At 40.3% G+C, this 106,927-nt stretch overlaps 3 protein-coding genes across 9 annotated transcripts in view; all 3 read right to left on the bottom strand.

Annotated features, from left to right (window-relative positions):
* Positions 1-21,860: 21,860 nt before the first annotated feature.
* On the bottom strand, positions 21,861-82,796 carry LOC120534404 (gastrula zinc finger protein XlCGF26.1-like). 5 transcript variants are annotated; one of them, XM_039761955.1, is made up of 5 exons: positions 82,601-82,796; positions 60,088-60,582; positions 32,389-33,755; positions 31,047-32,188; positions 21,861-22,653 (listed from the first exon to the last, which is right to left on the bottom strand). In XM_039761955.1, the coding sequence occupies exons 2-4, from the start codon at positions 60,536-60,538 to the stop codon at positions 32,042-32,044; spliced, it is 1,965 nt and encodes a 654-aa protein (XP_039617889.1). In that variant the 5' UTR covers positions 60,539-60,582; positions 82,601-82,796; the 3' UTR covers positions 21,861-22,653; positions 31,047-32,041. The 5 variants fall into 5 exon arrangements, with proteins under 5 accessions (XP_039617889.1, XP_039617891.1, XP_039617888.1 ...); XM_039761957.1 differs by lacking the exon at positions 82,601-82,796 and adding an exon at positions 62,181-62,310; XM_039761954.1 differs by lacking the exon at positions 82,601-82,796 and adding an exon at positions 61,710-61,779.
* Positions 82,797-82,892: 96 nt separating this feature from the next.
* Positions 82,893-96,680, bottom strand: LOC120534406 (zinc finger protein 773-like). Of its 3 annotated transcripts, XM_039761969.1 has the most exons (4): positions 96,586-96,680; positions 88,862-88,965; positions 87,969-88,443; positions 82,893-83,975 (listed from the first exon to the last, which is right to left on the bottom strand). In XM_039761969.1, exons 3-4 carry the CDS (start codon positions 88,414-88,416, stop codon positions 83,008-83,010), a joined length of 1,416 nt encoding a protein of 471 aa, XP_039617903.1. In that variant the 5' UTR covers positions 88,417-88,443; positions 88,862-88,965; positions 96,586-96,680; the 3' UTR covers positions 82,893-83,007. The 3 variants fall into 3 exon arrangements, with proteins under 3 accessions (XP_039617903.1, XP_039617901.1, XP_039617904.1); XM_039761967.1 differs by lacking the exon at positions 88,862-88,965; XM_039761970.1 differs by lacking the exon at positions 88,862-88,965 and having other exon boundaries at positions 82,893-83,972.
* A 6,796-nt stretch (positions 96,681-103,476) lies between these two features.
* The window catches only part of LOC120534401 (zinc finger protein 569-like), a 27,586-nt gene continuing 24,135 nt past the window's right edge, over positions 103,477-106,927 (bottom strand). The window contains exon 3 of the mRNA XM_039761952.1: positions 103,477-104,625. Within this exon, the coding sequence (XP_039617886.1) occupies positions 103,820-104,625 (806 nt within the window). The 3' untranslated portion in view covers positions 103,477-103,819. The remainder of the gene's footprint in view (positions 104,626-106,927) is intronic.

Genomic DNA, 106,927 nt, shown 5'->3' with positions numbered 1-106,927 from the left:
TTTCTGTGTTTTGGAGTCTATGCAGTAATTACATTGTTTTATTAGATTTTTTTTTTTATTAAAATGCACTCCGCAATTATATGGGGAAAAAGTAGTTTAAAAAAATTAAGTCGTTAACAATATTTTCATTGTGCTTTTCCAGGTGTGGTGCACTGCGTGCATGCATTTTACAGCCTACGAGCGCGTGCACTTCCCGTGATATCCCCGTGGATCAGTTTGTGTGTCCGACGATCTTTCAAAAGCCAGCTCAGCTCCAGGTGGTATGGCCACGTGCCATTCCTCCATTGTCACTCGCTGCTCAAATCGCTGTAGATGTCGCTACTTTTTGGGCTATGGAAAGGTGAACAGCACACGATGGTTCTTCGGAAGATACTCCAAAGGACACCTGACCACTTATTGGCAAAGGTTTAGTAGACTTTACCTTCAATAAGGGACCAAACCTGACATTGCCTGACACTCTCTGAAGTACCCTCTGCATGTTTGTTTAAATCTATTGTGTTCTTTGAATGAGACTGTCCTGCTATTGACGGCGTTAATAGATTCCATGGACATGAAATAAATGAAGAGAACTGTCATTCCTCAGTTTTCTGCAACTCCGGCAACGTGAAAATAAAACCAGTCTGGAGAAATGCCCCTCAGGTCCTGAATGGGGCAGTAGCCCACTGCTTTGAGAATGCACAGTTTTGACCTGGTTTTCAATTCAGAGTAGCTGAGAATCTGAACCAATCCTGCAGTTAGGAGCTACTGCCTTAGATTTGTATTAGAAAAGAAAAGATTGTCGCTGTTACTTTGAGTACGTTTATCTTTACCGTACCTGCAGCTCGAGCTCTGCCGATGTTACATTCTGAGTGACGTACTCGTTATTCAAGATTTGAACTGCGTGCTTTCCTGACGATTTCCTTTAGGGGGGGAAAATGTAATTGACAGGCAACCTCTTTGTACAAAACCTGGGATCACAATAACCTAGAGGTGTATGATTGTTGGGTCAGGGGGCACACTAGATTCATGTTTGGCCTACGCCCACCCATCCGCACGCACACTAAACCACTGATCGTATGCCACTCCTCGAGTGCTCCTGATAAGGACTGGCAAGCAAAGACAATGGAGACTTTAGTGCCTTTTATTGTCACTTGCCAACCACACTCTTGGTGCCAGCCCCCCTTAGCGATTCAAACCTTTGGGGGACGAGGGACAACCTGCCCATACCAGATGCTCAGTATGGTGAGGCGACGAGGGGATCCTCACTCAACTAATATTTTGAACTGAACAACTTTGCCACTGATCAGAGCTGTAGAGTTGTTTGAAAACGTAGCTGCGAATATGCACCTGACTTTATACTCGTAAAACAAGGGTCAAATACTCAGTTCAAAATATTAGCTGGAGCTTCTTTGGGCATTCCATGTCAAAGTACCTAAACTAATACAGCCGTTGCAGCTTACCGCATATCAAACTGGCTCATTCGCCTTGTGATCGTCTTCTCCGATACACCATATAGATCTGCAATCTGTCGTACTTTTAAACTGCATAACAGAAGGTGTTCTATTGACTCAGCTGGAATGTCAAAGGATGGACTGGACGTCCAGAGCAGGGAACTGCGTCACCTGAACTGGAGTGTAGTCGAGTCCGTTCCACCTGTTCTTCGATAATTTCAAAAATAGTTTCATCTATATCGGAGTCTAAAAGGGCCGCCAACATTGTAATTTCTTCCGATAAATCTTCAATTCTCTCTCTGAAATACGTAATATCTTCGGCAGAACCCATTTCATCGGCAGTAGTAAGCATTTTTCTAATTATTGTAATTCTTATGCTATCGATTCACCAATCAGTAACTAGAGGGCGTGTTAGAGCCCACCCTCTCAACTTTGACGAGTGAAAGTGACAGTTTTATTTTAAGTCGTATTTCATGACGGTTTGCAGGAATGTTACGGACAAAATGAAATAAATAAATAAGCAACGAAAAACATATTTCGTGACACATTTATTTATTTAGGCTCTCATTTCGTGACACATTTATTTATTTATGCTCACATTTCACAGTACTTTTATTTATTTACGCACTTATTTATTTATTTAATTTTGTCCGAAATATTCCTACACCGCCCTGCGTGCATTTTGAAGCTGCACGCCGGTGGGTCGTGTTTACTATTTTCACACATTGTAGTTGTGTGTGTCATTTAGTTTTTTTTTTTTTTGGTTTTTTTTTTGGAATGTTCTTAAGGTGTCGGTCACAGGTAGAATATCTGTTAAGTGTCTCTTAAGTTGGCATTGGGTGTTTAGTTAGAGAAGGCGGGCAGGGAGCCAGGCACTTTTTAGCTTGCAGGGCAGCGGCCGACGTGTTCAGAGACGCGAGATAGCGTAGATGGCCGAGTTTTGTTTCCCATTTAGTTTTGTAAAACGTAAAAGTTGTTAAGCAGATTGGTGAAGGTATTCATTGCTTTATTGTTTTGATGTCTATTTTGTGTTTTTTTATATATATTTTAAGCAAATGCTGATTCTATTATTATTAATATTTTACCTGCTGTTGTAAGGATATGCTGTATCGTATGAGTAGATATGAACACATTTAGTATGCCAATTAAGTATTTCAACTCCTGCTTAGAAAGGATATTTGGTGGGGTTTGGCCGTGTGGCAAAAATGTGCCTTGGCTCATGTGGCTTTTATGATTTACCACGCTGACCCAAAAAAGTAAAGGCGTTTAATGCAAACGAATATTTAGTAGCTTTCATAGCAGCGAAATATAAATAAAGGACAGTAAAGTCGGGATATTCTCGGAGAAGAAACCCACAGCGTCCGTTGCAGCGTCCTATACCCGCGGTGATGTTCCTGTGCTGACCTGCTCTTAGGGTAACGTGGCTAACGATCGTGTTTAGGGTCGCCGTTGCAATGCACCTCCGAGTAACGCGCTAAGACCAAGTGCCGCTGCAGTGGGCTTGGTGAAGTCAGAGAAGGGGGACGTGATTGAGTACTAACTTGGACCACCTTGTGAGCAGGTTTAACGGACTTAGCATGGTGGGTATTGTTACAAAGTGAATTCAGCATGCATCAGACAGACCTTAATGGACGTGAAAAAGCACCACTATGACATTAAAAAAAAAAATCAAAAACAGAGTTTAACATTTGGATTAGGATTTAGTGTTTCGCTATACAGGACGTCAATGCAATCTTTTGGCAGTGCTACAGAAAAAGATTAGATGACCTTTTATTAACCCCATGGGAACATTCATATCAATACAGCAGCCGAAAAAAAAAACTCTCATACAGCTGATCAATTAATTGAGAAATAAAATAAATGCAAGTATGTTGTGCTGATATTTAAAAATAGAGATTTGAACCAATGTTACCTCGTACATTATATCAAGAGGGGTTAGGTGAGGGTAGACCCCTTTGGTGAATGAAGGCGGTCACTATTACATTAAGATGGCCAATGTAATGTATGAGTAACCACGTAGAAGAACACGAGGTACGGCTGAAACAGAAAAGTGCTACATTTACGTTTTTCTCACATTTGCCAATGCTCGTCGGCCGCCAAGGATCATTGGCCATCAGGGCATGCAGCCCACCCACAGGTCACCCCTTAGTCACAGAGCGACACACCGGCTTCAGAGACGGTTCTACTAGCGTATACCTGTTAACGTCATTACTTTCCATTCGGGGATTTCCGGGGTTGTTCGTTTCCACGATAACAGCTGAAGTAATGTCGCTTAACAATTGAGATTATTTTAATAGTTTTAAATGATATACATGGCACACATTTTTTACCCGTTTGTCTGGGCCTTTAAATTGAGAGGAATGTGTAGCAGCACGTTGTTAACTGTGAAGGCGTGAGAGCTTAATTTCCGGTGTGGACAAACAGAAGTAAATTGATGTGCATGGAAAGTCCGATCCAAATGCAGTTTGGCGCAGCTCTTCTCAGTAGGAATCGGGGTATCCAGTATGCATAGATAGCCAGCTGGCTCCTTGTTTTAGTAAACTGGACAGTCCCTAATCCAGAGTGGTCTGTGGGTTTAGCGATGGAATAAGAACGAGACACCGAGTCTTCTCTATTAGCCCTAATTTATGCTGGTGTTGTCTCTCCACAATGGACCTTTTGGGCCAATGGGACATTGGACTGTAAGATGGACTACCCTCGTGTTCAAGCCTCATGCCCTTTAAATAGACAGCACTTCATTTGTCCCATGGTGGAAGTTTGGCTTTTAAAAAACTCTTTAAATAAATCATATATACTCGTGTCTGTGTGTGTGTGTGTATAGCAAGTACTCAGAAATTAACGTGACGCATGCGCAAGTTGCAGTACCTGCAAAAGTTGGGGGGCAAAGTCATAGACATAGAATTACTAGACGCCGCATGACCAGCAGCATCGTACGTCAACGTCGCCGCCATATTGCGAGTGGCACTGCTGTGGAGTGAAGTAACGGATAAAGATGCCTCACGCATGTGTTGCTTGGGATTTTACAAACCGCTGTACGCTATAAACCAGATCCCGGGGGATTACATTTCATAGGTAAGGCTGAACAAGTGTTTTGCTTATATTTCTTCATTAGAAAATCCCTTTTTATAATCTTTTATAATTTTATAATTTTTATAAGTTTTATAATCTACGCCAGGCTAAACTAGCAAAGCTATGCATTTATGTGCTCAAGTGAGCCTCCAAACAATGTTTTGGCTAAACGTATTTAGTCACTAACTATGTAGATTGTTGTTAGCTGTTAACATTTCTCAAACATTAAGGGTTTTCTTAAAGAAATCCACCTCACTTTTAAATGTTCAGAGCGGTATTTTGTATTGTATTCTGTAGTTAACAGGGAGTCAGTGAAGTTGAGAGAGAATAGGTGTAATGTGTTCAGTGGATTTAGAACAGCAGGTTATTATCCTGGCAGCAGAATTTTGAAGAAGTTGTAAGCGATGGATACGTTTTTGTGGGATGCCAGATAGAATAGCATTACAGTAATGTATATGTTAGGTGACTCGGGCATTAACCGATACTTCAGTACTGTGTTGCGTAAGAACAGGACGAAGTCTACAAATGTTTTGGAGATGGAAGAAGGCAGTCCGAGAAATGTTACTTGTATGGGAGGAATTCTTTAATAATAATAATTATTATTTAATAATTGCCATTATTAGTGTATGAATGGATATACATAATTGCATTTAAATGATTTGCCAAAACCTGTTGTATGTAAACGATACTGTTTTAAACGTTGTTGTTTTTTCATCAGAAAACCCGGTTTCCACGTCTACGTGTATTAGTTTAAATGGCACTTTTGCCACTCGCAATGTGGCGGACACGCTCACGTATCGTTTCGACTGGGCAACACAGTGAATGTGGCGTCTGTCTATATACGATGTCTTTGGGCACAGTGTGATCAAGTCGTCACGTGACGTTACGTGACAGGAAGCAGTTCTGCGGATCCTACCAGATCGATGTGCCTGCTTCAGTGTTTGATGAATGGTTCGATGTGGTTAAGCAGAATTTCGACATATAAATGCATTCGTGGTGCTTTGATATTCAAGCATCGCATATTCCCCATCGTAATGATACAAGACATTTTAAAAATCTCACATACCATCTTCTGTGACATCTTTTTTTTTTTCCCCCAACTTAACAACAACGTCAGAATGTACGGCGGTGTGTTTGAGCCACAGAGAAAAAAGGTTAGGGACACAGTAAAACGGTGTATTTTGTGATTAAAGTGGACATTTTGCCTTATCTCGAAATGTCCACTTTAATCGCTTACTTTATTTTATCATTAAAGTAGACGTCGTAAACGTCCTCTTAAAGCTGTTAATCGCTATGTGTTTCTGGGGCTTCCTTCTCCATTGACAGCAGCGGCAAACCGCAATCGCCACACTGAACACATTATATTTATGATATCTCAGCTCTCTGCACACTTAGAATCTTTAGATTTATACTTGACTAGCAGAATACCCGCGCTTCGCAGTGGAGAAGTGGTGTGTTAAAGAAGGTATGAAAAAGAAAAGGAAAAATTTAAAAAATAACGTAACATGATTGTTAATGTAATTGTTTTGTCATTGATATGAGTGTTGTTGTCATATCTATCTATCTATATATATATATATATATATATATATATATATAGCAAATATCACTTTCATGATGCAATGCATTAAAGTAGGCCTATGTATGTTACATTTTACAGATAAATCGTTAACTCCATTCAAATAATGAAAACTCATAATTATACGCATGGGGGTGACGTGGTGGCGGAGCGGTAGCGTTTCTGTCTGGCACGGAGTCGCGTCCCTGGTGTTCCCTGCCTGGGGTTTGCATGTTTTCCTGGTGAGTTTCCACAGTGTGCTCCAGTTTCCTTCCAAAGACATGAAGGTTTGGGGATTTGGTGACGCTAAAATGATGCTACTGTATGTGTGCTTGTATTCACCTTGCAATGATCTGATGCCCCATTCAGGGATTTTGTTTCTGTCCTGCGCACGATGCTTGCTGGAATGGGGGCATCCCTGGATTGATGGATTTCATCATTAAACATCCATCCTTTTCTAGAGATATTGTGGCAAGCTCTCCTCGGAATTTAATGGGTGTTCCAGGCAGTTCACAACACAGCAAAGCCGAACCTGTTCTCACCGTGACGATATCTCACACTGCCACCTGGTGGAATCTTCCAGATTTACATAAAGTACACATGCAAGTATGAACAGTACAACGCTTGCTTAGCAGCAGCGTTCGCTGGAGCAGGCGATCGTCGAGACTGTATACAGTACCAGTTAGTCTTACTGATGTTGAGAGACCAGCACTGCCAGGGTTTCAGAGTCCTCTCGATTCTTTGACTTGTCACCAGCTGTGATCGGCCATGAGCGTTGTCCTTCAACGTTATCTACAGCAGCGTTTCCCAACCACCGGTCTGCAGACCCACACAGATCCATGAAAATCGGGCATTTTAGCCAAATCTTTCCTCTCTACCAGTCTGTGATATCACTGATGTATTGTTAAATGTGAATGCTTGGCACTGTTCTCCAACCTATTGATGATAAATTTGGATGCTCACAACTCCTAGAGGGGCCCCACTGCTCTCACCCACCACCCTAATCCTCCCACCAGGGCCATCGTAACAGCATCATAGACCCCAGGGCAACCACGCATGGACCACGAAGAGGTTTTTCATGCTTTAGCCAGTCCACTAGTCATAAAGACTGAAAATTGCTCTCCTACAGAATAGTATTGTGTCCAGCAGAGTGATAACTGGGGGTCCATGGGTAGTGCTGGTTCAGTTCTGAGAGAAACCCACCACGGAAAGGCTGTTCTGCTTACAGTAAGACACCTCAAAGGCAGAATGGTAACTAAATTACCAGCAAAGGCCAATAACAATGCAAACAATGACTTTGTCCTGTCTCTGTGTGTCTCTTGTCCATCAGCACCTTACAACCAAATGGGTTGCTTTTCCCAGCTTACTCTTCCAAAATCAGAATTGGTCAGCTTTGCCTTTTTTTTTTTCCTTTTTATTTGTAGTAAACTCTCTTGTGTGCATTATGCTTTCCTGTGCAGCCATGACTAGACATACTGTACATCACTTGATAATAATAATAATTCTTAATTCTTTGATCTAAACTCTCTCCTTGTAAGCCATCAGTGGGTTAGTACTTAGTCTTCATGGAAGGGCAGCATACTTTCTACTGTTTTTGTGGTTTTTCCTGGGGTTTGTTTCTGCTCATCAGGAGCCTCATGTATAATGTCATGCATAGAAGTCACACTAAAACATGGTGTACGGACAAAAGTGGAAATAAGCGTATGCAACATTTTTGAGCCTATGCGGCATTTATACACGAGCCCCCCACCCCAACCCAGGGTTTTTTGAATTTTTTGCTTTTGCTGCAGAGGGCTGACTGTATCTGCACACAAGGTGGAGGCGTCCTGATCTTAACCTTCATTCGTTCTAAATGAGCTTTATGATTGATTGTTGTTTGGGTTTGTTGTTTGTTTGTTTTTTTTTTTTTTGCTTCATTTGGTAGTAACTCCAGCACACGGGGGTCTTTTGAATTCCTGTGATACCTGGTCTGTGGCCTGTATGTGTGTGTGTGTGTAGTCAGCTTCAATAAGCCCCATGTCTGCTTTGAATCTTGGAATGTAAAGTCTAGAGATTCATTGATTCTTGTACTTTGACTGTGTCTTGACTATCCTTCTATATAAAAGCGGTCGGGATTGTCCTTCCGTCCCGTGAGTGCTACGCAGGCGCAGAGTTTCACACACGCCCCGTCCATTTTGCAATGCACGATGGGATTTGTAGTTTCGTTTTTCCAGGTAAAAGATGATTTTCTACTCCATGCTGTGCGATATCTTCTTCTTCTTTCTTACTATATTAAAGCGGTCGGGATTGTCCTTCCATCCCGTGAGTGGAAAGCGTAGCGGTATTCTGCTTATTACAGACTTAACTATTTGCAGCTTGCGGGACGAAGCGACATGATGTGAGCAGAGTTCTGGTGCTCCCATCGTTCGCTTGCTTTTGTGCGCGATGCGCTGGAAAAATAGACAAAATTATGTCTCTGGAAATAATTAATGTTGATGGAGTACAAATGCCTCACCGCGTAGTAAATATCAGGGGGGTTCAAAAGGGCGACCTCAATATAGAAAAAAAGTTTAAATTTCATCACAAAAATAACAGAAACTACGAGTATTAAAGTAATACCGCTCAAATGCAATATAACCAAATTAATGAGTTTGTATAAAATATCAAATTGATCTACATATTGAATTGCCTTAAGTGGTCAACTTAAAAGTCGGTCACCTTAAAAGGGGGTGGGGGGGGGCTTAGTGGTGTGATATCCCGTGTAGTGGGAAGTGGCCCCAGCCTACACTCTGGACATCTGATAGTTCATAAACCGAACAGGATCCAGGGGGAAGCTCCTCCTCAGAACCAGTGGCAGAATGCAGTGGTCACTTCATTTCAGGTAAAGGATTGTCATTGCATATATTTGTCCTCAATGTGTGCCATAGGTATGTTCCATATAGCCCCCTTTTTGTTGGGTCAGTTGCAGGGAATGACATATCCCTAGAACTTGTGTCTGACCAATATTGACGAAGGTCAAATATTTGATGACGACACTGTGTCTGATTATTCATCAGGAGGGGAGGTACATTTTCCAAATACGTAATGTCTGATCAAACTCCACTCTGATCAGTCCCATGTGTCCCAATCACATTTGAAAATCCTGGGTAATGAGAATGTTAGGCAGATTGTGAGATTCTTTATGGAACTATGGCTGTTTTCAGTGGCGTAGCTAGGAGGGGGCGGCACATTTTTGGGGGCGGCATTATTGGCCAAAAGGCTCAGTACAATCCGTGTGTAAGCAGCAGGGTTCGGAATGAAAAAAGTCAAATTCTCTGATTTTTAACCACAAATGCTTGAAAAATAATGTTCAGACTGTCCTTCTGTGACGGCATCAGACACAGCAATTGAAATATATGAGGCAATGACAAAAATAAACAAACATTACACCGATAATAATTTCTAGGAAGATAACTAATTTATAATTTCGGTTCGTTATTAATCAGAATACGTTCTTGCTCTGCGCAGAAAACATCCCCACTTATCACTTGTACCCTACTTTTGGTTCTGGTTTTCGTAGCGTAATTCTATTAAACTAATAATTAGAACACGGCTTATCAGTGCGTCTGTACAATATTCTTGTCTAGTTGATGCTTATAAATGTATATAAAAAATTATTGCTGTTTATATATGAAAAAAATCTATGTAAAATATATGTTAATTTTTCTCTATAGGTCATTTTAATTTTTTATTTAAATAGATATGTTGGAGGGCGACACGAACTCAAGCTACGTCACTGGGTGTTTTGCCTGTGTATTACCTACCTGCAATGGCATGAAACGCTTCTTTTATTGTCTGCACACGTAGGTGTCCAGGAAACACTATGAAAACCCGAAGGAAATATTTCAGAGCCAAACGGACTTTACGAATTGCCCAGCAAACTGCACTTTTAGATAGAACTCATCCATACAAGACAAAGCAATCCAAGGAAGGAAGAACGAAGGAACCGTCTGCTGTCAAATAAGAATACAGACTGAAGTTTGACAGACAACACCAAGGTGAAGACGAGAGTTACTAGAACGACGACCTCGATGGCGTCAAGGTTAGAGCTGTTTGGGGACAATACGAGACGTCACATTTTGATGGAAACCAAAAACTGCTTTTGAGCCAAAGAACCTCATACCCACTTTTTCTGCCTCACTCCGCGCTATCCGTGCAACGCGGCCGCAGGGAGCTTAAACAGCTCGGTATATCCACATAAAAATGACGAGGGGTGAGCTTTCTTGAAGGCTTTTACTGGACGTACCTCATTGTAAACTGAAATGTATACAAAAGAAACATACGGGTATTTACAGGTGTAGAACTAAAGACAATCTATAAGATTTACTAAGCAATACATAGCAGACAGTATACATTCTACATGCTTTATAACACCACTGTGAGTGTGGGACGTTACTGACAGTTGTGTTAATAAATGACAAGACAAAGGGGAGCAACAGCTCAACAAATAACAGCTAGCAACATGTGGGGCAGAACACCACTAATGATTAGGCTAATAGACGATAGTCAAAGGGCTGGATTGATCGGTGGCCGGATCTGCTTTGCCAGAAGACTTTATATATATATAAACTGCTCAAAAAAATTAAAGGAACACTTTGAAAACACATCAGATCTCAATGGGAAAAAGAAATCCTCCTGGATATCTATACTGATATAGACTGGGTAATGTGTTAGGAACGAAAGGAGGCCACATCGTTTGATGGAAATGAAAATGATCAACCTACAGAGCCCTGAATTCAAAGACGACCCAAAAATCAAAGTGAAAAAATGATGTGGCAGGCTAGTCCATTTTGCCAAAATTTAATTGCAGCAACTCAAAATTGTATGCAGCACTTTGTATGGCCCCTGTGTTCTTGTATACATGCCTGACAACATCGGTGCATGCTTCTAATGAGATGACAGATGGTGTTGTGGGGGATCTCCTCCCAGATCTGGACCAGGGCATCACTGAGCTCCTGGACAGTCTGAGGTGCAACCTGGTGGCATTGGATGGACCAAAACATAATGTCCCAGAGGTGTTCTATTGGATTTAGGTCAGGAAAGTGTGGTGGCCAGTCAATGGTATCAATTCCTTCATCCTCCAGGAACTGCCTGCATACTCTCACCACATGAGGCCAGGAATTGTCGTGCACCAGGAGCCACTGTACCAGCATAGGGTCTGACAATGGGTCCAAGGATTTCATCCTGATACCTAATGGCAGCCAAGGTGCCTTTGTCAAGCCTGTAGCGGTCTGTGTGACCCTCCATGGATATGCCTCCCCAGACAATCATTAACCCACCACCAAACTGCTCATGCTGAATGATGTTACAGGCAGCATAATGTTCTCCATGGCTTCTCCAGACCCTGTCACGTGCTCAGGGTGAACCTGCTCTCATATGTAAAAAGCACAGGGCACCAGTGGTGCATCTGCCAATTCTGGTATTCTATGGCGAATGCCAATTGAGCTGCATGCTGCTGGGCAGTGAGCTCAGGGCCCATTAGAGGACATGGGGCCCTCTGGTCACCCTCATGAAGTCTTTCTGATTGTTTGGTCAGAGACATTCACACCAGTGGCCTGCTGGAGGTCATTTTGTAGGGCTCTGGCAGTGCTCATCCTGTTCCTCCTTGCCCAAAGGAGCAGATACTGGTCCTGCTGATGGGTTATGGACCTTCTATGGCCCTCTCCAGCTCTCCTAGAGTAACTGCTTGTCTCCTAGAATCTCCTCCATGCCCTTGAGACTGTGCAGGAGACACAGCAAACCTTCTGGCAATGACACGTATTGATGTGCCATCCTGGAGAAGTTGGACTACCTGTGCAACCTCTGTAGGGTCCAGGTATGCCTCATGCTACCAGTAGTGACACTGACTGTAGCCAAATGCAAAACTAGTGAAGAAACAGTCAGAAAAGATGAGGAGGGAAAAATGTCAGTGGCCTCCACCTGTTAAACCATTCCTGTTTTGGGGTCATCTCATTGTTGCCCTCTAGTGCATCTGTTGTTAATTTCATTAACACCACAGCAGCTGAAACTGATTAACAACCCCCTCTGCTACTTAACTGACCAGATTAATATCCCATAAGTTTCATTGACTTTATGCTATACTCTGATTAAAAAGTGCTCCTTTAATTCTTTTGAGCAGTATATATATATATATATATATATATATATATATAATCTGTAGGCCTTTATCGATTAATGAAAGTCGTTGAATTGTTGTTGAATACATTATTAGCTAGATAAACGTAATGGATTCGCAGTTCAGACATACTGATGAATATTTATTTACTGCAGCAGATCTCTGATTTAAATTCACGGTGGCAAGCAGTGCAGAACAATAGAGCTGGCGTTTGCAGCAATAGCTCCCATGAAACTTTGTTTTAATTGTATGGATATCTTAAAGTTTGCGTTTAACGCCAAGGCACAAGCACGTTTACCATACGTTTACATTCTCTTATTAGGAATTTCTTACACATTTCCAATCTCCTTGATATGTAATGTTTAGCTTTCATTAGTAAGGAATAATATTCATCACAGTATTATCTATAGAAAATGTTTACTTAATATCTTTTGTTTTTTATGATTTTTTTTTTTTTAATATTGAGCCATTAATAATCAATTTACCGTTCTTTAATTTTGCAGTGTAGCTGACAAATTAACGGCTAGATACTTTGTAATACGCTCCTGACATCTAGTGGACATTCGTGTGATAGACTTGTTATTATGTATCCTTTAATTAAAACTCCGCGTACGCGCATCTGTGTATATCTGTACTCGAGTGTCAGCGCGCTGTAAGCTACGTCATCACACATGTTGGTCGAGTGTGAGCATGCGCACGTTTAGTTTGCGGCTGACATGCTGAAACGCCTCACTTATAGTATGTACGCTGCTTCTTTCTTAATGACTTGCTTGTTGGTGTACGTATTTATGGATGTAAGGTTAAATTTATTAGTACAATAAGAAATACGAAACGCGTTATCTTTATGCCGCTGAAATTTATTAGTATAATAAGAAATACGAAGCGAGTTCTCTTCAAGGAAACTAGTGTATTCAACAAAGTGGATAAGTCTCATTTAAATTGCAACCCTGTTTTTATCTGAGCCGGTTTTAGTTCAACAAACAAGGATTCTGACAAATCGTGTCAAAGTGGCTACTAAATGTGCTTCGTGCCAGGGTGGAAGGAATTCTGTAGGATTGAAAGGTCGTGAAATTCATGCTCGATCAGAAACAAACTTCGATGAAAGGATGACTTTTTAGAATATGCTGTATAATGTTGTTGAATTCTTTGTTAAAGCAGTACGTAGCAATAACTACTCACCGGGATGTGCACAGATCGGAGGCTACAGTGGCTCAAGCCCCTTCTCATGTCCTTCATTGGCACCAGTGTCTCTTCTCCTTTTTAGAAATCGATGGATCACTTCCGAGTACAAGTGCGCTCCTCTAATTGTAAGAAACAAAGTAGTGGTAAATCTAGGTAGGATACGGTTTACTATCCTTTAGGGTCTGAGGTAATTATGAATTATACCAAAAATGTACAAATCGTTATCGTGTGCTGATGTGCCATTGTGTACTATAGCATGGGAAGTAGCTGTGATGTCTGCGCACAAGCCACATACTGTATGTGCACTCACTTCGCTTATAATGTCGGCTTTTTCAGTTGTCTTGTTATGGTTGTCAGCCACTCCACATTCTCAAAACTATTAGAAATGTATGCAATAATTGTGTTTCAAATGCACTGCAATAAACAAACCATCGTATCTGTAAGAACATCGCTCCATGTCTGCGCTTGAGCCTGTTTGGGTCTGATTTTTAGCAGCTTGTCTCTGTCTTAAGTTTAAACCACGGTACATATTCTAAGCGGAGACAATATGGAGTCCCCACACTTGTTTATTTTGGGCGTCTTTTTTTTAACTTCACTTTCTGCCCTCGTGTGGTGGGGGCGCGATGCGCTGTAATCCGCGCATGCTCCCAACAACCCTCTCTCTCTCTCTCTCGCTCGCTCGCTCTCTCTTTCTTTCTTTCTCTCTCTCGAGCTAGCTGTCCTTCTGATGCGTCTTGTGTTCGAGCGAATTCTGTACCGCCGTGAGTTTCTACTGCAAAGCAATTTGCTCAGTACAGGCACGACACCACCTCGGAGGGTTCCACACTTGTCCACTTTGAACAGACAGGATGGCTTTTATCAAAGTAACCAGCATTCAAGACGTAAACAAGGCAGAGGTGGGGTGCTTGTTTTATATTGAGGAGGCAACGGGTAGCCCACAGCCGTCCTCTTCCGACCTTAAAAGTAGAATGGACAGTTTATTTTACCTAATAAACTGGAGAAATTCCAAGCTAACGCTCGTTTTCAGAGGCAACACAAAGACGCCAGCATCATGGCTTAAACAAAGACGTGGCTCTCGGAGTGAGTCGATCAGTGATCCGGAGCTGATGTTTGGTGGTTTTGTGAGAACGGATCGGGACCGCATTGAAGTCTGTACGTAAACGAACGCCGGTGTAACAACGTAACAGTCAGTCAGCAACGCGGAGTGCTCTGCCGAAATTAAGTTTCTTCGTAGATATCAATCAGACCAATCGTTAAAAAATAAAGATCGTAAATTAGCGGTTGATTGAAACCGTTAGGAGCGTAGATCGGTCTACAATTTATCACAGTAAAAGTAATGCAGTCAACAACTCTTTTATCATTATTATTACCTTGAACTCTCAGAAAATTGTTGCAATTACAAATGTTTTGGTATACACATGTTTATTTCCTTTATTTGCATTGGAACAACACAAAAAAACAGAGAAAAAAAAAGCCAAATCTGACATAATTTCACACACAACTCAAAAACCGGGCTGGACAAAATTATTGGCACCCTCGACTTAATATTTGGTTGCACGCCCTTTGCAAAAAAAAACTGAGATCAAGCGCTTCCTATAGCCATCAACAAGCTTGTTACACCCCTCAACTGGAATTTCCGACCACTCTTCTTTTGCAAACTGCTCAAGGTCTTTCATATTTGAAGAGCGCCTGCTCCCAACAGCAATTTTGGGATCTCTCCATAAGTGTTCAATCGGATTTAGATCTGGAGTCATTGCTGGCCACTTCAGAACTCTCCAGCGCTTTGTCTTCAACCATTTCTGGGTGATTTTAGAGGTATGTTTGGGGTCATTGTCCTGCTGGAACACCCATCACCTCTGATGCAGGCCCAGCTTTCTGACACTGGGCCCTACATTGCGCCCCAATATCTTTTGGTAGTCTTCAGATTTCATGATGCCTTGCACACAGTCAAGGCATCCAGTGCCAGAGGCAGCAAAACATCCCCAAAACATCTTAGAACCTCCACCATGTTTGACTGTAGGCACTGTGTTCTTCTCTTTGTAGGCCTCATTCCGTTTTCTGCAAACAGTAGAATGATGAGCTTTACCAAAAAGCTCTACCTTGGTCTCATCTGTCCACAAGACATTCGCCCAGAAGGATTTTGGCTTACTCAAGTACATTTTGGCAAACTCCAGTCTGGCTTTTTTATGTTTCTGTGTCAGCAGTGGGGTCCTCCTGGCTCTCCTGCCATAGCGGTTCATTTCGTTCAGATGTCGACGGATAGTTTGAGCTGACACCGTTGCACCCTGAGTCTGCAGAACAGCTTGAATATGTTTTGAAGTTGATTGGGGCTGTTTATCCACCATTCGGACTATCCTTCGTTGCAGTCTTTTATCAATTTTTCTCTTCCGTCCACATCCAGGGAGATTAGCTACAGTGCAATTTGTTGTGAACTTCTTGATTATGTTGCGCACAGTGGACAAAGATACATGAAGATCTCTGGAGATGGACTTGTAGCCTTGAGATTGTTGATATTTTTCCACAATTTTTGTTCTCAAGTCCTCAGACAATTCTCTGCTCTTCTTTCTGTTCTCCATGCTTAGTGTGACAAAATCAGACACGCAACAGAAAGGTTGAGTCAACTTGTCTCCATTTTAACTGGCTTCAGATTTGATTGCTATATTGCCAGCACTTGTTTCTTGCCACAGGTGAGTTCAAATGAGCATCACAGACTTGAAATAAAACGATTTACCCACAATTTTGAAAAGGTGCCAATAATTTTTGTCTGGCCCATTTTTGGAGTTTTGTGTGACATGATGTCAGATTTGACTTAATTTCTCTGTTTTTTTGTGTTGTTCCAATGCACATAAAGGAAATAAACATGTGTATACCAAAACATTTGTAACTGCAACAATTTTCTGGGAGAAATGGTGCATTTACTGGGAAAATTCCAGGGGTGCCGATAATTTCAGCCGTGATTGTAAGTGCCTGACATCAATGGGTGACGCAAGGAACATTAAAACTGCAGGGAGCAGGATTACCTGGCCACTGACCTGCCTGGTGCCTGCGTCTGTGTACAGGAGAGTGGCAGCTCCCACTACAATAAATAACCGGGCTGTTCCTGTTTCAAGCAGAATAAAGCCGGTTTTGCTAAAGTACTGAGACTCAGCCTCATGTTTTGAGATGCAGACAGGGACTCGCACGTCACAACCTTTAACACAGTATTAAAAAAGGCAAGATTAGAGGGGGGGTATTGTAGACACGGGGAACTCAAATTACCCAGGTATTAAATGGGCTAACAGTGAAAAGAGTTGAGTACAAGAGCAGGAAGAGGTAGACACGATGTGTGTGACTGTTCTTTAACAAAGTATGATAGACAGAACTTTATTTGTTGAAAATTTGGCCTTTTATGGAAGTTCTTTACATAAATAAAAAATAGTAATAAGTAAATAAATAAATAAACACACACCCCATGACTATAAAGCAAAAATATTAAAAAGAAAAAAAAGTTCTGATTTGGCCGTCACAGTCAGTGTGGCATCATGCAGATGTATGTAAAGAAGCCCCCATTGTGTTTCTTGACACCCTTCTATTGAATGATTCACTGTCTGAAAGTCTTCAGTGTTGGTTTGTCACAGAGAGGATGGGCAGCTTTGTTCATAATGGCACTCAGTTCTGTTTTAACCCTCTCCTTTGCCATAACCTCCAGGGGGTCCAGAGTGTGTCCTATAACAGCCAGCCTTTTTAAGGACTGGAAAATAGCAAATATTATGCCTTTATATATTAAGGATAAACAGGCAGATCCCAGTCTCCAGTGAGTGTAACGTGCAGCACAGGCAAATAAATGGAAGGAGCAACACATGTCTGGGACAGGAGTGGCCATGAACAACCGACACGGATTCACATGTTTTACTAACCTGCTGGAATTCAATGACAGAAGCATGTAATATTCTTGTATCTGGATTTTCAGAAAGATTTTGATAAGGACCCACAAGAGAGGCTAGTTAGCAAATTAAGGGGTGTTCCTCTGGGGTCAGTACTGACGGCCCCAACTCTTTGTAATTAAACATACAAATAACCAGCTTATTGATTATACTCCTCTCCTCAGGTTAAGTCTGGACATGATACCAAATGAGGTGGGAGGGTCTGATAACGTTGAATTATTACAGAGGGACGTGGACAGCATACAGGCTTGGGCAGATGATACTTAATGTCAGTAAACGTAAAGTATTACATGTAGGAAATGAAACGGTTAGGTTTAAATACACAGTGGGAGGTCTGAAACTTGAAAGTAGCCTTTATGAAACAGAGTTAGGAGTCGTAGTGGACTCCTGCCCATCAGCCTCCAAGAAGGCTAATAAAATGTCACGTTCTACTGTATCCCATGAGGAGTGTAGTGCAGGTCAAGCTGTGTAACACACTGCTGAGACCGCACCTGCTGGGTGCCTTTCTGGTCTCCATATTACAAAAAAAAGCATAGCAGTGTTTGAGAAAGTCCAGAGAAGAACAACTAAGCTGGATTCAGGGCCAAGAGGTCCAAGCTATGAGAAGCTGAACACTCTCAATTTAAGCAAACTCAAATCAAGACGTGACAGGACTGAAACATTAGTGCAGTGGACCCTGGCTGTTACTTTAAAATGAGCGCAACAAGAACGTGGGGACACAGCTGGAAACTTCCTTAGCACTTCCTTTTTCAATTCAGTTAAAGGTGAACAGTCACGGTTTTCCATCATTGGTGGAGCTGGTAAAGTCCATGGTGGGAGAATTTGGTACAATGGACCGAAGGTGAGTTTAACGGGAACACGGGGGCACCATTTGAAAGTTGTTAAGAGTAAATCTGTGAAAGTATTAGCAAGTTCCTCCCCAGAGAGAACCATAGACACATTGAATGCAGTGTTGGAGAGAGTGGAACTTTAGGGACCTTCAAAACTCAGTTTGTTTCTTTGCTTTGGAGAAAATGTTGGAAATACAGTAGAGCACTTTAAAAAAACTGCTGAAAACACATTACTTTAACATGGCTTTCTCATAGCTTCATCTTAGGTAAACCCTGATGCTCTGTATGTTCAATTATTTATTATTATTCATGGTTTTCAAAATTCATACTAACCCCTACTCTCTCTTCTGTTCTTTTTTTCCCGTTTTTCTGCGCCACCACCACCTGATCAAAGCACCGTGATGTCCCTACATTGATGGATTAAAGGCCAGAACTCCACATGACCGTCATCATCAAGTTCTTCCATATGAACCCCGAATACAATGAGGACTGATTGAGGTAATTTATGTTAGGTAGAACGCCTAGAGTGGGCTGGGTGGTCTTGTGGCCTCAGAACCCCTGCAGATTTTGTTTTTTTTTTCTCCAGCCGTCTGGAGATTTTTGTTTTTTCTGTCCTCCCTGGCCATCGGACCTTACTTTTGTTCTATATTAGTGTTCCCGAATTTAAATTACTTATTTTGTCATTCTTCTCTTTCTTCATCATGTAAAGCACTTTGAGCTGCATTGTTTGTATGAAAATGTGCTATAGAAATAAATGTTGTTGAAGGGGTTGGCAAGCTTAAGCTTTAAGTCGTTATCTAAATTGTTCTAATGCACTCATGTTCTAATTGCGTAAGAGGACGAAGATGAAGCAGACAAATTTCTAATAAAACATTTGGTTGCGTACTTGAGCTTAAAACCATCATAGACAAATCTAGGGTTGCCCACCTCCACTGAGATGACTCCCGGCTGCGGTCGTGTCACCTGCCTTGTTTCCTTGCTGTCTGACCCCTGGAAACTACTTTTGTGGTGGCAATGTACTGAAGTGGTCAAAATTAATGGCATGCCACTTTTTCTTGGGCCATGTGTAAAAAATAATTAACTGCTTGCAAGCTACTAAGGGTTAAAAACTGTTCTATTATAACGGCAGGTTATTCATACAGGCATCTGTCATAAGACAGGTCGCAGTAAGCTGACCTAGGATAACTTCCTTCTTTAGGAACGTGTCTGTTAGACACAGGAAAGATGACCTTTCCTTCTTTGGGGCCCCTCTTGATACGTACACAAAAAAGAAACGGTTGACCGATTTGTGTAATATAAGATGAAATGCTTAGATGCTGTTTCATAAGTAAGGGGGAGGGAGGAAAATGAATATTAAAAGCCAATTGAAACGGGGGAACTTTGCTCTTCTGCTTTGCAAAGCATGAATCCACGTACTCGTCTGTGACAGAATAAAGACTGACTGATTGAACTATCTATTCCTGTCGTCCTCGGAGATCTCCTTCCACAGCCACCACCCTGTATCATTAGTGACAAACAAGAAACCGGTATAATCAAAAGTAACTAAAAAATCCCAAGAGACAGTTGTTGAAACAAGGAAGACTTGTACATCGGTAGATAGAAATGACCAACATCCACCCATCCAGAAGAGACAGAAAATTTAATTGGGAAGGTTAATCATATTTAAAGAGCGAGCCCATGAGAAAGGATTTCCTGGATAAGTCTGAAGCCAGCAAGCAATTCTTCACGCATTAAAGAGTTGTGGGAATCTGGAACAAATCACCAAGACATGGTGGTTGCAGTCAAAACCTTGACCACGTTAAGAGGTGTCTGGGTGAGGTTTTGGGACAGCTTAGCTACTTGCTAAACAAATCAGGTTGATGGACTTCATGGTCTCCTGTCCTTTGCCAAATTTCTTATGTTGTTGTTCTTATAACAGATCACCGTAATCACCAGCCTGTGGCTTTACAATTTCCAATACCTTTCAATTTTAAATCAAAAAGAGAGCAATTTAAGTGAGCAAAATACCCAAGATATTTGTCTTAAGTTTAAATCTAAAATTATTTGTGTTTTTCAGCATGGTGTTTGAACATTCAGTAAGTTATTCCAATGCACATTTAAAGCAAAAACACAAAAGTTAGCATACTACACCTCGGCTACTGCAGTCGGACTTGCAGAGTGTAACGCGGTAGTGTGCGGCGTTCACTGATTCTACTTTTAAGACATTTGGACACCATGGACAGTGTTTAAAAAAAAACCAAAAACGGTAATGTCCAGGCCTCTGGGAGATTGTAAAGGGTACAGACATGGTTAGGTACAAAAGAAGAAAAAGCACTGATAAACAAAACCTCTATAAGTACTCATTACTACACCACACCATGGTGAAATAAATATATAGAGTATATATACAGTAGGCAGGTGTGAAATAATGTTGTAAAGTAAGAATGCTTTCACGGATATACATTCTAGTTGTTTATTTTTCATCAATTTACAAAATGCAAAGTGAGCTAACCGAAGAGAAATCTAATCCAATCAATATTCGGTGTGACTACCCTTTGCCTTCAAACCAGCATCAGTTCTTATAGGTACACTTGCACAACGTCATGGATTTTGTAGGATTATTGTCAGGTGTATGATCAACCCGTTATACCAAACAGGTGCTAATGATCATCATGTCCATATGTAGGTTGCAACGCAGTCACTAACTGAAACAGAAAGTGCTGTGTAGGAGGCTTAAAACTGGGTGAGCAACAGCCAGACTCTGCTACCAAGATGAGGCTATGGAAGACAGTTTCACATCACAGGAGCACAGCAACGAGACACAAGAGAGTTCTTCTACATCACAAAGGTCTCATCCAGGTAAAGGTTTCAAAGCACACTGGTATTTCAAGATGAGCTGTTCAAGCTCTTTCGAAGAAGCGCAAAGAAACGGGAAATGTTGAGGACCCGTAGGCACAGTGCTTGGCCAAGGAAACGGTGAGGCAGATGAAAGACACATCATGCTTACTTACCTTTTGAAATTGGAAGATGTCCAGTAGAGTTATCAACTCGGAACGAGCAGAAACACGTGGGATGAGTACACCCATCTAGTGTGCGGAGAAGTCTGGCAAGAAGAGGTCTTCATACCACCTCTGATATGGAAACAAGGCCAAGCGACTCAAATATACACAAACACGTAAGAACTGGGGTGGACTGATGAGTCAAAATGTGAAATATTTGGCTGTAGCAGAAGGCAGTTTGTTCATTGAAGGGCTGGAGAGTGGTGCAATAATGAGTGTCAGCAGGCAACAGTGAAGCATGGTGGAGGTTCCTTGCAAGTTTGGGGCTGCATTTCTGCAAATGGGAATTGGGGATTTGGTCAGGATTAATGGTGTCATCAATGCTGAGAAATGCAAGCAGATACTTATCCATCATGCGATACCATCAGGGAAGAATAAGATTGTCTCCAAATTTATTCTGCAACAGGACAACAACCCCACACATTTAGATTTCTCTTCTGTTCATTCACTTTGCATTGTTAATTGATAAAAAATAAACTATTAACACTTCTATTTGTGTAAGCAGTCTTAGTTTACAGCACTGTTTCACACCAGCCTAAAACTTTTGCCCAGCACTGTATCTCACATTCAGGATGAAAGAAAGCAGAACATTAACTCAAAAATTTAAATCAAGTTCCAAATTCTATGACCGCACATAAACATGTTACTCACCTCTGAAACAACTCAGTAATTCAAAAAAAAAAAAAGGAACAAAATGTGAAATACACAATGCAAATATTTTAGTTTAGAATCTGAATAAATACAGAAAGTAATGGAAAACGATACATAGATCATGTAAACCAAAGGTTCTCATCTGGCTGAGCATTGTAATGGCGGCATGAACCACAACTGGAAACATCTCTGAGATGTGCTCGTTCAAAGGTCAACATGGATGACAGATTGGAAACCCAGAACGCTGCGTGAGATGTCCGTGACGGCCCGTGTTCCTTTTTCACACACTGTTGAGCAGCAATGGCTGAGCACTGACTTCTGTTCTATTTAGCTGCCTATATTTTTACATAATGAACTGCTACCACAATAACACATTCAAGGCATATTAATATGATAATCAGCTAAACCGTATGCAAGCAAGCAACAATCCAAATATGTCCAGTAAAGTGCTTTTACGGGGAATTCATGTGCAGCGGTGAAGATGGATCCTGTTTGAAAATCATTTGCCACATTCACAACAGCAGCAATGTTTCTACTGGGCAGGAGGCCATTAGTTTCTTCTTACAGCTTTGTGTTCTGTCATTGACAGAAAATAATGAAAGTGGGCCTTTAATTTCCTTTTGCGAAGTCCAATGGATGTAGAAGTAAAATTTCAACTGTGTTCCACATCCGGCTTACTTCAGATTCCTTCATAATTTTGCTTTTTCCCCAGTTTATAAGGTGGAGTAGTTACTTGGGACTGACACCCGTCGTCTTTTTCAGTTTGTAGAATCTGCTACATCAAATGTGAACTTTATAATGGAGGCTGACTTGGGGTTTTCATCATTATGCTGGAGTACCTGTTGGTCATAAGAATATATTAAACATGCCCTGTAAAGAGGGACCAGTTAAAACTGTGATTGCTAGGCAGTAAAATGCAGCACAAAAAGTACAGACAGAAAATGCCAATGCAAGCTGCCATGACAAAACAAGCACATGCATGAGAGTAATCTACCATATGATGGTAGTGGCTGCCCTGAAACTGCAACCAGGTTGAAAACAGGCTAAGCCCTGCCAGCTTGGTAAAGTGACTCAGTTGTTGGAGTTGCCTGTCCCTAATTTAGGGAAACATGAGATGTCAATGGTTATCATCAGAGTTAGTGCCACCTGCAGACTGATAGTGGGCACATGGGGCTGTGCAGGTACCCAAAAGAACAGGCCAAATAGGTACCGACAGGGAGATCTTTCCTTTGAAAGTACACAAAAAGCTCATGGTTTCAAGAACACAAGAGCCAGTATACCAAGTATGCATAAAACAAGGGGAATGCGGACTTTGACCCTAAAATAAAATTCTGAGTCTTGGCTGGAAGTAATGGGGGGGGGGACTGGATTTATAGCTGATTGTGACAAAATAAGAAGTAGATCAGGACAAACACCCAGCTACATCATGGACCAGAAAGGCTAGAGAGAGAGATGTAAACAGCAGATTTGGGCAAGTTACTGGAAGGGACACCAGTGGATGGGTGGCTCTGCCTGGCACAAAAGGACTTGAACCCACAGAGGTAGGCCCTGAGAAGGAGCAGGACTTGATTTCTGTTCTATAACTTTGTTGTTTCTTCCATTGTGCTTACTGATTTTATGTATATCTCTCTATTATAAAAGAAAATCTTGAGACAAGACAATTGGCAAGAGATTTTTTTCAAGTCCCGCCCTCCTCTCAACAATTTCAGGTTAACAACCCATGCCTACGGACCTCTCATTCATGTGAATGCTTTTGTCAGACACAGTTCCTGCACTCTCAACTCTTATTAATTCTTACATTTTTCTCACTTTAAGTTCCCAATAAAAGATGACATATGTTCTAATCTTATTGAAGAATTTCATCCCGAAGTGTTATCAACCGAAGAAATACACAGGCAATCCTAGCACTGAGAAACGATGAAGTCAAACGAATTTACGCGAAAACTGTCGATCGGTTAACGAGCAAATTGGTTAAATGCGTATCAATAGACTATGCTGAAACAGTTGGTGGTGATGTTTCGGGAGATGAAAACATCAATTTACAATTTCCGGAAAATATCTACAACCGTTAACACCATCCGGTCTTCCACCAACCAAATTACTGTTGAAAGAAGGATGTATCGTAATGTTATTGCGTAATTTATGTGTGAGTGATGGACTATGCAATAGGACAAGATTAGTTGTATTCAAAATTGGTCAAACAATTCTGACATGTAAAATTTTAATAGGCGACAAGAAAGGTAATGTAGTACATCTTTGGCAGATAACATTACAGTAGACACCAAAGGAGATCTTCATATGCCATTCGTATTAAAACGTTAAGTTTCCTGTTAGAATAGATTTTGCAAAGATAATTAACAAATCACAGGGACAAACATTCAAAAAAGTCGGCTTATTTATTAGAAAAAAAGAAACTATATTCACTCATGGGCAGTTATACATTGCGTTGTCACAATGTAAGTCCAAACACAATCAAAATTCAATGTGATACAGTGATCCCTTGCTATATCGCGATTCGACTTTCGCGGCTTCACTCCATCGCGGATTTTAAATGTAAGCATATCTAAATATATATCATGGATTTTTTGCCGGTTCGCGGATTTCTGCAGACAATGGGTCTTTTCATTTATGGTACATGCTTCCTCAGTTTGTTTGCCCAGTTGATTTCATACAAGGGACGCTATTGGCGGATGGCTGAGAAGCTACCCAATCAGAGCACGAATTACGTATTAAATAAAACTCCTCAATGATATACGATATGCTTCCCTTGCAGTGCTTCGCACACTTAAAAGCTCTAACAGCACATATTAATTTTTGATCGTTTTCTTTTCTCTGCCTCTCTCACTCTCTCTGACATTCTCTGCTCCTGACGGAGGGGGTGTGAGCAGAGGGGCTGTTTGCACAGAGGCTGTTTGCTTAGAATATACGTACGCTCTCCTAAAAAATGCTGAAAGACTACCTTCACATTGATCCTTTCCTAAAAGCCCAACAGCCCTATTGATTTTTGATTGTTTACTTTTCTCTCTCTCTCTCTGACATTCTCTGCTCCTGACGCGCACTTCTTGGAAGAGGAAGATATGTTTGCATTCTTTTAATTGTGAGAAAGAACTGCCATCTCTGTGTTGTCATGGAACACGGTTTAAACTTTTGACTAAAATGTGTTATTTCATGTCTAGAGGGCTCTAATAATGTTAAAAAACGTATTTAGAAGGTCGTAAACAGGTATTCTATGCTCTAACTGCGAAAATATTTGATTTATAAATAAAAAATCCTACTTATTAAATTAATTTATCACAGTATAGTCTGGAAACGGATTAACTGCAATAAACGAGGGTTTACTGTATTTATGAAAAGTTAAATAAAAAAATTGTTTTTACTAAAAGTTATACAGTAAAAGTATAAGTTTAAAAAGTATTTGCATGTTAATCTCAAAGCCAAACAGAACAAAAACGTATAACGCAATAAATACCTCTAACGCAACATTAAACATAATTGTCTTTCAATTTATTATGTTTTATTACGGTTAATTACTCACTATAATGTAAAATAGTTAGGTCTATTATGAATGTAACATTTCACATGAAAATAATCTGTTTAAATTGTACATCCGCATCCCCATACGTGAGTGGCGGAGCTGTGAAGTGGCTAGTGCGTAATGCCCGTCTGGGGGTTGGTGAGATATTTATAGATATAGAGATAGATAGATATAAAAAAAAAAGACTGTCACCATTTGTGATCAATCTGTCACTTGTGAAACCATGAAGCTCCCAAAGCACAGAGGTTTAATTACTTTAGCAAACACTAACTTTTTGCATTTTTCATCTTCAGTTAAATATCTACAGAAAGTGGAATATATTGACTTTGGAAATGTATTGTTAAACGGCGAAAGAGTTCACATTACAAAAAACTGAATGGATAAACATGTATACAAATCTTTTGTACTATACAGTACAGACCCTGGTTCCAAAAAACCTATGGATTGCAGAGGGGGCTGGGATGTCCAGAAAACTGTCTATATAAGTCACCCATGAACAGTGCATGAGTAGAGAGTTGCAGAATCAGCACTGTAAAAATCAGTTTACAGTAATCCCTCCTCAATTGCGGGGGTTGCGTTCCAGAACCCCCCGCGATAGGTGAAAATCCGCGAAGTAGAAACCATATGTTTGTATGGTTATTTTTATATATTTTAAGCCCTTAGAAACTCTCCCACGCTGTTTATAAATATTCTCTGCACAGTTATACAGTAAACTCTCGTTTATTGCGGTTAATCCGCTCCAGACAGATAAATGAATTTCCAAAAAGTAGGATTCTTTATTTATAAATCTAATATTTTCATAGTTAGAGCATAGAAAACCTGTTTACGACCTTCTAAATACGTTTTTTAACATTATTAGAGCCCTCCAGACATGAAATAACACCTTTTAGTCAAAAGATTAAACTGTGCTCCATGACAAGTTCTTTCTCACAATTAAAAGAATGCAAACATATCTTCCTCTTCAAAGGAGTGCGCGCATCAGGAGCAGAGAATGTCAGAGAGAAAGAGAAAAGTAAACAATCAAAAATCAATAGAGCTGTTGAGCTTTGAAGTATGGGAAGCACCGCGATAAAGCGGCCGCAATGAAGGGATCAATGTGAAGGTAGTCTTTCAGCATTTTTTACAGGCGCGTATGTATGTTCTAAGCAAACAGCCTCTGTGCAAACAGCCCTTCTGCTCACACCCCCTCCGTCAGGAGCAGAGAATATCAGAGTGAGAGAGACAGAGAAAAGCAAACAATCAAAAATCAATATGGGCTGTTAGAGCTTTTAAGTGTGCAAAGCACCGTGCAGGAAGCATATATTATATCATTGAGGAGTTTTATTTAATACGTAATACGTGCTCTGATTGGGTAGCTTCTCAGCCATCCGCCAATAGCATCCCTTGTATGAAATCAACTGGGCAAACAAACCGAGGAAGCATGTACCATGAATTAAAAGACCCATTGTCCGCAGAAATCCACGATCCAGAGAAAAATACATGATATATATTTAGATATGCTTACATTTAAAATCCGCGATGGAGTGAAGCCGCGAAAGTCGAATTGCGATATAGCGAGGGATCACTGTATTCCACATTTCCTTGCTGCTGAGGAGTCTGCGTGTGTGAGCGCAGGTGAGCTTTGGATAACCCTGGCCGTTGGTCAGATCAGCAAACCAGGGGATAGCAAGACAGCTGGTTTGCTACTGACCCTGGGGGAGTGGAGTGGGCTGGCGCCAAGTGGCATGCATGTGTGCAGGCTGAGGCGATGAAGATGCTGGGAGCACTTTATCACAGAAGACCTGCCATGCCTAAGAAACCAAAGGTCCATAACAGTGTTACATCAATATCTTGGCATAAGGTGGCCGAGTCCATTCCTCTGTCTCTTGAACAAGGGTCATTACTACATACAGGTGCTGGTCATAAAATTAGAATATCATGAAAAAGTTGATTTATTTCAGTAATTCCATTCAAAAAGTGAAACTTGTATATTAGATTCATTCATTACACACAGACTGATGTATTTCAAATGTTTATTTCTTTTAATTTTGATGATTATAACTGACAACTAATGAAAGTCCCAAATTCAGTATCTCAGAAAAATAAAATATCAATTAAGACCAATGCAAAAAAAGGATTTTTAGAAATGTTGGCCAACTGAAAGGTATGAACATGAAAAGTATGAGCATGTACAGCACTCAATATTTAGTTGGGGCTCCTTTGGCCTGGATTACTGCAGCAATGCGGCGTGGCATGGAGTTGATCAGTCTGTGGCACTGCTCAGGTGTTATGAGAGCCCATGTTGCTCTGATAGTGGCCTTCAGCTCTTCTGAATTGTTGGGTCTGGCGTATTGCATCTTCCTCTTCACAATACCCATAGATTTTCTATGGGGTTAAGGTCAGGCAAGTTTGCTGGCCAATCAAGAACAGGGATACCATGGTCCTTAAACCAGGTACTGGTAGTTTTGGCACTTTGTGCAGGTGCCAGGTCCTGTTGGAAAATGAAATCTGCATCTCCATAAAGTTCGTCAGCAGCAGGAAGCATGAAGTGCTCTAAAACTTCCTGGTAGACGGCTGCGTTGACCTTGGACCTCAGAAAACACAATGGACCAACACCAGCAGATGACATGGCACCCCAAACCATCACTGACTGTGGAAACTTTACACTGGACCTCAAGCAATGTGGATTCTGTGCCTCTCCTCTCTTCCTCCAGACTCTGGGACCTTGATTTCCAAAGGAAATGCAAAATTTACTTTCATCAGAGAACATAACTTTGGACCACTCGGCAGCAATCCAGTCGAGACGCTTCTGGCGCGGTCTCTTGTTCAAGAGTGGCTTGACACAAGGAATGCGACAGCTGAAACCCATGTCTTGCATACGTCTGTGCGTGGTGGTTCTTGAAGCACTGACTCCAGCTGCAGTCCACTCTTTGTGAATCTCCCCCACAGTTTTGAATGGGTTTTGTTTCACAATCCTCTCCAGGGTGCCGTTATCCCTATTGCTTGTACACTTTTTTCTACCACATCTTGTCCTTCCCTTCACCTCTCTATTAATGTGCTTGGACACAGAGCTCTGTGAACAGCCAGCCTCTTTAGCAATGACCTTTTGTGTCTTGCCCTCCTTGTGCAAGGTGTCAATGGTTGTCTTTTGGACAACTGTCAGGTCAGCAGTCTTCCCCATGATTGTGTAACCTACAGAACTAGACTGAGAGACCATTTAAAGGCTTTTGCAGGTGAGTTAATTAGCCGATTAGAGTGTGGCACCAGGTGTCTTCAATATTGAACCTTTTCACAATATTCTAATTTTCTGTGATACTGAATTTGGGACTTTCATTAGTTGTCAGTTATAATCATCAAAATTAAAAGAAATAAACATTTGAAATACATCAGTCTGAGTGTAATGAATGAATTAAATATACAAGTTTCACTTTTTGAATGGAATTACTGAAATAAATCAACTTTGTCATGAAATTCTAATTTTATGACCAGCACCTGTATATTAGAACATTAGAATAATCTAGACGAGAACAGGCCATCTAGCACAATAAAGCTCACCAGTCCTATACACTTAATTCTTCTAAAATAACATCGAGTTTTGAAAGTCCCTAAAGTCTTACTGTCTACCACACTACTTGGTAGCTTATTCCAAGTGTCTTTGGTTCTTTGTGTAAAGAAAAACATCCTGATGTTTGTGTAAAATTTACCCTGAACAAGTTTACAACTGTGTCCCCGTGTTCTTGATGAACTCATTTTAAAATAACAGTCTCGATCTACTGGACTAATTCTCTTCATAATTTTAAACATTTCAATCATATCGCCTCTTAATCTTCTTTGGCTTAAACTGTAAAGGCTCAGCTCTTTTAATCTTTCCTCATAATTCAACCCCTGTAGCCCTGGAATCAGCCTAGTCACACTTCTCTGGACCTTTTCTAGTGCTGCTATGTCCTTTATGTAGCCTGGAGACCAAAACTGCACACAGTACTCCAGATGAGGCCTCACCAGTGTGTTATAAAGCTTGAGCTGAGCCTCCTGTGACTTGTACTTCACACAACATGGCGCTATATAACCCGACATTCTGTTAGCCTTCTTAATGACTTCTGAACACTGTCCAGTGTTTGACAGTGTCGAGTCCACTACGACTCCTAAATCATCCTCATAAGGGATACTCTCAGCTTTCAGACCTCCCATTGTGTATTCAAACCTACCATCTTTACTTCCTATGTGTAATACTTTACATTTACTGAGATTTAATTTCAACTGCCACAAATCTGCCCAAACCTGTATGCTATCCAAGTCCTTCTGTAATGATATAATGGAGTCCAGATTATCTTGGTATCATCTGCAAACTTAATCAGCTTGTTACTTATATTCCTATCTAAATAATTTATCTATCTATTAAAAATAGCAGCGGCCCTAGCACACTGACCCCTGTGGAACACCACTCTTAACATCGGCCAGTTCTGATGAGGTTCCTCGCACCATCACCCTCTGCTTCCTGTGTTTGAGCCAATTCTGCACCCATCTAAAAGCATCACCCTGAATTTCCACTTCTTTCAGTTTGATGCCCAACCTCTCATGTGTCACATTATCAAATGCTTTCTGAATGTCCAGATAAATAATATTGTCTACTCCACTTTGATCTTATCCTTCTGTTGCCTCCTCATAGAATTCCAGCATGTTAAACACAGCCTCCCTCTTCTGAACCCCTGCTGACTGTTCAATAAAACTCTTGTACTTCCCATGTGTTGCTCAATCTTATCCTTAGTAATTCCTTCCATTAATTTTCCTGTGATGCATATTAAGCTTACTAGCCTATAGTTGCTTGGATCCGCCTTGTCACTCTTTTTATATAACGGGATAATAGCCTTTTTCCAGTCCTTCAAAATCTCTCCAGTGCACAATGACTTCCTAAAAATGTGTCAAGTGTTTATATCTGTACATAACAAGCCTGACTAGAACTCGAGGCTGAATATTATTTGGTCCTAGTGATTTGTTTGATTTCAGCTTATTTAATCTGAGCAGCACTTCTCCCTCTACAATTAACAAATCCTTCTTTCTCTGTATTATTTAATTCCCCTTTACTATTCCTGATGCACTTCACTTCCTCCTTGACTGTTCTTTTAATTCTAAAATACTGAAAGATATATCAATATATCAATATATCAATATCAAAGATATATCAATGCATGTACAATGAAGCTGAAAGAGATGCTCACTGTTGCTGAATAAGCCAATAACTGGTCAGCTAGCAGTTTTTCTGGCAGTTTGCTGAGCATTCACACTTACTGAACAAACCCCGATGTGCAGAGTTCATAACTCTCCTCTGAGTTTGGGAGTCACAAAGAATTGTGCTGTGGTAGCCTACAACAACACGAGGAACACATTGCTTGTGCAAGTCCTGACATTCTACCTTCTCATGTTCAAGCAACAGAAAAAAAAATATATATACAAAATGCACAAAGAAACCCACTTCTCCTGTCCCAATTGCAACACTAGACTGTGTGTGGGTAACCGTTTTAACTATGTCACACAAAGGATGTGTGCTAAATTTACTTCACTACAGCAGGGAATGATCGACATATCTTTCCTGCTGAATTTATATTGACATTTTGGTATTTACACATTTGTTACAAGTAACAAACTTATTTCTTGTTGAAAAAAAATTCAAAGCATTTGACTATATTATCTAGGGGAAAAACATAACACTAAGGAGCCTACCTTCCTTGATGTAATCTCCTGTGTATACAAATCACTTAAATGACCAAGATGGAGACTGTCAAAATGAATTATACTCTGGCTCTTCTTGCAAGCTTTCAAGGGAGCTTGTTGAAAGAATATCAGCGCTGCAGAGGTATTCTTTACCGATTTTCTGTCAGTGTGCCATCTGATTTTGATAATGTCTGCACCTTTAAATATCACAAAGCATTTAACAGATTCCTTGTTCAGGTTTCAGACTGCACAGAACACCAGCGAGAAATACAATCAGGTGGCAGCCTGTTTGGAGCTGCTGGGTGCAAACACGGAACAACAGAGTTTAGTTGTGGTCCATTGAGGAGTTTGTGGCTCTACATTAGACATCAGCGATGTTATGCAAAATACCAGTTTTAATGCCTGTAAATCAAGTGAATTAAACTTGCAGTCCAATTGGCTGTTCTGGGGAGCTCCCAAATTATGGGGTTGTGGAGGTCTGCTGCTGGAGCCATCACACTCAGACTGCAGGATTCAGAGTGCACAGTTAAGCTGAAGGAGAACTAGCCCCCTCTAGTGACCAGTTGGGGGCTTATAACTGCAAGGGCATCTTCTTGCTTCAGTGGGCTCTCTCCATTTCAGTCTTGATACACTGTATACTTTAACTTTTTTTTTTTTTTTTTAAAAATGTGTTTTTGGTGAATGATAATTTTCCATTGATGAGTGTATGGGTGTCAAATGTTTGGTATTTTTTGTTATGATTTCGTAAGTAGAAGCTTGTCATCCCTGGTCAGCCATTGGGTTGTCTATACTCACTAAAATATTTTTAATCTCAACCACATTCTTGTGTTTAAGCCAGAAGTAGAATGAATGATCTGGGGTTAGCCTCTGCTAAATAAAGGAGTCTATTTCTTTGGCTCTTAGCTCCGTCCACTCCATTTCCTCATTTCATTTGGTGTAAGCCTGGCTGTAGTTGCCCATTCACCCTACCTCTTTATTTCTTTCTTTTGTTCCTGGAGGTCTTTTCACGTGGTACTCCAGAAGGTTTCAGCTTCTGTTTGACCTGGCAGTGGATTTATTTCAAATCTGAGCCTCCATCCAGCAACCCACCATGAAGCGGTTTTTGTTTGTTCCTGAGCAATTTGTTCCGTCCGTGTCAGGTTTCTGTACTTCTGCAAAATACACCATAGAGAACGTCAGGTCCTTATGTCTTAGAATGAAATAGTTTGTCTTTATTAGTTACATCTTTGCTAAAGGTTTTTTTAAAATAATCTAACATTTCCATGCAGCACAATTTTTCTCCAATAACATTCACCCAAGAATTTTGTTTTGTACTGCAGTGCCAAGCTTTTGATTAAATACTGTGTATTACCATGTGCCTCTGAAGATGGCTCTTACGAAAATAGCGTTTGCCACAGTCAGAACAGCAGTATGGCTTCACCCCTGTGTGAGTCAGCGTGTGCTTTAGAAGATGATCTTTCTGCAAGAATCTTTTGCCACATTCGTTACAGCAGTAAGGTTTCACTCCAGTATGAATTCGCCTGTGTCTCTGAAGGCTGCTGCTATCTGAGAATCGCTTATCACATTCAGGACAAGGGTAAGGCTTCTCTCCCGTGTGAATTCTTAAATGGGTCTGAAGACTGCTCTTATCGATAAAATTTTTGCCGCATTCAAAGCAGGAATATGGCTTCTCTCCGGTATGAATTCTGGTGTGTGTCTGCAGTCCACTGCTGCGGGAGAATCGTTTTCCACACTCATTGCAACAATATAGTTTTACTCCAGCATGAATTTGGTAGTGTTTCTTAAGAGTGCCACTATCACAAAATCGCTTGCTGCATAAGGAACAGGAGTATGGTTTGTCTCCAGTGTGAACTCTGGAGTGTTGCTCGAGACTCCTGCTGTCAAAGAAGCGTCTTTCACATTCGGAGCAGCTAAACGGCTTCTCTCCAGTGTGAATTCTTGCATGTTTCTTCAGACTGCTCCCCGCAGTGAATCGAGTGCCACATTCAGCACAGGAATATGGCTTCTCTCCCGTGTGAATTCGTTTGTGTTTTAGAAGACAGCTACTGTCAGTAAATCGTTTGCCACAAATAGGACAGCAATATGGTTTCTCCCCAGTGTGGGTGCGCAAGTGTTTCTTAAGACTGCTCTTCTCAGTAAATCGTTTACCACATTCAGAACAGGAATACGGCTTCTCTCCAGTGTGAATTCTTGTGTGTTTCTGAAGGCGGCTCTTGTCGGGGAATCGTTTGCCACACTCAGAACAGCTGTATGGCCTCTCGCCAGTGTGAGTTATCATGTGACCCTGAAGACTGCTCTTACAAGTGAATCGTTTATCGCACAGGGTGCAGCAGAATGGCCGCTCCCCAGTATGACTTCTTATGTGCTTCTGAAGATTGCTGGTAGAAGAGTATCGCTTGTCACATTCAGAGCAGCCATATCGTGGAATTGGCCGGTGATCTTTAGGTTTAGATTTGCCATTTAAAGTTTTTCTCTGATCGCCACAAAGATTGGAAGCTGTTGCATTTGTATTACATACCAGTTGTTTAATGTTGATGGCATCAAACCTTGTTAGTTTCACAACAGGCAGAGTATTATTCTGCAAACAGGTTAGTGTCAGAAGCTGTAGTTCGGATGTTGACAGCTTTGCATTTCCACTTCTGCATTTTTGTTGTAGCTTGCGATGAAGAGTGGCCTGTGCAAACGTAGTTGAGGGAACACTGCTCTTCTTATGTACACCTACCAAAAAAAAAAAAAATAATAACAATTAAGCATGTTCAAAATAGCAAATACAGAGAAGTTCAGAGTGTGATTTGAAAGAGTTGACTAATAAGTGTAAAACTGGTTTATCGCAGTTAGGAGACCCAGGTTCACCCTGCGTGGAGTTTGCATGCTCTCCCCGTGTCTGCGTGGGTTTCCTCCGGGCGCGGCGGTTTCCTCCCACAGCCGAAAGACATGCAGGTTAGGTACATTCTAAATTGTCCCTAGTGTGTGTGCCCTGCGGTGGGCTGGCGCCCTGCCCAGGGTTTGTTTCCTGCCTTGCACCCTGTGTTGGATGGGATTGGCTCCAAGCAGACCCCCGTTACCTTGTGTTAGGATATACCGGGTTGGATAATGGATGGATGGTTTATCGGAACAGGAATAGGCCAATATCAGGTGTGTATTGCAGTGGTGACAGGTTCACACTCTCCCTCGTTTACATATTTATTTATAATATAAAGTGTCAAAGAAAGGCATGATCATAACAGCATTATCACCTATGACCCACCATGGAGTAAATGGAAAGAAAATGAATATCACTTGAACACAGGAAATTAAACAAGAGACCATTCAGTCCATTTGTCACTTGCTAAGTTGTCTCTATATCTCATTCAGATACTTCTTAAAGGTTGTCACAGTTTCTGCTTCAGCTACATAACTCTATGCTTTTTAATCAAAGGTTCTTAATCTCACAAACGACCACATAAGTCAAACATTCTATTCTAGTTCTCATTTTAAACAAAATAAACCTGCTGAAACAAAAGTAACTACTCTTGTCAAGAAAAACATTCACTAAATGCACAGAAACTGAAGAGTCTAAAGACCACATTTTTGAAAATAACTGCACACACAGACAAGAATAAATTGTACAACCAGAGTACATGACACTTGAGTCTAAATAGTCAAAAAAGCAAGTGAGAAGCAGTATTCATCATCAAAAAAAAACTGAAAATACATAAATATCATTAAAACATGTGGAAATCAAAGAGAATTTCATCAGCCAGGACACAGGCAGCTCAAGGTGCATCAGAAACCATGAATTAACACCGAGTGGTGTGTAAGAGTTTTCCATCACACAATGAGTATATCATTAGCTGGATCATATCCTGCAAGCACAAGTAGTATACGTTATATAAACAAACCACATGGAAACGACAGCACCTTAAGAAATTCAGATATAATCAATATTGCATGAGTGAAGGATTCATGTGAACAAAAGGGTTTGAAGTTTAACCCACTGGAAATTCTTCAAACTGAAATGCCTCCTTATGAGACCCATGCTGCAATATTTTCCAGCTAAAAATTGTTATCCCTTAAGGCGCAGGTGTTGAACTCCAGCCCTGGAGGGCTGCAGTGGCTGCAGGTTATCATTCTAATCATCTTCTTCATTAGTGACCAGTTTTAATTAATTAACTTGACTCAGGCCCCTTAGTTGTTTTTTCCTTAACTAGCAGCCAGACACAAATGAGACACGAGACAAGCTTCCGCATGACCAGCTCACTTGTGCCCATCACACAATATCTGACAATAAAGAAAGATGAAGGTCTCAGTAAAGTTGATCTCTCAGGTCAGCAAAACATTTTGATGGTGTTCTTAGAAAAATCAACAATAGCAGCAACAAGTCGTGGAATTAAATAACGGGTTTAATTAACAGCAAGAATGAGCTTCTCATTAAGAAATTGGTTGGATTTTGAAATCCTAGTTTAGCTGGTCATCAGTTGGCTTGTTTCACATCTTAATCCTTATAAACAAGGCTGTTAAAATGAAGAGAAAAGAAGTTAAATTAGCAGTGAAAACTGGTCACCAATTAGGAAAAGGGGTAGAATGAAAACCCACAATCACTGCGGCCCTCCAGGCCTGGAGTTTGACACCCCTGCCTTAAAGAAAAGCTGCTGGAGAAAGCCTGCAAGACGTGTCCTTTATCCTTCATACTAATGTCTCTCACCTATATTCACTAATAGAGTGGAGCTTCAAATTTATTGGCATGTGTACCCAGTACAATGAACTAGTCATGACAACACTATTTATGATTTGTCAGCAGACAGGCCACAAGGGTAATTTTAAAAGGGACCGGAAGGTAATTGTAAGTGAGGGAAAAGAAAACTTTTCCAGAAAAACCAAGAAAACCCAATATGGAATCTGAAATTTGAAGTTAAGAATTTAGAACTTAAACTTAACACCAGCAATCTCTATTACTGTATAACAGATGCCCCTCTTTGATTTGGGTGTGTTTCTAATCACTGACAAGCAGTAGGTTCATGACACTGACCTTTCCACCACTGCACCAGAGATATCACACACTTCCCGCTGTCCCACCCTGGAAACTGCTAATAAAATATCCACAAAGGCAGCACCCATGGATATCCAAGATGGTGTTTCAGAAAGATGCAAGCATATTTTAACACATTCACAATGAAGCAGAAACCAAAAAAGGAAACAAAATTTTAATTCAGTGCTCTAACAAATATCAAGCATAACCAAAATGTCAAAAATAATGACAGAAAAAACAATTAAAAACAAAACATGTAACAGTAGTTTAATACACACATACCAAAGTTACAAGCTCACACAGGACAATTCATCCCCCAAATTCAGATACCCCCGATCCATCCATTATTCCCTCACCCTGACTAGGATTAGAATTAGTAAGCAAAAATGGCCGGACTTCACCTTCATCTGTGCGATTCCTCTCTTGTGGCCTCCCGGCTGGGTAAGGTATTATAGTCCGGCCCACATCTGACGCCTGTCCATCTGTTTATTGCGGTTATGCACTACGCTGTCCTTTAAGATAACCCTTTTCTATGCACAGTTCATGTAACACTATCACCATTTTGTAGTCAACCCAGGAAGGTGCTGTTATCTTGTCCCAGTTGTGAAAGGTCCTGATGGATCACAGCAACGGAACAGTCAGGAAGCTACATCACATATGATTCGTTTTTAAAAAAAAAAAAAAAAAAAAAAAAACTGAATTGCGTTTGGTTTGCACGTATTAGGAATACAATTTATTTTTTACTTGTACTGCTTTTCCCTTTAGTTAAAAATGCTAAAGTTTTGGTATAACTTGAAAAGGCAAATCCTTGTTTATGTTACTTTTTTTCTTTCCAATAGACTAATTTTCTTAACATTGGGACTGCCGAACTAAAATGACATGTTTGCCCTCTGTAATAAGAATGTAAGTTTAATGTCACTGTGCTCTGTACAATAATTATTTTAGAAATCCACTCACATGTACAGGCCAGGCCAAAGTTAGCACATAGGGGCTTTCAGCATTTAGAACTGCTAGGCAAGCATTTGAAGAGAGAAGGTACAACTACAAAAATAGGCATTGTGCTATTTCTCTATGTTAGAGATGAAATAGAATCCTCTCCTTCCCTTGTTTGGAACCTAAGTAAGGGCCTGCACGTGGAGAAGACAGTATAAAAAGACTTGGACAACAGCCAAACACTTCTGAAGCCGATGGATGGATGGGTGATATTGGCATCCGTCCTGAAAAGCCTTCCAGCACAGCGACGAAAAATGAAAGACTGCATAGATCAAGATGGCTTCCCGTCTGTAATGCCACGTAAACCGTCGGTAAAGAAAGCCAAGTTATTTTCTCTTCCGTGATTTTTACCGCCATATCACTTTGGGAGAGGTATTGCCTTTTAATATCATATCTATATAGTTTTTGGTTACTTAAAACGGCGCAATTACAAAGGAACTTATTCCAACTAGGGAGCTATTGCCCCTTAAAGGAAACACCCTCTGCCCCACCAACCTCCCCAAATATCTTGAGAGAAAAACTGTATGATGCACATTTTTGATGTCTGTTATTAACTTACATGTTGAGATCAGAGCAGCATGTGTGTCACATCCAGGACCACCAGATTATTCCTTCACAGACAAATGCTATCCTATAATGTTTCACTCTATGCAAAGTATTCTATTTTTTTTATTTTTAAAATAGGTGTTTTAAATTTAAATTACATACAAGTTCTTTTATCTGCATGTACAACAAATTTAAATGCAAACTCCTAGCATTTATTTACTACAGAGTTTTCTTATTGACTTAGTGAACTAATTGGGGTAGGGGAATGGGTGTCTGATATTGCCAAAAGTCAATAAAGTAATGCCTATATGAAATGAAAAATGTGTTAAATAACAACTGCTATACAGGACTTTAGCCAAATTTGAAATAAATGTGGGTGGTCAAACACTCTTAAAAATGTTGGTTCTAAAATGGCAGTGCTTGAAAAGGAATGATTTCATTCTGGGTTGTTTTGCTTGCATATTACATTGGTTCTTTGGGGTTTGAAAAGCTCCCTGATACACAATACTGCCAAAAGTATCAGGGCCCTCCTTGAAATCATTGAATTCAGGTGTTCCAATCACTTCCATGGCCACAGATGTATAAACTCCAGCACCTGGGCATGCAGCCGGCTTCTACAAATATCTGTGAAAGAATGGCTTGCTCTCAGGAGCTCAGTGAATTCAAGTGTGGTACCGTGAGAGGATGCCACCTGTGCAATAAGTCCATTCATGACATTTTCTCGCCACTAAATATTCCATGGTCAACTGTTAGTGGTATTATAACAAAGTGGAAGCAATTGGGAACAGCAGCAACACAGCCACGAAGGGTAGGCTATGTAAAAATCACAGAGCGGGGACAGCGCATGCTGAGGTGTGCAGAAGTCGGCAACTTTTTGCAGAGTTGATAGCTACAGACCTCCAAAAGTTCAACAACAGTGCACAGAGAGAGAGAGCTTCATGGAGTGGGTTTCTATGGCAAAGCAGCTGCATCCAAGCCTTACATTACCAAGTGCAATTCAAAGCGTCAGATGCAGTGGTGTAAAGCCCACCACTGGACTCTAGAACAGTGCAGACGTGTCCTCTGGAGTGACAAATCACTCAATCTGATGGACGAGTCTGGGTTTGGAGTTTGCCAGGAGAGCGGTACTTGCCGGACTGTATTGTGCCAAGTGTAAACATTGGTGGAGGGGTGGATTATAGTGTGGGGTTGTTTGTCAGGGGTTGGGTTTGGCCCCCTTAGTTCCAGTGAAAGGAACTCTTGATGCTTCCATTTTGGACAATTTCATGCTTCCAACTTTGTGGGTACAGTTTGAGGATGGCCCCTTCCTGTTCCAACATGACTGCACACACACAAGTGCACAAAGCAAGGTCTGTAAAGAAATGGATGAGCGAGTTTGGTGTGAAGGAACTTGACTGGCCTACACAGAGCCCTGACCTCAACTCAATAGAACACCTTTGGGATGAATTAGAGCGGAGACCGAGTGAGCCAGGCCTTCTCGAACCCTAACCCTCACAAATGCTCTGAATGGTCACACATTCCCCTAAACACACTCCTACACTTTCTAGAAAGGCTTCCCAGAAGAGCTGAAGCGGTTAGAGCTGCAAAGGGTGGACCAACTCCACACTAAAGCCTATATATTAAGAATGGAATGTCATTAAAATTCATGTGTGTGTGTGTATATGAAGGCAGGCATCCCAATACTTCTGGCAATATAATGTATGCGGACAAAGCAGAAATCTTTAATGAATTGCAGGCTACTGGGAAGAATATAACAGATTATGAAAACCTGAACATAGCCTCTATTTATTGTACCCAGCAAGAATCCTTTAAAACCTTAACCGTATTGGTATGTGTTATCATCAACTGATTACTATTTATTAACCTACTTATGTAACTAAATTAAGGTTCTTTCAGGAACCTTCTTGTGGATTGTTATTTTGGGAGCCAAAAACAGCTTCTCTGTGGCACTGCTGTGAAAAACCACTTTGGCACTTTTGGTTTTAAGAGTGAAGGTTTTATATTTGAAAACATTCATGTCATCAATAACAATAGTACATTACCGAGCCTCTTTCAACAAGAACAAAAAAAAACAACCCTGATCATTCTGTAGTTTACTCAGATGAGCAATCGCTTTGAACTTTTACCATATTAATATTGTCAGTCAATGTTCAGGTGATATGCTGGGATGTTTCCTGCAGATTTCAACTCTAACCCTAACCCTCTTAACACTGTAAGGGTGTTGCTATACATATTAAGTTAACAAGGTATTTTCCAGCAAAAAATCTTGTGCAGTGCTCAAGCTATTCTGGAACATTCACATCTTACAAACCGGATTCCAAAAAAGTTGGGGACACTATACAAATCGTGAATAAAAACTGAATGCAATGATGTGGATGTGCCAACTTCTAATATTTTATTCAGAATAGAACATAAATCACGGAACAAAAGTTTAAACTGAGAAAATGTATCATTTTAAGGGAAAAATATGTTGATTCAGAATTTCATGGTGTCAACAAATCCCAAAAAAGTTGGGACAAGGCCATTTTCACCACTGTGTGGCATCTCCCCTTCTTCTTACAACACTCAACAGATGTCTGGGGACCGAGGAGACCAGTTTCTCAAGTTTAGAAATAGGAATGCTCTCCCATTCTTGTCTAATACAGGCCTCTAACTGTTCAATCGTCTTGGGCCTTCTTTGTCGCACCTTCCTCTTTATGATGCGCCAAATGTTCTCTATAGGTGAAAGATCTGGACTGCAGACTGGCCATTTCAGTACCCGGATCCTTCTCCTACGCAGCCATGATGTTGTGATTGATGCAGAATGTGGTCTGGCATTATCTTGTTGAAAAATGCAGGGTCTTCCCTGAAAGAGATGACGTCTGGATGGGAGCATATGTTGTTCTAGAACCTGAATATATTTTTCTGCATTGATGGTGCCTTTCCAGACATGCAAGCTGCCCATGCCACACACACTCATGCAACCCCATACCATCAGAGATGCAGGCTTCTGAACTGAGCGTTGATAACAACTTGGGTTGTCCTTGTCCTCTTTGGTCCGGATGACATGGCGTCCCAGATTTCCAAAAGAACTTTGAATCGTGACTCGTCTGACCACAGAACAGTCTTCCATTTTACCACATTCCATTTTAAATGATCCCTGGCCCAGTGAAAACGCCTGAGCTTGTGGATCTTGCTTAGAAATGGCTTCTTCTTTGCACTGTAGAGTTTCAGCTGGCAACGGCGGATTGTGTTCACTGACAATGGTTTCTGGAAGTATTCCTGAGCCCATTCTGTGATTTCCTTTACAGTAGCATTCCTGTTTGTGGTGCAGTGTCGTTTAAGGGTCCGGAGATCACGGGCATCCAGTATGGTTTTACGGCCTTGACCCTTACGCACAGAGATTGTTCCAGATTCTCTGAATCTTCGGATGATGTTATGCACAGTTGATGATGATAGATGCAAAGTCTTTGCAATTTTTCGCTGGGTAACACCTTTCTGATATTGCTCCACTATCTTTCTGTGCAACATTGTGGGAATTGGTGATCCTCTACCCATCTTGGCTTCTGAGAGACACTGCCACTCTGAGAAGCTCTTTTTATACCCAATCATGTTGCCAATTGACCTAATTAGTGTTTATTGGTCTTCCATCTCTTCGTTATGCTCAAATTTACTTTTTCCAGCCTCTTATTGCTACTTGTCCCAACTTTTTTGGGATTTGTTGACACCGTGAAATTTTGAATCAACATATTTTACCTTTAAAATGATACATTTACTCGGATTAAACGTTTGATCTGTCATCTACGTTCTATTACAAATAAAATATTGACATTTGCCATCTCCACATCATTGCATTCAGTTTTTATTCACAATTTGTTTAGTGTCCCAACTTTTTTGGAATCCGGTTTGTACATTAAAACTGCTTTCTTAACCTATATTTATTTTGGAAATATCTGACAACAGTTTGTTTCATCACACAGTTTTACTCAGAAGCACATGCAACAGATTTCCTCGATTTGAGTTTGTCCTCTCAGTTCAAATTTTCTGTTGTGACAGTATGGGCCAGGTACCATGCCAAGCACCAGGTAAAAGTGCCACAATAATTCTTTTTATTATAATAATTACATGCACTAAGCACCCTCCACTCCACACTACTCATAAACAACCACAATACTCCAATAATAAATCAATAAACCTATCCTCCACTCCCAGACACGTTGCCCTCCTACCACCCAGCTAAGCTCAGCTCACCGTCTGGGAGCTCCCTCAGTCCTTTTATGTTTCCTGACCCGGCGGTGTACCCAGTTCCTTCCGGGTCAGGGTAAATAATGCTTTTCTTCACCCCGGAAGCCCGTTGCTCTTCCTGTGACGAACTTCCGGGTCATAGTGTGCAAATGAGTCCACTGGCCTCCCGACAGCGACTCCCAGTGGTCCCCAAGATATCCAGCAGGGCTGTGCATAAAAACTACATAGTCCATGAGGCCCTGCTGGAATTTGGGGCCCATCCATGCTCTCGGGAGAGCTCCTCCTGGCGGCCTGGGGGTGAGGGCTGGAACATGAAGCCGGCCATCCACTACAATTCCCCCCCTTAGCGACGACCACTGGGACGGAGCGTCCAGCCCCGCGAGGGACGTCCTCCTCCAGGAGGATGCATCAGTCAGGCTCCAGCCGTGTGCTCCAGGTCCCCAAGAGAACTTAGGGGGAATGGCGTAACGACTATTCCTCCATTCCGTTATCCTCCGAGGGCAAGCTTGCCAAATGTGTCCCGACTGACTAAAGTTGTAACACCGCTGTCGTCCTGCCGGTTGTCTTTCTCCCCAAGACCGGAAACATCTCGGGAATTCTGTTAACTCCTCCCTCTCGTCCGCCAAGGGAGGTTTTAGAGCCGCCTCGCAGCTCTCCACCTGTTTTTCCATCTTGTCAGGAGACTCGCGCTTTACTTTGGGGATCTCTTGCTTACTCTGGGGCTTGGACACAGCTGGGGACTCTCTACTAGAAAGAGAGAGCCCGTTTGCTGTCTGTACGCCTGTTGATTTATGTTTTTTAGGAGGTGGTGTCATCAGCGCCGCATCGCTCCGGGTAACAGCACTGTTCAGCTGTACCGGTACGATCAGTGCTTCCCCCGCCCCATCTGTCATCACGCCCCACTCTCTTGTTGGGTTTGCAGTGCCTTGGCACCCGCTACTCATTAACCGTGGGCCCAGTTTGCACTGCGTCCCTTTATACTGTACGGTACCGGTCTCACTCACCTGTACCACCACATCCAGCATGACGGGAGTCTCCCGACCAAAACGCCATAGATAATCCCAAATCGCTTACAGCGGTGCTTCGGCCGTCGCTCCCAACTCTTCCATTTGTTTCTGAATGTCTTTTAATCTCTGCAATAAATAATATATGGGCGCGAGCAGTTTCTCGAGATCCCGCAGTTCTAAAATGTTATTTAGTTCTAAAGTGTTATTTACTCCTGGCCAGAAGGTAAGGCAAGTGATGAGAGTAGCCTGCCTCTGGCCGGGAGCCAATAAGAACGTCCACTCCTGGCACGTGTTCTGCTGGGTCGCGCGAAGGTTCCTGAGACTTGGAGTCTGTAAAGGATTGGGTGGCCGCTACCGGCCGACTACGATCTGCCTTTTTTGTCGGCGGACCATTCAGTCACGTCCCGCTCCTCTTTACATTCATTTATATTTGGCGCTGCTTCGCTCGCCTCCCTCTTTCCCCTTCAGGGAGGTCGGATCCGTCGGGGAATAAACAACCTCACCGATGGACTGAGGTTGACCTTCTCCTTCTCGACTTCCCTCTAGTGGGATCACGTGGTCGGTTTCAGCGAACAGGCAGGTCTCTTCCTGGTCAGGTGACACCGGTTCTCGCTTTCGGCTTACCCAACCTGCCCCAGGATAGTCCACGTGACTGTTCTTGGCGAATGGGCTTCTCCCCTGCAGATCCCTAGAGTGGCTATACCTGTCGTTATAGCGGCCATCTTGTCCGGGTAAAAGGTATGCCTCCATTTCACCGTCGGGATTCCACAGACAGGCCTCTGCAAAATAAGAAAAAACAGTTCTCGGCGCCTCAGGCGTTTTCTCGGCACATACCTCTGGACCAAGTTGACGTGTCCCATGTTCATGCAGGTAGTCCGGCGAGTCCGATATCCCACAGCCTTCCAGCTGCCGTACCGCTCGGGCTTTCTCAGCTTCAATCAGCGCCCTGTCTTCCTCACTGCCCATTAGGTATGTCCACACCTTCTCGACATCAGTTAGGGTCTGTTTCTTTGGGTTATTCCCATTCTTTTTGGCCGATTTTTTTCCCCCAATTGCTGACCGATGTATTGTGAGGCTTCTTGTTGCAGCGCTCTCCGTCGAGGGTAGCGTTTCTACCTCCGGATGTTTTAACGCGTAACGCAACCTTCTTAGGGTTCTCTGCCCACACAAATTTTAAAAAACAAGTCCTCTGCCAAATTGACGGCCAGAGAACCCTGCTGACTACACCAGTGTGACAGTAGGGGGCAGTATTGCTCCGTTGAACCCTCAGGTACCATGGCAAACACCAGGTAAAAGTGCCACAATAATTCTTTTTATTATAATAATTACGTGCACTAAGCACCCTCCACTCCACACTACTCAAACAACCACAATACTCCAATAATCTATACTAATAAAAGGCAAAGCCCTCACTGACTCATCACTAATTCTCCAACTTCCCATGTAGGTAGAAGGCTGAAATTTGGCAGGCTCATTCCTTACAGCTTACTTACAAAAGTTGGGCAGGTTTAATTTCGAAATTCTATGCGCAATGGTCATAACTGGAACCTATTTTTTCATCCATATACTATAATAGACTTCTGCTTGATGCCCGTGGAAGGCGGAGTTATGCCTCCCACGTAATTTAGTGCCTGCCCATATAAGGCCGTCCGTCAGCGGCAATCCAATAGAAACACTGCTGCTAAATATTCACGGGTGAAGGACTGTGCTTATGCAGCAAAAGATGAGATGGTCAGGGTGGTGTTTGGCACAAACTCAGCGAAACTGCGAGAGAAACTTTTAAGTGCCGGGTCTTAGCTAACATTAAATACAGCCGTGGACATCACACGAGATGGCACCAGCACAGCTGAGAACCTTCGATGCATGTACACCGAGCGGCTCACGTGAACTGACGCAGTGCACAGACAAAAGCAACAGTTCCAAAGAGTGCTGAACAAAAACCGAATTACACAATTGAGAAGGCGGCAAAAAAATATGAAGCGTGTGATACATACAAGCATATTCATAAGTGCAGCTACTGCGGAAACAAAGCACACAGTGGAAAAAGTCAATGTCCTGCTAAAGGAAGACAGTGTAAAAAAAAACCTGTGCATGCAGTGTGTCATGTCTCAGATAAAGAGGAAGACGACCTGTTTATTGATGCAGTAAGAAATGAATCGATGAATGAAACCTGTTATCTTTACAACGATTGACAAACACGGAATGTAACTTATATGACAGCAACACTCATCACTCACAACAGTGACAAAACAATTACATTGACAATCATGTTACGTTATTTTCAAAATGTTTCCTTTTCGTTTTCATTACTTCTTTAACACACTACTTCTCCGCTGCAAAGCGCTGGTATTTTGCTAGTCCGTACTAATAAAAGGCAAAGCCCTCACTCACTCATCACTAATTCTCCAACTTCCCGTGTACGTAGAAGGCAGAAATTTGGTACTTATTTTGGTGGTATGATGCCACTGTCGGCCGCCATACTGAACTTTTCAACAGTCTTTGTTACTTATGGGCCCATCATCAAAAAATTTGGTACACGGGTTCCCAACGCTAACTGAATCCTACTTACGTATACATATATACGTCCATAGCCTGCAGCTCAGTCACCGTGTGAGGCGGCGTTGGGTCCCCAATCCCAACGCCTACCACGTTGTTGGCTGCCTGCCTATATAAGGCCGTCCGTCGCTCCAGTCTCTACATTCCCTTCCCTGCTTCACCACGGGATTTACGTCTCCCTGCTGATAACTACAGCCTTTTTATTTAATCCACGGCTTCTCTGCTGTTTTATTTTTCATTTATTACAATTATAGTTATTGTGTAGGTATTTTAGACTTACTTTACATTGTTCAAGTACCCGTTTCCTTTATCATTCCAACCGTACCCCCATTAACATGTTTATCGAGGTTCACCATTGATCAAACAACTGTCACTTACCGAGTGGTTTCCATGCCCGGAGATACCACCTACCTTTTCCATTCTCTTTGTTACATATTACACGGCCATATCAGGCTCACTCTTGATATCCGGAGGAACATTGTGTCTTATGTATTGAATGACTGGGACAGGTTCAAGGTGTGGACTGATGACGGTACAGGAGATAATTATATTACACAGGAGCACTATAAGAGTGAAATGCTTAAGTCCTTCACCTATGCATCTGCATGCGAGTTGACGGCTGCCGCTGAATTGTTTGGTTGTCGCTTTCAAGTGTACCGAAATGGCCAAATATTTTACACCTTTCGACAACCGCCAATGCCTCTTAAACATCTTAGATTGACAGGTGACGATTTCAGTAGTGGACACTTTGATGTTTATGAATGTTTAAACTCTCAAAAGCTGGATGTGAAGTTATTGATGAAACCGGTTATATACTTACAACGCTTGACAGATGCCGAATGTCTCTTCAACACAAATCCTGCAAATACTGTCATAATTGAAACAAACCATGAAACTCAAACCGATTATGACAGCAGCAATCCAAGCTGTGAGATTTGAAACAAGATTACTGTTCACATGGCCAACTGTACGTTGCATGCTCAAGAGTAAGCTCAGTGCACAGCTTGGTCATATTACAACCGGAGGGCCGAACTGAAAATGTGGTATACAAACAGATCCTTAACAAATAATTATTGGTATATTTTCCCTCAGTTTAAAAAGGTTTAATTTTCTTCTTAATAAAAATTTTAAGGCAGTACTTCGCCGCTGCGAAGCACGGGTATTTTGCTAGTAAATCAATAAACCAATCCTCCACTCCCAGACGTGTTGCCCACCTATCACCCAGCTCAGCTCCCAGTCTGGGAGCTCCCTCAGTCCTTTTATATTCTCTGACCCGGAAGTGTTCCCAATCCAACAGTCCACAAGTCCTTATTCCTTCCGGGTCAGGGTAAATAAAGCTTTTCTTCACCCCGGAAGCCCGTCACTCTTCCTGTGATGAACTTCCGGGTCACAGTGCGCAAATCAGTTCACTGGCTTCCCGACAGCGACTCCCAGTGGTCCCCAAGGTATCCAGCAGGGCTGTGCATAAAAACTAAATAGTCCATGAGGACCTGCTGGAATTCAGGGCACATCCAAGCTCTCGGGAGAGCTCCTCCTGGCAGCCTGGGGGTGAGAGGCGGAATATGAAGCCGGCCATCCACTACACTGTTTTATACTCTGGTTTGTCTTTCCTTTTGTCTAAAGTAGGTACAGTAATTACAATAAAATGAATGCACAACACCACACATTTATTTTGTGACACAATAATCTAAGTACTGTACTAGATCTGCATTCTGCTCACAGCATGATTGATGAAGTACATATAGTACAGATCACCAAACCAGTACAGGGCAGTGCTGACATATCATGCAGGAAATACCAGAACAAGAATTATAACGTGTTCTATTAAAGTTAAAAACCATTATATCATTGTGCATTAATCTAAGAATTTACTGTACTTAAACATATTACAAGCTAATTTTAAAGTAGCTTCACAAATATCTAAAAGGGAGTAGGGATGTAAGGGACCTAAGAGTTCCTTTCTGCAGGTGGAGGTTTTTGGTTATTTTCTCAAGCATATGATGGGCACAATTAAGAAAAGGTGATCAGTTATTGGTGCCTAGTTGAGTAACATATATTGTTGTCCTAAAAGTAAAGTGGCTGTCTGAGCACATGCTGACAGATCAGTGACAAGTTGCTTTTATACACGGATATTAAAAATTATTATAAAGAGATCGAGAAGACAACTTCAATTAAGGAAGATTAAATTGTATCCATTTTCATTTGGAACATTTAAAAAAATAAAATATAAAAAATGTAAAAATTTTAAAAACAATGAACTTGCACACATTATTGCCTTTGACCCTAGCTCTTATTAATATTTTGACAGGAATTATAGTTTCAGAACTTTAAAACCTAAAGGTAGCTTAGGTTACATAGGACAGATTTTTGAGGCATTTCTGAAGCTAAGTAAATCACTTTTCTTAAGAGTTTTGCCTGTTTTATATAAGCAGTAAAACTTTTAATGTCCGTTTAGTGTCCCGTGTGGTTTTACTTCCATCAAACCACCATTTTTTAACCTTATTGCTTTCATAGTTTTATATATTTCATTTAATAAAGAAAAAAAAATGTACATACATAAACACATACACAGGTCCGTAAGTATTTGGAAAGTGACACAATTTTCATAATTTTGGCTCTGTACGTCACTACAATGGATTTGAAATAAAGCAATCGTTATGTGATTGGAGTGTAGACTTCTAGCTTTAATTTAAGGTTTTACCAAAAATAGCTTAGGAGCCGTTTAGGAAAGACAGCCATTTTTCTGCATACACTCCCGCCTTTTCCAGGGGCTCAAAAGTATTTGGACAATTGACTGACAAGCTGTTCCATAGCCAGGTGTGAGCGGGTCCCTCATTATTTCATTTACTATTAAGCAGGTAGAAAGTCTGCAGTCGATTCCAAGTGTGGAATTTGTATTTGGAAGCTGTCACTGTGAACTCTCAATATATGAGGTCCAAAGAACGGTCCATGCAAATAAAACCAGGCCATCATTAGGCTGAGCAAATAAAACAAACCCTTTAGAGAGACAGCAGAAACACCAGGGGCCTCATGTATAACGCCGTGCGTAGAACTCGCACTATAACATGGCGTAAGCACAAAAGCCGCAATGTGCTTACGCACAGAAAAATCTAGATGCAGGAATCTGTGCGTACTCCAACTTCCACGTTCTTCCGCTACATAAATCCCAATCAGCGTGAAAACTAACGCTCGTGCATGCGCATTATGTAACGCCCCAAATCCTCCCAGAATTACGCCTATTTGAATATGCAAATCAATATAAATTGCCCTTAAGCGCAGCCTTCTGTGAAAAGACAATGGGAAAAGCACGGGAAAATATAAGAATTTCAGCGAATATCAAGTGGAGGCAAAGGAAAAACATACTATTTGTTCAAATAAGCCGTGGTATAATCAACAAAAGGAAGTTGATCGAGTGGCATAGCGTGTTGGAGAAACATGAAAGCTCACATCCACAAAATTGCACAGTGCCGGAAATAAAAAAGAAGTCACATATCAAAGTCGCCGTGAAAAGAAGAGTTGTAAGCCCACTGTCTGAGTGTCATATGAAAGCTTATTAGGGTACAGAGAAAAAAGGCACACAGTGAGGAAAAAGCACGAAATGTCAACTTCAATCTCGACATTTCCACTTTAATCACAAAGTTTATTTTGTCATTAAAGTGGAACATCATAAACTTCATCTTAAAATCGTTTAATTAACCAGTTTCTCAAATCACATCGTAATTAAAGTAGCACGTTAAATGCTTTGTTTTGTATTTGATCTTCTATGTGCTCTGTGTGTGTGAATCACTACTTGCTTTTTAAACCGGCTCTCTTCCTCCAACTGGACACAGAATCAATTACATTCGTGATATTACAGCTCTCTGAATAACTAAAATACTGAGATGTATACGTGATGTAATTTTCATGATGATAGGAGTTAAAGCACGTTATTAAACATGTGTTTCACTTCGATGAAATAATTTATTGCAGCAGTACTCAGGGGCGGCTCTAAGCTTGTGGTAATACTGGGCAGAGGAAGAATCGGTAGCTCCTTCGCCCGCGAATGTCATGCACGGTGGATGGCCATGTCTGTTGCAGACACTAGCCGCCTCGTGCTCATGACACAAGCATTTAACTTTTGCCGAAATTTGTCGCTGCGTTTTTAGCTGTGTTGTTATTTTATCTTTCTGTTTTATATTCAATACAGTGGTGTGAAAAACTATTTGCCCCCTTCCTGATTTCTTATTCTTTTGCATGTTTGTCACACAAAATGTTTCTGATCATCAAACACATTTAACTATTAGTCAAATATAACACAAGTAAACACAAAATGCAGTTTTTAAATGATGGTTTTAATTATTTAGGAAGAAAAAAAATCCAAACCTACATGGCCCTGTGTGAAAAAGTAATTACCCCCTGAACCTAATAACTGGTTGGGCCACCCTTAGCAGCAATAACTGCAATCAAGCGTTTGTGATAACTTGCAATGAGTCTTTTACAGCGCTCTGGAGGAATTTTGGCCCACTCATCTTTGCAGAATTGTTGTAATTCAGCTTTATTTGAGGGTTTTCTAGCATGAACCGCCTTTTTAAGGTCATGCCATAGCATCTCAATTGGATTCAGGTCAGGACTTTGACTAGGCCACTCCAAAGTCTTCATTTTGTTTTTCTTCAGCCATTCAGAGGTGGATTTGCTGGTGTGTTTTGGGTCATTGACCTGTTGCAGCACCCAAGATCGCTTCAGCTTGAGTTGACGATCAGATGGCCGGACATTCTCCTTCAGGATTTTTTGGTAGACAGTAGAATTCATGGTTCCATCTATCACAGCAAGCCTTCCAGGTCCTGAAGCAGCAAAACAACCCCAGACCATCACACTACCACCACCATATTTTACTGTTGGTATGATGTTCTTTTCTGAAATGCTGTGTTCCTTTTACGCCAGATGTAACGGGACATTTGCCTTCCAAAAAGTTCAACTTTTGTCTCATCAGTCCACAAGGTATTTTCCCAAAGGTCTTGGCAATCATTGAGATGTTTCTTAGCAAATTTGAGACGAGCCCTAATTTTCTTTTTGCTTAACAGTGGTTTGCGTCTTGGAAATCTGCCATGCAGGCCGTTTTTGCCCAGTCTCTTTCTTATGGTGGAGTCGTGAACACTGACCTTAATTGAGGCAAGTGAGGCCTGCAGTTCTTTAGACGTTGTCCTGGGTTTTTTGTGACCTCTCGGATGAGTCGTCTCTGCACGCTGGGGGTAATTTTGGTCGGCCGGCCACTCCTGGGAAGGTTCACCACTGATCCATGTTTTTGCCATTTGTGGATAATGGCTCTCACTGTGGTTCACTGGAGTCCCAAAGCTTTAGAAATGGCTTTATAACCTTTACCAGACTGATAGATCTCAATTACTTCTGTTCTCATTTGTTCCTGAATTTCTTTGGATCTTGGCATGATGTCTAGCTTTTGAGGTGCTTTTGGTCTACTTCTCTGTGTCAGGCAGCTCCTATTTAAGTGATTTCTTGATTGAAACAGGTGTGGCAGTAATCAGGCCTGGGGTGGCTATGAAATTGAACTCGGTGTGATACACCACAGTTAGGTTATTTTTTAACAAGGAAGCAATTACTTTTTCACACAGGGCCATGTAGGTTTGGATTTTTTTTTCTCAATAAATAATAAATACCATCATTTAAAAACTGCATTTTGTGTTTACTTGTGTTTCATTTGACTAATAGTTAAATGTGTTTGATGATCAGAAACATTTTGTGTGACAAACATGCAAAAGAATAAGAAATCAGGAAGGGGGCAAATAGTTTTTCACACCACTGTATATATTGGCGTGGCCGCCCCAAGAGTGCTTTTCTTTCCCCCCCAAGTAACCGATCGCCATACAATCAGCTCTGTAATAGACGTTAAGCCATCTGTAAGCTTAGCGATTCTTCAAAACGTTTAAGGAACATTGAAATATCTTCGTAGTACGTTTAATTATTCTATCCTTAAAGACACTCCCAGTGAAGAATATAGATTATTTAAATGAAGTTAAAGTTTTATCTGTATAATTTAACAAACATATTTTGCTGCATTTCACCTTAAAAATATCGTCATCATATGTAAATACGCGCTTTATAAAGTGGCTCAGGTTGTGCGATATTATAACTATAGTGCAAGTTTACAGTGGGGTGATTGTACTTATAAGTACAAACAGTTCTACAAGGAGCACTTGACTGGCTGCATTTAAAGTTCTTGGGATTAAACTGTTTTTGAACCGCGAGGTCCTTACAGGAAAGGCTTTGAAACGTTTTGCCGTGGCAGAGACAGCGTGTGCTTAATGCCGTATACCGATAATTCTCTTTCCGATCAGCTGCTGCTGTGATTCACACTCAGATACAGTGATATAAATACTCCGAGTCGTGCAGTGAGAGAAATATGGAAAAAGATGATCCGCTGTGGCAACTCCTAACGGGAGGAGCTGAAAGAAGAAGAAGAAGTGAGAGTAACAACGCTAAAGCAGTTATGGCATTTGGAATACTATGGCTGTTCCCTGGACCATTATATTGTTACAAGTTAATTACAATCAGATGCATTACACTAATAAACAATATGCGGTTAGTTTCTGTGTATTTATAAAGCCGCGTCAGGAAAATAATGAGTAATCACACAAGAACAGTACCATTGCTTTGACGCTGGGTGCCGCCAGGTTGCAAAACCGAGCAGAGAACTTGCGTACGACAAGGCATGAGGTACCGTGGAAAAGTGCGTGGCTTTACGCAAAGTGTAGGTTTTATACATCGCGATTTGAACGTGGAAAAGTTCTTACGCAACATTTCTGTGTGTACGTACCGTTTATACATGAGGCCCCAGGAGTGGTCAAATCAACCATTTGGTACATTCTTAAAGAGAACGAACATGCTGTTGAACTCAGCAACACCAGAAGGTCTGGAAAACCACAGAAGACAAGTGGGCCAGATGATTGCAAAATTCTGTCCTTGGTGAGGAAGAACCCCTTCACAACATTTAGCCAAACCAAGACCACTCTCAGGGAGGGAGACCTATCACTGCCAAAGTCTACAATCAAGAGAAGACTTGATGAAAGTAAACACAAAGGGTTTACCACAACATGCAAACCACTGGTGATCCTAAAGTATAGGACGGACAGATTAGACTTTGATAGAAAGCATTTTTTAAAAGCCCATCCAGTTCTGACACAATTTTCTTTTGACAAAGGAAACTAAGATCAATGTGTACCAGAATGTTTGAAGGAGAAGGAGAAGAAAAATGGCTCATGATCTGTAGCATACCACATATGTCTGATCATGCATGGCTGCCAATAGAAGTCAGTCACTAGTGTTTATTGATGATGTGACTGCTGACAGAAGTAGCAGGATGAGCTCTGAAGTGTCCAGGGCTGTACTGTCTGCTCAGATTCAGTCAAATTCTACAAAACTGATAGGACGACACTTCACAGTATGGATGGACAATGAGACAAAACACACTGTGACAGCAAGCCAAGAGCTTTTCAAGGCAAAGAAGTGAAATATTCAACTGACCTCAACCCAACTGGACATGCATGTCACTTACTGAAGACCAAATTGATGGCAGAAAGTCCAACGAACAAGCAGGATCTGAAGGCAGCAGCAGTATAGGCCTGGCACAGCATCACTATGGGGGAAACCCAGCACTTGGAGAAGGCCAGAGGTTTAAAGTTCAGGCAGTCATTGAGTGTAAAGGATTTGCAACCAGATACTGAAAATGTTCCTTATGATTATGGCATAAATATATAGCCCCTGAAAATGGAGAGTACTAAGTATAAAAATGGCTGCCTTTTCTAAATAGCCCATACAATATTTTTGCTAAACTGCTTGAATTAATGCTGAACGTGTACACTTCACTCACATAATGATTACTTTGTTTCAAATCCATTATGACAGCATAAAGGACCAAATTGATGAACATTGTGTCACTGTCCAAATACTTATGGACCTAACGGTACATATACACACACAAAAACGTTTTATTTTTTCAAAAACTAAATTTATTATTTTGGTTTTGCCTCAGACATTGACTGTGTATTTATATACATTGTGAAAAGATCAACAAGGCCCGTTTATCCTACAATTTTCTTTAAATGTTATAGCAAAAGCCAACACAATAATAAATTTAAGAGGAATCACCATTCCATGTCTTCAAGTTCTGCCTATCCTCAACAGTTCATCACATCTCCTCATCTCTACTGTACCTCTATCAATGGCAGAAGATGCTAACCATCATTGCAGCTCAACTCTGACATCTTGTGTATGTAAATGTGACCAATTATTGCTAGTCGATAAATTCATACTGATGTTTTAAAAGTAAGGCGACAGTCTGAGCACAGGGTGGTAGATCAGGGTCAGAAAGCTCCAGTTCATGGATCCCCCAAAAGGATATGGCTCAAAACACACAGCTAAGGCACCTATGAATGGCTAAGAACTAAACATTGGTCTCTTCTGAAGTGGCCAACTATGAGCCTTAATTTGAATTGTATCAAACATCAAGGACAGAAAAATAGCACGTACAATCTGAAGAAGACCCCCCTTCAAACCTGACACAGCTGGAGCAGTTTGCTCAGTAACCTGTGTACCTGTGGACAAGTGAAGAAGTCTCATTGAGTGCTGCCAAGTATCGCTTGTTTGCAGCGATTGCCTCTAAAATTTGTGCAACAAAACATTAGGTTAAGGGTCCCATCGATTTTGTCCATGCCATTTTCATTTCCATTATTATTTGAAATATTTTGTTGAATCAGCACTCTAAAGCAAAGCCTTATTTTTTTGTTGAATATGTAATAAATAAATAATGATGGGTGCCAATTATATTTGTTAGTTTTAAGTTATTTCAGAGACAATTGTGAGTTTTTTTTTTTGTGGAGGGTGCCAACAAAGTTGTCCACGTCTGTACACTCTCCTGTTCATTTCAGTCAACTCTCTATCAAGTTAATTGACCTAATGTGCTCATTACAAACATAACTTCAGAACAGGGGTCTCCAAAATGTTGGTACTGGCAGCTCACAACCCCTTTCTAAGTAGCTTAATGAATCCTACATAAATTTGAAAACTTGATTAGTCAAATGAGGGGTGGGAGATCTTTCCAAAAAATCATCACGATTCTTTTAACACAAAATCACAATCCACAATCTGAATTGCAATCTATCTTTTCAATGTGGCATATGGACTCAAACTCATCAAGACTTTATTTTAAATTTCAAACAAAGTTGAATTCAATTGTTCTCTCATTAGCTAAAGAAGCGGAGAGATAAGAAAAACGCCCCAAAGCTGGCGAGTGTGAGGAAAGCCCCTCCCCCTGGCCCACTGCACGTTTCTTGGATTCGCGCAAATAAAATCAGTCTGATACATAACGAAATGAGAGAAGTCGCAAAATCAACGGAATGATTAAGCAAATAATAGAAGAAAAAAAAAACCTGATCTATATCCATTAAGTAGTTCTCTCATGGAAAGAGAAAAAACATACAGACATTGGATTTCATATATTATACATTAGTAAACCTTCAAAATAATGTGCAGTTAAAGTCTCAACAGCATTCTCAGCATTTCTAGAGCTTAGCAGAGCCAGATAACTATAAGAATCTTCACCAAGCAGCTCTGAAAATGTCTGCTTTGTTTGGGTCTATATACCTCCGACAATATACTCTTGTGAAGTGAAACAGCGACATGGAACAAAATGACAAATGAATAAGTCATATCTGTGTATTTGTAATTGCATTGTTTTGTTTTGAGAGCATTCATGTTTTAATTCAATAGTATGAGATGCACTAGAAAATGCATACATTTATACAAAATGCATTTGCAGGTGAACTAAATATTTTTTGCGATGTTTTAATGCAAAATGTGAGGTGTGGACACCAACATTTTGTAAATGTTCAGGCAAAACAAACTTATTCAGTTTGTTTGGGTTGAAATAAGCAATGAGAATAAACATTAGAAAACAGGAGTAGCTCTCGGCCAGTATTTATTTTGTAAAAGTAGCTCTTGGGGGCAAAAAAAGCCTGAAGACCCCTAGTTCAGAAAAAAAAAAAACACAACATTCACCTCTTTGAAAGTTCTACATAGTATTTGACATTTTTGGTGCTAATCAGGAGAAAATTGAAACCAGATCTCCAACAAGTGTTCTACATTAATTACAAATATTAAACACATAGGTATTGACCCCCTTCAAGTAAGTATCTACTGCATTTACCTTTGACTGCCATGAAAGCTTTGACTCAGTGTGCACAAGTCTCTATCAGCTTTCCACATGTGGACCCTTCCATTTTCCCCTCAATCTTCTTTGTAAAACAGCTTAATCCAAACAATCATCAGCAAAAAACTGAGACAAAATAATTGACCATAAAAATATAATGCACACATTTAGAGACTACAATAAAACATTATACTTTACTGAGATTAAAGAAGACAATACACAATCTAAGGCATTTCTGGATGCATTACATATACCACAAATAGATACTCTTAGGGCAGAGGTATTGGATAAACCTCTGGCACTATCAGAATTACTAGATTATATAAACTCACTGCAGAGTGGAAAACCAGCAGGCCCAGATGGCTACTCTGCCGAACTCAGCTAGCTCCCCTTCTATTAGCAACATTTACATAAGCTAGAGAAAATAAAATTCTACCACAAACTTTTTGTCAAGCATTAATTACTGTCTTTCCTAAACAAAACAAGGACTTATTAAAATCTGCATCGTACAGACCAATCTTACTTCTGAATAACAATGTTAAGATACTCTCCAAAGTCCTAGCTAGAAGGATGGAGAAAGTGCTACCTTAGGTGATATCACGAGACCAAACTGGATTTATTAAAGGCAGACACTTAGCTTCCAATCTTCAATGCCTGTTTAATGCAGTATATTTACCCACAAAGTCAAACACTCCGAAGATTATATTATCGCTGGATGCAGAAAAAGCATTTGACATGGTTGAATGGAACTACCTTTTCAGTACATTGGAGAAATTTGGGTTTGGCCCGAACATTTGCGTATGGATCAAATTACTATATACCATTCTAGAAGCTTCATTTTGCATTAATATTATCAATTCAAACTACTTTAAAACTAGAACGTGGTACCAGACAAGGGTGCCCCTTGCCACCACTGCTTTTTGAAATGCATTTGAGATAAAGGGGATTATCAGAGAAGGACTGGAACAGAAAGTTTCTCTACACGCAGATGATATGGTACTGTATGTATCAGACCTACAAAGTACTGTGCCTACAGTCCTAACAGCACTAATAGAATTTCAAAAGATTTCTGATCTCCGAAGCAATTTGAATTAAAGCATGCTCTTCTTCACAGCCCTGCTGGATACCGTGGGTGCCGCCAGGGGACACTGCAGGGAGACACGAAGATTGCTGTTTCTATTATAACCTGGAAGAACTCTCAAGTCATGGGGACGGAAGGACAGAAGAACTTCTGGGCTAAAGAAAATGCAAGTCTTCATCTAACCCAGAAGTGCTATTGGATCACATGAACTGAAGGACAGGAACGCTTCTGGGTCACGGACTATATAAAGGACTCTGGGAAACCCAGCAAGCTGAGCCAGAGATGAGAGAGTGTGATGGAGCTGCTGGGAGGAGAGGAGGATTATTGTTAGTATTTGTATTGATTATTGATTCATTTGTTTATGGTAGTGTTGTGGCGTCTACTGTGGCACAATATCAAAAAAAAAAAGAAATTAAAAATATTTCTAGTGCTTTTACTTGGTGTCCTGGACATTTGTCTGTGGGGTTTCATGGGGCAACAACGACCCCTAGTGTCACAACAGCAAAAGATAATTAAAAAAAAAAAAAAAAAAATTAGACTCAACCATAACCCAATTTATTTGGAATTCAAAATATCCACGTATCCAAAGGGCGACCCTACAAAGACCCAAGGCAAAAGGTGGTATGGTTCTACCTAACTTTCAGTTTTATTACTTGGCACCAAGTATAAAACAAGCTATAAAAACCTGGACATGGACACAAATAGATGAATACAGGCTTGGTCCACAATAGAAATAAAATCCCGCAGTACTTCTTTATATTCCTTGCTTGGTACCCCTATAAATACAAGATAATCACCAATATACTAACAACTCAATTGTGCTTCACTCACTCAGAATATGGAACCAATGTAGGAAGCATTTTAAGATAGAGAAGCTTTTGTCTGTGGCACCTCTGCACGAGAACAAACTTTTTCCACCCTCTGAAACGTATGCAGTTTAATACCTGGAAAGCATTTGGGATTAAATCACTTAGAGATCTGTACTTAGACAACATTTTTGCATCCTATGAACAATTATATTCCAAATTTAACTTTGCAGCAACACATTTCCTTCACTACCTTCAAATTCAAAACTTTGTACAGAACCTGTACAATTTTCCTTACCTTCCACCTACCTATATACAGGAAAAAATATTGCTCAGTCTCAAGGTCTCAGCATTTCTGTAATATATAAAACTATTTTACAGTCCCTCCCTTTCAAAGATCCAAGAAAAAAGTGGGAAAAGGATCTCTCACTCTAATTATTTCAGAAAAGGAGTGGAAAGTAGCAATACAGAAAATTCACTCGCGCTCCATATGTGCAAAGTATACAATTATTCAGCTTAAAATTATATATCGAGCACATCTGTCTCATTTAAAATTGTCCAAAATATTTCCAGGTCAAGATCCAACATGCGACTGCTGCAATCAAGTTCCTGCATCACTGGGTCACATGTTTTGGGCCTGCACCAAATTCACATCATTCTGGACCAAAATCTTTAAATGCTTTTCAGACGGAATGGATGTCACAATCCCTCCTAACCCATTAACAGCTGTGATTGGTGGGCTCACAGAGGGGCTTAAAGTGGAGAAGTACAAACAAAGTGTAATTGCCTTTACTACAATATTGGCATATAGACTTATCTTGCTTAATTGGAAGAATCCACTTACACCTGAACACCAGCATAACCAAGGAGCTGCTTGTGGATTTAGACTGTGTACAGAGGGTGCAGACCTATAAATACCTAGGAGTGCAGCTGGACGATAAATTGGACTAGACTGCCAATACTGATGCTCTGTGCAAGAGAGGACAGAGCTGACTATACTTCCTTAGAAGGCTGGCGTCCTTCAACATCTGCAATAAGATGCAGCAGATGTTCTATCAGACGGTTGTGGCGAGCACCCTCTTCTACACGGTGGTGTGCTGGGGAGGCAGCATAAAGAAGAGGGATGCCTCACGCCTGGACAAACTGGTGAGGAAGGCAGGCTCTATTGTAGGCATGGAGCTGGACAGTTTGACATCCGTGGAAGAGTGACGGGTACTGAGCAGGCTCCTGTCACTCATGGAGAATCCACTGTATCCACTGAACAGGATCATCTCCAGACAGAGGAGCAGCTTCAGTGACAGACTGCTGTCTCCATCCTGCTCCACTGACAGACTGAGGAGATCGTTCCTCCACGATGCTATGCGACTCTTAAATTCCACCCGGGAGGGTAAACGTTAAAATTATACAAAGTTATTGTCTGTTTTACCTGCACTTTTGTCACTCTTGAAATTAATATTGTTTTTTATCAGTATGCTGCTGCTGGAGTATGTGAATTTCCCCTTGGGGTTAATAAAGTATCTATCGGAATCCTAACTCTCCCCTATTTTAAGTCAGTGGGTAACTGATTTTATATACTATTTGAGACTGGAAAAAAATCAAATTCGCATTTAGAGGATCTGTACAAAACATTTTCAATAACATCTTAGAATAAGCATTTCAATTGAGGAAGCAGATTCTCCCCATTTATCTTTATTAATTTATTGTTTTATCTATTAATTTGTCTTTAATAGCATAACGTCTTACACTACTGGCCTAGCTCTCTCTAATTTTCTTTTTGTTTCTTTTTGTAAAACTTGAGTTGTGTGTATGAAGTGTTATTTGATTTTTAAAAATTCAATAAAAGTAAAATAAAAAAAATGGGAAAAAAAGGCTTAAAAACTATCAGGGTTAATGCTGATTGTAAGTGAACAGACTTTGTCAAGTCTAGACACAAATCCTCAAATGACTCAACCACACCGGGATGTTAACATTGTTGTTTTAAGCCATTCCTGTGGAGCTTTAGCTTACAGTAAATATATTTTTGTCTCCATCCCCTGGCTTGTGTTTTACAGTCCCCTTTTGAAAGAGTGGTCTGAACCGTTCTTTTGTCTTCATTGTGTAGATTAGGCCATCATATTGACTCTGGACAAGTTGGACTTTCTACATGCAGGGGCATTTAGACTGCAATCAACAGAAATCCCAGTCAGCTGATCTCCACTGAACTAATTATGGGCCTTCTAAAACCAATTGGCGGAACCAGTGATGATTTAGGGGTGAACACCTATGAGATCAATTTAGTGTTTTACATTTGTTATTAATTTAGACAACTTTGCAAAGATCTGGTTTTAACATTTAGATGTTTTTTTTTTCCTGTCATTCTATTAAAAAAAAAAAAAAGCCAAATAAAATCCAGTGTGATTCAATGTTGTGAAACAATAAAATGAGAAAACTGCCAAAGGGGAGTGAACACTTTTCATAAGCACTGCACTATGTGATAAATGGCCTGCTCAATTCAAGATTCTATCATGTGTGAAAACTCAAGTGTGTACGGTCTTTCAAACAAGCCTTAGTTTCCAAATTGCACAAAAAAGCAATTGGGCACCCTTCATGTTAAACCTCGGGCTCAGAAAACAAACTTATTTTAGCACCTACCCTTTTTAGTGGGAGATGATGCTTTCTCAGTCCTCTTCAAGTCTGAATCCAATGATTCCGACTTCACCTGGACAGAGGGATCCTGTAGGGAGAAGGGCCTGCTCATAGTGGAGTCTGACTCTGTGACTATTTCTTCCTCTTCTTCTTCTTCTAAAGAAACACCTTCTGATTTAAAGTTTTCTTGCTTGACTCGGTTTGTAATTCCCTGCTTGTGTATGTCAGTCCGGTCAGATTTCCGCTCAGCCTCTTTCATGAAATGGATGCACTCCAGTTCACAGTTCTCTTCCTTAATGGCTACGCCCCTTTTCTCTATAGTGTTCGTGAATACCCGGCTTCTGTGTAGTACTACATTGCACCTTTCCTTGAATTTACCTCTGTCTTCTGAGGGTCCTTCTTCACGTGTATATTTCTCCTCTAGGGGCTCCAGAATAGCCTTTGATGTTTCCTCCATTTTACACGTTTAGACTTTACCATAAATGACAGATTCTTCTTCCTCTGTATAAACGGAACAGAGTAGAATTAGTTTAAAAAATGCACCACAAAGAAATGAAGAACACTGAGTTTCATCTTATGTCAAGAAATGCTACTGGGACTCCTTCAAACCCATAGCAATATGCCTTTATAGTGCCTGACTGGGACTGCTCTCTTATCTTTAGCCAAGTCAGACATTTTTCCTTTCTTTTTAGTAATTCTGATGTGTATTTTATGTGAGCTGTTTGTTATATTTCTTGAGCATCTAATTTTCTCCCTTGAAACAAATAAAATATGGTCTGTCAAAACCCTACATAACAAACAAAGAAACCAAATTACTGTATTTAATTTCCAGAAACCGCACTTCATCCTTCCTTTCTACCCACTGGCCATGCGTACTGTTCTTACAGTAAAGGGATCTCAATAACCATTAGTAAGAAAAAGATGGAAATTACTTCATGACCAGAAGTGGGGTTCTTTCCTTCCGTCATGTCTGCCTGTTATTGACTGATGATACGGGGCGACAAAATAGTTTTAAAATTTGACGTGCTTCCAGGCACTACCTGTTTTCACGGGTAACTCAACGAGATACCTCTTCATTCACGCTCTGTTGTGAACAGAGAGTTGTGACTGGCAGTTTCCCAGCAAATGACGGTATACCCCGTTGTTTTAATCGATTCAAGCAGATTGTCGTTTATTCTGCAGCATCTCCTGAACAATTCAAGAACCCGAACGCCGGCTGCTCCGTCTTCCATTGAAGGATCGTGGAGCACCCTTGGCACTATTCTGTCCAAGGCAACATATGCGCTTTTAACCTCAAAACTCTTCTCCCTAAGACATAGTGTTGAGAAGAGTAACAGCAGCCGCTGCCAGTGCCAGTTGACGGCGTACAGAGACAGACTAAAACGCCGAGGAAATAATATTAATAAGCGCTGGGCGAATACGACATGAACTGAAGACAGTCGTGAGCACCGAGGCCAGTGGGCGGTTCAAACACGAGAACACTCACCGTAGTGTAAGCATTAAATCAGGAAAAGCACAGACGGAGGTTTTCATGCTGCTCGCCACCTGAATCTCTAGCGCGTTTAGCAACGGTGCTACTGCATCTTTGTTTTTTCAATTTTTCTCACTGATATCGCGCTTGTACATACCTCTTCTTCCGGATACGACACCTGCAACGCACAGCTGTAGTTCTTAATCAGCGTTCCCCCTAGCAAGCTAATAGCAAATGTGTTTGGGTGGAATAAAAAAACAACTTCCGGTTCTGACTACATCGTGATGTGTCAAAATAAAAGTCCCACAGCTGCCATAGTTAACCATTTAGAGCGTTCAGAGTCTGTACAATGTGTTACACGTAGAGAGGTGGCAATGCAATACAGAGATGGCTCACTTGAAGAAAAAAAATTAAACGGGTAACATCTCGGAAATGCTACCCTGAATTCATCAAAATAATTTAAGTGAAATGCAATCACTGTGTGTAATTTTAACATGGAAATGTATGTTTATTACTGTCATGCTGCACAGATTCGTGTTCTTTGTATGCTCTTTTAGATAGCTCTCTATCCTTAAAAGATTGCCAGTATGACTTTGGCAGGCTTGACAGGCAGGCTCTGTCGACTTACATGATGGAATGCCAGCCTGTGCCGTTGGTGACTCAATCACAGGCTGATGCAGATTTGTCAGGGCTGTTCCATAACACTTCTTTCAAAGTCGGTGACCTCAGCAATCAACTGCAAATGCTCTCAGCGTCACACAAACTAGACAAGATGGCAAGGTAGTTTTCTTTTCAGTTGTGCAGCTGGTGACACAGGCACACCAGCAGGGATCTTGAGTCCTGCATTGTCAGATAAAGCAACGTTGATTATGAGCAATGGGCTGGCAGGTGGCAGGGTTGTTTAACACTGTTGTTGTGGGCTAGGAGTCCCAAGGACTAAAGAGTTCCAAAAGCTCTTCTAAAAATGCACACTAGAGGGGGTTATATAATAATAATAATAACAATAATAATAATGCATTTTATTTATAGGGCACTTTACATTAGCAGGAAATCTCAAAGTGCAACATAAAAAGTTTAAACAAAGGCAAGGCAAGCTAAAAACAGAGATAAAACAACAATAATTATAGCATTCTTGTTAATGAGCTTTCCTAAATAGAAATGTCTTTAGCTGTTTTTTAAAACAGCCCACAATCTGCTGTGTTCTTAGGCTCTCTGGTAAGCCATTCCAGAGCCGTGGAGCAGCGGCTGCAAAGGCTCGGTCTCCCATTGTATGAAGTTTGGTCACAGGGGGGTGAAGGCAGTAGGTATTTGTAAAACAGAGGTTTTTTGTAGTGGATTTTAATATAAGGAGCTCTTTGAGATATTGTGGAGCATTTCCATGGATACACTGGTGAGTAAACAAACAGAGTTTGTATCCGATACGGAGATGGATAGGGCGCCAATGAAATGACCGAAGGATTGGTGAAATGTGTTCATATTTCCTCACCCTCATCAGGATTCTTGCAGCACTATTTTGAATTTGTTGGAGCTTTTGAAGGCTCTTGCTGGGGATCCTGATGAGGAGTGCATTACAATAGTCCAGTCTGGATGAGACAAAGGCATGAACCAGTTTTTCAGCATCACAGAGGGAGAGGTAGCGATGGCGTTTGGCTATGTTTCGGAGATGTAGGGATGCAATTTTACAAAGGTGATGGACATGTGTATCAAATGACAGATAGGAGTCTAACTTGACACCCAGATTTGTAACAGAAGGGGAGAGGGTAATGGTACAGACAGAAAAGGATATACAATTTACAGAGGAACGAAGTTGATGGGGGTTGCCAATTAAAAGAGCTTCAGTTTTAGTGCTGTTCAGCTTGAGGAAGTTCTTGGACATCCAGGCCTCAATCTCATCCAAGCAAGAGGAAAAAGTTGATGGAGGTGTAAGAGAAGTCTTGCATATAGACAAACAAATCCCAGCTGGAATAAGGGCAAGAACCGAAACTTTACAAATTAAAAAATAAAAGATTTATTTCACAAAATGCTTTGTAACAAAAAGCTAGCTCTGGTGAGCACAAAAGGCAAAAATGAATATGCTTGAAAGTTGAACAAAGTCCCAATGCAGAATCCAAAGGCCTAGTTAGAAGGAACAGAGCAGAAGGCCACATAATCTGTAAATCACTAAAATACAGCAAAACATAAGTAAACTTGCCATTCCCAGGCACGTCTGAAATTAAACAGAAGGCACTGTGGGAGACCTTCTGGATTTATAGGGTGACGGGCAATTCCTGGTGGTGATTGGCAGTTGGCACTGCCCCTTTAGGACCACCCACAAAACACAGGGAATTTAATACAGGCAGCTAATATACATAAACAAAATCAAAAATAAAGAATAATGTATATAAACATCAAATGTAATATTAATCAAATCAACATAAACCAAAGATTCAAAAAGTAACAAAAGAGACATAAAAGATGTATTTGAACCCCAGGCTGAGACATGATAACTGCACTGCTAGTCAGTGAATACGATCCCTCCTTGTGATGGTAAGGGGTCAGCTGATCACAGTGCACCAGCACTGCCCAGTGTCCAAGGCTGGATTAAGACCACCACAAGCTCCAGAGTGCCAAAACTCAAAAGGCACCCCTCCCTTCACCATTAATAATAATAATAATTATTATTATTATTTACATTTATAAAGTGCTCAAAGCATTTTACATAGACAGAGGGGAACCCCTTCAATCTCCACCTGGATGATTCAACGGCAGTAATTATTGCACCAGTCAGTACGCCCACCACACATTAGCTCTTAGATGCTGAAGAGATGAGAGAAAGAGCCAATTAGAGACAGGCGATGATTAGGGGGCCAGAATGGATGAGGCCTTGAGGGGCAATTTAGCCAGGACATCAAGATAAACCCTACTGTTTTCAAAAGATTCCCTTAATGATCTTTAATGGCCACAGAGAGTCAGAACCTCAGTCATACATCTCATCCACAGGAAGATGCCATATTTACAGCACAGTGTCCACTGTCACTGCACTGGGGCATTAGGAGCCACACACAGACCATAGGGTAAGCACCCCCTGCTGGCCTCACCAACACCTCATCCAGCAGCAATCCAAGCTTTTCCTAGATGTCTCCCATCCAAGCACTGGCATGGTCTGAACATGCTTGGCTTCAGGTGGATGACCTGTTCTGCAGGTGGTATGGCTGCTGACACTACTGTCACTGAAGGCACGGCTGCTAGACACATCTATACTCACACGTTATGGACATCAAATATGTCCATCATAAATCAGGTTAACTTCCTGTTTTTTCTTCTGATAGCACATTTAACAAACATCTAACATGTTTAAAAGGCCATTATCACTTTGTGGCAAAAGGTAATATATGTGTATAACTGAGCATTTTGGGGTCACATCCTTGCACCAAATAAAAATAAAAAACAGAATGGGGATCCACATTTCTGTTTGGCATTGCTTGATACATCCTCAGTGTCTACCACACCGTTGTTCACACTTCAGTCTATCAAACCACAGTTTACTGCTAGAGCCACAGCGTCAGTCTTTTCCTGACACTGTAAGGTTGGTCTCATAGTCTCTGAAGCAGAATTTACAGCTTGTTCAAATCATTATTTTGATTTATTTTTTAATTGTCAAGTATACTTTTCAGAAAAGCAGTACCTTTTGCTTCTCTCTTTTTTTTATTTTTAGCTGCACCACTGGGTTCCCATTTTGAATGACCACCCATGTGGACTTTTTCACTTTCTGGACACAGTTATACATCACATGTTCTCTCTCATTGACAGTGACCTGTTAGACACCTGCTCTGACCATGTCCCATCCATATAAACCAACCAGCACATTTTATTTAAACCTCATTGGATAGGTTTATTAAGGTGAGAATAAACTTGAGAAAGCAATTTTGATGGTGGACTGCTGCGAGTGCCTGTGAATTAATTTTTCTTTCCCTCTTGGATGCAAAGGCCCCTTTGCAAAGCAGGACACCCAAGAGTGTGTGCCCAAGTCCCTCTGATGATAGATCCAATGCTGCTGGTGTCCTACCTTTACTTGGTATGCTACTTCAAACAACCAGTCCAGCACAGTACATGGACTGTGACAGCTGCTGGTCAAGTTCAGTGTTCCCCTATTCATTGTGAGTAGTGAAGCCACATGAGATCTCCAGGGTCTAGAGGGCGGCATTGGCATCATTTCTTGTACAGTATGTCCAATTCTGGTGATTGCTAGCATGCTTCTGATGTTTCTGAATTAGCATACAGGTTTACCTCCAGACTTGGCTGCAAGTTCTGAACATGGTGAAGCGCTGGGATTGGGCTGATTTTCAAGCTGGGGGTGTCCAAAGGCCTGGTTAAGCCCCAGCTACAGCATGTTGGTCCCTGTCTTTCTAATGCTCTGCTGTTATAATTGAGAGTTAGGTAACCAGGTTTATTTAATGATAGATATAGGTATGAATAATACAAGGACTATATGATAGATAGATATAGTCCCCAGGCGAAATTAGTCTTTTTAAAGAAGATTTTCAAATAAACAAATACATAAATAGGCAGATAAGTAAATAAATATACATACATACCTTGGTCTGAATACACTCCAGAATGACTATAAAGCAAGTAAATGTAAAAGAAAGAAAACTTTTGACTGGGCTGTCTCAGTCCGAGTGAGGCATAATGGAGATGTTTAACTCACTCGAGACCACACATTACCCATCTTTAATCTGCTTTATTTGACTAAAGTCCTTGGCTATTCTAAAAATCCTTCTCTCTCCCTCTTTAGTCTCCAATTTTTCAGATGCCTCCTCCAAATCTCGTGCCTTGGCTCTTGCCAATGCCCTCTTTGCCCCCTTTTTGTCTGCCTACAGTATAAATTTCTCTACTCTCCTCCCTCCCAGGCTGCTACCATGTCTACTTTGCCTTTTTCTTTGCCTCTATCACACCTGCCACTTGCTCTGGTTTTATTCTCCTGCTGATTTCGATCTCCCAGTCTATCACCACCATTTTATGATGCACTGTCACACTTTCCTCATTTATGACCTTACAATTCTTTATTTCTTTATAACCATGGGGGAATTAAACTGCTCAAGTATTAATTTGGCTAGTCTTACAAATAGTGAAGTAGAAGAACAGGAGTTTTTTATTATTATTTTATTAAATTAATTAAAAGCAAGTAACGTTACATACAATTAAGTTAGATTTAACAAAACTAAATTCAATTCAACACCCACCTTGAGAAGGAGAAGAAGGCCAACAGTGAGAGTAAAACCTTTAAGAGTAAAAAAGAGGAAAGAGTATCCTTCTCCCCGATATAAATGCTTATCGTAAAATGTTATTGATTAGATCAGAGATCTCAGACTTCAGTCCTGGAGGGCCACAGTGGCTGCAGATTTTCATTCTAACCCTTTGCTTAATGAGTGACCTGTTTTTGCTCCTAATTAACTTCTTTTGTATTAATTTTGTTTGACTTGCTCTTGAATACTCAGACCCCTTAATTGTTTCTTTTTCTTTAATTAGCAGCCAAACAATAAGGAGATACAAAATGACCCAAAACAGGACCAGCAAACTGTGTCCATCACACAATATCAGAAAATAAAAAGGGTGAAGGTCTCAGGAATGTTGATCTGCTGAGGTCAACAAAACATTTTAACAGGGCTCTTAGAAAAGAGAAAATCAACAGTCTCGGGGAAAAATGGCTGCTATTGCACAATGAGAGCAGCCATGGAATTAAAGAGAGAGAGAGAGGTTAGGACAGTGTTATTCAACCAGGGTTCCCAAGGGTTCCACCGAAAAAGTCTCATGATATAGCACATACTGGTGGATAATTGCACAGGGTTCCGTGAGCAAGATAACCATTCGCGCAGGGTTCCACTCCAGCGAAAAGGTTGAAAAACACTGGGTTAGGAGCACGCGCTATTATAGCGCATTGCCGCACCCACCACACGACAAACCAACTCACGATCCAGATTAAGACCTGAGTGTAGCCATACAACAGGTGACACCTCAGCACCAGCACCACACTAGTTCAGATAGAGAACGGGTTTAATTAATGACAAGAATCAGAGCCTGATTAAGCAACTGGTTGGAGTGAAATTGTTTGGAGTTTGGGACCCTGACTTAGTTGGTCTTCTGTTGGCTCACTCACCTCACATTTAACTTTTGTTAAAGGAAAGAAATGAAGCAATTCCAGAGAACACATCTTTAAAAACAAGTCAATTAAAATGAATTCAAAAGAAGTTAATTATCAGTAAAACAGATCACTAATTAAGAAAAGGGTTAGAATGAAAACCTGCAGCCATTATTGTGGCCCTCCAGGACTGGAGTTTGAGATCCCTGGAATAGATCCTGCTAGGCTTTGAAAAGGTTTTGTGCAGATCCACTAAGTGAGAATTAGTTTTTTTCCCCCCAACTAGTGTAGAACATCAGTTACCCACTGACTTAAAAGAGATGGTCTGGGATTTTTCCAGTTGAGCAAGTCGACATGCTAATAGTGAAATAAATGCAATTACTGTTTGTTTGTCCTTCTCATCTGGGAGCCCACCAAACACAGCTGTTAGTGGATTAGGGGGGATTGTGAGCCCAAGGCTGTCTGATAGGCATTTAAAGATTTTGGTCCAGAATGATGTTAATTTGGTGCAGGACAGAACAAGAGTTTTTAGCTGTTAGCAATGACAGTGCTTTAACATGCTGTGTTAACAAACAAATGAAGGGTGAAGCCGATCTAGATTTATATTTTGTTTTAATCAGGATAGGATTGAGGGTGCAGAGGTGATTAAACTATTAGGGTCAAGTAACCATAAAATGAATCAATTTTCAGTGTGTTGGCAGAGTGATCATTATTCTCTTGTTTTACAAACTTTATTTGAAGAAAATAACATTACATACAATCAAGACTTACTCTTAAAACAAAGAAAATAACATTCATACAACTGAGTCAAACTTAACAAACCTGAACTACAAGAATAAATCTTGTAAAACAACAAAGAACTGACAATGAATATCCTATCCCCTAATATGAAAGCTTATTCCAAAATTTTATTCCTAGATCTTGCCAGATTTAAAAAAAAAAGTTTTGAACAGATCCTCGAAGTGAGAATTTATTTTTTTCCAATTTCAAATAGTACAGGACATCATCATTATAACAGGTGGGCTGGGATTCTTTCAGTTGAGCAAGACAAGTCTCTGTGCTAGTAGAGTGGTGTCGGCTATTACAATCCATTTGTCCTTCTCCACTTTAAGCCCATCAAACACAGCTGTTAGTAGATTAGGAGGGATTGTGACACCAAGGCTGTCTGAAAGGCATTTTGGTCCAGAATGATGTTAATTTGGTGTAGGACCAAAACATGTGGCTCATGGAAGGAAGAGCTCGACTGCAACGTTCACAGGTTGACTCTTGGCCTGGATACAATTTAGACAATTTTAAATGAGACAGATGTGCTCGATAAACGAGTGAATGCTTCGTGCATATGGAGCTCGAATGTATTCTGTGCATGGCAGCCTTCCACTCCTATAATGAAATATCAAGTGAAAGGTCTTTACCCCACTATACCCTTGGATCTTTGAAAGGAAAAGATTTTAATGTGTTTTTATATATTACAGAGATGTTGTCAGAGTCTTCAAGGTTTATCAGTTTTTCTTCTGGAATAGAAATAGGTGGGAGGTGAGGAAAATTGGGCAGGTTCCTTTTAGCAAATTTTCTGATTTGATCACAGTATTGTTTTTGGCTCACATAAGCCAGTTTTAGACTTCCTAGAGCTGTCCTCTTGGGAGTCGTGTGCTGAATTGGAGCCCACATTACAGGGGCCATCTTACACAAATCACATAACCCCTGTTATGTAGGCTACTTAGTAACAGGCACTTCTTCAGCATGAACTGGCTGACTGGTCAGGAATTTCACAATCTTCTGAGTCACATCACACCATCTTTATGGGATGGTAGAATTAACACCCAGATATGTTAAGCATCTTTACCATCAGGGATGAGCAAGCCAAGGTCAAAAAGCAATTGGCAGCGACTGCAGATTTTCCTAATGTAATGGGCGCATTTGAATGCAGATACTGCATATTGTGATAAATGCATCATCATAGAATGAATTTGCTTTTGTGAACAGAAATAATTTTCACTCAGGTGATAAATAACTAATTTGTGATTCTCAAATGTGTCAACATTTACTTATTACTTATTAACTCACATTGCAGATACTTTTGTTTTTACAATTGAAGCACAGCACCTGCCTGTTCATAGCATGCTGAGTCTTCTAAAAGGATTTGAACTTGTAACCTCAGGGGGATTGAAAATTAGCAAATATTATACCTTTATATACCGGGCTATTCAAAATGAAAGAGCAGATTTCAAAAATGTATTTCAATCAAACTGTACAAGACAAGCACATTCCGCATTATCATTGGATAGAGGAAAGTTCAAAGTTTAAAAGCTCAGATAAAAGTACTAGTGAATGCCACTGTTTCTCATTTATAGTAAAATGGTGACAACACCACTGCGATTTGCGAAGTGCGAGTCCATTGTTCAAGTGCAACGTGAAAATTGCCGACGGTTCAAGAAACAGCCGCCTCATCATAAGCAAATTTATGGCATACAAAAAATTTGTAGAAGGTTGCATATGCAAACGTAAAAGCACTGGTCGTCCATGCACGTCAGATGAAAATGTTGAGCGTATCCGAGATGTGTTTGAATGGAGCCGTAGGAAATCCGCATCACGGGCAAGCATTGAACTTGGAATTCCTCAAACAATGGTACGGTGTGTTCTTAGACAGTGTCTGCATATGAAGCCTTACAAGTTGCAATTAGTGCATCCTGAAGACCATGAAAAAAGGTTTGAATTTTGTACTGTAATTCTGGAGGATATGGAAGAGGACAATTTTCCTGAACGACTGATTTTTTTCAGATGAATCAACTTTCCATCTCTGAGGTTAACCGTCACAATGTTAGAATTTGGGGGTATGAAAATCCTTGCATAGTCGTCGAACATGAAAGAGACTCACAGAAGGTAAATGTGTTTTGTGTCATTTCTGCAAGCAAAGTTTATGGACCTCTCTTTGTTGCAGAGCAAACTGTGATGGGATTTTCATACCTGGACATGCTACAATGCTGGTTATTTCCCCAACTTCAAGAAGATTCGAATGACTTTATTTTCATGCAAGATAGTGTCCCGCCTCATTTACACTTTGAGGTCTGGTGTTACCTAAACACCACCATTCCAGGACAATGGATTGGAAGAGGTGGACAACAACATCTTGCTCATTGTCTGTGGCCTTCCAGGTCTCTAGACCTTACCCAATGCGATTTTTACCTATAGGGGTACATTAAAGAAATGTACCACCTATTCCTGCTAATCTTCAAGATTTGTGACATTGAATTGAGGAAACTGTGAATTCAGTAACTAGGGGCCAGTTGACTTGTGTGGCAAGAAATGGTCTACCGTTTTGATGTTTGTCACGCTACACATAGTGCTTATGTGGAGTGCATGCAACCAAACCTTGAACTTTCCTCTATCCAGTGATGTGTGGAATGCATTTCTGTCTTATATAGTTTGAAATCTGCTCTTTCATTTTGAATAGCCCTGTATAAAGGATAAACAGGCAGATCCAAGCAAGCAGTAAGTGTAACACGCATCACAGGTAAATAAATGGAAGGAGTTATTAAGGAAAAGAAGGAGCAGCACATGTCTAGAACAGGAGTGACAGTGAACAGCCAACATTGGTTCACACGAGGGAAGGCATGTTTTACTAATATGCTGAAATGCAATGACAAAAAATATTTTTTTTAATCTGGATTTTCAGAAAGATTTTGATGAGGACCCAAGAGAGAGGCTAGTTGGCAAATTAAGTGGTGTCCCTCAGGGCTCAGTGCTGGGGCTGAGGGTCTTTGTAATTAACATAAAATAATCTGGAGAGGAGAATAATCAATAAGATGATTAAATTTGAGGTGGGAGGGCTGATAATCTCAAATCAGTTGATTCATTAAAAGGGAAACTTGGACAGCATACATGCTTGTGCAGATTTGTACAAAATGTAAAGTAATACATATAGAAAGTAAAAATATTAGTTTTGAATACACAATGGGAGGTCTGAAAATCAAATACACTTTATGAGAAGGATTTAGTATTCATATTGGACTTAACAGTATCAACTGCCAGAGACAGTGTTCAGAAGCCATTAAGTGTGTAGTGTGAAGTCATAATGAGTGTACTGCAAGTCAAGTGAAGTGACTCCTATAATGTGCATCTGTGGTCTCCATATTACAAAAAAAAAAAAAGCATAGCCATGCTATAGAAAGTCCAGAGGAGAATGACCAAGCCGATTCAGGGCCGACAGGTCTGAACTATAAGGGTTAGGGTTAGGGTTAGGTGACAGGATTGTAAAGTTTATAAGTATGAAAGGAACCAGTACAGTGGATTCCAGCTCTTACTTTGAAATGAGTTTGACAAGAACACAGGGAGACAGTTACAAACTTGTTAAGCGTTTGCTGTCAATACCAAATTTTTCCAATTCAGTTAAAGGGGAACAGTCCTACTTTTCTATCACTGAATGAACTGTTAAAAGTCCACATTGGAAGAACTTGGTACAATGGATCGAAGCTGTTATATTAAACCAAACTCAACAGTAACATGGGAGCATATCACATGTTAAATTTGCAATGGGGGTTTTCATCATTATGCTGGAGTACCTGTTGGTCATAAGAATATATTAAACATACCCTGTAAAGAGGGACCAGTTAAAACTGTGATTGCTAGGCAGTAAAATACAGTGAGAAGAAAACAAAAAGAAAATGTCAATGCAAGCTGCCATGACAAAAAAAGAACATGTATGAGAGTGATATACCATATGCGGGTAGTGACTGCCCCAATACCGCAACCAGGGTGAAAGCAGGTTAAGCCCTGCCAGCTTGGTAAAGTGACTCAGTTGTTGGAGTTGCCTGTACCTAATTTAGAAGAACATGAGAGGTCAATGGTTATCATCAGAGATAGCAACACCTGCAGTCTGATATTTTGGGGCTGTGCAAGTACCTGAAAGAACAGGCAACACGGATACTGCCAGAGCGATCTGGCCTTTGAAAGTACACAATAAGCTCACAGTTTCAAGAGCACCAGGGCCAGTATACCGTTATGACCTTGAGCCTAAAAGTAAGTCTGAGCCTTGGTTGGAAGTAACTAGGGATTAGATTAAAAGCTAACTGTGACAAAGTATGGAGTAGATAAGGACAAGCATCCAACTGCATGGTATAGCTCAAAGGCTAGGGGTGAAGACAGAGAGAGATGGAAATGTAGAAGACTGACTCTTGAGCCAGGTACTAAAAAAGAGAAGAGTGGATGAGTGGCTTTGCCTGGCAGACTGGGGCTTGAGCCCTGAAAAGGAGCAGGACTTGATTTCTGTTCTAGAATTTTGGTGTTTCTTTGCTTCTGCTTACTGATTCTGTGTGTGTATATCTCTATATATTTAAAATCCAACATCTGTCTGCCCGCTTCTCATGAGTTTTTTTTTTTCTATAATTTGCTTGAACATTCTGGTTGATTTTGCAACCTCTCTCATTGCGCTAATTGTCATCATAGTTCGCTTGTAGTACTGATTCATTTGCACAAATCCGAGAGAGACGCAGCAGGTAGAAAGGAGGGGGAGTCAGTCTACCTCTGTGTTTTGGAGTGTATCTTGCCTCTTTTTAGCTAGCGATACCTGTTTGTTTATTGATTTTTAAAGTTTGTCCTGTTTCACTACTACACAGTTGGAGCCGTGGGGGACGGCTAATATACACGGGTGATCCAGGTCTAATTATGCAGATCCAGATCGTCTGGATGACTTTGATTTATGCGGGGATGATTCTAGTTTGGCGCGAAGGTAATTCTTCATGTCTTCAGTTCGCACACTTCTCGATGGTCTGGGATTTTTCGGGTGATTTCCTATGCAATAAACTTAAGTTATAGCATAATGAAAATTGCATAATTAGATCTGGACCACCATATATATTAGCAAAATACCCGCACTTCGCAGCGGCGAAGTACTGCCCTAAAAGTTTTATTAAGAAGAAAATGAAACCTTTTTAAACTGAGGGAAAATATACCAATAATTATTTGTTAAGGATCTCTTTGTATACCACATTTTGAGTTCGGCTCTCCGTTTGTAATATGACCAAGCTGTGTGCTGAGCTTACTCTTAAGCATGCTACGTACAGTTGGCAATGTTAACAGTAATCTTGTCTCAAATCTCACAGCTTGGATTGCTGCTGTAATAATCAGTTTGAGTTTCATGGTTTGTTTCAATTACGACAGCATTTGTAGGACTTGTGTTGAAGTGACATTCAGCATCTGTCAAGCGTTGTAAGTATACAACCAGTTTCATCGATAACTTCACATCCAGCTTTTGAGAGTTTAAACATTCATAAACATCAAAGTGTCCACTACTGAAATTGTCACCTGTGAATCCAAGATGTTTAAGAGGCATTGGCGGTTGTCGAAAGGTGTAAAATATTTGGCCATTTCGGTACACTTGAAAGCAATAACCGAACAATTCAGCGGCAGCCATCAACTCACATGCAGATGCATAGGTGAAGGACTTAAGAATTTTACTCTTCTCGTGCTCCTGTGTAGTATAATTATCTCATGTACCGTCATCAGTCCACACCTTGAACCTGTCCCAGTCATTCAATACATAAGACACAATGTTCCTCCCTGGCCATTGAACCTTACTATTATTCGATGTTAATTAATGTTGATTTATTTTGTTTTATAATTGTGTCTTTCATTTTTCTATTCTTTAATATGTAAAGCACTTTGAGCTACTGTTTGTATGAAAATGTGCTATATAAATAAATGTTGTTGTTGTTGTTCCTCCAGATATCAAGAGTGAGCCTGATATGGCCATGCAATATATAACAAAGAGAATGGAAAAGGTAGGTGCCATCTCCGGGCATGGAAACCACTTGGTAAGTGACAGTTTTTTGATCGATGGTAATCGACTCGATAGACATGTTAATGCGGGTACGGTTGGAATGATAAAGGAAATGGGTATCTGAACAATGTACAGTAAGTCTAAAATACCTACACAATAACTATAATCGTAATAAACGAACAATAAAACAGCGGAGAAGCCGTGGATTAAATAAAAAGGCTGTAGTTATCAGCAGGGAGATGTGAATCCCGTGGCGAAGCAAGGAAGGGAATGTAGAGACTGGAGCGAGGGACGGCCTTATATAGGAAGGCAGCCAACAACGTGGGAGGCGTTGGGATGGGGGACCCAACGCTGCCTCACACGGTGACCGAGCTGCAGGCTATGGACGTATATATGTACGTACGTAGGATTCAGTTAGCGTTGGGAACCCGCGTACCAAATTTCTTGAAGATGGGCCCATAAGTAACAAAGACTGTTGAAAAGTTCAATACGGCGACCGACAGTGGCATCATACCACCTAAATAAGTACCAAATTTCAGCCTTCTACCTACATGGGAAGTTGGAGAATTAGTGACGTAAGAAACTTCAATATGGCGGCCAACAGTGGCATCATACCACTGAAATAAGTACGTACATCGGTTTTGGTTAGCGCAGGGAAGCCACCTACCAAATTTCATGAAGATGGGGCCATAAATAAGAAAGTTCAACATGGCGAACGTTGTAAACCGTTATGACCATTACGTGTAGAATTTCGAAATGAAACCTGCTTAACTTTTGTAAGTAAGCTGTAAGGAATGAGCCTGCCAAATTTCAGCCTTCTACCTACACGGAAAGTTGGAGAATTAGTGACGTTGGAAAGTTCAATATGGCGGCTGACAGTGGCGTCATACCATCGAAATAAGTACGTACATCGGTTTTGGTTAGCGCAGGGAAGCCACCTACCAAATTTCATGAAGATGGGGCCATAAATAAGAAAGTTCAACATGGCGAACGTTGTAAACCGTTATGACCATTACGTGTAGAATTTCGAAATGAAACCTGCTTAACTTTTGTAAGTAAGCTGTAAGGAATGAGCCTGCCAAATTTCAGCCTTCTACCTACACGGAAAGTTGGAGAATTAGTGACGTTGGAAAGTTCAATATGGCGGCTGACAGTGGCGTCATACCATCGAAATAAGTACGTACATCGGTTTTGGTTAGCGCAGGGAAGCCACCTACCAAATTTCGTGAAGATGGGGCCATAAATAAGAAAGTTCAACATGGCGGACGTTGTCGACCGTTATGTGTAGAATTTCGAAATGAAACCTGCTTACCTTTTGTAAGTAAGCTGCAAGGAATAAACCTGCCAAATTTCAGCCTTCTACCTACACGGGAAGTTGGAGAATTAGTGATGAGTCAGTGAGTCAGTGAGGGCTTTGCCTTTTATTAGTATATATATATATATATATATATATATATATATATATATATATATATATATATATATATATATATATATATATATATATATATATATATATATATTAGAGAGACAGAGGCCACCTGGGTTCAGACTTAAGAGGCACATGTTCTCCATTAAGTCATGGACTACAGATGGGACTGGGATGCCCCGAGAAGCTGGCTATATACTGTACAGTAAGTGACCTGTGAACAGTGCACAAGTGTAGGGTAGCAAATCCACTACTGTAATAATCAATTTATTACACATTTCCTAGCTGCTGAAGAGTGTCTGTGTTTGTGTGTGGGTGCCAGTAAGCTTTGGATGGACCCTGGCCTTGGGTCGTCAGCTCAGCGAGTGGGCAATTATGGGTGAGTGGAGTGGGCTGGAGCCAAGCGGCAAGTATTTGTACAGGCTGAGGAGATGAAGAGGCTGGGGCAACTTTGTGTCACAAAAGACCTGGCAACGTAATTGAAACCAAAGGTGCTTTACAGGGTCACACTAATATCTTGGCATAAAGTGGTGGAGTCCATTCTTCCGTCTCTTGCAAGGGTCATTACGATATGTACGTACATATGCAAGTGACAGCGAGTGCACAGTGAAGGTGAAAGAGATGCTCACTGTTGCTGAAAAAGCCATTAAGATGGTCAGCTAGCAGTGTTTTTGGAGGTTTGCGGAGCACGGAATCTTAATTCACACTTTCTAAACAATCCCTAACGTGCTGAATTCACAACTCATCTATGACAAAATCATGGGAGGACATCAGGCTGAGGAGAAGGGGTAGCGCCCTGAGTGATTTCTTGCATATGACTACATGTATATAATTTATTCTTTCTAACCTTAGCAACATTCTGGGCTATTAGCTCTTTATTCACCAACTCTATTCTAGTCCTTAAAGATCTTCCCACCTTTTTATTTTGGATTATAAAAACTTTGCAGATGCACCTCAACCTGTTTAGCGTTAACCCTGAGTATGACTTGGGGTGATGATAATAGTCCACTTTACAGTTTAAGGCCCGAATAACTCTTAGGACAGTATTCTGCTGCCGTTGTGGAAGACAGTTAACCAATATAAACAATCACCCCGAAGAATCAGGCAGGAGGAAGCTTGCCATATGTATTTCTTTCGCAGAAAGGTGGAGCCCTGCAGTTAACAGCTCAACATGAGGGATTCTCAATAAACAAAGGGTGTAGCTCTTATTTATACACTCAGCTTTTACATAACAGATTTGCATATCTCAGTTATAGTAAAAAAGAATAAATCTTACTGGCTATAAAAATCAGGCACTTTGATCATGCAGCATAACACTCCACTGCTTGGTTAAATCACAAAAATCATGTGCGGCATACTTTATCTTCTTTATTCGAACTGGTTAAAGTCCATACAAGACCCTCGGACCTTGATAGTTTCCTGCATTTGTGGAATTTCACGTTTTAGGTGGTAACGCTGAACACCTTAAACACACATACATGCAGCTGCTGGCCTTCAGATGTCACTTTGAGATTTGGGTTTATGAGATTTACAGCTTACTTGTTTTCTCCAGAGTTGTATATGCTGTGACCTTCAACTTACAGCTGCAGCCCTAACATGTTTCTGAAGAAAGGCACAAGGCACTGTTAACCATTTAGCTCCTTACTGCCCACATCATCTAATGGAGAAAAAAAATCCTGAAAATGTCTGTGCTTTTTGCCATGCTACAGTAACTCATTAATATTAATGAGTGGGCCTTTCACACAAAATACAATAGAGTGTAAAGCCAGTTTTAGAACAAACTGAAACAGAACCATTAGTTAAATCAAGCAATAGTGATGACAATTTGAATTGGTCATCAGACGTTGGCATGGACAATGAATCTGATGCATACTGCAGTGTTAGGACCAAACTACTGTTATATGCCTGTAAATTTGGTTGCCTGGAAGTTCACCATTGTGCAAGAAGGTGCATGACAAAAAGGCAAAAAATTGGGTTAGGGTTAAAAATTGGAATCTAGTAGAAGGACAATAAAGACATTAGCCCCCTAAGCTCTGTCTCAACGCAGCAAATGTTATTAATTTTAGGGGAAATGTGGGAGTCACAAAGCCTTGTCCTGTGGTAGCCTATAATAATATGAGGAATGTGTTGCTCGTGCAGATCAGGCACTGATGTTCTACTCTCTCTTGCTCAAGCAACAGAAAAAATGCACAAAAAACACACTTTAACTGTTTCAATTGCCATACCTGGCTCTGCATTGATGACTATTTCAAAACATGTCACACAAATGACATAAACCTACATCAGTAAATGCTCAACATACAGTACCTTTCCTACTGTATTTATGTTATCATTTTGGTATTTAGAGGTTTCTGTTACATGTAATATTTTTTTCCTGTTCAAAAAATGGCACATTGCTGACTCATTTTTTTCTAGGGGTAAACATAACGTTAAACAGCCTTCCTCCCTTGATGTATTCTTCTGTTTATGTGAATATTTTACTGGCCAAGATGGAGATTGTCAAAATTATTTATAGACTGCTTCTTTTTGCATGCTTTCAAGGGAGCCGGTGGGACTAATATTAGCTCTGCAGATATTTTTTTTTTTTTTTGCAGATTTTTCTGTCAACATGCCCTCTGATTTATATAATGTCTGCACCCTCATGGATCACTAAGCATTTAACAGATTCCTTCTTCAGGTTTAAGACTGCACATAACACCAGTAAGAAATACATTCAGGTGGCAGTCCTTTTGGAGCTGCTGGGTGCAAACTCAGAACAATAGTCCAATGAGGAGGCTGTCACTTCACATTATACATCAGTGATGTTATGCAATACAGCCAGTTAAACCATGGTTAAGATTAGGGTTGTCAGAGACAAATAAGGTCGGTTGTAAACTGTAAACCAAGTGAATTAAACATGCAATTCAATTGGCTGTTTGGGGGAGCTCCTGGTGGAGGTCTGCACCTGGATGCAGTCTTCTCACTCAGGCTGCAGGATTCAGAGAGTGTGCAGTTTAGCCGAAGGAGAACTAGCCCCCTCTAGTGAGCAGTTGGGTTTAGGACTGCAAGAGCATCTTCTTACTTCAGTGGGTGTCTCCATTTCAGTCTCAATACACTGTATACTTCAACAACATTAACACTAGAATTACCACAGTCTACGAAAAAAACTTGTAGATCTGGCCCACCTTAAAACCATTCACACCTCTCCTTCAGCTTCTTTTGTCTTCTAAATGTGTCAATTAAGACGAGCAGTAAGCAGCCAGCTATTCCATCCCCCACCATCGCAGAACATTCACTAAGTTTTCCCAGCTTATGCCTTGTTTGATTATCTGGGAGTGACTGAACTGCTGGAGTTTTAGAGTGGAAATAATAGACCATTATTTGGAACACATGCATTTCATGTGTGTTCTGTTTCTACAGTAATCCGTGTAAACATATTGTTAAAACAGAAACGTTTTCATATTTTAGTAATAAATGTTACAAAATGTAGGCATAAACTATAGAATGTGTGAAGACTGATTTCCAAAGATCAAATAAACACTTTCATAAAAAGGTTCAAAAATGATACAACAGCTTCCATGGCATAGTGCTAAGATTTGCTGTCTCAGAGTGCACCAGGCCTACTGTGCCTCAGAGACCTGAGTTCGATTCCCCACTAGGGAGAAAGTTATATATTTTTTTTTCTTTTTAACCTTCGCCGCTCTGCCTGCCTGCAAACATCTGCTTTCTGCGTGCTGGGGCATTTTTCTTTTTTTTTTTCTTAAGTAAGTCGTTAAGTTTAAAATGTTGATCACGGATATTTCTGTTGATTAATTCATGCTTTCATTGATTATAGCTAATACTGTTATCAAGTGGTCGCTATTTTTGCCTGTTGTATACAATCTATCTACAAACCGGATTCCAAAAAAGTTGGGACACTATACAAATCGTGAATAAAAACTGAATGCAATGATGTGGAGGTGCCAACTTCTAATATTTTATTCAGAATAGAACATAAATCACGGAACAAAAGTTTAAACTGAGAAAATGTATCATTTTAAGGGAAAAATATGTTGATTCAGAATTTCATGGTGTCAACAAATCCCAAAAAAGTTGGGACAAGGCCATTTTCACCACTGTGTGGCATCTCCCCTTCTTCTTACAACACTCAACAGACGTCTGGGGACCAAGGAGACCAGTTTCTCAAGTTTAGAAATAGGAATGCTCTCCCATTCTTGTCTAATACAGGCCTCTAACTGTTCAATCGTCTTGGGCCTTCTTTGTCGCACCTTCCTCTTTATGATGCGCCAAATGTTCTCTATAGGTGAAAGATCTGGACTGCAGACTGGCCATTTCAGTACCCGGATCCTTCTCCTACGCAGCCATGATGTTGTGATTGATGCAGAATGTGGTCTGGCATTATCTTGTTGAAAAATGCAGGGTCTTCCCTGAAAGAGATGACGTCTGGATGGGAGCATATGTTGTTCTAGAACCTGAATATATTTTTCTGCATTGATGGTGCCTTTCCAGACATGCAAGCTGCCCATGCCACACGCACTCATGCAACCCCATACCATCAGAGATGCAGGCTTCTGAACTGAGCGTTGATAACAACTTGGGTTGTCCTTGTCCTCTTTGGTCCGGATGACATGGCATCCCAGATTTCCAAAAAAACTTGAATCGTGACTCGCCTGACCACAGAACAGTCTTCCATTTTGCCACACTCCATTTTAAATGATCCCTGGCCCAGTGGAAACACCTGAGCTTGTGGATCTTGCTTAGAAATGGCTTCTTCTTTGCACTGTAGAGTTTCAGCTGGCAACGGCGGATGGCACGGTGGATTGTGTTCACTGACAATGGTTTCTGGAAGTATTCCTGAGCCCATTCTGTGATTTCCTTTACAGTAGCATTCCTGTTTGTGGTGCAGTGTCGTTTAAGGGCCCGGAGATCACGGGCATCCAGTATGGTTTTACGGCCTTGACCCTTACGCACAGAGATTGTTCCAGATTCTCTGAATCTTGGATGATGTTATGCACAGTTGATGATGATAGATGCAAAGTCTTTGCAATTTTTCACTGGGTAACACCTTTCTGATATTGCTCCACTATCTTTCTGCGCAACATTGTGGGAATTGGTGATCCTCTACCCATCTTGGCTTCTGAGAGACACTGCCACTCTGAGAAGCTCTTTTTATACCCAATCATGTTGCCAATTGACCTAATTAGTGTTTATTGGTCTTCCAGCTCTTCGTTATGCTCAAATTTACTTTTTCCAGCCTCTTATTGCTACTTGTCCCAACTTTTTTAGGATTTGTTGACACCGTGAAATTTTGAATCAACATATTTTTCCTTTAAAATGATACATTTACTCGGATTAAACATTTGATCTGTCATCTACGTTTTATTACAAATAAAATATTGACATTTGCCATCTCCACATCATTGCATTCAGTTTTTATTCACAATTTGTTTAGTGTCCCAATTTTTTTGGAATCTTGTTTGTAGCATCTTTCACATCTATCTCCACTCTCACTGCTCGCTTGCCTGCGTGCAGCGTGTGTCAACTGATATATGATTTAATGTATTTCTTTTTGACAATTCTCCGAGTTGTAAAATACATATACGTCATATATAAAACAAAACTACAATATAGCTAATACTGTTAGGTATCTGTCTAGTGCCTTCCCTATTTATCTAGAGCCTTTCACATGTGAATGTACTCTCACTGCCTGCTTGCCTTCTGCAGCACCTGTCATATAGTGCCTTTCACATCTATCTATCCATCTATCTGTGCATTTTTCAGTGATCTGTCTGACAGTCTGTGTCTTACAGAACTTAAAAATAAGAACAGTTATAAGGACACTTGTTCATGTTAATTGAAGTCTCAATTGTTAAAAAATATTTTAAAAGGTGCATCCCACATGAAAATATAACAATCTTATTAACTAACAGTGCATACCAATTTATAAATTTTATGTCTGTTTGAGGTTAAAAAGAAAAAAAAATTAACACTTTCGCCCCAGCAGGGAATCGAAGTTGGGTCTCTGAGGCACAGCAGGCCTGCTGCACTCTGAGACAGCAAATCTTAGTGCTACACCACAGAAGCTGTTCATTCTCAAACCTTTTGTGAAAGTGTTGATTTGACCTTTGGAAATCAGGCTTCACACATTCTATAGTTTATGCCTACATTTTGTAACATTTATTACTAAAATATGAAAAAGTTTCTGTTTTAACATTGTGTCTACTGTAGAAACGGAATACACATGAAATGCGTTCCAAATAACGATCTATTATTTCCACTCTAAAACTCCAGCAGTTCAGTCACTCCCAAATAATCAAACAAGGCATGAGCTGGGAAAACTTAGTGAACGTTCTGCGACGGTGGGGGATGGAATAGCCGGCTGCTTACTGCTCGTCTTAATCAGCACATTTAGAAGACAAAAGGCGCTGGCAAAGAGGTGCAAACGGTTTTAAGGTGGGCCAGATCTACGTGTTTTTTTGTAGACACTGGTAATTCTAGTGTTACAAAAACAAAACAATGATTTTTTGGTGGATGATAATGTTTCATTCATCAGTGTATATAGTGTATTTTTTTTTCCAATATTCTAAGTTGAAATTTGTTGTCTCTGGTCAGTCATGGTGTTGTCTACACTCACCAAATACTTTAGTCTCAACCACATTCTGGTGTTTAAAACAAAAGTAGAATGAACCAATGATCTGGGATTAGCCTCTTCATAAGTATTTGTTTGTCCATTTCTTTGACTCTTACCTGAGTCCACTTCATTTCCTCGTTTTGTGTTGTAGGCCTGGTTGTGGTTGTCCATCCATTCTGCCTCTTTATTTCTTTATTTTCTTCTTGGTGGTATTCCAGAAGGTTTCAGTTTCTGTTTTATCTAGTAGTGGATTTATTTCAAATCTGAGTCTCCATTCAGTAACCCACCAAATATTCTATGAATGTTCTGTTCATGTAGGTTTCTGGGCTTCTGCAAAATGTACCACTGTGAGCTTAAGGTCCATCTATCTTAAAATGAAATATGTTGACTTTATTAGTTGTATCTTGCTTTTTTTTTTTTTTTTTTAAATAATGTAACATTTCCAATGCGGCACAATTTTTTCTCTAGTAACATTCATCCAAGAGTCCAACTTTTGTTTTGTGCTGCAGTGCCATGCTTCTGATTAAATACTGTGTATTACCATATGTCTCTGAAGATTGCTCCTATGGAAATAGCATTTGCCACAGTCAGAACAGCAGTATGGCTTCACCCCCGTGTGAGTCAGTGTGTGATCCAGGAGATGATCTTTCTGCACAAAACTTTTGCCACATTCACTACAGCAGTAAGGTTTCACTCCAGTATGAATTCGTCTGTGTCTCTGAAGGCTACTGCTATCTGAGAATCGCTTATCACATTCAGGACAGGGGTAGGGCCTCTCTCCTGTGTGAATTCTTTTGTGTTTTAGAAGACCACTACTGTCAGTAAATCCTCTGCCACATATAGGACAGCAATAAGGTTTCTCCCCAGTGTGGATGCGGAGGTGTTTCTTAAGACCGCTTTTCTCGGTTAATCGTTTACCACATTCAGAACATGAATATGGCTTCTCTCCAGTGTGAATTCTTGCGTGTTTCTGAAGGCGGCTCTTGTCAGGGAATCGTTTACCACATTCAGAACAGCAGTATGGCCTCTCACCGGTATGAAGTATCATGTGGCTCTGAAGACTGCTCTTACAAGTGAATCGTTGGTCGCACAGGGTGCAGCAAAATGGCCTTTCTCCAGTATGACTTCTTATGTGCTTCTGAAGATTGCTGGTATTTGTGTATCGCTTGCCACATTCAGAGCAGCCATATCGTGGAATCTGCTGGTGCTCTTTAGGTTTAGATTTGCCATTTAAAGTTGTTCTCTGGTCTCCACAAATATTGGAAGCTGCTGCATTTGTGTTATGTACCAGTTGTTTAGTGATGATGGCATCGACCCTTATTAGTTTCACAACAGGTAGCGAGCGATTCTGCAAACAGGTTAGCATCAGACTCTGTAATTCAGATGCTGAAAGCTTTGTACTTCCATCATGGCATTTCTGTTGTTGTTTGCCATGGAGAGAGGCCTGGTCAAATGTAGATGAGGGAACACTGCTCTTCTTTTGTACATCTGCTAAAAAACAGAATAATCAAAGTATGTTCAAAATAAGAAAGACAGACAGGTTCAGAGTGTGATCTAAAAGAGGTGACTATTTAGAGTAAAACTGCTTTATCTGAACAGGAATAGGCTAATATCCAACATTACATTGTTGACAGATCCACACTTTCCCCAGTTTACATATTTATTTATAATATAAAGTGCCAAAGAAAAACATGATCAGAACAGCATTGCTACCTATGATCCACCACGGAGTAAATGGAGAAAAAATATTAATAGGTGTTAGTCGCATCACTTCAACATGGGACATTTTTTGAACAAGAGACCATTCAGTCCATTTATTATTTGAAAAGCTGTCTCAGTATCTCACAGAGATATTTCTTAAAAAGGTTGTTACAGTTTCTACCACATTTACGCAACTTTGTGGCTTTTAATCTAAGGTTCTTTGTCTCAGGATGTTGGGACAATGTGGTAGTTACAGCTATTTCTCATTTTAAACAAAAGAAACCTACTGCCAAAACAAAAGCAGCTACTCTTTTCAAGAAATATCATTCAGAAGAAAACAAATTAAATAGAAAATGCCCACTTCTAAAGTTAAGGCGATAATAAAAGTTTGGCCCTCAACTGAAACTGTGAGAAACTTGCCTGGAAGAGGACCCAACTTTATTTTACCATCCTTCTCACTGTAAGTGTGGGTAAGACAGGCAAAAATATCTCCAAGGATCACTGTTGGGACATTGCAAGGAAAAGTAAAATCCTGGGGTCATCAAGTCTCCAGAGCCACCATAAAATGGTATCTCCATGCCAACAGATTATTTGGAAGGTATGCCAGAAAGAAGCCTTGTCTGTCAGTTATCCACAAACATAAGCACCTGGAGTTAATAAAATGTTAATAGAATTTTAACTGGAATCATGTTCTATGGTCTGCTGAAACCAAAATGTAACTTTTTGGCAATAAAAACGCAGAAGTGGGTTTGGTGTAAAAAGAAGGATGGCTAGAATGAAAATAACCTTGTTCCAACTGTGAAATATGGAGGAGGTTTTGTGATGTTGTGGGGCTGTTTTTCCTCCAAAGGCACAGGAAACATTCTTAGGGTACATGGCATCATGGATTCCATGAAATATCAGGAGATATGAAATCAAAACCTGGCTGCCTCTGTTAAGAAAAAACTGGGTGGCCATTGGATCTTCTAGCAGGATAATGAGCCAAAACACACGTCCAGATCAACCCTGCAATGGCCAACTGACCACAAAATCAAAATTCTGCCCTGGCCATCTCAGTCCCCTGACCTGAACCCTACTGAAAACCTGTGGAGTGAGTTGAAGAGGATAGACCCTGGATGATCTGGAGAGATTATGGAAAGAAAAATGGTGGTCTCAATTGACATGCTTTGTATTCTCTAACTTTACAAAAGGTTAGAAGACTCTGTGCTATTATATTGGCAAAGGGAAGTTGGACAAACTATTAAATGCAGGGGTACCAAAAACTGTGTTTTAGTTAATAAAAAAATATTTCTTGATGAGGATTTTGTTTTTCTTTGAATTAAATTGTTTCAATTAAAAGTCAGATGTTTCTCATTTTTTCAGTGCAAAATGACGATTCTTCGGCAAACAGGGATTTGTTTTTCTAACCCTTTTTACAAATTTTTAGAAGGGGTGCCAATAATAGTGGAGGGCACTGTATATATGTATATAATATGTATATATACACACATGCATACATATACACACACACACACACTTTATTATCAGAAACTAAATTCATTATTTTGGGTTTGCCTGAAACACTGACTGTATTTTCATGCTTTGGGAAGAGACAACAAGGACAGTTTATTTTACAATTTTCTTTAAATATTACGATAAAAGCCAACACAATAAATTAATGTAAGAGGAATCACCTTAATTGACTTCTATTACTGATTATCCTCAACAGTTCATCACATCTCCTCATGTCTACCGTTATTCTGTCAATGGCTGAGAATGCTGTTCATTGTTGCAGCTCAGACTCTCATGTGCTTTACTAAACCGGTAGGTTCTGTCTAAACAAGACTCCCCATCCCAACAAGAATCACACATTACCAACAAAAACTCAACAGAGAGGAATACAGGCTGGAGTAACAACAAAGAACATCAGGTGTTTTTTTTTTAATAAAGATTTGAAATTATTGGAAGGAAACAGTGTGTGTGTGTTGATATTGTAAAAAATTAATAAATAAATAAAATAAAATATGAACTACCCATTGTCTTCCAGGACTGAAGCAACCAAAGCCAGACCCCTGTTAGACCAGGGGTTCTCAGACTCAGTCCTGGGGAACCACTGTGCAGCAGGTTTTTGTTCCAACCAGCTTCTGTTTTTAATTGGACTCCTGGGCTAATGAAGTCAACGCTATTGCCCAGATTCTGTTGTTTATACATTCTTAAAATGTCTCTAGTTAAAGCATCATTCAGTTTTCTTCAGATCAGGCAGCATACCTGTCTCAATATGGCTGCCGAAGTGTGCTCTTCATTGCGTTGTCCTTTTCAGTTCATGGTGTGTGAGATGGTCTTTCATCCATATAGTAAGAGAGAGAGAGGATGAGGTAAAGCAAGCAAATTTATAGCTTTTCGGTCCAACCCCTAGAGCCAATAGGGCGTTGTGGTACTTAAAGGATTCTGATACAAGCCAAGTCCAAACAGCCATATTTCACACCAATGGGGGATACAGAATACCTTCACACCTATCCGCCAAACCATATGTTAAAGTAAAGCTTGGCAGTTAGGCAGCCTGGTTTTCCTGTGGGGGTTGATTGAGAGACTCTAGCAGAGAAACACTTGTCAAACTTATTTGAGGCACTTCTTTTAACCCTATTGTAAAAATTACAAAGGACTGGTTCTTAAAAGTGGGGGAAGGGGTTCTTTACCATCTAACCATTGCTGTTCTTATCAAATGATAGACATTAGTATTACAATTTATCAATAAAGACATACAAAATATTGATTAATGTATATGCACAATTTCACACAACAACACATGCCCTTTAGTCTGATGGCGAGCGGACTTTAGTGTTTAACATGTTCCTTGTGTCGAGATGTCCTGTGTGCTTTCTCCACTTGCCTCTTTCCCATAAAGCTGCAACTGGTGAAGCACCCGGTTAATATCTTGTCTGTTGATAGATGTTGTCAATTTCAGCCACTGTAGCTGGCAAGTCCTTTAGAGTTCTCAAAGGTCTCCTGGAGGTTTCCTTCACTAATTGTCTTCTTGGATTATCACTCAGTTTTTGGGTACAGCATATTTTAGGCAGATTTAAAGCTGTGTCATACTCTTTCCATTTCGTCCATCATGACTGATTTAGCAGGATATTCAGGACTTGGATATTTGCCTCCATCCCCTGCTTTTCATTCCTCTTTTCACAGAGTTGTCTGGACTGTTCATTTGTCTTCATTGTGTAGGTTAGGGCACCATACTGCCTCACCACAAGTTGGACCTTCAACATGCAGGAGGCATTTAGACTGCAATCAACTGAAACCCCAGTCAGCTGATCTCCACTGCACTAATTATGGGCCTTCTAAAACCAATTGGCTGGACCAGTGATGTTTTATTGTGCCATATGAAAGGGATAAAAACCTATGAGATCAATTATTTTATGTTTTATATTTGTTAATAATTTAGACCACTTTTCAGAGATTCATTTTCATTTTAATATCGAGTTTTTTTTTTTTTTCAAGTTAATCAGAGTGTCAACAAAGCCAAACTGAATAAAGTGCTATTCAATGTTGTAGAATAATAAAATGAGAAAACTGCCAAAGAGGTGAATACTTTTCATAGGCACTGTACTAAGTGGTAAAATCTTGAATTGAGCAGGCCATTTATCATGTTAGAAAACTCAGTGTGTATGTTTTTCACTTTTTACCACATAATTCATTCATCTAAACAAGCCTTAGTTTTCAAGTTGCACAAAAAGCAATTGGGCACCCTTCATGTAAACCTCAGGTTCAAAAAACAAACGTATTACTTATTTTAGCACCTACCTTTTTTAGTGGGAGATGACGCTTTCTCAGTCATCTTCCAGTCTGAATCCAATGATTCCGACTTCACCTGGACAGACCGGTCCTGTAGGGAGAAGGACCCGCTCAGAGTGGAGTCTGGCCAAGTGACAATTTCTTCCTCTTCTTCTTCTAGAGAAACAGCTTCCGATTTAAAATTTTCTTGCTTGACTCGGTTTGTAATTTCCTGTTTCTGTATGTCACTTTGGTCACATTTCCGCTCAGCCTCGTTCAAGAAGTGGACGCATTCCAGTTCACAGTCTTCTTCCTTAATGGCTACAATTCTTTTCTCTATGGTGTTCATGAAGACCCGGCTCCTGTGCAGTGCTAAATTGTTTCTTTCCTCAACTTTACCTCTGTCTTCTGAGGGTCCCACTTCACATGTATACTTCTCCTCTAGGGGCTGCAGTACAGCCTTTGATATTCCCTCCATTTTGTATGTCTAGCTTCTTCTTCTTCTCTGTATTGATAGAGTAAGGTAGAATTACATCAGAATTGTACTACAAAGAAATTAACACAATTCAGTTTCAACTTTTGAACTGACACACTAACTTAGAGTACTTTTAGCCAACAAAGTATTTTGTAGAAGTATGTCAAGAAACGCTACCGGGGCTCCTTCAAACCCACAGCAATATGCCTTTATAGTGCCTGACTAGGTCTGGGACTGCTCTCCTATCTTTAGACAAGACAGATATTTTTCTTTCTTTTTAGTAATTCTGATGTGTATTTTATGGGAGTTGTTTTGTTATAATATTTCTTGAGCTTCTGTAAAAAAGATCATTTTCTCTCTTGGAACAAATAAAATATGATCTGTCAAAACCCTCCTTAACAAAGGAAGAAACCTGTGTCGAGATGTCCTGTGTGCTTTCTCCACTTGCCTCTTTCCCATAAAGCTGCAACTGGTGAAGTACCCGGTTAATATCTTGTCTGTTGATATCATTTATCATTTTCATCATGTTGAAATCATTTAATTTCCTGAAACCTTTTGGCCATGCATAGAAAAAGAAAAAAAAAACACTCTTAGAAGGTGCATTTTGTTCTTACAGTAAAGTGATATCAATAACCATTAGGCAGAAGAAGATAGAAATGATTTCATCACCAGGACTTCAGATTCACTAGCTATGGTTTCTCAGTGTGACATAATTTTGCAATTATATAACAAGATACAAACGAAAAATATTCCTAAATTACTCACAATGTCTATTTTATAGTATAAGAAACAAGACAAATGCTGACAGCTGTGTTTAACTTGGAGACCCTAATCACACTCAGACCCTTAATTTATTGCTGTGCTGCTTCACATCTTCAAAACCTTCTAAATACAAAGAGACCACACTGGGTTGGCACAGATTTAAGCCACAAAGCAGAGGGCTGAAAATTATAAAGCTTAACCCAGACGAGCAGTGATCATGTGAACCATCATTCACACAGTTTATAAATAAACAATGGTGTCAAATAGTGGTGGTGGTTAGAGAAAAAGCGGTGCACGATTGATGTGGAACTTCTGTCTGTCTCGCTGCACTTCATTTATCTGCCCAGACAACTTCATCACACTCGTGTGTACAGCAATATGGCTTTATAGTGCCTCACTGGGACTTCTCTCCTACCTTTTAGCCAAGTCAGACGGTTTTCTTTCTTTTTAGTAATTCTGATATGTATTTGATCGGTGTTGTTTGTTATAATATTTCTAGAACTTCTATAAAAAGCTAATCTTATACAATATACTACCGTGGCTGTCCCGGATTTTAAATCACCTGTAGCTCGCAAACTGTTTCAACTATTGACCTGAAATTTGGTACACTATATATACTATGTGTTGTCTTCTATCCGCTTTCGGGGTGATAATTGACTTCTAAGGCTATTCCTCTTTTTATTTTATTGTAGCATCAACTCGGCAGCAGAGTTCTCATCCCTACCCCCTTCACTGTCACTTTCTCTACCTCTTCATATCTTAAATCATTCTTGAGGCAGATTGAAGACTTAAGTGCCAGCTTATGTGAAAAATGAAGGAAAACGTACTAAGTAATTACAACACAAACATTGACTTAATCAGTTTTAATTGAGGGGACTGGGCGGTCTCATGGTCTGGAATCCCTACAGATTTTATTTTTTTCTCCAGCCGTCTGGAGTTTTTTTTTTTTGTTTTTTCTGTCCCCCCTGGCCATTGAACCTTACTCTTATTCGATGTAAATGTTGATTTATTTTGCATTATAATTGTGTCTTTCATTTTTCTAATCTTTAATATGTAAAGCACTTTGAGCTACTGTTTGTATGAAAATGTGCTATATAAATAAATGTTGTTGTTGTTGTTGTTGTTAATGCGAAGAGATGCCAACAAAAGAAGAGAAGAAGTGGGCTGCTAAGGTGGAGAAAAGAAGCGCTGCTCAGGAAGCAGCAAGCACATCAACCTCTGAGCAAACAAATGCTAAACTTACAGAGAAAGAGGATGAAAACTAGGAATGCTCAAGTTTAGTGTATTTACTGCACGTTATCATGCAGTGCGCCATTACTGGTTTTTCATAAATAAATACCGTCTCTCTGAACCTTCCTTAATAAAGGAAGAAATCAAATTATATAATTTCCAGAAAGTACACTTAATTTCCACCTTTCTACCCACTGACCATGCATGAGAAAAAATAATATTTATAAGGTGCATTGTGCTGTTACAATAAAGTGACATAAATAAGCATTTAGCAGGTGGAAAGTACTTCATGACCAGCCTTCTGACTCTATGATTTTTAGTGTGATATAAATTTGTTTTGTAATTCTATAACAAAATACAAATGGAAAATATTCCTAAATTATGCACAATGTCTATTTTATAGTACAAGAAACACGAAAAATACTGACAGATTTGTTTAACTTGGAGATCCCAATGTACACACAAAATTTTAATTTATGGCTGTGCTGGTTAACCTTTACACATCTTCAAAACCTCTGAAAAACAAAGAGACCATTCTGGGTTGGCACAGACTGAGGCCACGAAGCAGAGAACTGAAAATTATAAAAGCTTAACCCACACGCAAATACTGACAACCAGTGTTCCCTCTAAGTTGAGTGCATGACCAGACATTCATACATTTTGGGAGTGTCAATCACAAAATACCTGGCTTTTAAACTAAACTATAAAAATTGAAATTCAACTGAAACAAGTGCAGTTGCAATTTAAATGACTTTGAAACAAAATTGCTCTATATGAAACGGTCTGTGCTGTTTTTTCTTAAGTCACTTTAACCGTGTCTAAGAGCAAAGCTGAAGAAAGATCAGGCAGTACATCGAAGAAACAGTTTTTGGGGTTTAAGAAGGAATGGCTGACAAGATGTTTTGTTAAAATAGACTTATCGCATAATGCCCGGGCAGCAGGTCCTACTGGGAAGCGGTTTTAACTACTTGGGGTGGATGTTGTTATTTGCAAAATATGCTTGAAAGCAGAATCTTTAAACAAATGGACCTCAGGGAAAGCAGACCAAGAGCCATTTAAACCAGAAAATTCACATCGATTAAGTCACAAAACTTACAAAAGGTTTGTTGTAAAAAAAAAAAAAAACAATCAGAATCTAAACAAGAACATGAATGCGGAAGAGAACTTGTGCAGCAAAAAGAAGTGACGCCTGCCAAGGTAAAGGTTTTGATAGCGAACATTCTGATGGCTGTGGAAATAAATTCTTCCATGCTGGTGGATCGAGGTATTCACAATTCACTTGTCAAATATGTGAAAACACCGGAAGGTTGACAAAGTAAGAACTACGCTTTTGAGTTCACCATAAACTTAACAATCAAAACTGACATGTTACATGAAATTTAAAAAATAAAAATCAGCTTACTACACTTTGATAGTCAATGAAATAATGGACATAACAGTTTTAAAAATAAAATAAATTTAGGAATGAAAGCAAATCCATTTATAAAAATGTGCTAACTGGCATATACAAATTCAAAAGCATGTGACAGTTTAGCTGTTCTTAGATGAATATTTGATATTTGTATAAATAAAACTAGCCTTTGCCCGTGGCTCCGTCACGCTGACATCACGCTTTCCCTTCCCCTCGGACCACAGCCACTCTCTCCGATTAGCACGAATAAATCGCTCATGCAAGCGAACTATGATACTTAGCACAATGACAGAACTTGCAAAATCAACCGGAATGTTCAAGCAAATTATAGAAAAAAAAGACTGAAATCCGTTAAGTAGTTCTCTCGTAAAAAGTGGACAGACATACAGACAGACGTTGGATTTCATATACATGTATATGGAACGAGAGAGAGTTAAATTAGAACCAGATGTCAATGTTTACCTCAAGCGCTGCATCAGTCATGCAGGGTAAACAAACAGGTGTAACTGCTCCTTTAGGCCTAACCATTTCACACTGATCAGAGGAACTTTGTGTGGCACATCATGAGGACCCGGGTAGAGATGATGTTTGGAAAGCCATTCCCCTGATGGGGGATATTGAGACTGTGCCAAGGACTGTATACACACTTTTCTGTGTGTCATCTCTTAAGACAGCAAAATTTGAGGAGCTTGTCAAAGCTTCAGAGGCAAATGTGATTGCGTTTAAAACACTAAATGAGGTCAAGGGTCTTTCCAAATAATTCACAGCAAATACTCCGATTGGGAACTACGACATATTAGTGAAATACTGCGGATGATTCACAAATACTGCTTTGATGAACTACAAAATGTGTGGCTATCTGGACCTTTGTCAGCAGTATCGAAAGTCCACAATACTGAAAAAGGAAAAAAATCTAAACTGGAACTGTAAAGACATTTTCAGATATGGTTACGGTTACTAAACAACAGCATCTCATCCAAGAGTTATTTTTACTTTTGCACATTTTTGGCACATTTCTGGCCACTTTGGAAGAGCATTTAGCCTAATGAACAAAATAAAACCGTGCATATGCCAAGCATTTCAAAAACTTGAGAATTAAACTCTTTAAATTCTGGACAGACTGTCATTGCTGATAGAGATTGTAACTTATGGACAGAAAATGTCAGAAGAGAATTTGCATATTCAGTAAAATTTTGAATAAAAATAGACTTTATAAAAACAAAAAAAAACACCTTTCTTATATCAGTTAATTTCTCTATAACTGCATAATTATGCATAATTTTTCGCACCATATACAGAAATGCATTACTAATACAGGTGCTTACAAATTGTGGGTTTTTGGAACTTGATGCTCATATGAACACAATTTTGCATGCACCATGCCACTCCTTACAGGGAATATTGGTCTGAAGTGTACAGAGTGAAGAGAACAGGAGACAGAACTGCTCCTTGTGGTGCTCCAGTGTTGTGCACATGCGTATCAGAGACACAAACTGCCGTCTGCCAGACAGATACACTGGGAAAGCAATCGCCATTGTCTGGAGCAGAAATATACTTTTTTCAATAATTAACTTATATGAAGTTTAGTAGCAGACATCCCATGTTTTCTGGAAATCAGCATCTTTTCCTGGACTTCCTTAAGCGATACCCATTCTCCCAGAAATCCTTCTTCTTCCAAACTTGAAACCCCAAAGATGACCACAATCCTGATACACACAGGCCTCCTGGTCCCTCTACTGCATGTAATCCCCTCCACCAAACTTCCCTGAAATTGGTTCTGCAAGGCAGGATTGTCTGTAACAGCAGAAATCTTTAATAAACATGTCAACTTATATGTGGACTTCTTACCTTCACCAAGTCTGTCAGTTGCTGACTGATGCTCCGTGGCAGTAAAGTCATTTTAAAATCTGACATGTGCTTCCAGACAGTACCTGTTTTCACAGTTATGTCCAATTTGTGATGGACAACTCTGCATTCTCGCTAAGTTGTGAAGAGAGAGTCATGATTAGCTGTTTCTTAATAAATGATGATGTGCCTGCCGTTTTAATGCATTTGAGTTGACTGTCGTCATTTTACTAACTTTGCATTGTCTCCTGAACAATTTACGAGCTCACATGTTGGCTGCTCTGTCTTCCATTGAAGGACTGTGGAGCAATTCTGTCCACACCCACATATCCACTATTAACCACAAAGCTCAACCCCTAAGGAAATCCAAGTCTGCAGTCTCCAGAATATAATAATTAGAGATGAGAGATACCACTATTATTTTTTTAATTGATAGCAACACAAGTATTTTATGTGTCAGAATTTTCAATACCAGTACAGAGTATTTTTTTAAAGGAATTTGTTTTCAAATTATGGTGTTGTTTTAGAATGGTGAATATTAATTGGTTAGTCAGTATTTATATGTGCTAATATCAAAACAAAGCATCAAGGTCAATGAAACTTTTTTTTTTTTTTTTTAAACACAATATATATTAATAGTAAGAAAATATCATGTAATTTTCTAACCCACTTAATCCAGACCAGGCCGTTGGGGGGCTGTAGCCTATCCCAGCTAACATAAGGTGCAAGGCAGGAACAAACCCTGGACAAAGCGCCCATCTAGTGTCACCAATTCACCTTATCTGCATATCTTTGAACTGTGGGAGGAAACCAACGCAGACATGATGAGAACATGCAAACTCCATGCTAGGAGGACTCAGGTTGCAAATCTCTGTCTCCTTAGTGCGAGACAGCAGCACTGCCACTGGTTCACTGTGCCACCAAGATTGAACATACAAATGTAATACAGTATAGGTAACTAGCCAACCCGCGGCTTACCAAACGCCGCATAATCAGGCCGTTTTTTTAATGATTTTTAAGCACAGGGAGAAAATTAACATTTGAAAAATCGGCAATGTAATAAATCAGCAAGAAAAGCAACATTGTAACAATGCACGGAACGAACCAACACACAATCGTCCGTGACTGAAAACTGGCGGACCGCCATCGCTCATGTGCCCACCTCCAACTCGTCACTTGAGTCGTTGTCATCTTTGCACAGTCCAGATGCACCTGTGACTCACGCAGACTTTCCGTGTTCCTGCAGGAGCATTTAAGAAGACGCAGGTTTGTCGCGGATGCGAATTGCTGTATGTAGCGTGTAAAACAGTTTGCTATGGTGCACGCGGTGTCGTAACCGAAAACGCGTTTTTTAAAGACTGCTTACTCCATTGTGTTTTAACCTCACTTGTAAAGGATTGTTTTAAGGATCCCATGGGATACACCTCACAAACCGTTTTACACGCTGCATATGGCGATTCACCTCCGGCGTGGCTCCTTCCTGCGTGCGCTATAGGTGTCTTACTTATCGGCGGCTTAGTGAATCGCTTTCCATGGTTGTCTTGCCTTTGTGAATTATATATATATATATAGATATGAAATTTAATGTTTTCATAAAAATTTGGTTATTTGTTTAATACATGTAAAACAGGCAATCAACTTCACGAAAGAACTAAAACTGATCCCCCTTGGAATATTAACAGAAAAATATTCCCACATTTGCATTTTCTATTAAATTCTACCCTTCTGTTATATCAAGAAAGATTCTGACATTTTTGCTTTATTTTTGGTTAAGTTTCAAATATGTATTTAGAGACGGTAACGATCACATTTTTTACGCTTAATCCTATTTTGCCTCTGTTGGTGAAAGGCAGGAACAATCCCTGGCCGGTCCATCACAGGGTGAACACACAAACACACACACACTAAGACAATTTACCATTCTCAATCCAAACGGCCATAACCTGTGACATAATGCTCAGACATGGATGCTTTACACTATTATGTCTCCTCCATTACGTTAACAACTGGCTTTACATTTCAGAAGTATTAAAGAGCGGTAAACGGCAAACTGTTAAACTCAACTGAGAAGGCTTCAATAAACCGCCGTCTACATAATCCTGCCAGCTGCAGGGTTACCTGGATAATATCTCGTGCATTTTTGAACTTTCATGCATCGTCCTTTATCTGGTACTGGTTGCAGCTAAATCGAAATTATTTAGGGTTGCAACTTTATTGGCCAGCATGTTTGCTTTTTAAATGTTTAAATGGGCAGCTTATTTTGTCACTGTACTACTCCTTTGTCTCATAAACATTGCAACGGGCGGCTGTATTCCTTTCCATCAGTGAAAAGTAGCGGCATACAATGTTCCGCGTTCAGTCAGCCATTGCCGTACTGTAAACAGTGTGACAGTGTGAAAGGGGCGTGGCTTTATGCCATTCTTGCGGAACTGCGCGTCTGCTCATTTCAGTACGTGAGAGCGGAAGTGGCTTAGTAATTTCTCCTGGTTTTGTAAGAATCTGGCTACCTGATCTTACAGAAAAAATAGCAATCGATTTTTTCATGGTATTCGACACCAAATTAGTACAGTTTATCGATTACTGTGGTATCGATCTGCCCATCAATAATCATAGTCTCCAAACGTTTCTTGCAAAAATTCTGAATCAAGAAAGGTGAAAGATACCCGAAAAGCAACAGTGTATGTGAAGAATAATAGCGGCAGCTGCCACTGCTAGTTGACATAAAGCGACATTATTAAACGACGAGAAAGTTATAAGCAGTGACTCTATGAGCGACAATAACAGCCGTGAGCACAGAGGCCGGTTCAAACACGAGGACGATCACTGTTGTAATGCCATTAAATGCAGAAAACATAGACTCTAGCACTGGTGCTGCTTCTCCATTATTTTTCCCTTTCCCTCGCTGATATCGCTCTTGTACGTACCTCCTTTTTTGCTCCTATACCAAAGATGTGCAGCTGAACGTCTTAAATCAGCGTTCGCCTTAGTAAGCCAACAGCACAGAGCATTGGAAAGAACAACTTCCGGATCTAACTGCACTAAAATGTATCAAAATAAGAGTTGGACCGCATTAATTTCGCTATAATGTATCAAAACAAAAGACCTAAACGCTCAAACCGCTTCAGGAGTTGACCATTTCGGGGTTCAGAAATTGCACAATGTGTTACACGTATTGAGGTAGTAAAGCAACAGGGATATCACAGTTGAGGGAAAAAAAGATTGATACAAGTAAGATCTCGGAAATGCTACCATAAATCCGACAAAATAATCTAGGTGAAATGAAAACACCATATGTAGTTTAAACTTAAAAAGATACATTTAATATTGTGGCACTACACAGATTCATGTTCATTACATGTCCTTTTAGGTAGCTTGTTATCTTTAAAAAGGATCGCCAGCTTTTGCCACACTAAATTAAAAAACAATGTGTGACTTTGGCAGGCTTGCTGTTCTTCTAGGCTTCCCTGTAGATGGCTCTAAAGCTGTTGACTTATATGATGGAATGCCAGCCTCCTCATTCTCATTGGTGTATCATTCACTAGCACATGTAAACTTATCAGGGCTGTTCCATAACCCTTCCTTCGAGGTCACTGTCCCCAGAAACCACTTCCAAATGCTCTCAGCATCACATAAACTCGATGAGATGTCAAGGTAGTTTTCTTTGTAGTTGTGCAGCCATTGGCGTAGGCACATCAGCAGGGATCTTGAGTGTGGTGTTGTCAGCTGACATAACAGTGACTATGAGCATTGTCCTGCTGGGTGGCACAACAAGGATGTTAAATGTTGTGCTGTTATGTGGTGCACCATGGTTGTTTAGCACTGCTGTCATGGGCTAAGAGAGACAGGCACTAAACAGTTCCAAAAGCACTTCCAAAGATGCCCTATAGAGGGAGGATATAGTCAAACCCCAGCTAGATTAAGGGCAAGATTTACTTCACAAAATGCTCTGTGAAAAAGGTAGCTTTGGAGAGCACGTAAGGCAAAAAGGAGTTGCCTGAAGCACAAGACAGTCCAAGCGAACAAAGTCTGTACACAAATTCTAAAGACATAATTATAAAGAACAGAGCAGAAGGACAAATAATCAGTAAACCACAAAAAGCACAGCAAAACACAAGAAAACTCACCACTCCCAGGCACATTCGAAAAGAACCTCCAGGAACTGTTAGAGACTCTCCAGATTTATAGGGTGGGAGGGTAGTTCATGACGGTAACTGGCAGGTGGCCCCGTCTCTTGGGGACCACCCATAAAAAATATGGAACATAACACAGGCAGTTTATAGACAATATCAGAAAGGAAGAATAATGCATATACTTGACAAAAGTAACACTAACATAATCAACATAAATCATCCATCCATCCATCCCACTATATCCTAACACAGAGTGACAGGGGTCTGCTGGAGCCAATCCCAACCAACACAGGGTGCAAGGCAGGAATAAACCCTGGGCAGGAAGCCAGCCCACCACATGGCACACACTAGGGACAATTTAGGATTGCCAATGCATCTAACCAGCATATCTTTAGACCATGGGAGGAAACCGGAGCACCCGGAGGAAACCCACGCAGACACGGGGAGAACATGCAAACTCCACGCAGGGAGGACCCGGGAAGCGAACCCAGGTCTCCTTACTGCGAGGCAGTATGCCCACCACACATTAGCTCTTAGATGCTGAAGGAATGAGAGAGATAGTCAATTAGAGACAGGGGATGATTACAGGGCCAGAATGGATGAGGACTTGATGGGCAAATTAGCCAGGTAGTCAAGATAAACCCTACTGTTTTCAAAAGATTCCCTTAATGATCTTTAATGATCACAGAGAGTCAGGACCTCAGTCGTACATCTTATCCACAGGAAGGTGCCATATTTACAGCACAGTGTCCACTGTTACTGCACTGGAGCATTGGGATCCACGCACAGACCACAGGGTAAGCACCCCCCGCTGGCCTCACCAACACCTCATCCAGCAACAACCCAAGCTTTTCCAAGATATTTTCCCATCCAAGTACTGGCCAGACCCAAATGTGCTTGGCTGCAGGTGGATGACCTGTTCTAAAGTGCAGGTGGTATGGCTGCTACTCTCACCGAAGACACGGCCACTAGACACATGACACGTCTATACTCACACATTATGGGCATCAACTATGTCCATCATACATCAGGATCAGGAAGTGAATTAGAAGGGAAAAAAAAATCAAAAACTTTACATTGGATTCACTTCACCTTCCTTTTTTTGTCCATTAGTGAACTGAGTGTAACAAACTAATTGATAAGTGAAACATCCCATCTGTGGAAAATCAGCTTATCACGCATTTAACAAACATCTAACATGTTTAAAAGGCCAATATCACTTTGTGGCAAATGGTAATATATAACAGCATTGTGGGGTCACACACTTGCACCAAATAAAAATTAAAAATAAAACAGAATGGGGATCCAGTATTTGGGTTTGGCATTGCTTCATACATCTTCATTGTCCTCATTGTCTACTACTGTACACCGTTGTTCACACCTCTTTCTGTGTTGTTATAGGACACCACAGGCTCAGACTGCACTTGCTGCTACAGCCACTAGAAGCCAGAGCGTCAGTCTTTTCTTGACCGCCTGTAAGGTTGGTCCCATTAGTCTCAGCTGCAGTATTCATAGCTTGTTCAAATGCTTGTTCAGTTCATTATTTGGTTTATTTTTTAATTGTCAGGTATACTTTTCAGCACAATAGTATCTTTTGCTTCTCTCTCTTTTTTGCTTTTATTTTATTATTTGCACCACTGGATTCCCATTTGGAATGACCACCCATGTGGGCTTTTTCTTTTTCTGGGCACAGTAACACATCACATGTTCACTCTCATTAACAGTGACCTGTTAGATACCTCCTTTGATCGTGTCCTATCTCTATGAAGTAATCAGGACATTTTATTTAAACCTCATTGGATAGGCATATAATGTTGAGGATCGACGTAAAGCAGGGTTAATGGTGGAATGCCATGAGTGCCTGTCAGTAAAAAATGCTTTTGTTGTTTTGTTTCTTTCTCTCTTTCATATGTGGGAAGCAGGACCCCAGGGTCAATCTGTTGGTTGATCTGATGCTGATGACACCCTACCTTTACCCAGCATGCTACTTCAGATAACCAGACCAGCATAGCAAATGGACTGTGACAGCTGTTGGTCAAGTTCAGTGTCTCCTTTATCATTGTGGATTTTACAGCCACATGTGGTGTGGTGTGGTGGGTGGCCTTGGCATTGTCTGTCATATGCCCCTTTCTGCTGTTCACTAGCACCCTTCTGATGTTTCTAAGCTAGCATGTACCTTTATCTCCACATTGGTTTACATGTTCTAGACATAGTGAGGCCAATTTCAAGTTGATGCTGTCCCAGTGGCCAGGGTTACAGGAGTGTGCAGCTCCTGCCTGAACATCAGCATGGCAAGTGTAAAACCAGTGGACTCCTTGATAGTTGAACAATAAGCCCACAGTATGGCAGGGAGATGTTGGTCCCAGTCTTTCTGCTTGTCGCTCTGCACGTCGATCATTTAAAAGCCTGTACAGCAGCTGTCCTTTTGCCACTTTGCGTCTCTGCCGCTCGCGTTGTGAAAGGGGGTGGGGTGGGGGGTATTGGGCTGAACGCATGCTAAGGAGAAGCATTCGGATCATCTGCTGGCTTCCTGCTGCTGCTGGCAAGCTGCATGTTCTGCTTGTTGTTGTTTTAAGAGCTGGGAGCATAGATGTCTGTCAGCCAAAAGCATTCCAACAACTGCTTGCTTAGATGCCCGTCAACTTGTTTTAAATGTGGTCTCACTATATTGTCTCGTGTGATGTTAAAGTGTCCCTCACACGATAGCTTGGAGCTGCCATCTAGTGTTTTGGGTGAGGCAGCGTCCTTGAAAAGCTGCCTTGCCGTATCCTTTCATCTCAGGGGCACCTCAGCCTGGCTAAGCTGCCGGCCGTCTGCCACAAGTGGTAGGACTGTTCTTTACATTTACTTACAGCGAGCTGATCTCTGGATTATTAAGTCACCATCATTTGACTACATTGGTTGTCATTTTCTTTGGATTTTGCTATGGATTTCATCATGTGTAGTTTTTCTTAGTTGTTTGTTATTTCTGAGTTCATTTTTATAGTGTATTCACTGGAAATGGAACTGGGATGGGATCATTTAGGTTTGTGTAATTAGATTTCATTTATTTATTGTTTAATATTTGTCAATTTCTGTTTAAATGTCATTTGTTTCTTTGTCTCTGTGAGGTACTGTTCATGAGTTGGGCCAAGGCTGGGTGCATTCCTGGGGTCCCCAACAAAAAAATAAATCACCGTACAACAGGCAGTATGAATCTTAGCTGGGTTTTTCACACCACTACAGGTTCAGAGAATGAGTATAGTAGATAATCACCATCTCCTTCCATCTGGAAGAGGATTTCTTCTATGCCCTAATTAATGGTGTCTCTGTCCAGAATGAGTGGTACTTTTGGGTCTGTATAGACTTAAACAGGTGCAGTGATAAGGGCCTACTTAATTTGGAAGAATGCAGTCTTAAAAGCTGGCATCCAAGGGTGCTCATTGCCTTGGTTGGTCAGAGCATGTGATGGTGCTGCTGTGCCCACAAAACCTCTCACAAACTGCTAATAATAAGATGCCAAACCCAGAAAACTGCAGAACTCCTTCACAATAAGGAGCTGTGGCCAACTGCACACTGACAATTTTCTCAGTGTTGGCTTCTGTCTGCAGTAGGTACCCCTCTGCTGGATTCAGCTTTAGTTGGGTATGCCATCACCTTGTAATACAAAGTACACAGTCAGCATCAATTTGAAGTGTGAAGTGCTCTGCAGTGCACACAACTTGTTCTGTCCACAATGTGCCACTTCGTGTGTTCTCCTTTCCCTTGTCAGACTGATGCCGACTGTGTATTTCATTAACTGACAGCTTTGCTGCTCTTAGATACTTGGCACACTTTGATGCTGGCTGCATGTTTTCTCTTTGTGTATATTGTGGACTTTTTATTTCATAGATTTTACACTGCCAGAAAGGTTTCATTCTAAAAAAAGTATTTATTATCTGGTAAATTTCTTCTCTGTTTGATTGCAATTTACTTGACTGTTAAAATGTAATAAAAACTAGCTGTGCTACCCATGTAAATGGCTTGAAATCTAAATAATCAACATGGACCTTAGCAGTAATGTTTGCAGTGTACCATGCAATTCATATGTCTCTGTTGCAATTTGGTGAGGGATCTGTAAAAGCAATGTTAATGTTTGTGAGGTGTCATCTGTTGGAATGACAAATGCATTTTATCACTAAAAATGTTTGTGATGCAACACCTTTCAGAATGACAGAGACATAGCAACCGGACAGACACACAGACAATATATCATTTTATTAAAGTGGATAAATCTTGTCTGATCTCAAGTTTAAAAAAAGACTCCAAGAATTACATCAGAAGGACTTTGCTTTAGAAATTTTTGCGATTTTTAGGTCTATTATTAGGTCTCTATTAATAACGATGTCAGAGTACAGGAAGGTTTTGGAGGACTTTGTCTTGTGGTGCAGGGACAACAACTTGCAACTTAACATTAGTAAGAAAAAAGAGCTAGCAATGAACTTCCAATGTGTCCAGGAGCCTCCAAGACCAGCCACCATCGGGGACATGGAAGTAGTGCAGAGTTATAAGTACCTGGGGGTCCATATGAACAACAAACAAGACCGATCTGACAAAACAGTAGAGATGTACAAGAAGGTGAAGAGAAGACTGTACCTGCTCAGAAGACTCAGGTCTTTTGATGCGTGCAGCAAGCTGCCTGAAATGTTCTACCAGTCTATAGTGGCCAGTGTGACATTCTATGCTGCAGTCTCCTAAGGAAGCACCTTAAGCTAAAAAAAAATTCACAATGCCTGAATACACTTGTCAGGAAAGCCTGCACCATCACATGGAAAATCCTGGACACACTGGAAACTGCTCTGGAAAAGAGGGTGGTGGAAACATTGGATGCCATCATGAAAAATTCCCTCCAGGAGGCGCTCTTTACAAGGGAAGCACTTTTAGCCACAAGCTCATTCCACCATGGTGTGCTAAGAAGCACTTCTGGGGGTCTTTTCTGCACACTGCTATCAGGCAATTCAATGCGGTCTCCTTAAGTTCATTTCGATGTCAAGCATTCTTATTCCAAAATAATATTAATGAGCTCTTGCCATGTTTTTTACTTTCACATATACAAATCATAGGGAAAGTATTGTAATCATCCAAATATTCAACCTTCAGATTTTGATGAATCTCATTGTTTTAGACCTCCAAAAGTCCAAAATACAATTTTTGGAATTATGTCTGCGTGTCTGTCTGTGTGTGTATGCAAACACAATAACTTGAGTATGCTTTCAGTTAGGTCAACCAAATTTTTCATTCAAGTATTAGGTACAAAATGTAGATTTCTATCAACATTTCAGCTATTTCTGCTAACTGGAATTGGTATTTTTTTTATTAATGCAGCTGCAGAGTCTGATTTATTCAACTTTACTTTAATAATAATTGTTCGATATATTATTGATTTGACTTGATTTGTTGTTGATGGTTCTTTAATGTACATAATATAAAAATATAATCTTTGTCTTGCGGTTTACTTCTCAAATATCCATCCCCATATCTGAGTATACGAGAAAGTCTAGGGGAGACCACTCCCAATTTTTTGAAAAAGTTTTGGACACATCCTGTAGGAGAATTTTTTTTTTTTGTAATTTGAGATAATAAAGAATAGTACTTTCCCATGGAGTTATTTCTTCAAGTTCACCATGGTAAGTCTGCATGCTAGTAATGAGGTACAGGATATTACTGTCGATTTATAACTATGCACTTTAATTCAGTCTTGGACTACACCAAAAAATAGCCGTTAATGGCTTACAAGTGATTGTGACACCAAAGCTGTCTGACAAAAGTGTTAACATTTTTGTCCAAAATGGTGTAAATGTAGTACATTCCCAAAACACATGGCACAGTGTTTTAGAGAGAGATGGTAGTGCTTCCAGGTTGACTTGAGCTTTGCCCTGGGTACATTTAGACAACTTGACAGGAAATAAATGTGATCAATGGCACATTTTTAGTTGAATTATGAAATGCTTGGCACATATAGAACTCTTACATGTATATCAAAATTGTCTGAATGTGAAAACCATTTGCCTCATTCACATGGCTTCTCCCCATTGTGTGTTCTTCTGTGTTTCTGAAGGGCGCGTTTGCAAATGAATTGTTGGCCACATTCTGAACAACAGAATGGCCTCTCACCTGTGTGAATTCTAGCGTGGATCGGAAGACTTTCTTTGAGAGCAAATCGTTTACCACATTTAGAACAAGAATATGGCTTCTCTCCAGTGTGAGCTCTAGTGTGTGTCTGAAGACTGCGTCTGTCAATAAATCGTTTGCCGCATTCTGAGCAGCAGTATGGCTTCTCTCCAGTGTGAATACTACTGTGGTGGTGAAGACTGCGCCTGTCAGTAAATCGTTTACCACATTCAGTACAGCAGTGACGCTTCTTTCCAGTGTGAATTGTGATGTGCCTTTGAAAATCACTTTTAAAGGAGAATAGTTTGCCACATTCAGAGCAGCAGTATGGCTTCTCTCCAGTATGGATTCTAGAGTGTCTATTAAGACTGCTTTTGACTGAGAATTGTTTGCCACATCTGGAGCAACAGTGTGGCTTTTTACTCTTAGCACGTCTCTTATGATGTTTAGAATTATGTTTGCCTTTAAAAGTCATTTGCTGATTTCTGCAAAAATCCAGTCTCTCTGAATTTGTATTGTGAACTTGCAGAGAAATGTCATCCTCAATCCTTGTTAGCTTAATAACAGGCAGAGAGATATTCTGCAAGGCGACTGGTGTGAAATCTTCTGATCCAGATGTCAGTTGCCCCATATTTCCAACATTTAGTACCTTTTCTGGCATGCCTTGAAGATCCATCTGAGCAAATGAAGATGGGGAGACACCATCTGCCAAAAATGAAAAACACACATTTTAATCTAAGTATGTTTTAAATAACAAAGGCTGTATTAAAAGTGACCTGAGAAGTGGGGACTGTTCAAAACACTAACCTAATCATATAAATGATTACACATTTCTATGTTTGATTTATAAAATAAATCACAATGGAAAATCCAACCAGGATAGCACTGATGGACCCTATGAGCCAAAAGTGTCGCCCTGGATGAGGACGCTGCTGCCTCACAGCTCTCAAGCCTGGGCACAATTATGAACTTTGCCTCTTCTTCTTTTAACCATGTGTATTCACTTCACTTCCCATAGATGTGCATGTTAGATTGATCAGAAACCAACAAGATAAAAGGGGAGAGTCTGAATGAAGCCACCAAACTTCTAAAATATGTTGTTTCTGTTCAATATTCTCCATGAATTGGTATACAATTCAATCAGCCAATCAGACTGATATGTCAGTTATGGAAAAGTCTATAAAGAAAGCATCTGTATTACTATCATACCCTTTATGTTTGCATTTATCTTTACACCTTAAATGATTATGAAAAAAAAATAAGCAGTACAGAAATGGCAGTTGTAAAAGTAAGACTGAATAATTTTACCCCACATAAATCTTGCTGATCTATTTATCATCACACAAAGTGAGACATTGTTTGGGACCAATGCTGCTCCTAGAGACTTCTGTTGGATTGCTGTAGATAACACTTAAGGTATTTTTTAAGAGGATAAATGATATTCTATGTATGTTTTGTGTAAAAATAAATTGCAGACTGGAAGAGCATCCCAGCTATTCACCAAGTTTTCTAGAAATGACTAGCAACTTGTTAGACCACCAAATAAGGCACTGTCTATAAACAAGGTTGGCTTAGTTTTTAATCTTCTGACTACAACAGAAAGAGAAAAGTCATCTTTAAATCTTTGTCACCATCAACATGTTATAGTGTATATTATCTTTTTGTATTGTTTTGTTTTTTTAAATAATTATATTTAATGTTTTGTGTAATTTCTGTTAGGTTTTGCTATTATTTAGGATTGTTTACTATACCTTCAAATATTTCACCATTCTGTGTGTTCTGTTTGTGGAACCCCCAAGACGTGGGACCACCATGATGTCACACCTGAGGGGCCGTCCTCCAACTTTATATTGAAGTGTCTGTTATATTGCCATTGAGTGTTGTAGAAGTTTATTTGCATTACTGCTCTTCTTTAATATATCTGGCATGGTTGGCTTTTCTATTATTTGGATTACCAAGTGTGGAATTTGTACTGGGACTTGTTGGCTTTGGGTTGCATTACAGGTAAAAAAAAACAAAACTTTTAGCTTCATATTTGCTTCTTAACGGTTTTTGTTCCTTGCTCTTCAACAAATATCTTCTTTTATAAAGGTACAACATTTTGGGTTGTCTCAACAAGCCAGAGGTTTATTGTCACCCTTCTGGGATATTTGTGAGACTTTCCACTTTTAAAGTTAGCTCCCCGTTTTGGGTTCTGAGCAAGCTAAAGCCAGCAGATAGTAGTTGGGGGTTGGTGGCATGAGGCAAGACCATCTCTGGAAAGCTTTTTTAAGGTGTTGGCTTGCTTTTTTTGGGTCTTACACCCTTTTTCCATGATCGTGTCTCTAGCAAACATCACAACATAAACAAACATAAAAGGCAGAGAAGATTCTAGCACAACAACTAAATAAACAGGAAGTTCATAACAGAATAATGGAGATTAGCAATGAAACTGAAAATACAATTAGAACACACAAAGAAATAACCCACACATCCAAGACATGGTGTAAGTTTTAATATTCTTAAGAGTGTAAATAAAGCTTCATAGGACTTTCTTGCTAAAATACAAATGTCTGTCAAGGAGGTTCATAACCTCTGAGGCTCTCTGAAATTCAAAATGCCATTAACCCATTGCAAAGTGGGAAAGCTACAGGCCCAAATGGCTTTCCACTGGAATTTTATGAAATGTTTTCACCTCTGGTAGCACCATGATTTTAAACAATGTTTAAATATATTTTAGTATGGGCTCTCTCCCTGGATGAAGAACCTTTCTCTTTTTATTGTCACTTACATTATTTTTGAGTTACTGTTTTTCATATTTTTCTTACAATTAATTCTACATTGTTACTGTTAAATTTAAATATTATTTGGTAGTTATGTATTGTGTATACATGCCTCCTGACTACATTCCTTGTGATTTATGGGTGGTACCTCAAACAGGTGGGTCCACCCTGACACCACTGCTGAAGGACCACCCTCAGCGTTTATATTCAGGGGAAAGAGTTACATCCTTCAGAGCATCACTCAG

Source organism: Polypterus senegalus, chromosome 8, assembly GCF_016835505.1.
Source record: "Polypterus senegalus isolate Bchr_013 chromosome 8, ASM1683550v1, whole genome shotgun sequence".
NCBI classification, from domain to species: Eukaryota; Metazoa; Chordata; class Cladistia; order Polypteriformes; family Polypteridae; genus Polypterus; species Polypterus senegalus.
Note: the sequence above shows the minus strand (reverse complement) of the source record. Positions and strands in the feature narration are given on the sequence as shown.

What these genes read in the sequence shown, in the direction of transcription:
- LOC120534404 (XM_039761955.1), bottom strand. Translation starts at nt 60,538, where the DNA reads ATGGAGGAAACATCAAAGGCTATTCTGGAGCCCCTAGAGGAGAAATAT. An exon ending in ATCATCTCCCACTAAAAAGG is followed by an intron (nt 33,756 to 60,087) that starts GTAGGTGCTAAA and finishes TTTTTTTGGTAG; the next exon opens with GTGTACATAAGAAGAGCAGT. An exon ending in GCCATCTTCAGAGGCACATG is followed by an intron (nt 32,189 to 32,388) that starts GTAATACACAGT and finishes TGTATTTTGCAG; the next exon opens with AAGTACAGAAACCTGACACG.
- LOC120534406 (XM_039761969.1), bottom strand. Translation starts at nt 88,416, where the DNA reads ATGGAGGGAATATCAAAGGCTGTACTGCAGCCCCTAGAGGAGAAGTAT. An exon ending in GTCATCTCCCACTAAAAAAG is followed by an intron (nt 83,976 to 87,968) that starts GTAGGTGCTAAA and finishes TCTGTTTTTTAG; the next exon opens with CAGATGTACAAAAGAAGAGC.